We start from the raw sequence: 144,179 nt of genomic DNA on the forward strand, positions 1-144,179 counted from the left end.
TTCATCAGCGGAGAGAGGCACAGCAGCATGCAATGGTTTACCCCCTCTGCATCATATGTGTTGATGCCAGTCATTCTTAACTATTCTTCGCCATTCACATCCATGAATGAATGAATGAATGAAAACTTTACTTTGAACATTAAAATAAAAACAGGACAAAAACAATAACTCAACAACAAAATTATGTTACATAATATGTTTGAAAAGGGGTAGTAAGAAGCAGATGCTTATATTCCCTACCCCTTCATCTTCTGCTATTAAATAGACCAATGATAATAACAACAATAGTAATAATATTAATAATAACAGTTATGATATAACAAAGTGAACCATAGTTCTAGGCGCACTATTCCCAATCTCTCGTATCACTCATACCCCATTTTCTTCATCTCTGTATTCCGCCAGTCATGTTTTTTTGTATTTCAATTTGAACACGTGAATAGTTGGACATTGTTTGATCTCGTCTTGTCAATTGTTCCAAAGTTTGACTCCGCACACAGACACACACATACTTTTCCTGGTGGTTCTCACCTTTGGGATTTTGAATTCACTACAGCCCCTTAAATGATAATTTCCCTCTTTCCGAATGAATCATTTTTGGGTGTTTTCTGGCACTATGTTTTTGTTGACCTTAAATAGCAGTTGTGCAGTGAAAATTTTTAATAATTTGGACTACAGGAATAAAATATGAGTATGATCTCGATATCCTACCCTGTGTATGGTTCTAATTGCACGTTTTTGGTGGATAAAAAGGGGCTGTAGTCAACTTTTGCAATTATTCCCCCAGACTTCTGCACAATATAATAAGTATGGCAGAACTAGAGAACAATATAATAAAAACAATGCATTATAGTTTAAAATGAATTTGGCTTTATTATTTATTGAAATGCTTTAAGATACCTTAGTTTGTATGTGTCTGATGTGTGTTTTCCATCTTAATTTCTTGTCTATTATGACCCCTAAAAACTTCATTTCTGATACAGTGTCTATTGCAGCACCATCCATTTTTCCTTTTTTTTTCCTTCCTTCCTTAGCTCACACTCTTGCATCCGTGAAATCAAACGACCTCACGTCCAGAGCACATTTCACTACAACCATATTTGGGCTCTCCTCTCATTTTATTTCCCACCACTTCTGCACTACCTACTTTTTTAGTCCAACAACCCTTATGCATTCTTTCCATACGTCCAAACCATCGCACATTTTCATCAACCCTCTCACATACCGTAGTTTCCGCACTATAAGGCGCACCTAAAAGCCTTAATTTTTTTCAAAAGCTGACCGTGCGCCTTATAAATGGATCAATATTAAGTCGCAAAGTCTTCCAACTAATGCAGCAGCCGCGGACTAGATTTTCCCCCGAAGGCAAAGTAGTCCGCGGTGTATACTGGGATTTATTTACCGACGTTTCATTGGCTAACCAATTTGTCAATCATCAGTTGAATCGATCACTATTGGCTAAAGTTATTCGGAGGTCAAGGGGGCGGATCCTTTTTATCATTTACAGGCTGGCATTGGCTTAAACGGCAAAACAAAGCCTGCAATTGGCCGAAAAAGACCTGTCAATCATCAGTTGAATCGATCACTATTGGCTAAAGTTTTTCGGAGGTCAAGGGGCGGATCCTTTTTATCATTTACAGGCTGGCATTGGCTTAAACGGCAAAACAAAGCCTGCAATTGGCCGAAAAAGATGAATGCGTATAGCACGTGGCTGACGGCATACAGAAAGCATTTTTTTACTATTTTGTATTTGTAAATATTTTATTCTCCTGGATTTACTACCCTCACGGATATAAGAGGACCACGGCTGCACATTATTATGAACACAACGACTTCGGTGAGCTACTCTGGCTATATATATTATCCCTGTATCTTGTTTCAGACTGACCTCGATGTTTCTGTGATAAGCGGTGCAGATAATGGATGGAATGGAGTGTCTATTTTTAAATTCAACTCAATTCCAAGTGTTTATTGTCATATGCACAGTAAAGTTGCGAGCGAAAAAGAAAATAGAAACTAAGGAATGGTTGGCATTTCTTGAATCCCAAGACTTTAACCTTCCGAATGATATTTTGAGTGACATCGTACGGACACCGCATCCGCACGTGTCTACGACACCTATTTGCTTCTTTGCAAGCTTTGGGAATGTTAAGGGGGTAATCAGTTGGACTGAACTATCTGACTGTTTTGTCCACGTTCCCATTGTAGCGCCTTATAATCCGGTGCGTCTTATCTATGTCAAAAATTGGACCAAAAACTATTTTTTCGGGGTGCGCCCTATAACCCGGTGCGCTATAGATATGCAGATTTACATTACATTACATTTACGCCGTTGTTTCTGTATGTTACCGCTCGAGACAGAGACGCTTTGGGAGATCTTCATTGACTTGAAAAGCGCTATATAAAATGCAGCCCATAGACCATTCCTTAGACCTCCCCCTCACCTCACTTCCCTGCCCCAGCATGTGAAGGTGCTCCAAACAGTGCTTGGTGATGTTCCTCAGCGTTCCTTCGGCCAGGAGAAGGTTCTCGTGTGGCTCGCACAGCATCACGAAGGACAAACCATTGACGGCCAACCAAAGCGCGCTGACCTCCTGCCAGTAGGGGTCCCCGCAGCGCAGCCTCACCACGCCGCTGTCGGCTTCCTGAAGGGCGAGGGCTTCCTCTCCGGGTAGGGTTTCTACAGGGGGGCGTCCCGAAGCCTCCCGTCGCAGAGATACGGCGCTAAGTACCTGCCTGGTTAGAAATGGACAAAACGACAAGATTATGTGAGATCATGATTGTGTTGGGAATTAAATATCAAAATGTACCGTTCATCAATTTGTTCATATTAGTTATCTGACTCCATTAACCAAACACAACCTACATTCACCCAGCATTGCGCGCTCGTTTCTTGATGGAAAAGATGAACAAGAGAGACGACATTTACACATGGGGGCAGATTTAATTTCATTAGCAATTTAACGAAGTGTACTCCATCGAAAATGGCCGAATTCGTGTCGTTGGAGTCTCTGGGAAGCCTTCTCTCTCCAGTCCTCTAGCTTCTCCTCTCGGCCCACGTCTTTTCGCAAGATGGTGTGCCGGCTCCTCCCATGGGCGTGCCAATGAAGCCCAACGTGAGCTCCACCATCTCGCCGAGATGTCTGGAAAACTCAAAACAGCACAGAGCGTTTCTCTAAACAATGCCTGCTGTCCTCCGTCATCAGGGCCTTTCTGCGTCTGGATGTGCCGATTATCTTACCAGCCCTACGCCCCGTTCCCGCCATTCCTGTAAACAATATTTCCTACCAGGGTGCCCTGAACTTTCTCTGCTCATTGAATAAAGGCACAGTCCGTAAATACCTACAGCATTAAACTCAATAAATGTAACTTGTATTCAATCGTATAAAATCCTTTATAGTCAAATGTATAAAATCCTTCAATAGTAGGACACGAACAACCTCATATTCAGTCCTACTTTACTTTAACAGACTGTGTACAAACCATTACTATCTGTTCGATATGGGGCAGCAAACCCCTACCCAAAATAACAGCCTGGAGAGGGATGGGCACCACCAGGCTATACTTATCCAAGACACACCACAGGAAGAGGTGCCCTAATGATCCAAGCATTAAAGTTGATCCATGAATGGATCAACTTTAAATTTAACTTGTTGGAAAAAAATTCAGCGCAAAATAGTTATCCTTCAGTGATTTAGGATCTAGTATTGCCACACATTGCTACCCGACAATGCCAAGGTCCGGGTCATCTCCTAACAGCAGGATGACACTTTACTCAGACAACAACGGCGACCAGATGATGAAGGTGCTGCATCTGAGTCAGATCAAGAAGCTTCTTATGCTTTTGGTAATGAAGTTATATAATATTTTATACGCTGTTTTATTCCACTTATACTCAAAAATACTTATCCTTTGTGTCACCTCAGCCTTGAGTGAAACTTTAAACGCCTGTGCTTTGGAATGTTTTGTTTGTTTTCAATCTGTGCAGATAACAATGATTTAATCACCTCGCCTGGGGGCAAGGAAGATGACCTATCACCTTCTCCCAATGCTTCGAAGGACCATTGGGATAATTGCATCCACACGGCGCGGACCAATCAGCCAGAGGCTTGATCATGGGGTGTGGACAGTCCATCCTGTGTGGCATAAAAGGGGCATCCCGGACAAGCTCCCCTGGTCTCCTGCACACGATTTGAAATTGGCACAGACAGAGACCCGATTTCTTTAACTATGTAATTCGGCTAAATAAATTGATATGTGGACTACACTCGTCGGTACGGCTAATTCAACTTCTCCGACTTCTGAACATGCTCCAACTGTAAGGAATTAGGAGTCAGATTTCAGTTTAATAAATGTTAAAACCTAACAGTAACTATGAAAACCAGTGCTACCTGTTTGATGTTGGGAAGCTAACCCTTGCCCCTCTAGAAAAAGGCCTGGAGAGGGATGGGAAGCACCAGGAGGGAATTGCCCAAGACGCACCACAGGAAGCAGTGCACCTACGACCCTGGCGGTTAAGTGTTCCGTGAACTCAACTATACTGATTATCAATAGTGCTATTACTTGTCTAATATAGTACTCATTTGAATATATTACAGTCACATTTTTTTTCTGGTTTACAGTGTAGCGCCAACTACTGGAGAGGAGGACCTAATGTATGGTTTTTCGGGGGTATCTATGATTGATTACACATTAAAATAATACCTGTTTATATCTACATCTTGATTTGAATCATGTTTACAACAAAAACGTGCAAATAAAAAAATAATATAAGCAATTGCGTATATTTATTTTCATGTTCAAACAAAAAATAAAAACAGGTTTAAAATAGTACGAACACTGAGCATAATGACGTCACCTAAAAATTGCTGTTGGACTTGGAGTATTTAAAAATAACTAATAAACAATTTCGTTAAGGGTATTTTTTTAACAATGAAAGTCATAGTAGAAATTATGGTAATAATGATAAACAAACAAAAAACGGAATACTTAAATTATAGGGGAAAGGGAGAACCGACGTACCGGGCCACCATGGACAGTTTTTCAGCCGACAACAGTCGCCTCTCCTCGGCGTTGAGCTGCCGCTGTTGGTCGCCGTGAAAGAGCGCCTCGTCCGCTCCGAAGAGGCTGGAGTAAAGCACCCTGCTCTCCCCGGGAGAGAGAACCCCGATCGGGCACACGGTGTGGATGAAGAAGGCGACCACCATGTCGTTTATTTCGTCTCAAACAGAAACAAAGAGAAAACGAACGGTTTTTGTTTACATCGCTGGAGTACTTCCGGGTTTGATCACGTGAACAGATGCCGCCTTCTGTTTCGTTTAACAATTTCCGGGTTTAATCACGTGAACAAATAGTCGCTTCCTACCGCTTTATGGAGTTGTAGCCACAAGAAGGCGCTCTCACATCAATACAGTGGGACCTCGGTTATCGCGGTTAATGGGGACCAATACCACCCGCGAAAAGTGAAAACCCGCGAAGTAGCGACACCCCTTCCTCCAAAAATGCTAAAAAAAACTTTGCAGTACAATTATTATTATTATTATCGGAAACACATCCTCAACATAGCATCAAACAAAGATTTAGCCTTACTTCGGATTAAGTTCGCATCCAGGCTGATTTTCTTCGCCCGACAATCGTGGATCCAAATAACCAGTGCATTTTCCTTTCGCACCATGGTCTTATTCTGGGTGTTTACAACCCTATTGGCATCTTTCGTGAAAGATATTGCAGTAGTTTTGCGGATGTTCTTCTCTTACTCCTTTATGTACCGTACGGTGGATTCATTCAGGCCATATTGTCGGGCTACGCTCGCGTAGCTATTTCCTGCTTTCAACTTGTCCAATAAACTCACTTTTTCGTTCATCGTCAACATCTCTCGCTTTTTCTTCGGTTCACTAGATGCACTAAGGGATACAGAGCGTTTGGGAGGCATCACGAAGGGCTTCAAAAAACTTTTAGACTTAAAAAATCTGTAGTGAATGGGCCAATGGGGAGTCGAGTATTCGGCGAGTGCTGGCCAATGAGCTTGCGTTTATGGCCAGGGCGCTTAGCGTATACGTGCATTTCTTTGTTTTAAAATTTTGTAAATTAATGTAATTTCTAATTTCAATGTAATATTTTTCATTATCATTAATTTTTTTTATTGATATTGGTTTTTTTTTGTTAACTATTATTATTTTTTAGGCCTGCGAAGCTCTGAACCCGCGAACGTCGAACCGCGAAGTTGCGAGGTCCCACTGTACTTGCTCTTTTTTTTATTATTATTTTATCATCCAAGAGCAAAGCGATGGTGGTGAGAATTTTTTCTTTTGGATCTTCGGATTTAAATCTGTCCGTCTTTGTGTTTATCCACCTAAGTGGGAAGGAGTTTAGATATGATAATGACCACCATATTTCACAGACAGTCAGGTAGGTTACCCTGGATGTGAAAAAGCCCCAAAAGGCTAACTCAGCACTTGGTTTTGTTGACTCCTGCTTCTCCCTTTTGTGCCACTCGCTTTCCGTGGCTGGTCATGCAGGTGAACGTCATTGAGCTCTATGATTCAGGCATCTTCCACTTTTTTCACACTGTTTCCTTCTCTAGCCACTCAAGTAAACCACCCGACTGCAGCCGATTGCTTGCCACTAGCTACTTTTCTTATTGCTATCTCTTCCTGGTTTGTCTGTCAGCCTCACTCACTTTCCATAGCTGAACATTGCTAAGTTCCGTGTGATTCAGGTATCTTTCACTTATGTTTCGATTCCCGGCTCCTCCGTGTTATATATTGAAGTGTCCTTGGGCAAGACACTGAATCCCTAATGCCCCCGATAGCTGCTATGGGTTAGTTAGTGTGTAAAAGGGAAAAGTGTGAAGCATTTTCCCCAGAAAGACATATTCTAACCGCCCATAACGTCAATGTATATCAACGCAATATTTAGGTAGGTTACACCAGATGTGAAAACAAAGCTGACTCGGCATATTTGGTTTTGCTGACTCAGTCAGTACCTTTCCCAGAAATACCAGAACAAGTTTGTCCAGATCACAATATTTCACAAACAATCAGGTAGGTCACTCTGGAGGTGAAAACGTCCCCCCCAAAAACTGCCTCAGCACTTTTAGTTTTGTTGACTCAGCAGTTTTTCTAGAAAGATGTTTGCCTCTTCCACGCCACGACAACATGCAAAAGAAAAACGAAAAAAAGAGGAATGGGAAAACCAAAGAAGAAAGAATACAATAAAAGGGAAAAAATGAGAAAAAAAGAAGAAAACAGAAACCGTTTTGACTTTTAGTGGATATATATGTTTAAAGGCAACTTCAAACTGACAATGTTATTGTGAAACTCCATTATAATTACCTCATGTTTTAAATGTAACAACCAGAAAGCCGACATTTTCACACGGGGGCAGATTTAATTTCATTAATAGTTTAACTAAGCGTACTCCATCGAAAACGGCCGAATTAGTGTCGTTGGCGTCTGTGGGAAGCCTTTTTCTCAAGTCCTTTAGCTCTCTCCTATTGGCCATCTTCTCCTCGCATAATGGCGTGCCGCCTCCTCCCATGGGCGTGCCAAGGAAGCCCCCCTGGGCTTCACCATCTCGTCGAAGAGCGTCGCGATGTCTGGAATACTCCGAGCATTTCTACGTCATCAGGGCCTTTCTGCGTCCGGATGTGCTGATTATCTTATCAGCCTTACGTCCCGTTCCCTCCGTTCCTGTAAACAACATTTTCCACCAGGGTGCCCTGACATCGCACCACAGCCCAGCCAGTGAATATCTTTTGCAATTAATTGTAATTTGTATTCGATCGTATAAAATCCTTTCTAGTCAAATGTATAAAATCCTTCACAACTCAGGGTAAACTCTACTGAAAATGCCAACGCTAGCTTAGGAAGCTAACACAATTTCGCTGCAGTTATTAATCATCTGTAAGAGACTATTATTTTATTGATTACTTATTACTATAATGGGGCAGCACGGCGGCACAGTTCTAAGGTCTCGGGAACCTCCTGTGTGGGTTCAAAAAATCCAGCTACCGGACTTCCTGTGCGGAGTTTGTATGTTCTCCCCGAGCTTGCGTGGGTTTCCTCCAACGTTCCAAAGACATGCATTTCAGGTGGATTGGCCGGTCCAAATTGTCCCTAGGTGTGAATGAGCGAGCGAGTTGTCTGTCCCTGTGTGCCCTGCGATTGGCTGGCAACCAGTTCAGGGTGTCCCCTGCCCACTGCCCGATGATTGCTGGGATGGGCTCCAGCACCCCCGCGACCCTACTGAGGATAAGCGGTGCAGCTAATGAGATGAGATGAGACTTATTACTATAATTCCAAACCAAGCGTTTCAGTGATGACACAGACGATTAAATAAAGCTATTTCAAATTTTTACAGCGGGTTTTAATTGTGATTATTTGACCGACCAATAGAGGGAGCCAACAATTTGCTTCATTAGCAAGATTTCCCTTTTTGTGAAGATTCTGATTCCGAAAGCGGAATGCGGGCCTCAAAATAAGAACCCGACCTTCTTTTCTTCTTCCAGGTCGTATTTTGGTGCTCGGTCGGTTGCTTGGGGGCCACAAAAGCTGTTGAAGGCTGCACAAAAGCCGGGCCTCTTCACGAGGGGCCACCTTGAAACTGAAGGAGGGTATTGTGGGCTGGCTCTTTTCCCCACTGCATGACAATTCTACGCATATGAGAATATGCTTTTCAGTCATTTTAAAGAGGCAGGGTTTCATTTTTCGCTGTAGTGTGTCGTGCAACCGAGTCCTAAAAACATACCTGTCAACCTGTACGTTTTTGCCGTACAAAGTACTTTTATTATGCATTTTAAGACACGGACGATGTACAAAAAAATCTGTACGGAAAAACGCAAATTTGTCAACGATATACTCTGAGTATCACGAAACGGCAAATCAATCAAGTCAAAGGAGTTCGCCGCGGTAGCCTCTATCTCGGTATCGATTTTTTTTGTTGCAGATTAGATAGATAGTCAGATGGATGGATAGATACTTATTTATCCCGTAGAGCTGGGGTGTCAAACTCATTTGAACTCAGGGGCCACACGATAGAACAAACATTCTCTCGGGGGCCGGACTAGTAGATTAGAGAGAAAGAGAAAGAGAGATAAAGAAATAAGAGGAAGTGGGAGGGAAAATGAGAGAGGGCGGGACAAAGAAAGAGAGTGAGAGAGCTTGAGAAACAAAAGAGATAAAAAGAGAAGTCATGAGCGAGGGGGAAAGAAAGGGAGAGGAAGAAAGAAATGCAAAGAGAAATAGAAAGACAGAAGGAGAGAAAAGAGAAAAGAAAGCGCAAAGGGTAGGAAGAGAGAAAGACAAAAGAGAGAAAAGGAAAAAAGGAGGTTAGAGCAAATAAAGTTAAAAAGACAGAGAGAGAAAGAGACAAAGAGCAACAAAGGAAGAGAAAAATAGAGACACAGAGAGTGAAAGAGACATAGACAAAGAGTGGGAGAAAAGGGGTAGAAGCTAGAAAGAGAGAGAGAGAGAGAAAGAGAGACAGAAATAAATACAAGTACAGTGTCTTTGTTCGAGGCACCTGGCTTAGACAACATCAAGTTGACATATTTCAACCTGCAGCTTGTTTTTCTCTTGAGCTTCTCTGAGTGTTGTCTCGCGGGCCGGATTCAATCCCTTAGCTGGCCTGATCTGGCCCGCGGGCCGCCTGTTTGACACCTGTGCCGTAGAGGAATTCACACCTCCAGCAGTATCCTTGTGTTGAAAAATAAAACAATAAAATAAAGATATAGAATACAAGAATACCCAATATAACGTGAATTGTTAAACTCAGATTTGGGTGGATTGAAGTATGATTTGATTACCTGTCAAGCTCCATGCCCTTACAAAATGTTGTATTTTCCCTTACAAAATACAAAATTATCTTACACCATATTTTTTTACAAACGTGTTTATTTATGTGGTTTAACATGTATTGTTGTACATGTGTTTCGTTATATCATATTGTTAATTAATATTTTGTTGCGAGATACTGAGTTGCTCGACATGAATGAGGTTTATTATAAAAAAAGTTCAAAAATGAAGTCGCTTGGACGTTCACTGTAGAAGGAAAAAATACATGCAAATAGAATGAAGTAGAATTTTCTTATTCAAATTATGAATTTATTTTCTGCATTAAATTATTGTTGGTAATATACTGATTAAAGGGATAACAACAAACCTGTCTTTTTTTCATTTGCTCCTTTTATACTATAATTTGCTTTAGTGAAAAACATCTTCATATTCTTCTTGAACTCCTTAACTTTCTGTATCTTTTCTCTGGATTCAAGGTTTTTCAGCTTACTATACTGAAGTTTTGTCCTGGTGGCTGTTTTACATGAAATTCCTTCATGACGGCCACAAAAGCTCCACAAATAAGACACACGGGTTTACCGGCAATGTCAGTTAACATCATTTTCTCGGCCATTGTGGTTTTTAGTATCCGAGTATAATTTGAACGTTATCAAGACCCGGGCCATTATAGTAGATGTATATAAAAGGATTTCGCGGGCCGGATACAATTGTACGCCGGGCCGGATGTGGCCCGCGGGCCGTGAGTTTGACACCTATGAACTAACCCTAGCCCCAATCCTATTTTGAAACCATAAGTTTAAAACCCTCATTGGAAGCTCTTCACCCTAGCCTGACACCGACCTCAAGGGTTAAGAGTAAGGGTATAAACCTAATTTAGGGTTCTGAATAGGGTTAGGGTTACAGCTAGAGTAAGGGGTAGGGTTAGGAACTAGGGTGTGAGCTCCATATAAGGCTTCTAAACTGAATGTAGGGTTCCAAAGTAGGTTTGAAGCAAGGTTTACGGTTTGAAAGGGCTAGGGTTATAGCCTATTGTGGGCACAATTGACAGAAGGTTAGGGCTGGGTTATTCAGAAACCTAATAAGACTAAAACTTAACCCTAGTCCTATTTTGGAACCCCTATTTTAAGCCCAAAACCTAGCTTCTAACCTTAGCCAGTGTTCATTTTACCTCTGAAAAGTGATGGGTCCCGGGGACTCGCATGCTCAAAAATCTATGGGTCCCAACAGAGATCTATGGCTCCCCAAAATTTAGTCTTATCGAGATTGAAATTGTAAATCGGTGACAAATATATAATAGAAATCGCAAATGTCGATATACTCATTCAGTTTTTATCATCAAATTATGAATTCATTTTCTGCATCAAATTATTGTTGGTAATATACTGATGAAAGGGATAACCACAAACCTGTCTTATTTTCATTTTCTCCTTTTATACTTCCTTTTTTTCTTAACTTCTTTATACAACATCATCATTCGTAATATAATGCATCAAAGCAAGTGAGCCATTGGAGAGCCGTCTCTCTTGAATGAGTTGAGCCGAAAAAGCCGGTTCTCTAAAAATAGACGGACTTCCTTTCACTACACAACTACCACATGAAATCCGAGGTGGCAGATTCATGCGCACAGTAGCATCAAACCGCTCGCTTTATTTGCAACAACAACAAAAAAAAAAACGATACAGAGATAGAGGCTACCGCGGCAAACTCCTTTGACTTGATTGATTTGCCTTTTGGTGATAGTCGGTGTATACCGGATGGTACCCATCATTGACAAATTTGCGTTTTTCCGTACAGATTTTCTCGAACGTCGTACACGTCTTAAAATGCATAAGAAACGTACTTTGTACGGCAAAAACGTACAGGTTGACAGGTATGGTGTCATCAAATGTATTATGAATTTATTTTTTTGTTTTTTTTCCAGGAAATGTCAATCGTTTTAAGCATTGTCGTTTGAGATTTTTATCACATTTACTGTCCAGAATTGAGATAAGAAGTTTATTTTTTGGATATTTCAAAATTCAACTGTTATAGATATGAATTGAATTCCCATTTAAATTTGAGTTATTTACCGTAATTACTAGTGCCGCCTGAGAAGTTTTGCTCCGTTACCGTGGAGTCTTCGCACATGCGCACTCACATTTTCTAGCCGAAAATGGGCGTCGAGAGTCGCAACGCCTCGAAAACATTCCCACGTGATAATGGCGCCGGTTCCCTCCCTCTTTTTGTTCTTCCTCCTCCTACTCCTCGCTTTAGTCAGTGTGCTCGCTACACAATACTCACTCTTCTTTTCGACTGGAGAGAACAGAACTTTTGGGAACTTTCTTCACGCGGCGCCTTGTTTTGAGTTTCCCAGGGAAATGAACTGCGCAGGCGCAAATGTTGCGTTCTTAACGCTGTGATTGCCATCCGGGGTATTTTATATCTTTATCTATATTTGCGGGAGACAAAATGCCGGAAAGAATCAGTATTTCGGACTTTGTGGTTTTAACTAACGAGGATTTAGCGTCGCCGGCCACGTCCACTTTCCAGGCCAAAATGAGCGATTGTAGGAGCACCGTGTCGGTTGTGGAGGAGGTAAGTTTACCTGCCACACTCACCTTTACACCGGCCTTCGTGTTTGTTGTCTTTCTATCTGCCCTCGCCGCCATGTTGTTTCTTTTACATTCTGTAAATTATGGCAAAGAGGCGGCCCGGGGGCCGAAACAGGCCTGCCGAGGGTTTGAATCCGGCCCGCGAGATAACATTGAGAGAAGAGCAAGAGAAAAATGAGCTGCAGTTTTGATTGTGTCCACTGGATGTCACCCAATCCAGGCACCATTTGCAGAGCAACTGTAGTAGTATTCCTTTCTGTCTGTCTCTTATCTTTTTCTCTATTTTTGTCAATCGCTCTCTTTCTATTCTACCTAGGTCTCTCCCTCTCTCTTTATCCCTCCTTTTCTCTCTTTTCACCTCTTTCTCGCCCTTTTTCCTATTTCTCTCTCTTGTGCTCGTTCCTTCTTTTTTCTCATTTTGTCTCTTATGCCCATTCGTTTTATCTCTCTTTGTCTTTTTTCTTCTCATTCTTTTGATCTTTCTCGCTCTCTTTCTCACTTTGGTTCTCTCTTCATTTATTTATTTTCTCTTTCAGTCTTCCTGTCTTTTTGCCCTCTTTTTTGTAATTTCTTTACTGTGCTCTTTCTATTTCTCTCACTATTTCTCCCCTTTTCTCTCTCTCACTCTCTCTTTCTCTCTCTTTCCTTCTCGCTTTTTATCTCTCTCTTTATCTTTATCTTGCTCTCTTTCCTTCTCTCTCTATCTCACTTTCTTTCCTTCTCTCCCTTTTTCTCCCTCTCTCTCTGTCTTTTTTATATTGCTCGCTTTCCTTCTCTTTTTATTTTTCTCTCTCTCTCTCTCTCTCTCTCTCTCTCTCTTTTTCTTATCTCTGATCTTCTAATCTGAGTTTGTTTTGGTAGCATCTGGCCCCCAGGGAAAAAGAGTTTTACACCCTTCCTGTAAAGGAATCAAATTATTACTTTCAATGTGCGGTTTGTGTGGTAATTCAAGTGACCATCAATAGATTGGTGTTTTAGGCGTCCTTCACTTTTTTCTACTATTTCCCTCTCTAGCCACTCATTTAGGCACTTGCCTGTAGGCTATGGCTCGCCGCTAGCTGCTATTTTTGTTAGCTGCTCTGTGAAATAAACCTTGCTTCTTCCTTCCACAGTTGGTTATGCAGATGGATGTCTGTGTGTCTTGTGATTCAGACATTTTTTTAATCACGGTTTCCTTATCTAGCCACTCATGTCAGCCACTTGGCTGCAGGTGATAACTCCCCGGCAGCTGCGATTCTGAGCTGCTCGTACTTTGTCGTTCAGTATCACTTGCCTTCCACAGCTGGTCATGCAGGCAAACGTCACAAAGTCGCGTCATTTAGGCATCTTTCACTTTTTTCTACTGTTTCCTTCTCGAGCCACTTGGCTGCAGGCCATGGCTCGTTTCTTGCCACTATTTTTGTTTTTCTATGCTCTGTGTTAATAGTTTACTTCTGTGTCACTCTCCTTACACTGCTGGTAATTCAAGTGACCATCAACAGGTCGTTGTTTTAGGCATCCTTCACTTTTTTTCTACTATTTTCTTCTCTAGCCACTTGCCTGCAGGCCATGGCTCGTTACTAGCCACTATTGTTGTATTTCTATCCTCCGTGTTAATAGTTTACTTCTGTGTCACTCTCCTTACACTGCTGATAATTCAAGTGACCATCAATCGGTCGGTGTTTTAGGCATCCTTCTCTTTTATTTCTACTATTTTCTTCTCTAGCCACTTGGCTGCAGGCCATGGCCCGTTGTTAGCCACTATTGTGGTTTTGCTATGCTGTTTTAATAGCTTGCTTTCGTGTCACTCTCCTTCCACTGCTGGTAATTTAAGTGACCATCAATAGGTCGGTGTTTCAGGCATCCTTCACTTTTTTCTACTATTTTCTTTTCTAGCCACTTGGCTGGAGGCCACGGCTCGTTACTAGCCACGATTGTTGTTTTGCTATGCTCCGTGTTAATAGCTTGCTTCCGTGTCACTCTCCTTCCACTGCTGGTAATTTAAGTGACCATCAATAGGTCGGTGTTTTAGGCATCCTTCACTTTTTTTCTTCTATTTCCCTCTCTAGCCACTCATGTAGGCACTTGCCTGTAGGCTATGGCTCGCAACTTGCTGCTATTTTGTTAGCTGCTCTGTGAAATGAAAACCTCGCTTCTTCCCTCCACAGTTGGTTATGCAGGTGAATGTTTTAGGCGTCCTTCCCTTTTTTTCTCCTATTTCCTTCTCTAGCCACCCATGTAGGAACTTGCCTGTAGGCTATGTTTCGCTATTGTTGTTGTTGGCTGCTCTGTACATTTAAAGCTTGCTACGTCCTTCAGTGTCACTCGTCTTCCACTTTTGTTCATGCAAGCCAACGTCTTCGGGTACATTGGTGCAAAAGGAAGGATAAAAAATTAAAATATATTTGTTTCCACACATGAGCAAGATCTTTTTCAGACTATTGTGCACCTAAGCTTTAAATTTCTCAAATAATAATTCAACATTGGATCATGAAGGCTTGTTTATTTTCTCCTCCTTTTGTGTATTAGTCTTAAGTGTTGTTCTCCCAAAGATTGTCTATTGAAGGAAGAGATGCGGGGAGTCTTCTGTGAACTTTGCCATCGAGTAAATAATCCGCAGCAGTTTGTCCTTCCTGTCTTATCTCGCGCAAAACAAAAAATCAGGTTTGAAGGGATCTGCGACGTCCTCGCGCTGTTGATGAGTCAGCAAACAACTTGTTTTATTTTTGCAAAGCGTAGCAGTGCGGAAAACTTTTTATGGTCATCAAAATAGCAGCTTAAAGTACATGCTGTATGTTTGGTGGGGGTATAGGGTATAGTGAGGGTCCATTTATACCAGGCGATTTTGGTTAACGGCGAAGGGGGTTAGCATGTGGATGTGATTGCGGTTTGCAGTGTTTGGCAATTCCTTCCTCCCTCCTCCTTGCTTCCCTCCCTCCTCCATGGACACTCTGTAACCCGTTTACTCACGCCAATAAAACTTCCAGAAGATGTCACTTTCACTTTCAAGAGACATTTTTTTGCAGTTTGGACCGGGTTATATGGCACAGTGGACCCCGGATATGACATTTAATGAAAAGAAGACAGTTATTATGCCATGTAGAATAGACTCCTGCATTATGACATGAATCTGTTCTGATGTGGAGATTGCAAAGGGAAATGGCGATATAGTAGGGGATAGAATCCTGTGCTAACTAGCTAAGGAGTTATGAAGATAAAAAAGCAAGCAACAAAATAATATATCGCAAGTACTACATATGTGTAATATACCTATATATGATTAAATAACTACACATGTTAAGGAAAATGGGTGTGACATGACTTTTGCTGGTATGGAGGTGTAGCAGGTGGATGCCAAAGGGAAGGAGATGGTGACAACAGATTAAAAATGACACTGATTTTAACCCCTCCACTTGCGAGGGTTGTCCTGCCCTAAGATTTTCTCACTTTAAATAATAATCCATATTGTCTCCGGTTATGACCATGTAACTTAGTGAGTGTAGTGTGTTATACTTTCATGTTATTGGCATAAAGTTTGTCAAAAATTAAAGTTGACTCCAGGATATTACATGCCCTTAGGAGACTTTGTTGCTACTTATTTTTCCTTAGCAAGGGTTACGATACTTGGGCCTTTTTTGTATTTGATTATCACAACCTTTCTTTCCATGGCTGTCATGTTTTTGATTCTCCCTTTAGCATCACTCTAAGCCTTGAAACTCAGAGTGAATAAATAGTCAGATACAGTACAAAATTACAGTATTGTATCACTGACTCGCAAAGTCTTTACAAATCACACACATTTCTGAACAGAATGAAGGGAAAGCCATTGTGGGAGCTAATTCAGCATGTAGTATATCAAGTTCTTCATGATGCAGACTAATTGAAGACCAGCATTTTATCTCACATCAACCAATAGCAGACAGGCATCTTAGATACATAGCTTGTCATACGCATACGTTTTTTGGCCTCTCAAAATGATATGTTTTTAATGTTGTATAATGGAGGAAATGTAATAACGGACTTAAGACCCCTGGGGGTCTACTGTACTAGGGGTATCATTAGAAACCTGTGTTAAAAATCTCCAATCTGAACTATTACAAAGTTAAACCAAACAAGTGTTGAAAAGTTCTGGCACATGCCAACGTGCCCAAGTCTGGGCGTCCCCCAAGGCGCCGTACTCCGCCCACGTGGATTTCGAGCAAACTGTAAACACTGCACACTCTGTTGCCACTCTGTTCCTTCTCCGCCGCCAATGGTCCTGAGTCACATTTTGCATCATCCCCCCACCCTGATCATTAGCGACGCAATGCTTGAGTGTTAGCGGGGGAGACGAGAGTGAACCCGGGCCAAGAAAACTAGCGGGGGGTGCTAAACCGGCACCGCCCGCCGACGTAAACGCTGAAGTATTGCCTCATCAGAGCAGTTTGCGGGTGATTTGTCTGCGTAAAAGCGAGTCTGTGTGAGGTCGGGGAAACAAGGAGGCCGTTGCGTGTTAAAAACATAATAATAATAATAACCCAATTAGATTAGGTGTGTTTAGGTTGTGCAAAAGTAGAATGCTACTGACTCCCGTGTGGAGTGTTTTTGAGACTTTTCAAAGGATTTCGCAAAATTGTAACATATGTATGTCGTCATGAATTCTTGATAATCAGCAAAGAAAAAAAAGAAAAAAACGGTGATAAGAATTCCCCAGAATATCATAAAAACAGTTCTGCTTTCATAAGTTGTTTCAAAAAATAACTTTGTATAAAGTACATATGTCTAAAATCGATGAGCAGTCTTAATCGGATAATTGCACAAAAGTACATCGGTAATGACTAATCCGAAATTCACCGTAAAAACTTGTTAATCCTTCTGTTAGGTAATTTTTGAGATGCTTTTAATAAATAAATACGCAAAATTATAACGTACGTGTGTCAAAATTTTCTATGAGTCATTTTCGGTTGAATAAAAGAAACTAATGGAAACTCCCAAAAATATCGTTAAAAACATTTTACGCTCTCATCAAGTGTTTTGTGAAACGTGTCAAAATTAGCTTTTCAAAATTAAAATTCGTAAGTAGAATTTGTTGGTAAGTTGCTTCAGTGCTATATTTTGTATGTCTATGGTTTATATAAGAATGTTTAAGGCATGTCTAAATAACCTGTATTGTTTGGTACTACAAAATAAACATTTCATAAAATAATATGCTCTATAAAGTTAAGTTTAACTTACTTTTGGAAGATGGGCTTCAAGAGATCGGCTACTTCCTCCTCCGTGGTAGAAAGTGGCCGAAAAAAGCGTTCCCACCATTTTCTCAACCGCATCAAGCTTTCTTATTCCACTTTAATTTCAAAAGAAACTGCTCAGCACCCCAAAGAAATGTTCGTATCTACCGTATTTCATAAGTCGAATGGTCGTTAGTAGGGGAGCGTCTCTATTTCCAAATTCCCACCGAGCAGTCTAGATGGGATAACACCTACATTTGAACAGTAAAACTGTAAGTACAATTCTGAAAATCTTCGTAAATAACTTTTAATGTGGTGTTTTTTGAGATCTGTCAAAAATAACTTTGTAATTGTTTATTGTACGTATGTCAGAATTCCCAATGAGCACTTATATTTTAACTTAGAGGTAGAATAAAAGAAAAACTGTCAAAACAATTCCGAAATATCCTAAACGTTTTACGCTCTCAAAAGGTTTTTATTCGTCAAAAATAACAAAAGTGTCGGAATTCTTGACGAGCACTCTTATTTTGACTTGATAGGATAATAACAACTAAAATTGCCCGAATGGAAAACGGAAGTGAAAAATCTGAGAAATGTCGTAAAACTTTTTATACCCTCGTGAGTTTTTAAAAAAGAAAAACACGAATTATTTAGAAGTGTCAAAAAATAACTACGCAAAAGTGTACGTATGTCGGAATTCTTGATGAGCAGTCATGTTTTGATGTGTTAAAATAAAAAAACAATATCAAAAATGTCATAAAAACGCTCTACGCTTTTATCAGGTGTTTTTTGAGACTTGTCAGAAAATAATTTTGTGAGACTGTAACGAACTCCTAAAATTGTGCCAAAATAAAGTGGTAAAGAGAATTAAAAAATATATATATTGTTAAAACTTGTTATGCTCTAATAAGCTGTCTTTTGAGACTTGCCGAGAAATCAATTTGCAAAATTGTAACATACGTATGTCGGAATTCTGGACGAGCGTTTATATTTTAACTCGAAATAATAATATCTAAATCTATTCTAAAGTAAAACGATAATGACAATTTCTAAAACTGTTTTTTCAGACCTGTAAAAAATATTCACTTTTACGTACACATGTCGGAATTCTTCAAGCACGAGTGACATCATTATGCAAAATAGACGGCATTTTTGCGTTTATGTTCAAAAAATAAAGGATGATTTTATTCAAGTCACTCATTAAAATCAATTACTGTGCTTGTTTTCTCCAAAAGTGAGCTCCTTTGCTGCGTGAGTTACATGGTGTGCTTGTACGTGGCACAGACTTACACTATATATGGATGGATGCAACTGTGGCATTTGTGCCCCCAAAAATGGAAAAGTCCTGGAGAAGTCAACAGATGAGGGTTTTTTTTAACAAGGAAGCTTTTTCATGTAGTGCAGTGGTTAGCACATTCGCCTAGCACGCAAAAGGTCCCCTGTTCGAGACCGGGTGGACACATTTGTTGGCCTGGAGAGGGATGGACGCCACCAGGCTTTACTTGCCCAAGACACACCCCTAAAACCCTAGTCGGTAAGAAATAAAGTCACCCCCCCCCAAACTAGTTATTCACAGTCATATGTCCTTGTACTACAAGTTCCACAGTGCTTTGCGGCATCAAAATATCACAAATAAGGGAAACAGTGCGTGCTGGTCGCTATGTAATGGATTAACTTAGAAAATCGAGGAAAAACTGAATCTATTGTTCATATTTTGGTGCAAAATGTGAATGCAGTCGAATATAAAAACACACACGGACTTCCAATTTATCGGTCCTATTTTCCTTTCCCCGACAGTCCCTGGAAACGGACCACACGACTCTGCAGAAAATGAAGAAGATGATCAAAGCCATCCACAACTCGGGAATCAGTGAGTGTCCAGCCTGACTTTTGCCGACCTCTTCTCAGGAAACGAAACGGTTGACGTCATTTGGTGAAAAGCGGGCACGTGGCCAACGTAAACACGGCATTTCAAACTGTTCATTGTTGTCAGTCTAAACCCTGTCATAGGTGCGGTCTTTAAGCCTCTTCTCAAAACGGATAAAACGCTTCCTTTTATGGTTTAAGACAGATAATACTCATCTCATCAGCCGTACCGCTTATCCTCATTAGGGTCGCGGGGGTGCTGGAGCCCATCCCAGCCAACATCGGGCAGTGGGCAGGGGACACCCTGAACTGGTTGCCAGCCAATTGCAGGGCACTCAGGGACGGACAACTCATTCGCTCATTTACACCTAGGGACAATTTGGACCGGCCAATTCACCTGAATTGCATGTTTTCGGAATGTGGGAGGAAACCGGAGTGCCCGGAGGAAACCCACGCAAGCACGGGGAGAACATACAAACTCCGCACAGGAAGTCTGGAGCTGGATTTGAACCCACGACAGGTTCCCATGACATGATCTGTGCCGCACAAGCGCTAACCACTGCGCCGCCGTGCTGCCCCACAGATAATACTTTTAATGAAAATATAATTGTTTTACTATATTTAAATGTTTTATTGTTATAATAGTGTGTGTTTATTTTAGTAAAATTAAAAAAGAAGAGAAAGCAAGTCCCAATTTTACAAAGATTGCCAATCATTTTGCCCGTCTTAAATGGTTAGTTTATTTGAAAACCTATAAACCAGGGAAAACAAATCTCAAGTCATGTTTATTTGTATAGCCCTTTATCACAAAAAGTCTCAAAGGGCTGCACAGACCACCATAACAGCAGTCCCTGATCTGAAGCGTACAACGGGGCAAGGAAAAACTCAAAAACCTCAGCTTGAGGAAATTGAAGAAGACTCGAGAAGGGGCTGGAAAAATTTCTCATTGCTTCAAACCTACCCCTCAGATAGGATACATTGTGCAAGATATACAGTAATATGACCTCTGAGTTTTTTAGTGTTACCCTTGGCGCTCCACAGGGCTTAGTACTTGGTCCCCTCCTTTTCAGTATCTATGCCAAAGGGCCCTAGGTTAGAGAGAAAAGGACTGCCGCTTTCCACATATATAAGCAGCTCTTTGAGGAAATTGGCAGAGGCGTTACGTATCGATCCCAGGTAAATAGTATCGATTTGATCCGAGTACTTGCTCAGTATCAATAATATCGATATTTGGATCCATCCACCCACCCCTAATTCAGATATCCTAGGTCAGGAATGACACTTAAAACCCCATGTTGGTGAAAAGCTAGAAGGGTGCTAGCACTTAAAGATCTCATGTAATACTCCATCCATCCCTTATCTGCACCGCATATCCTCAGTAGGGTCGCTGAGGTGCTGAAGCCCTTCCCAGCTATCTTCAGGCAGTGGGCAGGGGACACCCTGAACTGGTTGCCAGCCTGTCGCAGGGCACAGAGAGACAGACAATTCACTCGCTCATTCACACCTAGGGACAATTTGGTGAGTCCAATTAACCTGACATGCATGTTTTTGGAATGTGGGAAGAAACCGGAGTGACCGGAGGAAACCCACGCAAGCACGGGGAGAACATGCAAACTCCACACCGGAGGTTCGATCTCATGACTCAGAACTGTGCCGCACACGCGCTAACCACTACGCCGCCGTGCTGCCCCAGTATTTCATATATATATAATATATATATTTAAATTTTATTTATTATTGTAATTTTTTTTCTAAAAAAAAAAAAGTATAATCCAAGATTCACTCTGCCCCTTTAATAACCCATCGATGACCCTGTGTGGCTAAATGGACTTGAACATTCTCAGATGAGAATATTAAACTTACAAAATAGTATATAGTAAGTACTACTTGTGTGTAATATATGTGTTAATGATTACATACTATTATAGATAAATATACATGGGAAAAAAAGAAATCGTATTCACCTTTGGTGTTACTTGACTTGAGCTGGTACAGAGGAGTAGTGGGTGGATTAAGAGAAGGGACTTGAATATGGCCTTGAATTTATGATGAGTTCGTGGGTAGGAATGCTTACGTTGCAATGCATCGGAGCATATTTCAAGTGTGCATCTGCAAGACTTTGAAAAAAAAAAACGGATCCTTCTCCGAGGAAGTGAACATTATTGACGTCCTTCCCGATCCAGAACCGAATGAGTCAGGCTGCCCAGAATTTTAGCAAACTTGCGGTATAAATTGTAGGGGAAGGCGAGGGTTTTCGGTAAGAGCCCGCCTTCTACCCATTATATTGTTTGCCTCTTTAATCACTCTTGTTGGAAGTCGTACATCAACGCTATGAGTCACTTAGCCCCCCTTGAGACCCCCTCTGCATATTGAATGACCCAAAAACTGTCCCTGGCTCACACGTGCAAGTGTCAACAGATGTGTTGTAAAAACATGGTTTTAAGCCCACAATGTGTGAAAGTTTCACGCAATGAGAAACTAGTCATTTCCCTGCAGAATGAAGCAATTTGCAGGAGTACAGACATAGAAACGTGCAAATAAATCTGTCACCAGTTGAAAGAGCACTTTTAATGAAAAGAAGGCATTGTTTAGGGGAGTTTTTTTGCTGTATAAAGTACAGTGGAACCTGGGTTTTCGAACGCCTCTCAGTTCGAACAAATCGGAGTCCGACCAAAAATTTCAAGTAATTCTGGCTTCGCTGTTCGGTCAAAAAATCGGAGTTCGAATGCCGGTAATGCATGATTGCGTACGCTAGGGTGCCATGCTGAGCGGCGTACGGGTGTTTTAGCCCCTTATTATGCCTCCGAAGAAAGTCAGTGCAAGCAGCAAAGTTGCTACAGGTGAAAAAAGAAAAGTAGTGCGTACAACTATTGCATTTAAGAAAGAAATAATAGCAAAATATGAAGGAGGTGTGCGAGTGTCTGATCTTGCCTGCGCCTTCTGCTGACCACCACAAAGGTAAGAAATCCTATGCATAATTATTTTCTTTATCCTTTTTTTATTTTTACACGTTCATGTCCTACGGAAGATTACGCTAATGCGAACGTGCGATTAGCCTGGGTTAGCTTCATGTTTACGTTAAACATTCAAGGTAAACATTCAGGGTGTTGGAACGGAGTCCAACATTCAGGGTGTTGGAACGCGGCCCCCTTTCCAATGAACCGCTCACCACTTGTTGTGGAGACCCGGGTGCGAAATGACTTGTAAACGACCGGATTTTTTATTTTTACACGTTCATGTTAGCGTAATCTTTCGTACGGAAGATTACGATAACGCGGACGTACGATTAGCCTAGGTTAGCTTTATGTTTACGTTAAACATTCAAGGTAAACATTCAGGGTGTTGGAACGGATTAAAAGGATTTACATTGTTTTTAATGGGAAAAATGATTTCGGCGATCGAACAAATCGGTTTTCGAACGGGGTTCTGGACCGGATTATGGTCAAGAACCGAGGTTCCACTGTCGTCTTCTTGGATACCACAATAATCAGTTCTGGGGTGGGGGGCAGAAAGTGAAAATGTTGCATGGTCGGATATAGAAAGGTATGATAATAAGCTAATGTAACTGCGGTGTGCCCCCTAGACCAGGGGTGTCAAACTCATTTTACCTCGGGGGCCACACGATAGAACAAACATTCTCTCGGGGGCCGGACTAGTATATTAGAGAGAAACAAAAAGAGAGAAAGAAATAAGACAAAGCGAAGGAGAGAAAAAGAGAGAGGGTGGGACAATGAAAGAAAGAAAGAAAGAAAGGGAGAAAGAGAGAGAGAAGAGAGAGGGAGAGAGAATGTGAAATACAAAAAAAGATATAAAGACAAATAGTGAGAGAGGGGGAAAGAAAGAGAGAGAAAGAATGATATCCAAAGAGAAATAGAAAGTGAGAAAGAGGGAAGGAGAGAAAAGAGAAGGAGATAAAGAGAGAATGGGAGAAGGAGAGAAGGGGGAAGCAGGAGAGAGCGAAAGAGAGAAAAGGAAAAATGGAAGAGAGAGCAAAAGAAGGTAAAAAGACAGAGATAGAAAGATACAAAGGGAAACTAAGAAAGAGAAAGAGACAAAGAAAGTGAAAGAGAGAGAGACACAGAGAGTGAGAGAAAAAGGGAGGAAAAGAGAGAGAGAATGTGAGAAACAAAAAAGATATCAAGACAAATTGTGAGAGAGGGGGGAAGAAAGAGAGAGAAAGAATGATATCCAAAGAGAAATAGAAAGAGAGAAAGAGGAAAGGAGAGAAAAGAGAAGGAGAGAAAGAGAGAATGGGAGAATACCAGATACCGGGCAGAGTCAATACACAAGTCTTGTGGGTGCAGAGGTTTGTTGACGGACTGACAAAGGGTGAGTGAGAGCACTGATCTTAAATAGGAGGGAAGCCAATCAAGCAATGAGCTGCAGCTGGCGCCAAATCAAACAGAGAGAGACACAGAGAGTGAGAGAAAAAGAGAGAGAGAGAGTGTGAGAGAGAGAAAAAGGGAGGAAAAGAGAGAGAGAGAGAGAGAAAAAAAAAGAAATACAAGTACAGTGTCTTTGTTCGAGGCACCTGGCTTTGGCAACATCAAGTTGACATATTTCAACCTGCAGCTTGTTTTTCTCTTGCACTTCTCTGAGCGTTGTCTCGCGGGCCGGATTCAATCCCTTAGCGGGCCTGATCTGGCCCCCGGGCCGCACGTTTGACACCCCTGCCCTAGACTATGCATGCTGTAACCAAAAGCTGAGAACACATCATAATTTACATTGTTACGTGAAAACATCGTAAGTAGGGACAGCGTGACCTCGAGAACAAGTTGTACTCCACATCGTAACCTAAAAATATTGTGAATTATGCATGCTGTAACCAAAAACTGAGAACACATCATATTTTACATTGTTACGTGAAAACATCGTAAGTAGGGACGGCGTGACCTCGAGAACAAGTTGTACTCCACATCGTAACCAAAAAATATCGGAAACTATGCATGCTGTAACCAAAAACTAAGAACACATCATATTTTACATTGTTACGTGAAAATATCGTAAGTAGGGAAAGCGTAACCTCGAGAACAAGTTGTACTCCACATCGTAACCAAAAAATATCGGAAACTATGCATGCTGTAACCAAAAACTAAGAACACATCATATTTTACATTGTTACGTGAAAATATCGTAAGTAGGGAAAGCGTAACCTCGAGAACAAGTTGTACTCCACATCGTAACCAAAAAATATCGGAAACTATGCATGCTGTAACCAAAAACTAAGAACACATCATATTTTACATTGTTACGTGAAAATATCGTAAGTAGGGACAGCGTGACCTCGAGAACAAGTTGTACTCCACATCGTAACCAAAAAATATCGGAAACTATGCATGCTGTAACCAAAAACTAAGAACACATCATATTTTACATTGTTACGTGAATATATCGTAAGTAGGGAAAGCGTAACCTCGAGAACAAGTTGTACTCCACATCGTAACCTAAAAATATCGGAAACTATGCATGCTGTAACCAAAAACTGAGAACACATCATATTTTACATTGTTACGTGAAAACATCGTAAGTAGGGACGGCGTGACCTCGAGAACAAGTTGTACTCCACATCGTAACCTAAAAATATCGGAAACTATGCATGCTGTAACCAAAAACTGAGAACACATCATATTTTACATTGTTACGTGAAAACATCGTAAGTAGGGACGGCGTGACCTCGAGAACAAGTTGTACTCCACATCGTAACCTAAAAATATCGGAAACTATGCATGCTGTAACCAAAAACTGAGAACACATCATATTTTACATTGTTACGTGAAAACATCGTAAGTAGGGACAGCGTGACCTCGAGAACAAGTTGTACTCCACATCGTAACCAAAAATTATCGGAAACTATGCATGCTGTAACCAAAAACTAAGAACACATCATATTTTACATTGTTACGTGAAAATATCGTAAGTAGGGAAAGCGTAACCTCGAGAACAAGTTGTACTCCACATCGTAACCAAAAAATATCGGAAACTATGCATGCTGTAACCAAAAACTAAGAACACATCATATTTTACATTGTTACGTGAAAATATCGTAAGTAGGGAAAGCGTAACCTCGAGAACAAGTTGTACTCCACATCGTAACCAAAAAATATCGGAAACTATGCATGCTGTAACCAAAAACTAAGAACACATCATATTTTACATTGTTACGTGAAAATATCGTAAGTAGGGACAGCGTGACCTCGAGAACAAGTTGTACTCCACATCGTAACCAAAAAATATCGGAAACTATGCATGCTGTAACCAAAAACTAAGAACACATCATATTTTACATTGTTACGTGAATATATCGTAAGTAGGGAAAGCGTAACCTCGAGAACAAGTTGTACTCCACATCGTAACCTAAAAATATCGGAAACTATGCATGCTGTAACCAAAAACTGAGAACACATCATATTTTACATTGTTACGTGAAAACATCGTAAGTAGGGACGGCGTGACCTCGAGAACAAGTTGTACTCCACATCGTAACCTAAAAATATCGGAAACTATGCATGCTGTAACCAAAAACTGAGAACACATCATATTTTACATTGTTACGTGAAAACATCGTAAGTAGGGACGGCGTGACCTCGAGAACAAGTTGTACTCCACATCGTAACCTAAAAATATCGGAAACTATGCATGCTGTAACCAAAAACTGAGAACACATCATATTTTACATTGTTACGTGAAAACATCGTAAGTAGGGACAGCGTGACCTCGAGAACAAGTTGTACTCCACATCGTAACCAAAAATTATCGGAAACTATGCATGCTGTAACCAAAAACTAAGAACACATCATATTTTACATTGTTACGTGAATATATCGTAAGTAGGGAAAGCGTAACCTCGAGAACAAGTTGTACTCCACATCGTAACCTAAAAATATCGTAGATTATGCATGCTGTAACCAAAAGCTGAGAACACATCATAATTTACATTGTTACGTGAAAACATCGTAAGTAGGGACGGCGTGACCTCGAAAACAAGTTGTACTCCACATCGTAAGCAAAAAATATCGTAGACTATGCATGCTGTGACCAAAAGCTGAGAACACATCCTATTTTACATTGTTACGTGAAAACATCGTAAGTAGGGACAGCGTGACCTCGAGAACAAGTTGTACTCCACATCGTAACCAAAAAATATCGTAGACTATGCATGCTGTAACCAAAAGCTGAGAACACATCATAATTTACATTGTTACGTGAAAACATCGTAAGTAGGGACGGCGTGACCTCGAAAACAAGTTGTACTCCACATCGTAACCTAGAAATATCGTAGACTATGCATGCTGTAACCAAAAGCTGAGAACACATCATATTTTACATTGTTACATGAAAACATCGTAAGTAGGGACAGCGTGACCTCGAGAACAAGTTGTACTCCACATCGTAACCAAAAAATATCGGAAACTATGCATGCTGTAACCAAAAACTAAGAACACATCATATTTTACATTGTTACGTGAAAATATCGTAAGTAGGGAAAGCGTAACCTCGAGAACAAGTTGTACTCCACATCGTAACCTAAAAATATCGTAGCCTATGCATGCTGTAACCAAAAACTAAGAACACATCATATTTTACATTGTTACATGAAAACATCGTAAGTAGGGACAGCGTGACCTCGAGAACAAGTTGTACTCCACATCGTAACCAAAAAATATCGGAAACTATGCATGCTGTAACCAAAAACTAAGAACACATCATATTTTACATTGTTACGTGAAAATATCGTAAGTAGGGAAAGCGTAACCTCGAGAACAAGTTGTACTCCACATCGTAACCTAAAAATATCGTAGCCTATGCATGCTGTAACCAAAAACTAAGAACACATCATATTTTACATTGTTACATGAAAACATCGTAAGTAGGGACAGCGTGACCTCGAGAACAAGTTGTACTCCACATCGTAACCAAAAAATATCGGAAACTATGCATGCTGTAACCAAAAACTAAGAACACATCATATTTTACATTGTTACGTGAAAATATCGTAAGTAGGGAAAGCGTAACCTCGAGAACAAGTTGTACTCCACATCGTAACCTAAAAATATCGTAGCCTATGCATGCTGTAACCAAAAACTAAGAACACATCATATTTTACATTGTTACATGAAAACATCGTAAGTAGGGACAGCGTGACCTCGAGAACAAGTTGTACTCCACATCGTAACCAAAAAATATCGGAAACTATGCATGCTGTAACCAAAAACTAAGAACACATCATATTTTACATTGTTACGTGAAAATATCGTAAGTAGGGAAAGCGTAACCTCGAGAACAAGTTGTACTCCACATCGTAACCTAAAAATATCGTAGCCTATGCATGCTGTAACCAAAAACTAAGAACACATCATATTTTACATTGTTACATGAAAACATCGTAAGTAGGGACAGCGTGACCTCGAGAACAAGTTGTACTCCACATCGTAACCAAAAAATATCGGAAACTATGCATGCTGTAACCAAAAACTAAGAACACATCATATTTTACATTGTTACGTGAAAATATCGTAAGTAGGGAAAGCGTAACCTCGAGAACAAGTTGTACTCCACATCGTAACCTAAAAATATCGTAGCCTATGCATGCTGTAACCAAAAACTAAGAACACATCATATTTTACATTGTTACGTGAAAACATCGTAAGTAGGGACAGCGTGACCTCGAGAACAAGTTGTACTCCACATCGTAACCAAAAAATATCGGAAACTATGCATGCTGTAACCAAAAACTAAGAACACATCATACTTTACATTGTTACGTGAAAACATCGTAAGTAGGGACGGCGTGACCTCGAAAACAAGTTGTACTCCACATCGTAACCTAGAAATATCGTAGACTATGCATGCTGTGACCAAAAGCTGAGAACACATCCTATTTTACATTGTTACGTGAAAACATCGTAAGTAGGGACAGCGTGACCTCGAGAACAAGTTGTACTCCACGTCGTAACCAAAAAATATCGTAAACTATGCATGCTGTAACCAAAAACTAAGAACACATCATATTTTACATTGTTACGTGAAAACATCGTAAGTAGGGACAGCGTGACCTCGAGAACAAGTTGTACTCCACATCGTAACCAAAAAATATCGTAGACTATGCATGCTGTGACCAAAAGCTGAGAACACATCATATTTTACATTGTTACGTGAAAATATCGTAAGTAGGGAAAGCGTAACCTCGAAAACAAGTTGTACTCCACATCGTAACCTAAAAATATCGTAGACTATGCATGCTGTAACCAAAAGCTGAGAACACATCATATTTTACATTGTTACGTGAAAATATCGTAAGTAGGGACAGCGTGACCTCGAGAACAAGTTGTACTCCACGTCGTAACCAAAAACTATCGTAGACTATGCATGCTGTAACCAAAAGCTGAGAACACAAATTTTACATCGTTACGTGAAAATATCGTAAGCCAGGGATGCCGTAACCTGTGGTCGGGAACACATCGTATTTCCCATCGCAATGTGAAAATGTCGAAAGCTAAATGTGACGTATCCCAGGGAGAAAAACACATAGTATTCAACATCGTAACGTGAAAATATCGCAATATAGGAATGTTGTAACCGTAAATTTTAAACTCAAATAGCATCACTTATGTTGTCGTATTTTTTTTTTTAATGAATCAAAGGAATTTCAAGGGCAGGACGGCGGCGCAGTGGTTAGCGCGTGTGCGCCACAGTTCTGAGGTCATGAGATCGAACCTCCTGTGTGGAGTTTGCATGTTCTCCCCGTGCTTGCACTCCAGTTTCCTCCCACATTCCAAAAACATGCATGTTAAGTTAGTGGCTGGTCCAAATTGTCCCTGGGTGTGAATGAGCGAGCGAGTTGTCTGTCTCGGTGTCCCCTGGCAACCGGTTCGGGGTGTCCCCTGCCGAGACGGGCTCCAGCACCCCCGCGACCCTACTGAGGACAATCGGTGCAGATAATGGATGGATGGATTTAGGAATTTCAAGAAAACAAAAGCACCAAATATTTCTCTGAATATTTCCCATTCTCAAGTTCTCTACTTAATCGATTCCAAACTGCTCTTTCAGTGCAATTATTGTCCCCCGTGTGACGCTAGTATTGTTTTTCGCAGCCCACATGGAAGCCAAGGAGCAATATACGGAAGTCCTGGAGAAGTTAGGCAACAGCCACCTCAGCCAGGACAACAACGAGGTCTCCACCGGTTTCCTCAACCTTGCCGTCTTCACCCGGGAGGTCACGGCCCTGCTCAAAAATCTGGTGAGGACCCGATGTGAGCTGAAACGGTCCGGTTAGCTTAACGCAGGGGTCGTTAAAGTTTTTCCTATGAGGGCCCTGCTAGGAATTACCGTAAATTCCGGACTATACGCCGCTACTTTTTTCCCCAAACGTTCAACCCTGCGGCTTATTCAGTGATGCGGCCGATTTATGTCATTTTTCTAACGGACGCCAGCGGCGCTCGAGTACAAAAGGTAAGATTTAGACCGGTAAAATATATGTGCCGAGGAAGACTGCAACTTCTTGGCTTGTGCATAAATTAAATGAGCGTAAACATACCCTCATCATGCAAAATGCAAAAAGAAAGGCACATGATGCAGCTTTCAAGCTAAAAGCAATCAACAGTTCGATAAAGAAGGAGCGAGCGTGTTGCTAGCGTGTTTTGGAATAAGGGAGCGTTGGACGACGTCTATACGACAAATTTTCTTTTGGACAGTGAGGAAGACAACTTTGATGGCTTCAGTTCTAAGGAGGAAGATGAGGACGGTTTACCATGATTTTTACAAGTACGGTATGTTTTTTTAACAGACCCGCTTATTGTGTTGCAAGCGTGTTGCTACCATTAACTGCCCTTTCACAGGCACTAATTAGGATGAAAGTTATATTATTATTATTATTATTATTAAAGTTTTGAAAACTCTCTCAGTGTACCGTCTTTCTTTGTAAATATGTGTAACCATGTATAATATGTATTTGCAGCGTATATTTTTGTAAGGTATTTATTTCAGACACTTATTCTGATATGTTTTGCACGGGCGGATAAAAAAGAACGGGCGAAACAAACGCGGGGTGACGGGAGGTGGGGACCGGTAAAGGTGAGTGTTTGTGGACACGGCGAAAAATAGTGGATATATATTTTTCCCACCCTTACCTTTGGAAATATAAACTTTTTTCCTTGGATTACTTTTAACGGGACCCGGACTCTGCAGGTCTGCATCCAACCTTAAGTAACGGTATCATTTTCCGTTCATTTTGCCGGCTGTGATTTCTTGATGGAAAAGATGAACAAGAAAGCCGACATTTTCACACAGGGGCAGATTTGATTTCATTAGCAATTTAACTAAGTGTACTCCATCGCAAATGGCCATTTTAATGACGCTGGAGTCTCTGTGAAGCCTTTTTCTGAAGTCCTTTAGCTCTCTCCTTATTGGCCCACGTCTCCCCGCAAGATGGTGTGCCGGCTCCTCCCATGTGCCAAGGAAGCCCAACTTGGGCTCCACCATCTCGAAACAAAACCGTGCGTTTCTACGTCATCAGGGCCTTGTTCTCAAAACATCGCCTGCCGTCCTCCGTCAGAGTCCTATTATCAAAGTTCCCTAGTCAAAATATTCTGCATTGAACTACAGCCCAGTCAGTGAATATCTTGCATTAAACTCAATAAATGTAACTTGTATTCAATCATATAAAATCCTTTTATAGTCAAATGTATAAAAACCTTCAGCCCCATACCTTTTCCCTTCTCTGATGAGAGGCCAGGGTCAGTTTGTAACAGAAAAAAATGTGACGATTGCAGGAGTGTCCTAATGTAAAAATGTATTGTTCTCCAGAAAGCCACAATTAAATAAGCCTACTGGATTCTTCACAGAACCAGAGTCAGTTGATAAATAATAAAACTATTAATGAAATAAATAATAACCAAATAAATGTCAGTGGAACATTAACTTTCTGTAGTGCCGTGGCATCCTAACAGGTCCCAAGTTTAGCTGGTTGCAGACCCATTTTGAGTGGGTGGTAGGCCTCTGCCTTGGCAAAATAATTCTTAGAAGAAGATAAAGAACAGAGGGTCTCTTACACTTCCTAACAGTAGATGGCCATAATGCCCAGCTCGATCTCTTCTTCCCGTTAAGTCAATCGCCACTGTCGCGACTGTGTTTGAGAGGGACCATATCTCATTTTGTTGTGATTATTTGGGTTTTATTTCCTTTTTCTGCTCATAAGAATGGGTTCCAAGATAGTTTGTTGTAAATGGAAGGAAAAATTGAAAACGGTAACGACAGAAAACGAGTCGAAGAAGGAAACAAATACAAAATATAAAAATAGCGTAAAAAATGTGATATTTTTGGCTTTTTACCAGTATATTTGTCATGATTACTCACTCACCTGTGGCCTCTTGTTTGGCGCCAGTTGCTGTTATCTACCTGATTGGTTGGGTGGGTCGGTGGATGGGTGGTATTGTTCTGAGGGCTGGACGAAATGTGGAGGCGGGCCGCGTACTGCCCGCAGGCTGAGTTTGGGGACCACTGGCTTAGTGAAAAGGAAAGAGCTGCAAGGTCACACCATATTACAACTCCCACTGATTGTTTCTATGGAGATTTTAATTAAGAACAGACCTCCGGGAGTGAGTCAACATGTGCACACACTCTTTTTCTTGAGTGTGTTGCAGAGTAATGAAGGGAAAGTTTGAAGCTGTTATTTTTTTATTTTTTGGGAAGGCTTTTTTGCATTCGTTTTCTTCTTCAGTCAACTCACTGGCTAGAGCAGGGGTGTCAAACTCATTATAACTCGGGGGCCACACGATACACACGACTGACTGACAATAGAACAAACATTCGATTGGGGGCCGGACTTAAAAAGAAAGAAAAAGAGGGTTAAAGAAATAAGCGAAAGAGGGAGGGAAAAGGAGAGAGGGCTGGACAAAGAAAGAAAAAGAGAGGGAGAGAGCGTGAAAAATAAAAGATAAAAAGTCGTGAGAGAAGGGGAAAAGAAAGGGAGAGGAACAAAGAAATCCAAAGAGAAATAGAAAGACAGAAGGAGAGAAAAGAGAAAAGAAAGCTGGGAAGGGCATGAAGAGAGAAAGAGAAAGGGGAAAAAGAAGTTAGAGCAAAAGAGGTCAAAAGACACAGAGAGAAGGAGACAAAGAGCAACAAAGGAAGAGAAAAAGAGAGACACAGAGGGAAAGAGACAGAGTGGGAGAAAAGGGGTGGAAGAGAGAGAGAGAGAGAGAGAGAGAGAGAAACAAAAGATAAAGTCGTGAGAGAGGGGGGAAAGAAAGGGAGAGGAAAAAATAAATCTAAAGAGAAATAGAAAGACAGAAGGAGAGAAAAGAGGAAAGGGGGTGGTAGAGAGAGAGAGAGAGTGGGAGAAAATGGGTGGTAGAGAGAGAGTGGGAGAAAAGGGGTGGTAGAGAGAGAGAGAGAGAGAAAAGGGGTGGTAGAGAGAGAGAGAGAGAGAAATAAATACAAGTACAGTGTCTTTGTTCAAGGCACCTGGCTTTGGCAACATTAAGCTGACATATTTCAACCTGCAGCTTGTTTCTCTCTTGCGCTTCTCTGAGTGTTGTCTCGCGGGCCTGATTCAATCCCTCAGCGGGCCTGATCCGGCCCGCGGGCCGCTTGTTCGACACCTGTGGGCTAGAGAATTTTCGGGCCAATACAGAACTGTTGCGAGGCATTATTATGACCTCAAATGAACCTGACACACACGTGCAACTTGATATATCGTTCTTTTCTTGCACTCTGACACGTTCCAGGTGCAGAATCTCAACAACATTATGGCGTTCCCCTTAGAAAATGTGCTGAAATCAGAGCTGCGCGACAGCAGATTGGTGAGTGAGACGAGTTCCCTGCAATGTCATTTGTTATATATATATTTTTTTTAATTGAAATCATGATTTTGAATTCAATTCACATTTCAATAGCGTAATATGATATATCATTTGTTTTTATCATTATTAGCAGTGTTTCAAGTCAAGTCACATTTATTTCTATAGCCCTTAATCACAAAAATGTCTCAAAGGACTGCACAGGTTTACAATGACACAATGACCTGATCTTAAACCAACATGCGGGCAAGGAACAACTCAAAACCCTCAGCGTGAGGAAAAAGAGAAACCTTGAGAAGGGGCCTTACAAGTTTGAAATAACTGCTGCCTGGACGCCCGGGGCGTGCATCTTTGCAACTTAAACGACATCTCTGCCCGGATGGCCGACAACTATTTCAAGAAAAAAAAAAGAAAAGGAAAAAAAAAAATATATATATATATATATATATATATATATATAAACCTCTTTTTTTTAAACAAATAAAACGTTTTATTCTGATTTCGAAGTTTTCGTTCGTTTTGGAAATTTCTGAATTTCGGTTCGTGCTTCCGGACTTTTCCGAGCGTTATAAGGTCGTGCCTTTGCTTATCATTTTCCAAAGTAGACGCACAGAGAACACAAGAAAAATGGAGAAGTGGTTAGGAATCAAGCCAAAACCTCAGTCCCAGAGGAAATATTCAAAAGAAGCAAACAAAATTTATCACGCAACAAAAGGTAAACGTACATTAAAAGCATCGTGGAAAGAGGAGTTCACGTGGCTTGTAGCATGAATGAAGATGAATAAATACAGGCATATCCTGATAGCAGATGGAAAACAGCGATGTCATATACATGCAATTAATGTAATAAGTAGATTTATTATAAACTTACGGTAGTTTTAAAGTGTTGCTCTATTATATATTCTGATTATCAATCCTTAATACTTTGCAACAGTGGGATTTTTCCAACATAAATGTATACAATTGATTTGTATTCGAATTAAACATGCGCAAAGAAATTTGTAAATTGTTTTTACGCATCATTTCGCACAAGTGTGCACAATCATTGATTTGATTCCTGGAAAGAATTCAAACGTTTACAACTCTTTCACAATGTTTAAAAAATGGCCGAAATAAAATACAAATTTGGAAAGGTTTTAGTGTTGTAAACTGGTCTATGAATGGCCACTTTTAGAAACGCCTTAACACCTACCCTTAGAAAAATGTGTCAAATACAATGTTTAGTTTTTCAAATTGTGATCAATTTTGACAAGATATCACAAAAAGCTTCAAGCTTTCGCCTCACCTGTTATACAGCTAAGATGCCAATGCTACACTTATCTGCAGGCATTTAATTGCAAAAAAACATTCAGGCGAAAATAAAAACCTATGTGTTATTAGTAGTACTTGCAGTGATTAGTTTGGGACGAAACTTCAGAGTCTTACCTTCCAAATTCTCCAAATGGCTCAAGAACAGCATTCAATTTACTTTGGGTACGTCTTGGATTAGGATTTTAGGCGAATTTTACAGGAACGTTAAAGGGTTAATTGATTTTCTTTTTCTTCTTCTTCCCTTTTTTTAATATTATATATATATTTTAAAATTGTATTTTGTCAAGAACAACCAGGTGGCACCCATTCCCTTCAAGGCCAAGATAAAGGATATAAGATATAGAATAAAAGGCAGTATTTTTGTTATTGTCACTTTTGAGTTTTTCCTTGCCCTCATGTTGGTTCCAGATCAGGGGATGGTGTAAAAATAGTCTGAAAAAATAGTCTGTGTAATAGATAGATAGATAGATAGATTGATAGATACTTTGTTCATCCCCGAAGGGAAATTCACATTTCCAGCAGCATCCCTGAGCTGAGAACAATCGAGAACAATCGAAAATAACACGGGAGCTGCTGGAGTGGCTGCCATTCGTGACGGCGCCGGAAGAAAAGATTCAATTTGAATCATGTACAAACAAACAAACAAACAAAATAGTAGATATCTGCGTATTCATTCAGTTTTGATCATCAAATTATTAATTTATTTTCTGCATTTGTTGATGGTAATTGCGAATAACAGGCTTGTCTTTTTCCATTTTTCTACTTACTGTACTTTTCTTTAACATCTTAGTACAACATAATTCGTGATATCAATCATCAAAACAAATGAGCCGTTTGAAAGCAAGCTCTCTTTGATAAATTGAACAAGGAAAAAAGCCGTTTGTCTAATAAAAAGACTGACCTTCGCTCAACAAGAATTACCAACAACAATGACGTAATCTCGAAGCGACGAGATCTCATTAGCGAAGATCGGCGTGCAGGAAAATAAAAACTCATACAAAATAACGATAAGGTTTGTAATGCGTTAAATCCTTGTCAAAGAGTAAACTAAATGATAATGACAATTTAAAGGAAAAAAAGTTGCGTCCCCAGCATAAATGATGCGTCTAGGACAGGTAAGTGGGAAAATGAAAACACTGAGTGTATAATACAAGATAATTATACAGAATAGTTTAAAAAGAAAGGATATTTGAGTAAACAACTAATCATTTTTCGTTGAAAATGCGAATAGCAAAGGGTAATAACTTTAAGACGTGTAGTTTTGCTCCTAATAAAGCAAGGACGATTAAAGCAATGAAGATGACTAAAAACGGTCCATAATTTTAGTGTCAAGCTTCTCGTTCGTAAATGGACAAATTCAAAAGAGGCGTAATACGTAAAAAGATTATTTCCTTAGTTGTTCTCGTATTCAATAATACATTACTCTCAATAAAATAATCAAACCTGTGAAGCCCTTTGAGACTCTTTGTGATTAAGGGCTGTACAAATAAAAATGACTTGACTTAACAAAAATAATATTATCATTTTATTATTAATGTTTTAATAAATTTCCATTTTGTTTTTGTCAATATCTGATATATTTTAAATCTTGTTCATAAAGTTACCCAAATACACCAAAAACACTAATGATTTTCTCCAAATACTTAAATTTTCATTTTTGTCTACTCATTTTAACGCTTTTATCGTTGTAATATACAGTAGATAGAAAAACACAATTATATAAGATAGATTGTCTCTTGAGAGGTAAAATGGTCACATTTTTTTCCTATACGGAAAAGAGATTAAAAATACTAACTCCATGAAGAAAGATTGACATTATACGTCTACAAATACTCTAAGTTTAACGTCTCAATGCAATCTGTGTTTTCCTTATCCTCACTGTAAAATGTGGACCTGGAGTGCCACGTCCAATTTCGTTGTCACAATATATCCCACGTTGTAACAATGACAATAAAGGTCTATTCTATTCTATTTCCTCTTTTTGACGCCCATGATTATTATCCGAGAACATTTCATAAGACAAACGGAAAAAAAATCAACTTCGCAAGAACGTCCAACCTGCACATTGTTTGACTTGATGTTGTCATGGCGATAGACGTCGGGCGGCATATTACTCACGCAACAGAAGCCGGTTTAACTTGATATCAGATGACCTGGGTGTTAGTTTAACCACCATGCCAGTTTTATATAGCAGTGCCTTCTTTTGTGTTTTCTTCAGGAGCTGAAGAAACAAATGGAGAAGAGCTGGAAGGAGTACGACATCAAAAAGTAGCTACCGTGCAGTAATATTCTTATAAAGTACAGTAGACCCCCCAGTATACAGCATGAATCCATTCTGCGGTAGAGATTGTAAAGTGAAATTGTCATGTGGCGGGTAATTAAAACCTTGTGGTAATTAGCTAATGCCCTAGCACCCCAAATAAAACCTTAAAATAATATATACATTTTAAGAAAATTGTATGCAGTGAGTACTACTTATTTGTAATATGGTAAATGGTATGCACATCTATAGCCCTTTTCAAGTCAATGAAGACCTCCCAAAGCGCTTTACAATGTGCTTCACACTTACCCATTCACACACACACACTCACACACTAATAGGGAGTCGGCCTCCAAACGTTTTGAGGATAATCAAGATGCTAAATGGTAAATGGTCATCATTTCTATAGCGCTTTTCAAGTCTATGAAGACCTCCCAAAGCCCTTTACAATGTGCTTCACACTTACCCATTCACACACACACTCACCCACCAATTGGGAGTCGGCCTCCGAACATTTTGAGGATAATCAAGATGCTAAATGGTAAATGGTCTGCATTTCTGTAGCGCTTTTCAAGTCAATGAAGACCTCCCAAAGCGCTTTACAATGTGCTTCACACTTACCCATTCACACACACACACACTCACACACTAATAGGGAGTCGGCCTCCAAACGTTTTGAGGATAATCAAGATGCTAAATGGTAAATGGTCTGCATATCTATAGCGTTTTTCAAGTCACTGAAGACCTCCCAAAGCGCTTTACAATGTGCTTCACACTTACCCATTCACACACACACTCACACACCAATAGGGAGTCGGCCTCCAAACGTTTTGAGGATAATCAAGATGCTAAATGGTAAATGGTCTGCATTTCTATAGCGCTTTTCAAGTCAATGAAGACCTCCCAAAGCGCTTTACAATGTGCTTCACACTTACCCATTCACACACACACTCGCACAGCAATCGGGAGTCGGCCTCCGAACGTTTTGAGGATAATCAAGATGCTAAATGGTAAATGGTCTACATTTCTATAGCGCTTTTCAAGTCAATGAAGACCTCCCAAAGCGCTTTACAAGGTGCTTCACACTTACCCATTCACACACACACTCACACACCAATAGCTGTCATGCAAGGCGCCTACCTGCTCATTGGGGGCACAAGACACTTTGACGTTCTTAGCTTCCCTTTAACAATGCTCCCTGGGCATTACCCACCAGGTGGTTTAGTAACAAATATTCTCTTTATTGTCATTCACATAAAATTCCAATGAAATATTCTTTGTTGAAGCGATTGTGGGAGAGAATGAACCAATTCTATTTTTTTATGTTGTGGAAATAGAGAGCGTAGAAGCACTGGTTGCAGTAAAGAGGAAGAATGAACAAGAGTGAAGCGCAGTACTAGTCTGTCTGCATATGTTTTTATTTTGGAAGTCGAACGCTACAATTTATGGTTAAGACCTGCTTCTATGTTACTGTTTTGAAGTTAATCAAATTAAAAGTATAAAAAAGGAAAAATATTTTTATCTGTGATAATTCAACAGGGCACTAAACCAAGGGCTGAATTAAATTAATGCAAGTGATCAAATATATGTGCATATGATTGATCAACGATGCATACTGTATGTGAAGGAAAAATAAAATATTATCAACCTTTGGTGGGACTTGAGCTGGTACAGTGGAGTTAGTGGGTGGATGCAGAGGTGGAAGAGAAAGTAGATTTAAATTAAATTTTAAAACCTCCACTTGAGAGGATTGTCATGTAAGACTGAGTTGCTTTAATCGCCTCTTTTTTGTACTATTTGTCCTCATCATTGATTGGCTACCACCATATTCCTTGGCGAAGGTCACAATGCTTCGTGTTTCTTGATAATCACATGCTGTGTTTCAATGGTTTATCATCGCTGCACGGGCGGCAGTAGCTCAGAAGGTAAAGCGCTCGTCTTGGGATAAAGAAGTCGCAAGTTCGATTCCCGGCTTCTCTGTGTTTTATGTCGAAGTGTCCTTGGGCAAGACACTGAATCCCTAATGCCCCTGATAAGCAGGTGTGTGAATGGTAAGTGTGAAGCACATTGTAAAGCGCTTTGGGAGGCCCTCAGTGACTTGAAAAGCGCTATATAAAGTTAGACCATTTACATTTGAGACTTATATCGAATCAAATTCAAGTTTTTTAAACGAAATTCCGAATTAAAATAAAAGACTGGAGGGGACAGATGATGGATGAAGCTCAGCCAATAAGTTTTTGGCATCTACATAACGCCATGACACAAACCAATAGCAGACCGGAATCTTATATGACCTCGACCAATAGCAGACAAGCATCTTGAAGACATCATTCTTCCAACGCATGAACGCTACAAAGATTAAATTTTTGGACACGCAAAGAAAAATGGTTGTTGGTGCCATATTGCGGGGAAATCCCTCAACGAGGGGCCGAAAAAACATAGGATTCCTCCTCTTTAAAATTAAACAAAACCAAAGTAATATTCTTTGGTAATCGCATGGCAAATTAAGATTTAGAAGTAAAAATGCATGGTGCTGCAATAGACGCTGTATCAGAAATGAAGTTTTTAGGGGTCATAATAGACAAGAAATTAAGCTGGAAAACACACATCAGACGCATACAAACTAAAGTATCTAAAAGCATTTCAATAATTAATAAAGCCAAATTCATTTTAAACTATAATGCATTGTATGTATGATATTGCTCTCTAGTTCTGCCATTCTTAACATATTGTGCAGAAGTCTGGGGCAATCATTACAAAAGTTGACTACAGCCCCTTTTTATCCTCCAAAAACGGTGCAATTAGAACCATACACAGGGTAGGATATCGAGATCATACTCATATTTTATTCCTGCAGGCCAAATGATTAAAATTGGATGATTTAATAAAATTTTTCACTGCACAACTGCTATTTAAGGTCAACAAAAACATGCCAGAAAACATCCATAAATGATTCATTCGAAAAGAGGGAAATTATAATTTAAGGGGCTGTAGTAAATTCATAATCCCAAAGGTGAGAACCACCAGGAAAAGTACGTGTGTGTCTGTGTGCGGAGTCAAACTTTGGAACAATTTACAAGACGAGATCAAACAACGTCCAATTATTCACGTGTTCAAATTTAAATACAAAAAACATTATTGGCGGAATACAGAGATGAAGAAAATGGGGTATGAGTGGTGTGGAATAGTCTAGTTAAGGAAAATAAGCTTCTCCTTCTGACTACCCCTTTTCGAACATATTATGTAACATTATTTTGGTGAGTTATTGTTTTTGTTCTGTTTTGATTTGAATGTTCGAAAAAAAAGTTTTCATTCATTATTGGGGCGGCAGTAGCTCAGGAGGTAGAGCGATCGTTTTAGGATCAAGGGATCCCAGTTCGAATCCCTGCTTGTCCGTGTTACATGTCGAAGTGTCCTTGGGTAAGACACTGAACCCCTAATACCCCCCAATAAACAGGTTAGCGCCTTACATGGCTGCAAGGCCGCTATTGGGAAATGTGAAGCACATTGTAAAGCGCTTTGGGAAGTCATTGACTTGAAAAGCGCCATAGAAATGCAGATCATTTCATGTCATTCATTCATTCACACTCATAGTAACAAAAGAACATTGTAAGCTAGGGATGCTGTAACCTGGGGGTCTCCTGTACAAAGATCAACTACATAGATTGTTACCGCTATCATAAAACTTTCTTTGAAACTGCTGCATCTATCTTATGAAAATTTGAAATGAAATTGACACTTGATCCATTCCATTCCTTACATCGCTGTTCCCCGTAATAGTGCAAAACTGGAGAAAGAGCGCAAGGAAAAAAGTAAGCCGGTCATCCGGACCGACGGATTGGACGCAGGGGAGGACATGGAGAGGGAAAGGCGGACTTTCCAGTTGCAGATGTGTGAGGTGAGTCGCCAGGAAGAAAGAAAAAAACGCCTGAAGAAGTCTTCGTTTACATCCTCGCGGAGGGTCTTCTTTTCCTTTCAGAAAAATGCCAAAAACCATACTTTTTTGTGGAAAAAAATAAATGCTGGAGAAAAAAGGGAAAATATAGGCTTTATAGGCTTTAATGCGGCGGGTCCGAAATGCCGTATTTTGAAGTCGAGTCGAAGTTTTTGTTTTGTTTTTGTTTTACTCAATAATTGAACTGAGTTTTTGATTTATTTGATATGGCGCCTAGAAAGGCAGTTTCTAAACCATGTTTTTGCGGTGCCGTGGACCATGGAGCAATGATCCAGTGCAGTCACTGCAAACACTATATCCACTATGAGTGCTCTGGACTGTCAGTTCAGGACCTAAGCCTCGCGATACAGGATAAGCAAGCTACTTACATCTGCAAGTCCTGCGTTCCCGGCTTATCCGCTGATGATAAGGATTCTTACGCCTCTCTGAGTAGCTCTGGAACGGTGTTCACCTACGTGGATAGCACTCCGGTGCCTCTATCTGGGTCGTCTGGGCCGTGCGGTGCCCTGAACTCTGCTGATTTGGTCTCCACTGTCCGTGAAACCGTGAAGGCCATGGTACCAACTTTGGTCCGAGAGATCATGACGCAGATGATGCCAGAAGTTGCCAGAATGTCGACTAGCCTAATGGAGGAAATGCTAGCAAAGGAGGCTAGGAAGCATAATCTCGTGGTGGTTGGAGCAAAGACACATCGAGAAAATGGGGAAGCTGTCCAGGATTCCCAGCTCTTTCAGGAAGTCGCCGAAGCAGTCCCGGGAGTAGAGAAACAGGACATTCTGGAAGTTTTTCGTGATGGAAGGCTGAGGAATGACGGTAAACCCAGGATTGTGAAGATCCGATTCCGGAATACAAGATCAAGGCTGGCGTTTCTCCGTGGATTCAATCGGGTGAAAAGTACCTTCCCGACGTTGTCTTCTGGATTTGTTCGTCCAGATATGACACCAAAAGAAAGGGAACGCGACAGGGAACTACAGGACGAACTTAAGCGCCGTCGGAACGAAGGTGAAGTAAACATTATTATACGGGACGGGAAAATTATTGTCAAGCCGGGAAATGCCTAAGGTCGCCTTCGCCTTTATTGAACAGCCCCTTGATTCATCTCATTAATGCCCAATGTTTGACTTCTAAGGCAGATGACTTGGTCTCGTACATCAATTTCTACACCCCTGATATTTTGGCAATTACAGAAACTTGGTACTCCGCTGGTGACACAGGGCCAACTATAGAGAAATATCAGTCCATTAGAACTGACCGAAAAAATGCCCAACATGGAGGAGTTTTGCTCATGGTTTCTCATGGTATAACTGTGTTTTCTGTCGCTAATTATCAATTCGATAGAATTGAGTTATTGAGATGTGATATTCTTATTTCTGGGGTGAAGCTGAGAATAGTGCTTGTATATCGCTCTGGTCTGAGCTCTTTTCAGGCCAACGTCGCTATGTTCGAACATCTGAATTCTATTTTTGATACTAATTTGCAAATTCTACTTATGGGTGATTTTAACTTTCCTGACCTTCACCACAGTTTTCTTCAAAATTCTGATACTAATCTAACTTCAATGTTCAAAAACTTGGTTTCAAATGCAGGTTTCTTTCAGCATGTCGATAAACCAACCAGGGGGTCCAATGTATTAGACCTTGTGTTTTCCACTGACAGATATCTGGTTAAAAACATTGACGTTGGGCCGAGTTTCTCTACCAGTGATCACGATTCTGTTACTTTCCAACTTAACCTGGCTCTTAAAAAAGATACCGCTGCTCAGAACTACATAAATTTTAAAGACTGTGATCTACATGGCATGAGATACTTTCTGTCTAGTGTCAACTGGTACCTCTTATTTGATAGTTGTGGGAATATTGAAGAAATGTGGGCAATATTTAAATCTGTTGTTTACACTTTGATATCTGTATACGTACCCTCAGTTGCTGTTACACCTCACGTCAACCGTGATATAGCTGAATTGCATAGGCGAAAGCAGTTTATTCACAAGCTTTATAAACGTGATCAGTTGGCATACTTGGAAAGTTATCAAGATGCTTCAAGGGAACTGCGGAGTGCCAGCAGGCGGGAAAGGGTGGCTGAGGAAAATAAAGTTTTAGAGGCTAATAATACTCGTAAATTCTTTTCATACATCAACCGTAAACTAATTTCTAGGGCATCTATTCCCAACCTGAAGGCATCTGACGGTACCGTTGCTACAGATAATGCTGACAATGTCCGTATATTAAATGATCAGTATGCCAGTGTTTTTGGTCGTGACAATGGGGTTTCACCCGACTTTCCCAGCAGAACCTCAGCTGTTCTAAATTCTGTGGAACTTTCAAAGGAGTTAATTCACAGATACTTGATAAAACTTCCCAGCAAATTTTCAGCCGGCCCTGACAAAATTCCAAATTTCTTGCTTAAAAAGCTAGCTGACTTTCTATGTGAACCATTATTTTACCTGTTCTCTAGATCTTTTGAGGATTCACAGCTGCCTGAGGACTGGCTTAGTGCTATTGTCATACCAATTTTTAAAGGGGGGAGCACAACAAGTGCAGCCAACTATAGACCAGTTAGCTTGACTAGCTGCGTCTGTAAAGTGTTTGAGAAAATTATCTCAGATGCCATATGGAAATTTATACAGGAGCACAATCTTTTTACGTTTAAACAACATGGGTTTAGGTCCGGACATTCTACCATGACTAACTTAATAGCTCATTTGAATAATATTACCAGTATGTTTTTTGTTCACAATATGGCTGGTCATGTTGTTTACTTAGACTTTTGCAAGGCTTTTGATAAAGTGTCTCATAACAAGCTTTTACAAAAACTGAAATGCTATGGTATTCGGGGAAAACTGCTTGAATGGATAACAGCATATTTGTCAAATCGTAAACAATGCGTAAAAATTGATGATGTTCTTTCAGCGTGGTCGGAAGTTTGTAGTGGGGTACCGCAGGGCTCAGTACTAGGACCATTATTATTTCTGTTTTTTGTGAACGACCTACCTGAGGCCATTCAAAGTAGTGACATCTCAATTTTTGCCGATGATGCTAAACTGTCGGCTTTCTTACCAAAAACCCAGGTGACAGGAACAATTGATTCTCTCCAAAATGACATTAAATCAGTTTTTCTTTGGTCCGAAAAGTGGCAACTGCAATTGTCATCTCATAAATGCTTAGCACAGTCGTTTTTACATGGTTCTGTTCCGCTGTATAACATTAATGATCATGATTTGCATGTTGTTACTGAACATAAGGATCTGGGTGTCACTCTTACTTCAAACTTAAAGTTTATCACGCATATCGCCAAAATTACCAACAAAGCCAATAACATAGCATCAAACATTTACAGAAACTTTTACAACAAGAACCCAGCATTCTTAGTTCGAATGTTTTGCGTTTATGTTAGACCCGGGTTAGAATATAACAGCGTTGTGTGGAACCCTTACTTACTCAAGGACATTAACCTACTGGAAGGAGTTCAACGACGGTATACGAAGCGGATACCTGGGATGCACAGCTTGTCATATCCGGAAAGACTACAAAGACTGAACTTGGACTTTTTGGAGCTCCGTAGAATTCGATTTGATTTAATTTTTGTGTTCAAAGTACTGCATGGAATGATCGATGTGCCTTTTGATCAATTTTTTGAGTTCTGTCGTGTTGATGGTTTACGTGGTCACAGATATAAGTTACGGGTGCCTAGACCTACCAGCAACTTGCACGGAAACTTTATTTCTTTCAGGATACCAAAAATTTGGAATTTTTTGCCTGACCGGGTTATTAGTGCAAATACGGTGCAAACCTTTAAGCAAAGGTTGGCAGAAACAGATCTGTCAAATTTCCTTAGGGAAGGGGGCGTAAGGTGACCATATTTGGCCATGCTCACTCTCAGTTTTTCTTTTTGTGTCATGTTTTGATAAATGTATCCAACAATACCTTCAATAAACAATTTAATTTAAGGGGAGAAATAGGACAAGAGATTGCCTGTTCCTGCAATACCATTTCAAAGTTAACCTCACAATACCAGTGTTCTGGTTTGCCCGCGTCCCTGCGTCCTAGACGCATCATTTTTGGTGGGGACGCATCGTCTCAAATCAACGTTTTTTTTTGACACAAAATTGTCACTATTACCCGATTACTTTTTTTTTTTAACAAAGATTTACCGCATTCCAAACTTTTCGTCAGGCAAATCCCCCATTGTTGTTTTGGTCTCGCGCTCGGCGGTTGTCGAGTGAAAGAGAAGTATGCCTCCGTAAAAACAGTTGGTATTAGGTGCAAATCAACAAAAAATTGGTCATTTCTTCAGTGTCGGTAATAAGTCGAAACATAATACAGAAAGTGGTAACAACGGCAATAATTCCGGCACGAAAAAACGGCAGAGAAATTCTTCAGAAGATCGCGAAGGCAAGGAAAACACGTGCGTCGAAGCGAACGATTCGACGAAAGAAAATAAAAGAATACTCCTAGCAAGAAAAGGACTTTTTTGCCAAAATGGACTCAATTATATTCCTGGTGACGCTATGAGGAGGATGATAACGGAGGTTACATGTTCTGTGATGCGTGCACCCAGCGTGACAAAAAAACTGGATTGCATACATCATTTCGCAATACAAACTTTCAGAAAAGCACATTGGATCGGCACAACGACAATGAAAACCACAAATTAGCAATGGAAATTCCGTTGCTGCAATTGGACCTTGAGAAGGCATTACAACTGTGGCAGGACAGCAAACCACCAAGAATATATGAACTGAAAAATCTGAAGTGATTAAAACTGCATGAATATATATACTAATATTTCAGCAATATTATATTGTATAATGTACAGTATTTTTGTGAACTGAAATCTGAAATAACTGCTTTGTATTACCAATTAAATGTGATGATTAAAACTGAATGAATATATAGATTTATATATTTGTCGCCGATGTACGATTTCAACCTCAATAACACTAAATTTTGGGGAGCCATAGATCTCTGTTGGGACCCATAGAATTTTGAGCATGCGAGTCCCCGGGACCCATCACTTTTCACCGCTAAAATGAACACTGCAATACCAATTATACACGTCCTTGCTATGCTCTTACTTTGAAGTGGTTGGTGAATCCTCTTGCATTAAACTTGTGTGCAGCTGGAAATTCTTCCAAAATAAGTTTGAAATAAATGAATGAGTAATATACTGTATTTTCCTGAGTATAAGGTGCACCTTAAACACCAAATTGGCTAAAAGTTGGAAAGGGCGCCTTATATACAGACAGCGCCCTACTTAGGAACAGGATGGACGATTGTTAGTAAGTTGAATTTGTTGGTAGGTTGCTTCAGCGCTATATTTTGAATGTTGAAGGTTTATATAAGTATGTTTAAGGCTTGTATACGTAACCTGGATTGTTTTGTACTAAAAAACAAACATTTCATTAAATAAAATGCTCTATAAAGATAAATAAAGTAAAGTTGAACTTACTTTTGGAAGATGAGTTTCAAGAGTCAGGCTACTTCCTCCTCCATGGTAGAAAGTGGCCGAAAAAAAAGCGATCCAACCATTTTCTCAACCACATCAAGCTTTCTTATTCCACTTTCATTTCAAAAGAAACGGCTCGCCTCTCCTTTACACTTTACACCAAACGTGTTGAACAATGTATGTACAGACGCTGCTCGACTTACGATCGTAAGTTGAATTTGTTTGTAAGTTGCTTCAGTGCCATGTTTTGTATGTTTATGGTTTATTTAAGTATGTTGAAGGCTTGTATACGTAACCTGTATTATTTTGTACAAAAAAAATAAACATTTCATAAAATAATATGCTCTATAAAGATAAATAAAATAAAGTTTAACTTACTTTTGGAAGATGAGTTTCAAGAGTTCGGCGACTACCTCCTCCGTGGTAAAAAGAGGCTAAAGAAAAAAGTATTCCGACAATTTTCTCAACCGCATCAAGCTTTCTTATTCCACTTTCATTTCAAAAGAAACAGCTTGCCTCTCATTTACACTTTACACCAAACGTATTGAATAATGTACGTACAGACGCTGCTCGACTTACGATAGTAAGTTGAAATTTGTTCCTAAGTTGCTTCAGTGCCATATTTTGTATGTTTATGGTTTATACAAGTATGTTTAAGGCGTGTTTAAGTAACCGTATTGTTTGGTCCTAAAAAATAAACATTTCATAAAATAATATGCTCTATAAAGAAAAATAAAGTTGAGTTTAACCTACTTTTGGAAGATGAGCTTCAAGAGTTAGGAGGCTTCCTCCTCCGTGGTAGAAAGTGGACGACAAAAAGCGTTCCGACTATTTTCTCAACCGCATCAAGCTTTCTTGTTCCACTTTCATTTCAAAAGAAACTGCTCGCCTCTTCTTCACACTTTACACCAACCGTATTGAATGGATGCACGATATATTAAACAATAAGATGTCAACGTTCTTAGCGCTGGAGATACAGTATAGTACGTTTACACACTAGGAAGAGGAAGCGGATTTCTTCTTCATGGTGGATGCTAGGCGAGCTCTCACAGCGCCACATGCCGGCAGTGGCTGAAAGAAGCACTACAGTGATATCCTGTACTCGGAAAAAGATGCACACGATACAAAATCTAACTTACAGCAATGTCCAGATATTTTTTGACATCCCGAAAAAAATGTTCCTATCTATTGTTTTTCGTAACTCGAATGTTCGTAAGTAGGGAAGCGTCTGTGTCACAATATTATTTGTCTGTCCCTGCACTTTTAAATTTCATTTATTAGTCAACTTGTTCAATAATATATGTATGTATTAATCATATAGATAGATATATAGATAGGTACATAGATATATAATATATAGATAGATACATATATAGATGATACATATATAGATAAATATATACATATTAATATATTATATTATAATATGTGTGTGTTTCCACTTTCAGTACCTATTGAAGATCCAGGAGCTGAAGGTCCGTCAAGGTCCGGATCTCCTCCAGAGCCTGATCAAGTTCTTTCAAGCCCAGCTCTGGTCAGCCATTTTTTTTTACTTGTTTTGTATACTTTTAGTGCCTTAACCTTGTTTGGACTGCCGTGACTCAGCCTTTTCTTCCTTTTTCTCTCCTTTTTTTTCCAGTTTCTTTCAGGACGGGCTGAAAGCTGCAGAGAATCTGGCTCCCTTTGTGGACAAATTGGCGTCCTCGGTTCACATGGTAATAAACGGCCGCTTTGTGCATGGCCTTTTTACTTATTTATTTCATCATGATCATTTAAAATGCATATTGAAAACTAAACTGAGGATTGTAATTGCACAATGTTTTTTGTTTCTTGCAAAAGGTTTGTCTATTAACATTTTTTTTCTAAGTTAATTTACTAAAATTGTGTTTCTCAAAGGGAGGGGCGTGGGGCTTAGCAGAGATGGAAGGCAGGAACATTTTTAAAGATTTATGGATCTATTTTGATGTCCTTTTTTAATTGATTTTATTTATTTATTTATTTTTGCATTTTTTTACCTCCTAACTTTTTAAAAGAGAAAATTGCGTCTGTGGGTATTAGCGGCTAGCGGCGTGACGCAAACGTTAGCATTAGACCAGTTTTTAATCAAAATTGCTCCTTTTTTGTAAACTTTTCTCAATGTTACTGCATCTATAAAGTTGATTAAATGATCCATTGGTGTTATACCAGGAATGTCAAACATGTAGCCCGCAAGCTAGATCCAGCCCATTGGATGATTTAGTCCGGCTCGCCAAAAATTTGCAGTACGTCAAAAAAAAAGAATCAAGTCTTTAGGTCGAGTCTATCAAAAGTTATGATAGATTTTAAATAAATGCAAACCAAATGCTCTTTCGGGCTGCTAAACAGCAGTGTTGAGTTTGTATAGCATGTTAAGTTGGTTCAGGTGTAAAGCAGCATTAACTCAACTGTAAGAATAAAGCCACTCACACGTTCATTGCAAATCCAAACATAAAAATAATTTTTACCAATTGTCTGTGAAGAGATGCATACACGCCAACCTTTTGACATTAAAAAGCGGCCGATTTTATCCCGCGCTCTTATTTTAACGCGCAAAACACAATCCGTCTCAAGAATATTAAACCAGAAGTGGCAATTTTTTACCAAAACTGAAATCAAATGCGATCTTAAAGCGGTTTATTCACGCTCCACTACTTGATTTAGATTCCAAATAAAGCAGCCATGGACTAAAATACGGGTGTCCGGTTAATATTTTTGTTGTTGTTTATTTTAAAAAGAAAACATTAGGTTTTTTGTTTTTTTTTGGGTAGGCATTTTAACGCATAAAGTGGTAGTTTTGGCTGATACATACACGTGTTTTGTTTAGAAGAGATATCTTGTCATCTGTGATTGAAATATGTAGGGTGGGTTACTAATGGTGGCTCAATGAAAAAGCATAACACTGAAAACCAAAGCTCACCTGAGAATAAAAAGTCTAGATCAGGGGTCGGCAACCTATAACTCGCGTGCCAGCAGTGGCACGCCAAGGGTTAACCAGTGACACGCGAGCACACGGCAAAATAATAATAATTTTTTCTTAAAAATGCGCATTTTTACCTTAAATTTAAACATTTTCAGTTGCGCACCGTGTTGTTTAGAGGCTTTACAGTAGCGCCCATCCTCTTCCGCTCCGTGTGCGAGTGTGTGTCTGCACAGCGACTCGCAGAAGAGGAGAAATCCGTGTTTTGACCCAGCCACAGAAACACCGGCGCGCGATAAATGAATAATGACAGCTCCTTTAGCGAAAAAATCTCGTTCTTTGACTGACAACTGGGGACTTGTACAAAAAATGACTCTGCTGTTTGTTTGTGCCATCTCCCTGGTCTTGGTGGTGTTCAGGTGCAGGTGGTTTGCGTCAAACTGGGTGTTTGTATATTGTATCCTTTTTGCTTTATTATTGTATTGTTCTCAGCTCAGGGATGCTGCTGGAAATGTGAATTTCCCTTCGGGGATGAATAAAGTATCTATCTATCTATCTATCTATCTATCTTATGCCTCGTGAGAGTTGTACCTCGCACATCAAGTGTTAAACGTCATGCCGAGACGAAACATGAATTCAAGGCGTAGACATTAAAACGCGCTGTGTCCAGGTACGGCCAAAAAACACAGACTTTAAAAACCTTTGTCACTGCTAAAAACACCACCAGGGAAGCAAGTTATCACATTGCTCACTGCATACATAGCAAAGCACGGAAAACCATTTATATCTGAGACCATATCAGCTTTTATTTCTGTTGCACTTATTTTCAAATATTCTTCTGCCTTGCCGCGGTTATTTCAAGTTTTGATATTTTCTGCAATAGGATTTCATTGATGAATGGTATGATAGCTGTCCATATCACTTGTTTTTGATGGTAGTTCATTGTTGATGAAAAATGGTTGATTCTGGTTGATACTTGTGGTAAAATGTTGAAGTCATGGATGTCAACAGGCCTTTCCACTTGTTTTTCACATTCATTTTTCAGTTGATTGATGAACAAGTATAGTGGAAGATAGATTGGTCAGTTATACAATTTCAATGTACCGTATTTTCCGCACTATAAGGCGTTATAGGGCGCACCCCGAAAAAATAGTTTTTGGTCCTATTTTTGACATACATAAGGCGCTACAATGGGAACGTCGACAAAACAGTCAGATAGTTCAGTCCAACTTATTACCCCCTTAACATTACGAAAGCTTGCAAAGAAGAAAATACGTGTCTACGACACGTGCAGATGCGGTGTCCCTACGATGTCACTCAAATGCATCGTTCCATCATTCGGAAGGTTAAAGTCTTGGGATTCAAGAAATGCCAACCATTCCTTAGTTTCTATTTTCTTTTTCGCTCGCAACTTTACTGTATATATATGACAATAAACACTTGGAATTTAGTTTAATTTAAAAATAGACACTCCATTCCATCCATTATCTGCACCGCTTATCACAGAAACATCGAGTTCAGTCTGAAACAAGATACAGGGACAATATAAAACCCGGAGTAGCTCACCGAAGTCGTTGTGTTCATAATAATGTCCAGCCATTGTCCTCTTATATCCGTGAGGGTAGTAAATCCAGGAGAATAAAATATTTTCAAATACAGAATAGAAAAAAATGCTTTCTCTATACCGTCAGCCACGTGCTATACACATTCATCTTTTTCGGCCAATTGCAGGCTTTGTTTCGCCGTTTAAGCCAATGCCAGCCTGTAAATGATAAAAAAGGATCCGCCCCTTGACCTCCGAATAACTTGAGCCAATAGTGATCGATTCAACTGATGATTGACACAATGGTTAGCCAATGAAACGCCGGTAAATAAATCCCAGCATACACCGCGGACTACTTGGCGTTCGGGGGAAAATCTAATCGGCGGCTGCAAGTTAGTTGTAAATCTTTGCAATTTTAAAATTGATCCATAAATAAGGCGCACTGTATTATAAGGCGCATGGTCAGCTTTTGAAAAAAATAAAGGCTTTTAGATGTGCCTTATAGTGTGGAAAATACGGTATATCCATGTTGTATATTGTATACTGTTTTACAAGGAAATTTTGAAAGTGGCACTCCACACCGCAAAGGTTGCTGACCTCTGGTCTAGATCCTGAGTTTGAGATCCCTGCGCTATACAGTATGATGGAAATTCATATTTATCAGTGCCATTGTTCAACTGGTTCGCCAACGACTCTTTGTTTTTCCAATCGGTAATAAATGAACGCTCGAGCATTCACGCAACCACCACGGGACACATTGACAGTTTCCGCGCTTCGTCTTGGAAATAAAAGAAAAACTCTTCGACTGCACGCACTGTTATTAAGAGGAAAAAAATCCTATGAAGCCGCCGTCACTCTTTCCTTCCAAACTCTGCCGACTTGTTCCGACGTGCGCTAATGCAACGGCGAAAACCGGATAAAAAAAACTCGACGTGTTTTTCCAGTCCGACGAATTTTCGCTCAGACTCATGCTTTCTGATGACTAAACTTTTGAATCCTTCGTTTACTCACAATGAGGCAACTTTTGCCCGGTGATATAATCACACTTGATCGTATTTTACAGTTGAATAATGAATTAATGAATGAATGAAAATTTGATTTCGGACATTAAAATAAAATTAGAACAAAAACAATAACTCAACAACAAAATAATGTTACATAATATGTTCGAAAAGGGGCAGTAAGAAGCAGATGCTTATTTTCCCTACCCCTTCATTTTCCCTATTAAATACACCAATGATAATAACAACAATTGTAATGATATTAATAATAATAGTTTTGATATAAGAATAGCAACAATAACACAAAGTTACCCATAGTTCTAGTCACACTATTCCCAATCTCTCGTATCAGAGCGTTACATCAAAGCGGCGCTGCCACGAGCGGCTGCCTTTTCCAGCAGCTGCCCTATTGTTTTATTGTCTGCTCCTATCTTCGGTGTTTTTTCTTCCCGTTTTGACAACTACACTATGGATTACTTCTATCCTATGGGACATGGGTTTTAGCGCACAAAAATGCGTGTATTCAAGGAATTTCAACTCCTTGCCCTGAAGAATTCTCGTGCCGGCGCGATGAAGGGGCCTATCGTGGAAGAAGAGCCGGAGCTAGCGAAGCGGCTAGCGGCGTTATAAGTCTTCGGTACCATCCGTAATCATGGTAAATGCGAACTCACGAATAAGATCATTGAGTGCTGGTGGAAAACATCGAAGCGCACAGGGAGCGCAGTTGCTGTGTTTTGCGGAAACGTGGCTCACGTTTAGCATTCCGGACGCTAACGTGTAGCCACCCGGAGCTATCCGGCTTCAACGCCGCTAAACAGAGACACGAAAGCCGGGGGGAATCGGAGAGGAGGCGGACTTGCTAACACGAGGTGGTGTATCCCTGGATTTTTAAAGAAAAGTTTTCCATCTGCCGCAGGGATGTCGAACTTTTGGACTGGCGTAACGTCATCCGCTACGCTACAAGCATTCCTAGGGCATCATGTTAATCTGTTAATAAACAACGGGGTAGACTGCTGGAAGTGTGAATTTCCCTACGGGGATGAATAAAGTATCTATCCATCTATCTATCTATCACTCATACCCCATTTTCTTCATCTCTGTATTCCGCCAGTCATGTTTTTTTGTATTTAAATTTGAACAAGTGAATGATTGGACATTGTAATCGTCTTGTAAATTGTTCCAAAGTTTGACTCCACACACAGACACACACATACTTTTCCTGGTGGTTCTCACCTTTGGGATGAAGAATTTACTACAGCCCCTTAAATTATAATTTCCCTCTTTCCGAATGAATCATTTTTGGATGTTTTCTGGCACTGTGTTTTTGTTGACCCTAAATCGCAGTTGTGCAGTGAAAAATTTGACTAAATCATCCAATTTTAATCATTTGGACTGCAGGAATAAAATATGAGTATGATCTCGATATCCTACCCTGTGTATGGTTCTAATTGCAATCATCCCTCATCCCATCTAATCATCCCTCAGTGTAATCAACGGTTGAAATCTTTTGGAGAATCTGGAAAAACTGCCCTCAGAAACCTGAATGATTGGGTTTTTTTCCTCCGTAACCGTTTCTTGTTTATGTTGATAACAACAAATAGAATCATCTTTATAATCATTGTTTACAAGGAGATTAGACATTCCAGCTTATGAAGTCACATTTATTTGTGACGCCGTCAATCTCAAAATGTCTCAAAGGGTGTTGATAGCCCTGGGAAGAAACGGTTTCTGAGCTTGTTATACTTGGTGTTAATGGACCTGTAACCTCTGCCAGAGAGCAGCAGGACACAAAGGTGGTGTAAGGGGTGAGAATAGTCCTTAATAATGCTAGCAATGTCCTCTAGACTGGGCAGAGAGTAGCCGATGATTTTCTGGGCTGTGTTGATGACTCTCAGTAAGGTTTTTGTTTCTCTGGCTGTGCTCCCAACCAATAAGATAAAAACTAATGTTAGGATAGTAGGCCTGATCTATATTGCATGTACACAAGAAAATAGTGTGATCACATGTGGAGCAACATTTTACAAAATATAAATTAATTTAAAAAAAAGATTAATGACAACTACTTTCATGTTTGAAGATTTTTTTAAGCGATAATCTTGTCTGAGAAACACTCTCCACCTAAAAATTGTCATGATTACTGATTTGACTCGGCTGCCGGGGGTTCTGTCAGTATTTGAACCCAGTTCTGTCTGTTCCCTGTGGTCAGTCCGTCTGCGAACCTCAGTGAACACTAAGCAAGCCTTTTTCGACCCTGACTCCCACCTGTCCCGTTTTTTGCTCCAGGCTGTCTCCGGCTTCAACCCATTCTGATCCTGATCACGTCTGCTCTCCCGGCTTACGAGCTCTTTCTGTCCCCGACTACGTCTACTCTCCCATTCTGGCTTACAACTCGCTTACGACCCCAACCACGTTTTTCGTTCTCATGTCCTGGCTACCGACCCGCTTTTTTCGTCCCTGACACCGCCATCGCTCGCTACGGAAGATCCACTTCCGCGTTCGGATCACAATCCGAGTACGAGAGCGACTAGCTTCCCACGTCCTGCGAACACCTGATCATGGGCGCAGCCCTTTCTCTTCCCTCCAATAAAGGAGATAATTTCTTCATGTCATGAGGCTCTTTAACTCCACCCGGGGAGTAGAAACCCACATTAAACCCCACCCCCACATTTGCATATTACCCTATTTTTATTACAGTGTGCATTTTCTGTAGCACTATTAAAATACTCTATGGCAAAACGTTATATTGGGTATTTTTGTATTCTATATCTTTATTTTATTTTATTTTTCAACACAAGGATACTGCTGGAAGTGTGAATTTCCCTACGGGGATGAATAAAGTATCTATCTATCTATCTCTATCTAAAACTTGTGAGAAACGTAACGCAAGTGGGTCCTGTTTCCGTTCTGGTCCTGACAAAAGTGACACTCACAATTCCTACTAGGAAAAACAAATGTTCCGAACCTGTAAGTTCTCAATCCATTTTGAGAATTGTTATTCATTCTGAAATCTAATTTTCAATATTCGGCAGCTCTGTTTTACTTTCAGCTAAGATCATTTAAACCTCCCGGTCACTGTCAACACGCATGATCAATTTCCAGTCTATTTTTTTCTGCAAAAAACTTTGATGTTTCAGCGGATTTTGATTTGATAAGGATTTCTTGTTTTAGGTACGTCTAGAACAAGATGAGGAAGTCAAACAGCTCACTCAGCTGAGGGATTCTCTTCGCTTGCTCCTGCAAGTCGACGGCAAGGAGGTACATTTTGAGTTTTACGAGCAAATGTTTTTTTTTTATCGGCACACTCTGTAATTTTGACCACATTTGCGAGATAATTGTTTCCCGAATTTTGAGCCCTACCTGACTAATTGGCTAAGAGGTATCCGTATCAAACTTCCGCCGGCCGCATTAGCATTTAACATTTGGTTTAAATATAAAGCCGACTTCAATACATTTCCAGTGCGTTTTTAAAGAAAGAGTACATTTCTTACTATTTTTTTAACTAATTGGTTAATAACCTTGCACTGTTCTGGAAAAGACAATAAATGTTAGGAACCATTCAACCTTAAAGTTACGCAAATTAATCATCTCATGAAAACAAGTGTACAGTAGTCCCCCAATTTTTGCGGTTAATTTCTTATGCTAAGAATATTTTGTAGTTTACTATGAGTTCATAGCTGACTACCGAATATGCATTTGTATGAAAACTATGAAAATTGAAAAAACCTTAATTTTTATTGAAAATGTTTTTGTTTTTCCAAATCTTTTGGTTGTGATGAATATTAATCAGTTGAATTCATACCAAATTTGTGCAATGAAGTTATTAAAGATCACTGCTTTTTTTGTTTTTAAGTTGATCATATTTTCCAAGAACCCCTTCCAACTTTAAAATGGATCTCTGAATGCTACTAGGAAAGAAATCCCAATCAGAAAATTCTCTTAATCCATTCCGAAATGTTAATTTCAAAATTCGGCTGCTGTTTTAAGTCGAGGGCCCCAAACTATCAACCGATTGTGCGAAGGCTGCAAGTTTGAGACGTCTGTTGTTGACTAACTGACAAAAAAAGGCCCTTTAACCAATTCTCCTGGGAAGATTTTGGCGTGGCCTAGCTCTGGAGCACAAAACTCCATTCTCTCACTCTTTTTGCACGATGAAAGAATTAAGATTTTGTTTCTTGTGCCAGGAATACTTGAACAGGAAGAACTCTGGCAACAACGGCTACAGCATCCACCAACCGCAGGGCAACAAGCAGTACGGGACCGAGAAGTCGGGCTTCCTGCTCAAAAAGAGCGACGGGTCAGTCCCAGAACAAAATAAGAAGGTCGTAATGGTGGGGGAAGGGAAGGAGAAGTTCCTTTTTGGACCCCCTCCCTTCTCCAGCTGGTTCCTATTATCCTGACATAAAGATTCAAACAGGGGCCCCTCCTGGAACTGGGCTAAGTGGTTTTGTTGAGTGAAACCAGCTTTTAAACAAATATACTGAGACATGCGCGATGTATGCTAGCGATTCATTCCCATGTGTGCTTTCCAGTGTTCAAAAACTCTGCTCACAAATGCTCTTTGTTGACATTTTTTTTCCCCCTCGCAACAGAATCCGAAAAGTGTGGCAGAAGAGGAAATGCGGAGTCAAATTTGGCTGTCTTACTATCTCCCACAGCACGGTACAAGACCGCCAATGAAATCCGATCCAAAACAGGAAGCCTTTCTTCTGGTTTTACAGCAATATTGCTAATTACGGTGGAAGAATTTCAAAAGTGCGCGTGTTTTTGTGGTCAGATCAACCGACCGCCGGCAAAGCTCAACCTCCTGACCTGCCAGGTGCGGCCCAACCCGGAGGACCGTAAAGCCTTTGACCTGGTCACCCGTGAGTTTTTCACTTTGGCCCTTAACCTTCTTAAAGATGGCTTCGATTTTTCATACAAGTGGGAATTCAATGGCATAATAAACATCATCATTTGGAATTTTTATCATTAAAAGCAAGGGATCCCCGATATCTGTTTATTTTACTACTATTAATGGGTAAAATCTTGCTTCTAAAGACCGTACCCGATAACTTTTTTAAAAAACACACAAAATATAATCATTTTTCTATGTGCTTTTATCCTGTTTTTGGCATTTTATAGTGACATTCAATGTTCCCTCTAATTTTTAATGTATCTGAGCAAACACACAAGCTCCCTGAGCAAACTGAGGACTACTGTGAGCAACATCAGAAATGCACGCTTTATTTTTAAATAAATAATTTGGTCCACTTAAAAAAAAAGACAAAAATCTGAAAAATTGGGATGTGTAGATGTTATACAGTATGTGAGAGTCCTGCTTTGGCCTGGCCTAGGGTCCTGTTCTGGAAGATATGAGACATATACACCTTTCAGACATAACATTTTGCTCACATTAAAACATTCACATTTTGCACAATGATTTGTGCAAGCGATACTACCAAAAATACTACAGAAAGACTACTATGGAACCATTACAAAAACACTACAGAAATATGACAGAAAAATTACTAAAGAAATACTGAAAAAAATACTACAGAAATACTACTACGGAAATACAACTACCGTATTTTCCGCACTATAAGGCGCACCGGGTTATAGGGGGCACCCCGAAAAAATAGTTTTTGGTCCTATTTTTGACATACATAAGACGCACCGGATTATAAGGCGCTACAATGGGAACGTGGACAAAACAGTCAGATAGTTCAGTCCAACTTATTACCCCCTTAACATTCCCAAAGCTTGCAAAGACGCAAATACGTGTCGAGAACACGTGCGGATGCGGTGTCCGTACGATGTCACTCAAATGCATCGTTCCATCATTCGGAAGGTTAAAGTCTTGGGATTCAAGAAATGCCAACCATTCCTTAGTATCTATTTTCTTTTTCGCTCGCAACTTTACTGTGCATATGACGATAATCACTTGGAATTGAGTTGAATTTAAAAATAGACACTCCATTCTATCCATCATCTGCACCGCTTATCACAGAAACATCGAGTTCAGTCTGAAACAAGATACAGGGACAATATAAAACCCGGAGTAGCTCACCGAAGTCGTTGTGTTCATAATAATGTGCAGCCAATGTCCTCTTATATCCGTGAGGGCAGTAAATCCAGGAGAATAAAATATTTTCAAATACAGAATAGAAAAAAATGCTTTCTCTATGCCGTGAGGCACGTGCTATACGCATTCATCTTTTTCGGCCAATTGCAGGCTTTGTGTTGCCGTTTAAGCCAATGCCAGCCTGTAAATGATAAAAAGGACCTTGACCTCCGAATAACTTTAGCCAATAGTGATCGATTCAAATGATGATTGACACATTGGTTAGCCAATGAAACGCCAGTAAATGAATCCCAGCATACACCGCGGACTACTTGGCATTCGGGGGGAAATCTAGTCGGCGGCTGCAAGTTAGTTGGAAATCTTTGCAATTTTAAAATTGATCCATAAATAAGGCGCACTGTATTATAATGCGCATGGTCAGCTTTTGAAAAAAATAAAGGCTTTTAGGTGCGCCCCAAGTGCGGAAAATACGGTACAATATTATGACCAAAATACAACTATAAAAATACCACATCAATTCCCCTACGAAAATACTACTACGGAAATACTGCTAAAATACTGCAGTAATAACGCTATGGAAATATGAAAACCGAAATACAATGTTTTGCAGAGTAGACCTTTCTCACTTGAAAATGAAAAAAATCTCGCCCAATTTCACCGCTTTTCCTTCCATTTGCACATACTCTGTCAACCATTCCATCTTAAAAGACCTGTATTTCTTTTTTACTGTGACTTGCTGAGTGGATGTGTCGCTACCTGTTCGTTTCGCCATAATGCGGGGTTTATAATAGCATTTATTAACACGCTAGCTAACCTGCACAGCGCATATAGGCGGGGCGCAGACGCAAGCACCGTCAATGTATCGTAAGTGAACTGTATCGAATCATTGGCTAGACACCTGTCACTCACTGAGTGAGAAACAAAAAAAAACAATATTGTTGGGCGAATTCATTAGATTAGATTAAGTCTAATATTAGATATTAATTAATACGTTATGTTGATGTTCATGCGCCAGATAGATTTTCTTGATTTTCTTCATAGGTGACATTATAAAGCATGTTTCCAGAGAGTAGTGTTGGACAAACTAAATATTGACTTTATCAATCAATTGATTGTTTGCCAGTTATAAATTATATATTAAATCAAATAAATATTTGACCACCCTGCTATTTTGCTATATCTCCCACTTAGAAATCATGGAGGGGTCTAAAATTTTCATCGTAGGTGAAAGGCATGTCCACTGTGAGAGAGATAAACTAAAAAGAAAAATCCCGAAATCGAGTTTTTCTGCACATGGGACAGGACGAGTGTACATGCGACCCCTTTGGTCCTTAGACGGCCGCTCTACGCTCTGAACATAGTTAAAATACTATTCATTTATTTATTTATTTGTTTTCTTTGTGTTTTATTTTTAGTTGTAAAACTGATCGGTAAATGCAAAGTCCTGTATTTTACACTAATCTAGTATCTAATTTTTTTAATATCTCACTTCAATTTCACTTTCACTTCAACAATATCAGTTTAACCGTCCAACCATCATCCTGTTAATCATCTGCAACGCTTTTCGCTCTCAACAGATAACCGGACGTACCATTTCCAAACGGAGGACGAGCAGGAATGTGTGATGTAAGTCTGACATTTTTATGGTTTTGTTCTTATCTCCTCCTCACTTCGCTGCAGGTAGCTGCACGTCGCGCTCTGTTCGGTTTTAAGGTGTGGGTAAAAGTCAGATATGGATAAAAAATTGGAAGTGAAATCAACAGTTACAGGCAGATTTTAAAGTATACTGTAAATGCATCCATTTTGTGTTGGGCTTCACTCTGAGAAATTTCCACATAGCGGGGGATAGAAAACCTATGGTAATGTGTGGCTAATGTGTTCCAAACCACCTGGTACCCAAGATAAAATAATGAAAAACAAAAATTGGGGGTGAAAAGTGTGTAAATGCTTGAAATTGTTGCAATCTTATCCAGCGGTCTGACACGTTAAATGGAAAACATAACCGGAACTCTGCTTGAAAATGACGCTGACCCGCCTGCTCTGGTGGCTTCCCTTTGCCATTGCATTTCTTCTTCTCTCGTGAATAAGGTGGCAGCTGGCATTAGTTTTTGTTTTGTAAGGCGTCATGGCCCACCCTACGCGTCGTGCCCAGAGACCAAGATGCCGGGTACTGGAGAAATTGGCAAATTGGCTTCCAAAGTGCTTTAATATGGCCAGGAAAAAGATATACGAACCCTGAATGTGTATGATTAAATAATAGAAGTAAACATACAAGGAAAATAAAATAATAAATTGTATTTACTTTTAGTGTGACGTAACTTTTTATGTAATTTTTTTGAACAAATAAACAGTTGATAAGCTCGACTAGAAATTAAATCTAAACGAAGGAGGAACGAATGAAGTGTATTTGGTCGCAACATGGCGGATGAGTGGTTAGCGTGTGCGGCACAGTTCTGAGGTCATTGGATCGAAAACCCCTGTGTGGAGTTTGCATGTTCTCCCTGTGCTTCTGTGGGTTTTCTCCGGGCACTCCGGTTTCCTCCCACATTCCAAAAACATGCATCTCAGGTTAATTGGCCGGTCCAAATTGTCCCTAGGTGTGAGTGAGCGATTGAGTTGATTAAAAGAAAATAATAAATTTAATTTACTTTTAGTGTGACACGACTTGAGCTGGTTGAGTGGAGTAGTGGGCGGATGCAGCCTGGAGGTAGACTGCGGATAAAACTTGGCAAGGGTAGCCTTTTTCATATATCATGAAAATCACAAGCTTCGTTCCCATGTATATCGTGTTTTTGCTTCTCCCTTTAGCATCACTGCAATACCGAATATATACAGTGCAAAAAAAAGTGTTGTATTGGGGACTCATAAAGTCTTTAGAAAGACATGAAATTTTGAACTGAATGAAAAGAGACGACGGAATAATGAGAGGTAGTTCAGCCAATAGTGCTGTATCCCAGGGATCAACTGTGCCTAATAAATCATCAAGTATAAACAACAATAACAGGAAAAGACAGAAAAGGAAAACGAAGTGTTTTTAATGAAAGTCTTTAGTCCAGATGGTCATGGGTGGGAATTACCTTAACGCTAACAATGCAGGAAAAAGGCTTCTGTGCGTTTAATATGTGGAAATGGATTACAGCTCATGACTGGTTTTTGGACAGATTTTATGTCTGTTAACCAAAATATGATGCCGTTCTCCACTTTAAGGCAACCTGTCTCCATTTTTATGGATTTTGTAAAATATTTAACCATGTATGTTGTTCAGATGGGTGTCAGTCCTTCAGAACAGCAAAGAAGAAGCCCTGAACACGGCGCTGGGCGGAGACCAGCTCCACCTCCAGGACAGCGGCCTGCAGGAGCTTTCCAGATCCGTCATCGGAGAACTTCGCCTCATGCCTGGAAATGAGGCCTGTGCAGACTGCGGGGCACCAGGTGAGAAGACACTTTCACGAACTGATTTTTATTCTGAAGATTTCCTGCAAAAATTATCAAAAAAATGAGTAATAAGTACTTTGAAGAGAAAAACGAAACAAAAAAAATATTTTAGAAAGACTGGCTAACAGTGCAAGTGCATTAGAAAATAGTGCACTGAAAATGGCGCTATCACATAAAATAGGAATCTGCAATGTCCTCCAGACTGAGCAGCAGATGATTTTTTGGGCTGTGTTGATGACTCATTTGCATTTTAGCTCAAAATAAACACTCTCATTGGGGCTGGACTAGTAAATGAATAGCATAAAAACTGTGGCTTAGTTGTAGGGCTTGGGATCCCTCAGACTCACGATTAAATGAGTAAATGATGATGTAATATTTGATTATGAAACAATATTGGTTTCTTTACCTACTCCTTCGGGCCCAGCTTACTCCCGTTGGGCACATCCATCCATTATCCTCAGTAGGGTCGCGGGGGTGCTGGAGCCAATCCCAGCTATCTTCGGGCAGTGGGCAGGGGACACCCTCAACTGGTTGCCAACACAGTTACTTTGGGGCGACAGTCCCTCAGGAGGTAAAGCGTGATTCTTGGGATCAAGAGGTCGCCGGTTCGAATACTGTGTTATATGTCGAAGTGTCCTTGGGCAAGACACTGAATCCCTAATGCCCCCCAACACTACTATCGGTTAGTGTGAAGCACATTGTAAAGCGTTTTGGGAGGTCTTCATTGACCTGAAAAACGCTATATAAATGCAAACCATTCACATTCATCCACGCACCACATCCGAGTGCAATCATATATATAATCCCTTCCGTGACTTCTGTTTAGGGAAAAATAACTTTTAGATGACTGTTGCCTGAAATGTTCTCTGGTTGATAAATGATAGTCAGAAACGGGGTTGGGTAGGGTTACTTTAACTTGATTACTTTCAATTACTTTTGGATTACTCCAATTCCAAATATGCGAATAAAAGACAAAAGAAACTAAATATGAATAACATTATGACTCACAACACGTGGTAAGCTTTCTCTCCTGGCTTTGATCTCCGGCAAAACTAACATAAAATGCTACAGAAACAAAATGAAAATAAATCATAAAAAACAGCTTGCGAACATCATTTTTGCTGTTCCATGTATTCCGTTACTCCCCAAGCCTGCACAAAATTTACTCATTTTATGAGCATATTTGGTATTGGAGTAATCCAAAAGTAATTGAAAGTAATCAAGTTAAAGTAACCCTACCCAACCCTGGTCAGAAAATACAGCTGAAGTTAGTGGTTTGCTTTGGGAGTTGCACCAGGCTTAGCAGCATCCAGTGGCCGTATTTAAAACTGCATGTCATTGTTTAACATGTTGCAGCTCATTTTTCTCCTGTGCTTCACTCTACATTGTTTCGTGGGTCGGATGTCTGACACCCCTGCTCTAAAAGTAGTCCTAATTACAGCGATAAAGCACTTTATTTACCCTCCATCCATGAAATCCTGTGTTCTCACCTTTATTCATGCAATCTGTGCGCTAATCCTTCGTTTTGTCACAGATCCAACATGGCTGTCAACCAATCTCGGCATCCTGACCTGCATCGAATGCTCGGGGATCCACCGGGAACTGGGAGTCCACTACTCCAGGATCCAATCTCTGACCTTGGACTTGCTCAGCACTTCAGAGTTACTGGTAAAAATCGGTTGCATGGAATAAGGAACCTAAAATGTCTTGACTGTGAAAATAAAAATCCCCAGACCGAAACAATAAGGTCACCTATATGAACCTACTGACAATGGAAATAAACAATGTGAGTGGAAATAAACCCCAGTCCAAATAATTTACCGCTCGCTTAACAGTAATTACGGTTTACCGATGCTCAGTGCGACGGAAAGAAACTTGGTTTTGTCAATTTGGAAAATAGGATCAACGGTTCCTCTTGCTGCAGTCAAAATAACCACAACAAATTATTTGAATAACTCACTGCTCAAGAAAAAGTCCCATGCTTAGTCACACACGGCCTGAGCTGTTCTTTCGGTGCTGTCATTTTTACCGGTAAAAACTAAATTTGTACACTGATATAGATGGATTTGTTATCATCATTATTATCATTTCTCTTCTTTCCTTAGAGAACATAAAAAAGGAATTAATTAAATTAATTATACATATTTATAAAAAATGTTTTAAAATGTATTATTCGAATTCTTTGCTTTTTAAATATTGTATTTATTTCGTATAAAATATTAAATACACATTTTCAGTTACAATTCATATTTTCTTTTGCTACGACTCGCATTTTTTTTTACTTTGTCATTTTTATAGATTTCATTAAATAATGTAACATTGTTTAAAATGTGATTACTAAAAATGTTTCATTATTTTCTACACAAATATTTAAAATCACTTTAATAAATACATTATACTGTGTATAGATAATAGATACAGTGGCTTGCGAAACATTTGGCCCCCTTGAACTTTGTGTCCTTTTGCCACATTTTAGACTTCAAAGATAAAGATATAAAACTGTAATTTCTTGTGAAAAATCCACAATAAGTAGCCCATCCCAGCCATATGGATGGATGTATATATATTTGTATAGAGAGAGAGAGATGTGAGAGAGTGAGAGAGAGAGAGATGAAACGTGTGAGAGAGAGAGATGAAACATGAGAGAGAGAGAGCGAGAGAGATGAAACGTGAGAGAGAGAGAGAGAGAGAGAGCGAGAGATGAAACGTAAGAGAGAGCGAGAGAGATGAAACGTGAGAGAGCGAGAGAGATGAAACGTGAGAGAGAGAGCGAGAGATGAAACGTAAGAGAGAGAGAGCGAGAGAGATGAAATGTGTGAGAGAGAGAAAGATGAAACGTGTGAGAGAGAGAGATGAAACGTGTGAGAGAGGAAACGTGAGAGAGAGCGAGAGATGAAACGTGAGAGAGCGAGAGATGAAACGTGAGAGAGAGAGAGATGAAACGTAAGAGAGAGAGAGAGAGAGATGTGAGAGAGAGAGTGAGAGATATGAGAGAGAGAGAGATGAAACGTGAGAGAGAGAGAGAGCGAGAGATGAAACGTAAGAGAGAGCGAGAGAGATGAAACGTGAGAGAGCGAGAGAGATGAAACGTGAGAGAGCGAGAGAGAGCGAGAGATGAAACGTAAGAGAGAGAGAGCAAGAGAGATGAAACGTGTGAGAGAGAGAGAAAGATGAAACGTGTGAGAGAGAGAGATGAAACGTTTGAGAGATGAAACGTGAGAGAGAGAAAGATATGAAACGTGAGAGAGAGCGAGAGATGAAACGTGAGAGAGAGAGAGATGAAACGTAAGAGAGAGAGAGAGAGCGAGAGAGATGAAACGTGTAAGAGAGAGAGATGAAACGTGTGAGAGAGAGAGAGAGAGATGAAACGTGTGAGAGAGAGAGAGAGAGATGAAACGAGTGAGAGAGAGAGAGAGCGAGAGAGATGAAAGTGTGAGAGAGAGCGAGAGAGATGAAACGAGAGAGAGAGAGAGAGAATTTTTTTTTCTCAGGAATTTTTATCCGATGTCAACCTTTAACTTAAATTAATTCAATTTTTCAGAAAAAGCTTCACCTGAAAAAAAAAATTTAAACAAAAAAATATACAGATTAAGGAGAATTTATATGATGTATTTTATACCTAAGAACATTTCATTCCAATTCATTTCAAAAATGCTTGGGTATGCGATGACATCATCTGTGAAAATATTTTTGGTAACCAATGCGATTGCTCGGATCCTACCTGCCAACATTATATATATATATATATATATATATATATATATATATACCACAGCCATATCCACCTAATGCAGGGGTGTCAAACTCATTTGAACTCGGGGGCCACACGATAGAACAAACATTCCGTCGGGGGCCGGACTAGTAGATTAGAGAGAAAGAAAAAGAGAGATAAAGAAATAAGAGAAAGAGGGAGGAAAAAGGAGAGAGGGCGGGACAAAGAAAGAAAAAGAGAGAGAAGGAGAGAGCGTGAGAAACAAAAGATAAAAAAGTCATGAGAGAGGGGGAAAAGAAAGGGAGACGAAGAAAGAAATCCAAAGAGAAATAGAAAGACAGAAGGAGAGAAAAGAGAAAAGAAAGCGCAAAGGGTATGAAGATAGAAAGAAAAAAGAGAGAAAAGGAAAAAAGGAAGTTAGAGCAAAAGAAGTTAAAAAGACACAGAGAGAGAAAGAGACAAAAAGCAACAAAAGAAGAGAAAAAAAGAGACACAGAGAGTGAAAGAGACAGAGACAGAGTGGGAGAAAAGGAGTGGAAAAGAAAGAGAGCAAGAGAGAGAGAAAGAGAAATAAATACAAGTACAGTGCCTTTGTCCGAGGCACCTGGCTTTGGCAACATCAAGTTGACATATTTCAACCTGCAGCTTGTTTTTCTCTTGCGCTTCTCTGAGTGTTGTCTCGCGGGCCAGGATTCAATCCCTTAGCGGGCCTGATCTGGTCCGCGGGCCGCCTGTTTGACACCTGTGACCTAATGGGAGGTGGCTAGAGTCATTTCTGACTCTTTTTGGGAGATTGATTCAGAGGAGGGGATTCCCAGCCCCCTCGCTCAACCCAACTGAGGTGTTGGGAGTCATTAGGTGACCAAACCCCCCAATTCCATCGCCTAATGCTGAACGCTTGAACCACAACCTCCCAGTCTCAGGGCGGGCGCCATACCCCCAAGGCCACCGAGCTGGTTACCTGCCAACATACTCAATGGAAAATGGAACTTTGACGTCTCCTGCTTGTGTTTTAACTGTGTTCCTTGCTGATTGACAGCTCGCCGTCAGCATCGGGAACACCAAATTCAATGACATCATGGAGGCGGGACTTCCGAACGATGCCGTCAAACCCTTGCCGCAGAGTGACATGTAAGTCCCCGAAAAGAAACCTACCGTTTTTTTTCCGCACCCTAAAATTCCAAATTGGCTAGAAAATCTGAAAGTGCGCCTTATAATCCAGTGCGCCTTATATGCAGACACGATTCGAAACGCGTTATCATATTTGTGCAATCATTGATTCAGTCGATAAATTTAAGCGCTCATCACAATTGTATGTTAAAGGTGGTAACTGGGAATGTACAAGATAGCTATAGTATGTGTCTATGAGGCTCTTTAACTCCACCCGGGGGAGTAAAATCCCACATTTAACCCCCAACACAAGGATACTGCTCGAAGTGTGAATTTGCCTATGGGCATGAATAAAGTATCTATCTATCTATCTCTCTCTCTCTCTCTCTCTCTCTCTCTCTCTCTCTCTCTCTCTCTCTATCTATCTCGACTAGATTTCGGTTAATCGTGCAGCCCTTGTTGTCGGGGCACCACTCGATGTGGTGTGTCTTGAGCAAGTACAGTACCGTGACTAAAAATAATGTAATGATAAAATATAACCTAATGCCTTTTCATGTGTCTTCTGTATCTCTAGTGGTCCCTTGGCTCACTGCCCACCGCGGTCCGGATTCGAATACCGTTGCATCCATGCTATCGAATTATAATCAGTGATCAATCAATGCACAAATTCCGTACTAGATATTTGGTACGATCCTAGCCCTTACTGTAGTTTTAATTCCATGTCCTTTATTGTTCGGTGCACCTTAAAAAGATCAGACTATTTTTTGGAAGCGCGTCTTATAATCGGGTGCGCCTTATAAAGCGGAAAAGACGGTCATAATCTCCAACCTGGAAGCTAATTTGAAGACCTCTGTCCAGGAACGCCCGCAAGGAGTACATCGTGGCTAAGTACGCCGAGCGGCGCTACGTGGCGCGGAGGGAAGCCCCCGATCCCGGACAGTTGCAGGATGCGGTCAAAAGCCGAGACCTGACGGCACTGCTGCAGCTCTTTGCCGAGGGGGCCGACCTCTCCAAGCCTCTCGGGAAGGTGAGGACCGCCACAAAGCCGATGCTGAAGCAAAACCGGATTGTTTCAATCTGTGGTTCCCTACCGGTTTTGGGGGTCTCAAAAATAGGTCAAATAACACTGAAGAACAATGCTGCTAATTATCTGTTGTAATCAGAGGTAAGTCCGGCCTGGGGGTACTGAAGCCCAAACCAGCCCCAGCCCTACCAATTAACTTGATTTGAGGGAACTCAAATTTTATTTGTGAGGACTTATTTTCATTTAATTTGTGAGGAGGAGGAAAGCTTCTGTCTCACTGCCTTTTTTACTTTTTAATTAGCATTTGTAATTTGTCGCCTGGATTATCCACAAAGAAAAATATTATGAACTCAATTGTACAATTTATTCTTCCAATAATATGACAAATTTAAAAACATTTGGACATTTTGAACAATTTGACAAATGTTCTATATGCACACACCACCTGAGACAAAGGATAAGTCAAGTCTCCAACAGATTACTATTCATATATATATTATATACCAGCTCAGCAGCCTAGATGGTAGTGTGCCCGCTTTGAGACTGGGAGGTCGCTGGTTCGCGCCTCGGCCGAGTCATACCTAATTGGTAAAATGGCGGCACCCTCTGTTGGCTGCGGCTGCATCGGCTCGCTACAACGGGTCAGGTGTATCGACATTTCGTTCTATGTACATTGTTACAAAGAATGACAATACAAAGGAAATTATTATTATTATTATTATATATAGAATAGAATATGCCTTTATTGTCATTGTTACAACATGGGATATGCTGTGACAACGAAATTGGACGACTCCAGTCCACATTTACAGTGAGGGATAAGGAAACAAAGACACAAAGGAACAAAGAACTAACTGACTGTGTTGTCCTCCGGGGGGGGGGGGGTGTGAGGGTCAAACAGAGTTGCCAGATACAACCGAATGTTTGATCTTACATTACACATAGTCCAGTGTTTTTCCGAATTGCTCAGTCCACAATTGAATGGATTTGGGAGTACAGTCCATAAACATGCCCGATTAAAGTCGCCGTCGACGATAAAGCTCCGTTGGGGTGTGCAAGCTGCTGTTTAATGATAGCAGCGGGCAGGAGATTTAGCGCTATGCTATTGTTAGCATCCGGTGAAACTGTTAGCGGTGGAAAGTATACAGCAAACACAAAGACCACAGTTAACTCTCCCGGTACATAGCTAGAAACTCCATATCGAGTGAGCAGTGTGTGTCAATGGTTCCGCTATTATTGTAGCGCGTAGTCTCCAACCCGTTTTTACCGGAGTCTTCGTCTCGTTCGAGCCGGTGATGTAATGCGGCGTCGGGAAAGCCAAGACTCCGTGATGGCCAAAAAAAAAGTCCTCCAATTCCGGACGTTGTTGGTGGCGATCCGCAGCTCACTTCACTCATTGTGGACGATGGATCTGGCGTTGGTTGAACATGCTTGGGAGCGTTGGTCTGTGTGGTCGCCTTCTCAGCTCAGCCTTTGCTCCGTCGTTGTCATTGTCGGCAGGCGGGCAAATCTTCCAGGGAGATCCGGTGGTCTCTGTATATCCCTCGGGATGTAGTGGATATTATTGTAAATGCAAAGGGAGTCGAAGGGAAAATAAGACGGATCAGGGGACACTGAAAAACAAAAGACGAACTGGAGCCCGAGCTGCAGCGTCTGCACAACGCGCCGCCATCTTGACTAACATAGACTATATATATATATATATATATATATATATATATATATATATATATATATATATAGTACTTGAATATCTTTGTTATGAAAGCTATCTTTGGCATTACAGTCTGTATGCACATTTACTGTACTCGGTATAGGCCTATACCATTTGGCATTATAAATGTAATCTTATTTTTGCATGCTTTTTTTTTATATTTACTGCCATTTGTAAAATTTGGATTCAATAAATTAATCGCGATTAATTTATTTCTAAACTAAGATTAATTAGTTAATTTATTTTAATCGATTCCCAGCCCTAATATATATATATTATCTTTTTTTTTCTTTCTTTCTTTTTTTCTTTCTATCTCTATCTATCTGATCATCAGTTATCACAAGGAAATTAATATATTTATTGTAATAATTATTCAAATTTTTCAAATGTTTTAAAAGACCCTGTATATTTGTAATTGTATTATAAACGTTTCATTTCAGTATTTTTTTTAATGTTAAAAAAAAAAACTCCCGGTAATTTACAAAGGGGCCAACAATTATTTAATACATTTTTTTAAAATTACAAAGCAATTATTTGTATTATATTAAAGAAAGACAAAAACCTACAAAAAAGCAAAATCAGGAGGTTAAGTTTAACAAAAAAGACAAGTTTTTTAGTGATGTATGGGGTTTTTATCGTCCCAAAAAAGTCTTTCTGGTCTCAAACCAAAGTAAAACGATTTTCATCCCCTTATTTTGTCAATCTTTTGGCATAAATAGCCAAGTAGATCTTGAGCAACATGTCCATTTCCCTCCAAGAACCTGAAAGAAACCGCTCTCCATCTGGCTGTGCGTCTCGAGGAACGAAGCTCTTTGGCCATCGTGGACTTCCTCTGCCAGAACAGGTCAGACATGACGCCAATATGCTGCCTTTGCTTTTTGACCATTGAGCAAAGCATTAAGATCATTTTTTTTTGCCCCTCTAGCAACTGCCTGGAGAAGAGGACCACGGAAGGCAACACGGCCCTTCACTACAGCGTCCTCCACCACAAGCCGGAATCTCTCAAGTTGCTGCTCAAAGCCAAGGCCACGCTTCACATAGGTGTCAGCTTTCTTCTTGACTCGTCTTCGTACCGGCTGGAGAATTCTGACCGCGTTGTTGTGTTTTTAGTGAACTCGTCCGGAGAAACGGCGCTGGACATCGCCAGAAGGCTGCAGCACACGCAATGTGTGGAGCTGGTGAGACTCGCTGCACCGCATTTGGAAATGGAAATCGAACCAGGATTTAAAAAGCGAATTCCTTAGCGCAGTCTTTAAGCCTTTCATAGCTTAATTAGGTTTAAATGAGAGGGATGGTGTCATAATAGACTGTAGTTTGCAATCATCGATGGTCTGTGCAGCCCTTTGAGACTCTTTGTGATTAAGGGCCAAACAAATAAACTTGACTTGAGGTTTTTGAGGTTTTTCTTGCCCTCATGCAGGTTTTAGATCAGGGGATGGTGTCATAACAGACTATAGTTTGCAATAATCTGTGGTCTGTGCAGCCCTTTTAAACTCCTTTTGATCAAAGGCGTCACAAACATGACTTGACTTGAGGTTTTTGAGTTTGTCCCTTGCCCTCATGTAGGTTTTAGATCAGGGGATGGTGTCATAATAGTTTGTAGTTTGCAATAATCTGTGGTCTGTGCAGCCCTTTGAGACTCTTTGTGATTAGGGGCCTAACAAATAAACATGACTTGACTCATCCTATGGTTTTTGAGTTTTCCCTTGCCCTCATGATGGTTTCAGATCAGGGGATGTTGTCATAATAGTCTGTGGATTGCAATAATCTGTGGTCTGTGCAGCCCTTTGAGACTCTTTGTGATTAAGGGCGTCACAAAGAAACATGACTCAACTCATTCTGGGGTTTTTTAGTTTTTCCTTGCTCTCATGGAGGTTTTGGATCAGGAGATGGTGTCATGATAGTCTGTGGTTTGCAGTAATCTGTGGTCTGTGCAGACCTTTGAGACTCTTTGTGATTAAGGGCGTCACAAATAAACATGACTTGACATGACTAGACATGTTTAAATCTGTTTTTAGAAGCTTATTTTGTAACCTTCTTTGATACTCAACTACAAAACTTTAAACCTCGTTTGGAACCCTAATATAAAAGCATAACCGAGGTTTGCGGTCTGCGTGTTTAGTTGGAGCTGGCACACAACGGCAAGTTCAACTCTCAGATTCACGTGGAGTTCACCTGGGACACCCAAGCTCAGGAGATCTACGACAGCGAGGACGACCTGGACGAGAGGGTAAACGCGCCGTAAAAGCCAGTTTTTTACGAGAAGGAATTTCTCACAGCGAAATCTCGGAACCCAGGTGAGCCCGATACCGAAGAACCGATCCCCGGTGTCAACAATCGGAGGCGCGGGAACACGCTGGAGCGGGAACCAGGCGAGTCGACCATGCCAGACCTACGAGAACCTGGAGTTCCTGTACAGGAACGCCGGGGGAGCCGTACCACCGCCGCTTCCTGCAAAATCCGTCCCCAAAGGTAAAAAAGCACCCATGTGGTTTTTTGTAGCTCTATTGTCCTCCTACCTTTATTAGTATTCCTTCCCCTTGGTTCCTTGCTAGTTCCTTGTCTGATTAGTTGAATACATTTGAACACATTTTTTTCAGGATAAAAAAATAATACAGAATAATGAGGTAAGGCATTTAAATACTATTTTTTATGTTCTGCTCTTTCTTCAGAAGGGCAAAATGGTCGCTCTCCATGTTCTTGTTAAACTGTTTTTTGCACATTCATCACACTTAATGGATCCCTTAACCGCCAGGCCTTTTTTCTTGGGTAGATGTTTGCTCCCCTACATGAAAAGGATAGTACCGGTTTCCATAGTTACCGGTACCAGGAGAACCCTCCTGATTTGACACGATAGAACAAACAGGGAGGGAGGGAAAACGGGAGAGGGCGGGACAAAGAAAGAAAAAGAGAGTGAGGCAGAGAGCGTGAGAAACAAAAGACATAAAAAGTCGTGAGAGAGGGAGAAAAGAAAGGGAGAAGAAGGAAATACAAAGAGAAATACAAAGACAGAAGGAGAGAAAAGAGAAAAGAAGAGAGAAGGGGAAAAGGAAAAAAGGAAGTTAGAGCAAAATAAGTTAAAAACACACACCGAGAGAGAAAGAGACAAAGAGCAACAAAGAAAGAGAAAAAGAGAGACACAGAGAGTAAAAGACAGGGACAGCGAGTGGGAGAAAATGGGTGGAAAAGAGAGAGAGAGAGAGGTAAGAAATACAAGTACAGCATTTGTGAGAGGCACCTGGCTTTGGCAAGATCAAGTGGATATATTTCAACCTGCAGCTCATTTTTCTCTTGCGCTTCTTTGAGTGTTGTCTCGCAGGCCGGATTCAATCCCTTAGCGGGCCTGATCCGGCCCGCGGGCCACCTGTTTGACACCTGTGCCCTAAAGTGAAAATGTCCTATGCTATATGGATTATCTAACAATATTTAAGCTTCGAAGCTAGTGTCACCTTTCGGCTTTTTTTCTTTCTGCGCAGGTCGCTCCGACCCTCAGTTGTCAACGACGATGCCGGAATCCACCGTGAATCCTCCGCGGCGCGCCTCCAACCCGATCGCGGGTGCCCCCGTTTCCCAGACTCCGACCCCACAGAGCCCCCCTTCGCCCGCCACGGAGAATCAAGGAAAGTCCACCAAGGGGAGCGTCCTCAGGCCTCAAAGGAACTCTGGAGAGGTCCAAGTGGGCGCCGCCGCCGCCTCTCAGAACCACATCGGGCCTGTTAGGTAAAACGGAAGGAAAACAGTTTGGGATTGAAACTATGGCTTAGTCCAGGGGTGTCCAACTCATTTGAACTCGGGGGCCACACGATAGAATCTGTCGGGGGCCGGATTAGTAGATTAAAGAGAAAGAAAAAGAGAGTTAAAGAAATAAGAGAAAGAGGGAGGGAAAAGGAGAGAAGGTGGGAGAAAGAAAGAAAAAAAAAGGGAGAGAGCGTGAGAAACAAAAGATAAAAAGTCGCGAGAGAGGGGGAAAAGAAAGGGTGAGGAAGAAAGAAATCCAAAGAGAAATAGAAAGAAAAAAGGAGAGAAAAGAGAAAAGAAAAGAAAGCGCAAGGGTAGGAAGAGAGAAAGAAAAAAGAGAAAAGGAAAAAGGGAAGTTAGAGCAAATGAAGTTAAAAAGACACAGAGAGAGAAGGAGACAAAGAGCAACAAATGAAGAGAAAAATACACAGAGAGTGGGAGAAGAGGGGTGAGAGAGAGAGTACAATGTCTTTGTGAGAGGAACCTGGCTTTGGCAACATTAAGTTGACATATTTCAACCTGCAGCTTGTTTTTCTCTTGCGCTTCTCTGAGTGTCGTCTCGCGGGCCGGATTCAATCCCTTAGCGGGCCTTATCTGGCCCGCGGGCCGCCTGTTTGACACCTGTGGTGTAGAGCCACTGCACCTCTGCATTGAGAGGAGCCAGTTGAGGTGGCTCGGGCATCTGATAAAGATGCCTCCTGGACTCCTCCCTCAGGAGATGTTCCGGGCATGTCCCACCGGCAGGAGGCCCCAGGGTTGACCCAGGACAAGCTGGAGAGACTATGGCCTGGGAACGCCTCGGGATTCCACCGGATGAGCTGGATGAAGTGGCTAGGCAGACCCCGGATAAGCGGAAGATAATGGATGGATGGATATTACTGTCATTTCTAACCAAAACTAGATGAGGAGAGATTTGTCTCAAATACTCTGTACTAATTTGATTTTTTCCCCCCCCAGTTCTGACAAGACCACATCCTATCGGCGGACCAGCAGCGGAAGCGGCAACCAGGGCAAGTGTGCTGCATTGTCACCCACCGGCCAGCAGGAGGAGCCATATTGCACTCTGGGGGGGAATTGCACCGGGCTCGGACCTTCGCCCGGCGCCGTCAGCCCGTCCACTTCACCGGGCGTCACCCCGTCAATCAGGACGCGTAGGAATGCCATGGTACAGAAAGGTTTTTATTTTACAGTGACCAAAAAAAAAGAACTTTTTGATATATTGCTATATTTCAGGCTTCAAACTTAAATCTATAAAACTAAATATTTTTTTAAGACTCATCAACATGTGGGATACAACCAAATTATTTTAACATTTTATATTACCGTAAATTCTGGACTATAGAGCGCACCTGATTATAAGCCGCACCCACCATATTTTAAGGGGGTAACCGCTTTTGTACTTACACAAGGCGCACCTGTATATAAGCCGCATGCGCCCACATTAAAACATGTAACAAAATCAAAAAAGTAACCCAAACCCGACTTTAAGTCCCGCGATTGTAACTGAATATAAAGTACACAGTCCAAAAACCACAGCCGTGAACGGAAAATGATACCGGTACTTAAGGTTTGATGCAGACCTGCAGAGTCCGGGTCCCGTTGAAAGTAATCCAAGGAAAAAAAGTCTATATTTTCAAAGGTAAGGGTGGGAAGAATATATATACACTATTGTCCGCTGCGTCCAAAAACACGTCTCACCTTTACTCCACTTCCCGTCAGCCCCCGTTGTTTTCGCCCCTTCTTTTTGATTCGCCCGTGCAAAACATATCAGAATAAGTCTCTAAAAAAAAATACATTACAAAAATATACAGTTGCAAATACATATTATACATGGTTACACATATTTACAAAGAAAGACGGTACACCGGGAGAGTTTTCAAAGCTTTGATAATAATAATATAACTTTCATCCCAAACCGTGACTGTGACAGGTAGGAACACGCTACTAGCAACACGCTCGCAAAACAAGAAACGGGTCTGTTAAAAAAAATATACCGTACTTTTAAAAATCACGGTAAACCGTCCTCATCTTCCTCCTTATAACTGACGCCATCAAAGTCATCTTCCTCAGTATCGGAAAGAAACACGCTAGCAACACGCTCGCAAAGTAAAGTTTACGTGCAATAGCTCTGTTTCCTTCTTTATCGGACTGCTCCATTGCTTTTAGCGTGAAAGCCGCGTCATGTGCCTTTCTTTTTGCAATTTGCATGATGAGGGTAAATTTACGCTAATTTGTGCACAAGCTAAGAAGTTGCAGTCTTCCTCGGCGCATATATTCCAGCGGTCTAAATCTTACCTTTTGTACTCTAGCGCCCCTGGCGGCCGTTAGAAAAATGACATAAATTGGCCACATCACCGAATAAGCCGCAGGGTTGAACGTTCAGGAAAAAAGTAGCGGCTTATAGTCCGGAATTTACGGTACATGTTTAGAAAATAACCCCCTGTTCGCTGCACCAACTGACTCCAGAAGTTCCCTTATGACTTCTGAATGATCCAATGTAGAGCTATATGACTAACATTGACAGAGTGCTCCTGTGTGCCACTAAGTCTGAGTTTGAATGCTCCGGGGACACTGGAGAACAGAGAGCAGGCTGGTCCGGGATAAAGTTGTGGAACAGTTCAAAAGAGAAATGGCATACAAGAACTTTTTGCAACATTTATACATCTCCCTGAGAACAATATAAAAATGGAGAGTGCATGAAAGAGTTGCAAACCTAATATAACCTGGCCTCCCCTCTAAACTTTCGGCCCAAACAAGGAGAAAACTAATCAGAGAAGCAACCAAAGGGGCCCATGATCACGTTGGATGACCAGCAGGCATACACAGCTGAGGTGTCCATAACACAACAAGTAGCGAGCGGCAGCCTTTCCAGCAGCTCCGTGTTATTTCGCTCTTTTTGTGATTTATTGTTTTATTTGTCTGCTATCTTCGGTGTTCTTCGTCCCGTTTGACAACTACACTTTGGATTACTTTCCATCTTATCGTTATGGGTTTTAACGCACAAAAATGCGTTTATTTGAGGAATCAACTCCTTGCCCTGAAGAATTTTCGTGCCAGCGTGATGAGGGGGCCCTATCGTGGATGGAGAGCCGGAGCTAGCTAAGCGGCTAGCTGCGTTATAAGTCTTCGGACGAACTGGCTGTGCTGGTGAAAAACATCGAAGTGTACAGGGAGTGCAGTTAGCTCTGTTTTACGGAAACGTGGCTCACGTCTAGCATCCCGGACGCTAACGTGGAGCTACCCGGCTTCAGCGCTGTTAGGGCAGACAGAGACACAAAAGCCTGCGGGAACCGTAAAGGAGGTGGACTCGCTATCTACGTGAACACGAGGTGGTGTAACCCTGGGCCCAAAGAATTCCATCTGCTGCAGGGACGTCGAACTGTTGGCCTAGCGTGTGACGTCATCCACTCCGCTGTTGCTAAACTACAACACAGCACCCCGAGGCCATCCTGTTAATCTGTTAATAAACAACAAAAGGATACTGCTGGAAGTGTGAATTTTCCTACGGGAATGGATAAAGTATCTATCTATCTATCCTGCATATATCTGGCCTCTACAGAAGAGTGATGATAAGAAAGCCCTTTCTAAACAAATACCATAAACAGGCCCATTTAGCGTTTGCAAAAAGCCTCATGGGAGACACAAATAACGTGGAACAAGGTCCTCTAAATAAGACCAAGATTGAACGTTTTGGGCTAAATACACACCGTTATGTTTGCACATCACCCTAAAATACCATCCCCACTGTCAAACATGGTGGTGGTAGCATCTTACTCTTGGGTTTCTTTTCTTGAGCAGTGAAAAATCTGACCTGAAGACTTTCCAACAGGACAACAATCATAAATGTAAAGCAAAATCTACAATGTAGTGGTTTAAAACTACAAGTATAAAGGTGTTGGAATGTCCAGATCTTAATCCTTTAGTATTTGCGGAAAGATCTAAAGCGGTGGGGTCAAACTCATTTCAATTCGGAGGGCCACACGATAGAACAAACATTCTGTCAGGGGCTGAACTAGTAGATTAAAGAGAAAGAAAAATAGAGAGATAAAGTAATAAGAGAAAGAGGGAGGGAAAAGGAGAGATGGCGGGACAAAGAAAGAGAGGGAGAGAGCGTGAGAAACAAAAGATAAAAAGTCGTGAGAGAGGTAGAAAAGAAGGGGAGAGGAAGAAAGAAATCCAAAGAGAAATACAAAGACAGACAGAGAGAAAAGAGAAAAGAAGGCGCCAAGGGTAGGAAGAGAGAAATAGAAAAGAGAGAGAAGGAAAAAAGGAAGTTAGAGCAAAAGAGGTTAAAAGACACAGAGAGAGAAAGAAACAAAGAGCAACAAAGGAAGAGAAACAGAGACAGAGAGTGAAAGAGACAGAGTGGGAGAAAAGGGGTGGGAGAGAGAGAGAGAGAGAGACAGAGAGAGACAGAAAAGGAGAAGGAGCGATAGAGAGAGAGAGAGAGAGAAAAGGAGAAGGAGCGATAGAGAGAGAGAGAGAAAAGCAGAAGGAGCGATAGAGAGAAAGAGAGAAAAGGAGAAGGACCGATAGAGAGAGAGAGAGAAAAGGAGAAGGAGCGATAGAGAGAAAGAGAGAAAAGGAGAAGGAGCGATAGAGAGAGAGAGAGAAAAGGAGAAGGAGCGATAGAGAGAAAGAGAGAAAAGGAGAAGGAGCGATAGAGAGAGAGAGAGAAAAGGAGAAGGAGAGAAAGAGAGAGAAGGAGAAGGAGAGAGTGAAAAGGAGAAGGAGAGCGAGAGGGAGAGAGAAGGAGAGAGAGATAGGGAGAGAGAAAAAGAAAAGGAGAGATAGAAAGAGAGAGTGAGAGAGAGAGAGAGAGAGAGAATAAATACAAGGCACCTGGTTTTGGCAACATCAAGTTGACCTATTTCAACCTGCAGCTTGTTTTTCTCTTTTGCTTCTCTGAGTGTTGTCTCGCGGGCCGGATTCAATCCCCTAGCGGGCCTGATCTGGCCCGCGGGCTGCCAGTCTGACACCTGCGATCCAAACAATGCTCTGCACAAATGAGTACCATCAATTCTTAATGAACCTGAGTTGTTTTCTAAGGAAGAATGGGCAAATATTTTCTGTTTCAAAATGTGTAAGAAATAGTCGAAAAGAGCTTTTACAAAATATTAACTCAAAGGGGGGGGGCAATAGTTTTGCAACACCTACTTTTAAGTATTTCATCTGTAATCTAAAATGTCGGATACATTTGCTTTCTTTTCACAACTGTGTCTCACATGTTTACTTTTCCAAGGCACTGTATTCCGTCTTGTCCTTGTTTTTTCTCCAAATATTCCTGATCCCGTTTGGTTAGGTTTCAGGCAACCGGCACCAGAAGCGGGTCAAGGCCTTAGTGGACTGCAGAGCCTCCTCTTCAGAGCAACTTACCTTCTTTAAAGACGAGACCATCGTGGTCACAGCCTCCGCTGACCCCCACTGGTGGGTGAGTGTAACTACACGCGCTTCCCCTCAATTCAATTACTGTAGGTACATGGTTTTATATATATATATTTAATTGTTATATTATTTGTAAAGCGATTTTCCTTTTTTAGTTTTTTTTTTTCTATGTTGATATACATGACTTAACCAAACCCACAATTTTTTAATTAATTATATACTTTTATTTTATCCAAAACAAAAATATTTATAAAAACACATTTTCTATCATTATTTTTGAATATTTAATAATTGCATGAATGATAAACAATTTAACAGGGATTTTTTAATATCAATATATTTGTTTTATTTGCAAATATATATATAAATATATATATATATATATATATATATATATATATATATATATATATATATATATGTAACTGTGGTGTACTTGTAAAGATCCACATTCACGCTGGACTGGATGATCAGTTTCTGCAGATGAAATGAGTCACAACATTAGCTTCTCTGCTGGCTTTGATCTCGTTGGCTGCTCTCTCTGTAGACTGCCCAAAGCATATCAAAGAGCTTTCTTTTCAAGTTACATAAAATACATTTTAGAATATCACAATACATTTTTACATTCATTTTAACAAGAGATCATATAGTGTTTTTTTTAACGTTTACTATGAATTCAACATATTTTTCTTTAGTCTGAATTTTAACCAACATCATCCTTTATTTTTATATATATATATATATATATATATATATATATATATATATATATGAGAAAATTGAAATAATAACAATAATGACTATAAAAACAGATACAATTTACTTGCAGATGAAATGAGTCACACCATTAGCTTCTCTGCTGGCTTTGATCTCGTTGGCAGCTCTCTCTGTAGAATGCCCAAAGCATATCAAAGAGCTTTCTTTTCAATTTACATAAAATACATTTTAGAATATCACAATACATTTTTACATCCATTTTAACAAGATGCTTTTTAACAAGAGATCATATAGTGTTTTTAGTCTGAATTTTAACCAACATCATCCTTTCTATATATATATATATATATATATATATATATATATGAGAAAATAGAAATAATAACAATAATGAGTATAAAAACGGATACAATTTACCTGCAGATGCAATGTGTCACAACATTAGCTTCTCTGCTGGCTTTGATCTCTATAAGGTGAATTAACATTTTAGCACAACAGAAACAAAACGAAAATAAATCCAGACAGCTTAACAACATCAATCACATTACTGTGCATGTTGAGAGATTTGTCAGCTGTGGTTATAATGTTTAAAATTATATTTTGGGGAGCACCAAAAGATGTGTCTTACCGTTGGCAGCTGGCTCTGTAGACTGCCAACAAAGCCCCGCCTTCCGGTCACATGTCAAAAGCCAAAACAAACCCTACCCCGTAACAGCAGGTGGCACTGTTGGACTCATCATTGCAGGACACTTACCAAAAACTATACACATATTTCAGCAGGAATTTCAATAAAACAAAAGTTGTTATTACACCCGTTACATATATATATATATAACACTTAAAACCTGATCAAAATTTAATGTGTTTTTCTGAGTTTTAACATTATTTCTTTTCTCTTCTTCAATGAATATTTCTTAATATAAATATTTTTTATAAAGATGCATACAAATTTAAATTGTATATAAATAATCCTTTTTTTAACCCCTTCATGCACTGGACTTATACGTGTTTCAAAATATACTTATCACGGAAAAATCACTATCAGTCTCAAACAAGATACCCTATCTATCTATCTATTTATCTATCTATCTATTTATCTATCGATCTATCTCTATCTATCTCTGTCCATCTCTCTCTCTCTCTCTCTCGCTCTCTCTATATCTATTTTTCCCTCTCTCTCTAGCTCTATCTCCATCCTCTATATCTCTATCGATTTTTCTCTCTCTCTCTATCCATCTCTCTCTTTCTATCTCTATCTGTCTATCTTAATCTATCCATCTATTTTTCTCTATCTATTTTTCTCTATCTATCTCTATCTATAGCTATCTATCTATCTCTATCTCTCTCTGTCCAACTCTCTCTATCTCTCTCTCTCTATGTATATATATATATTTTTTTCTCTCTCTATCTCTATCTCTATCTCCATCTCTCTATATCTATATCTCTATCCCCCACTCTCTATCTCTATCTATTTTTCTCTATCTCTCTCTATCTATCTCTATCTATTTCTATCTTTATCTATCTATCTATTTTTCTCTCTCTATCTCTATCTATAGCTATATATCTATCTATCTATCTATCTCTATCTGTCCATCTCTCTCTCTATCTCTATCTCTCTCTCTCTATATATATATATTTTTTTTTTTCTCTCTCTCTATCTCTATCTCCATCTCTCTATATCTATATCTCTATCCCCCACTCTCTATCTCTATCTATTTTTCTCTTCCTCTCTCTATTTCTATCTTTATCTATTTATCTATTTTTCTCTATCTATTTCTCTCTCTCTCTCGCTATTTCTATCCATCTCTCTCTTTCTATCTCTATCTATCTATTTCTATCTTTATCTATCCATCTATTTTTCTCTATCTCTATCTATAGCTATATATCTATCTTTATCTATCTATCTAATCAATAATCTTTCCCTTGTTTCTTCATTTTTTTCCAGGTCGGCTACATAGACGGGGACTCGTCAAGGAGCGGCAGTTTCCCTGTCAATTACGTCCACAAGGTGGCAGACTAAACACGATAAACCGAACCCCTGGTGGACGTTTGTGGTATTTTCCCAAAACTGGATTGGAATTAACCAACGATCTAATACTAAGGAAGAAAATGGAGGTTCATAACCTAATCCCCTTTCTAAATTCCTAACCAGTTACCGTGGTTACCGTGACGATTTGCACTTTAAACGATGAATGATATACGAGTTTGTACTCGTATACTTTTCGGTAATCGCAATCAGAATTTACTCGCTAAAGTGAGGAAATATTCGGGTTACTGGAAGCGTGCGCATGTGTCGGACACACAATTGCACTTGTTGTACATATTGTAGCTAGCATTTACTTTTTTTTTCTTTTCTTTTTTTACTGACGTGTAACTAAAAAATGTGTAACTCGTGTCGTGGGGATTACTGTACATGCTAATTGATGTTTATAATTGGTTAAAATACCCACTAAAGAATGTCTTTGTGCCTGTTTTTTATTCTATCCTTATTCCCTCGCTATTCCGTGATTCGACTCTCGCTGATTTTTGTCTTATCCTATTCTCGTTCATAGGTGTCAAACTCATTTAAACTCGTGGGCCACTCGATAGAACTAGTAGATCCGTGGGGAAAGAAAAAGAGAGAGAAAGAGAAGGAGAGAAAAAGAGAGGGTGGGACAAAGAAAGAGAAGAAAGGGAGGAAGAGGGTGAGAGAAAAAAAGAGGGAGAGAACGAGAGAAACCAAAAGGATAGAAAGAAATAGTGAGAGTGGGGGAAGAAAGAGAAAGAAGGAAAACCAAAGTGAAAAAGAAAGAGGAGAGAAAAGAAGAGGGAAGAGAGAGAAGGAGTGGAAAGAGAGAGAAAAGGAAAAAAGAAAGAGAGTGCAAAATTAGGTAAATGAGACAAAGAAGAACAAAGAGAAAGAGACATAGTGAGTGAGAGAAAAAGGGAGGAAGACAGAGAGAGAGAGAACGTGAGAAACAAAAAGGATAGAAAGAAATAGAGAGAGTGGGGGAAAGAAAGAGAGAAAGAAGGAAAACCATACTGAAAAAGAAAGAGAAGGGAAGAGAGAGAGAGAAAGAGTGGAAAGAGAGGGAAAAGGAAAAAAGAAAGAGCACAAAATTGGGTAAATGAGACAAAGAAGAACAAAGAGAAAGAGACATAGTGAGTGAGAGAAAAAGGGAGGAAGACAGAGAGAGAGAGAGAGAGAGAGAGAGAGAACGTGAGAAACAAAAGGGATAGAAAGAGACATAGTGAGAGAAGGGGAAAGAAAGAGAAAAAGAAGGAAATCCAAAGAGTAATTGAAAAAGAAAAAAGAGAGGAGAAAGACAGAGAGGATGAAAAGAGAAAGAAAAGAAATAGAGCTCAAAATGAGGCAAAAGACAAAGAAAGAGACAAAGAAGAACAAAGAGAAAGGGACGCATAGAGAGTGGTGAGTGAGAGAAAACGGGAGGAAGAGAGAGAGAGAAAAGAGAGAGAGAACATGAAAAACAAAAAGGATAGAAAAAGACTTTTTTTTTCCAGAATGAAAGAAACATAATATATGAGGTCCCTGTTTTGAAGCACTATATTTTATATTTAGCTTTGGAGTTATTGTGTAGTATTTTTATTGTATTTCTGTAGAAGTATTTTAAGCGGACTCTTGGGGGCCCCCTAGTGGTTGCAGGGATTTGGCAGTTTTCTAAAAATTTGTTTCTATTATCACTCATTGGGTCCAAAAGGATCCCGACCCCTAATCTACTCCCTGTACACTTTATTCGCAAACTGTCATGGCGTGATGTATTTCTCTTTCCCTTTAGTTTTGCTACAACAGCATTTTCGAGCTTAGACCTACCTATTAATGCGTCTAGCCGTCGTCACGTAGCCCCTCAAAGGGAGCAGAAACGGGAAAGGAACAAAGCGGCTAAGTGCTTTCCTTTTGGCTCCGTATTGAGTGCAAATGGATTGAATTATTCAGCGTGGACGGGCATCTAAAAGCATCAAGCAATTCCATCCATCCATTATCCGCACTGCTTATCCTCAGTAGGGTCACGGGGGTGTTGGAGCCCATCCCAGCTATCTTCGGGCAGTGGGCAGGGGACACCCTGAACTGGTGCCAACACAGAGACAGACAACTCACTCGCTCATTCACACCCAGGGACAATTTGGACCGACCAATTAACCTGACATGCGTGTTTTTGGAATGTGGGAGGAAACCGTAGTGCCCAGAGGAAACTCACACAAGCACTGGGAGATCATGCAAACTCCGCAAGGTGAGGCTGCAGTAGCTGGACTTGGACCCTGAACTTCTGCACCGCGGGGCTGCGCGCTAACTACTAACCACTCATCCGCCGTGCCACCACCTTGGAAGATCCATCCATCCATTATCTGCATCGCTTATCCTCAGTAGGGTCACGGGGGTGCTGGAGCCCATCCTAGCTATCTTCAGGCAGTGAGCAGGGGACACCCTCAACTGGTTGCCAGCCAGTCAGGACACACAGAGACAGACAAGTCAATCGCTCATTCCCACCTAGGGACAATTTGGACCGGCCAATTAACCTGACATGCGTGTTTTTGGAATGTGGGAGGAAACCGTAGTGCCCAGAGGAAACTCACACAAGCACTGGGAGATCATGCAAACTCCGCAAGGTGAGGCTGCAGTAGCTGGACTTGGACCCTGAACTTCTGCACCGCGGGGCTGCGCGCTAACTACTAACCACTCATCCGCCGTGCCACCACCTTGGAAGATCCATCCATCCATTATCTGCATCGCTTATCCTCAGTAGGGTCACGGGGGTGCTGGAGCCCATCCTAGCTATCTTCAGGCAGTGAGCAGGGGACACCCTCAACTGGTTGCCAGCCAGTCAGGACACACAGAGACAGACAAGTCAATCGCTCATTCCCACCTAGGGACAATTTGGACCGGCCAATTAACCTGACATGCATGTTTTTGGAACGTGGGAGGAAACCGCAGTGCCCGGAGGAAACCCACACAAGCACGGGGAGAACATGCAAACTCCACACAGAAAGCTTCGAACTTATGACCTCAGAACTGTGCCACTCACGCGCTAACCACTGCGCTGTGCCGCTGCCCCACATACCATATTGTTACTATGTTATTACCAGGTTCATTATTGCAAGTAGAAAAAAAAGAAAGAGAGAGAAAGGGACAGTGAGAGAGAAAGGGAGAAAGGAAAAGAAAAAGATAAATACAGTAAAACAAAGTGAGAGAGAAAAAAGAGAGAAAAGAAAGAGAAAAAGAAAGAAAGAGAAACCTGAGTGCCCGGAAGAAACCAGAGGCATGGGGAGAGCATGCAAACTCCACACAGGATGATTTGATCCCTACTGCCGCTCCACACCACCACACTGTCCCTTTAAGCATTGGTTTATCTACACACATTCTGGCCATTTCTGTTTTACTCCTGGAGTCTTTCGGGCATCGCTCACCTGTTTTCCACTCTTTCCATCTCTAGCCACGTGGCTGCAGGCTATGTCCTGCCACTACCTCCTGAGCTACTGCTGCCTCATACCACTAGAGGCAGTAAATATTACACACTGTCCCTTTCAGCATTGGTGTATCTACGTACATTCTGACCATTTCTGTTTTACTCTTGGAGTCTTTCGGGCATCGCTCACCTGTTTTCCACTCTTTCCTTCTCTAGCCACGTGGCTGCAGGCGATGTCCTGCCACTACCTCCTGAGCTACTGTCACTCCATACCACCACACTTTCCCTTTAAGCATTGGAGTATGTACACACATTCTGACCATTTCTGTTTTACTCTTGGAGTCTTTCAGACTTCTCACCCATTTCCATTGTTTCCTTCTCTAGCCACTTGGCTGCAGGCCATGCCCTGCCACTACCTCCTGAGCTACTGCCGCAACCATACCACTAGAGACAGTAAATAATAGACACTGTCCCTTTGAGCATTGGTCTTTCGACGCACATTCTGAGCATTTCTGGCATCGCTCACCCGTTTTCCACTATTTCCTTCTCTAGCCACTCGGCTGTAGGCTATTGCTTGCCACTACTGCCACCCCATACCACTACACTTCCTTTAAGCATTGGTGTATCTACACACATTCTGACCATTTCTGTTTTACTCTTGAAGTCTTTTGGGAATCGCTACCCTCTTTTTTCCACTGTTTCCTTCTCTAACCACTTGGTTGCAGGCTGTATCCTGCCAATACCTCCCGAGCTACTGCCGACCTATAACACTACACTGTGCATTTCATCATTGGTTTATCTACACACATTCTGATCATTTCCGTTTTACTCTTTCAGACATCTCACCCATTTTTCACTGTTTCCTTCTCTAGCTCCAGCTCTGAGCAACCTCAGCTAATGGCTCTTTTCAGTCGCTCAGGGTGTATCCAAGTTTTTTGTTTTTGCTAGCGGAGATGATCTCCATTATCTTTTACGTCCTGGATAAGATGGAAATATGATCGTACGCTACTGAATTGGTATCCTTCGGGCTTCTTCACGCTCAAATCCAAGCTTCTACGACTTTTAGTGTTGAATGTTGAAGGATTTTATATATTTTTGACTATAAAGGATTTTTTACGATCAAATACAAATTACATTTAAATGCAAAAGATATTCACTGGCTCAGCTGTGGGGCGGGGTCAATGTAACCTAGTGGAATGATGTTTACAGAAAACAGCAGGAACTGGGACAAGGGCTGATGCAGGAGGAGCCTCTGTGACGCAGGAAAGCAGACATTGTTTGGAGAAGCTGTTATGAGTTTTTTAGACATGGCGACGCCCTTCGGCGAGGAGGTGGTGAAGCTGCCATCTGGCCTGCCCATGGGAGGAGTCGGCACGCCCAGGGGAGGAGTCAGCACGCCTATGGGAGGAACCGGCACGCCAGCTGGTGAAAAAAACATGGGCAGGAGAACTTCAGATGATCGATCGCGAGGGACAATCGAGAGAGAAGCTCGACGGAGAGCGACTAATTCGGCTAATTCGATGGAATTCACTTACTGTAAATCCCGGACTATAGAGCGCACCTGATTATAAGCCGCACCCACCACATTTTAAGAGGAAAACCGATTTTGTACATACACAAGCCGCACCTGTATACAAGCCGCATGTGCCCACATTTAAACATGTAACACAAACACAAAATTAACCCAAACCCGACTTCAAGTCCCGCGATTGAAACTACATGTCCTTCATTAAGGTCCACAGTCCAAAAATCACAGCCAGCAAAATGAACGGAAAATGATACCGGTACTTAAGGTTAGATGCAGACCTGCAGTGTCCGGGTCCCGTTGAAAGGAATCCAAGGGAAAAAAGTGTATATTTCCAAAGGTAAGCGTGGGAAAAATATATCAGATGAACACACTTACTCACGCAACTCCTTTTTCTTGAACCAACTTTTTACCCCCTCTTCTTTCCTTGTCCGTCCCTCACCTTTAGTGGTGCCTACTAAACCAGTCACCCCGCGTTTGTTCCGCCCCTCCTTTTTCATTCACCGGTGCAAAACATATCAGAATAAGTGTCTAAAATAAATACATTACAAAAATATACAGTTGCATATACATATTATACACGGGTTACACATATTTACAAAGAAAGACGATACACCGAGAGAGTTTTCAAAGCTTTAATAATAATAATAATAATATAGCTTCGACAGGGCAGTTAATGGTAACAACACTCGAGCGCCGCTGGTGGGTGTTAGAAAAATGACATAAAATGGCCGCATCACTGAATAAGCCGCAAGGTTGAAAGTTAGGGAAAAAAGTAGCGGCTTATAGTCCGGAATTTACAGTAGTTTATAATTTAAGAATTCAAATAGATAGATACTTTATTCATCCCCGTAGGGAAATTCACACTTCCAGCAGTCTACCCCGTTGTTTATCAACAGATGAACATGATGCCCTAGGGGTGCTTGTAGCGGAGTGGATGACGTCACGCTAGTCCAAAAGTTCGACATCCCTGCGGAAGATGGAAATCTTTGTGAAAATCCAGGGATACACCACCTCGTGTTAGCAAGTCCGCCTCCTCTCCGATTCCCCCCGGCTTTCGTGTCTCTGTTTAGCGGCGTTGAAGCCGGGTAGCTCCGGGTGGCTACACGTTAGCGTCCGGAATGCTAAACGTGAGCCACGTTTCCGCAAAACACAGCAACTGCGCTCCCTGTGCGCTTCGATGTTTTCCACCAGCACTCGATGATCTTATTTGGTCGTGAGTTTGCATTTACCATGATTACGGATGGTACCGAAGACTTATAACGCCGCTAGCTGCTTCGCTAGCTCCGGCTCTTCTTCCACGATAGGCCCCTTCATCGCGCCGGCACGAGAATTCTTCAGGGCAAGGAGTTGATTCCTTGAATAGACGCATTTTTGTGCGCTAAAACCCATGTCCATAGGATAGAAGTAATCTATAGTGTAGTTGTCAAAACAAGAAGAAAAAACAGTGAAGATAAGAGCAGACAATAAAACAATAGGGCAGCTGCTGGAAAAGGCAGCCGCTCGTGGCAGCGCCGCTTTGGGATCTGCCCCTGTGTGGAAATGCCGGTCTCTTGCTCATATTTTCCCGAAAAGAAATGAGCACGCATTGTTGGGTGAACGCAGGTTATGTTCGGTTAATGGAGTCAGATAACTCATTTTTATTAATTTAATTCCTAACAATGTTTACACACTGTCACTTTAAAACCATCCGCACGGTGAATACTGCAGCGAAACCATTCCTTTTAATGTACCGTGCATAAAATCGCCTTTCCGTTCCTTTACTGTTAATCTGCAGTGATTAAAATAAAACTGGAAAAAAAAATCTAGTATCAAAAAGCTAAATCCAAACCATTAAGAATTCACAGAAACACAGCTTGCGATCTTACGTAAGGTTTTTAATCATTAATCCACTTTAATCCTAACGACGCATCCTTTTAGTCTCGTACATCGCCGCGCTAAGCTAGCTCGCCCGGTCGAGAGAGTCGCCCGAAAGAAAAACAGCGTTCGGTGGAAAGCGGTAAAATGCGTCTTGCGGAAAAGCGGTCCGGGTTTGATTCCGGGAGGACAAAGAGACGATCGGGCTTTCGGGCAGTTTTGGAAAAGAACGCTAATTTAGTGAGCAAGACATTTCATTATGTACAGGAAGAAAGAGAGAAAGAACAGAGAGAGTGAGAAGGAGCGACAGAACAAGAGATAAAGAGAGGAAAAAGAAAGAAAAGAAAACAGAGGGAGAGAGGGATATAGAGAGAACGAGAACAAAAGCCAGACAGTAATTAGAGAAAGAAAGAGAAAAGAGAGTGACAAAGAGAATGAGAAAAAAGAGAAGAGAGCCAGAAAGAGAGGGATAGAAAAAGAGAGTGAAAGAGAAAGCAGAAAAGAAAGAAATAGTTATTGTGACTATCCAGAAATAAATAGCATAAAGAGAGCAAGCAAAGAAATTATAAACAGCTTTTATTGTCCAAAAAACAGAATAGCAAACAAATTAAACCGTAAAGAGCAAGAAAAGGGAGAGAGAGGGAGTGAGAGGAAGAAAGAGAGAAAAAACTGAGGGAGTGAGAAGGAGCGACAGAACAAGAGAGGAAAAAGAAAGAAAAGAAAACAGAGGGAGAGAGGGATATAGAGAGAACGAGAACAAAAGCCAGACAGTAATTAGAGAAAGAAAGAGAAAAGAGAGTGACAAAGAGAATGAGAAAAAAAGAAGAGAGCGAGAAAGAGAGGGATAGAAAAAGAGAGTGAAAGAGAAAGCAGAAAAGAAAGAAATAGTTATTGTGACTATCCAGAAATAAATAGCATAGAGAGAGCGAGCAAAGAAATTATAAGTAGCTTTTGTTGTCCAAAAAACAGAATAGCAAACAGATTAAACCGTAAAGAGCAAGAAAAGGGAGAGAGAGGGAGTGAGAGGAATAGAGAGAAAGACAGAGGAGGAAGAAAGAGAGAGAAAAGGAGAGGGAGAAAGAGAAAAAAAGAGTGTCAAAAAGAAAGAAAAAGAGAAAGTAAAATATTATAGCTCAAGTTGCTATGTTAGTAGCACCTAGCTTTTTTCATACTACAGCTCATTTTTCTCTTGTGCTTTTCTCTGTGTTGACTCGCGGGCCGGATTAAAACCCTTGGTGGGCCTGATCTGGCCCACGGGCCGCATGTTTGACGCATGTGGTCTAAAGGGACAGTGTGTAATATTTAGTGCCTCTTAGTGGTACCATAAACTTTCATTCAGTAAAAATGAAAAAAAAACTTTGATTTTAATCAGTTTATGTAATTTTGCCTATCACACCAATGCTATTTTTTATAAGAAACCAACATAATGCTGGGCATTCTACTTGGACGAGGTTGACGGGTTTGTGGTTTGTTGAAAAAGCGGGTCAGATAGAGGAGCAAAAACATGATCGGGATCGGAAACAAGTCGAAAGCCGGGAGAGGAGAGTAGACGTGGTCGAGATCAAAAAAAACGATCGTTATTCGGGGCTGGAGAACAGACGTGGTCGAGATCAAAACAGATCGTAGCGGGAGACAAACAGGAGCAAAAGGGACAGGCGAAAAAGGGCTTGCCATAAAAAAAAAAACAAGATTCGCAGACGGACCGACAAAAGGGGACTGACAGGACAGAGTTTAAATACTGACAGGGAGCCAATCTGTCAACAAGCTGCAGCTGGGGCCACACGGGCGGGGCCAATTGGGCGCCATGGCAATTGTGACAGTAAATACTACATACCGTCCCTTTAAGCTTGCCTGGATGCTAAAGGAAGAAGTAAAAAGCGATAACCAGGGAAACACATCATGATGCCTCATTTTATGTGTATGTATATATAAATATAATAAAATTACATATATAATCATGTATACCGGAAGAGAACCTTGAGAAAAATGATATTGCTTTTAGATTATTTCTCAAATGTTCTCAGCTGTATTTAAATTAATATTTGATTTTTTTTTTTAATAAATATATTTCATTGTAATTCTCTTCCATTTTTATATTTTTTATTAGCATTCGAAAAAAAAAACATGAAACAGCTGATGTAAAATGACTAAAGTCAACACTTGTGTATTTATTATTGAAATAACAGAACAAATCCTTGTTGACATGGGAAAAAAAACAACAATATTCCTTCCCCAAAAATATAATTTTTACATAAAAGCAACTGTAAATAATCTTGCCAAACCAAAAAAAAAAAAATACAACATTGGACCAATGTTCCCTCTAAGCTAATCAGGGCTCGAAATTGCTAATTAAGAAGCGATTTAAGTCAAAGTTACAGTGCATGAAGGTCAAAATACACGGGTTCCCCTGACACTGTGTTCTAAATGCGGTGTTTTGAAGTCAAAGTCGAAGTAGAACAAAGTTGAGCAAAGTCAGTAGAGTTTTTCGAGAACCGGCTTTTTCGGCTCGGCTCACTAAAAGGATCCGGCTCTTTCGGGTCCCAAACGGCTCTTCGGGTTGTTTTTGCTTCTTTAATCCCTACGCGACCAAATATTCTGTAAAATGATGCACAAAATGACTTAAAGGAAGGGGGGGAAATAGAACAAAAAAGAAAAAAATTCAGAAAAAGCCAGAAAAAAGAAAAGAAAGAAACAAAGGAAAAAAAGTAAATAGAGAACAAAAAGAAAAAAGAAACAGCTAGGAAAATTAAACACAATGAGATTTTTTTAAAGGAATTAAAAAAAATAGAAAAAAAAAACGGTATTTTGAAGTCGAGTCGAAGTAGAACGAAGTTGAGTGAAGTTAGTAGAGAACCGGCTTCTTCGGCTCGGCTCACTAAAAAGAACCGGTCCTTTCGGGTCCTAAACGGCTCCTAAACGGCTCTTCAGGTTGTTTTTGCTTCTTTAATCCCAACATGGCCAAATATGATGTAAAATTGTGCACAACATGACTTAAAGGAAGGGGGAAATAGAACAAAAAAGAAAAAAATACCAAAATGAAAAAGTAGTGAAAAGTTGAGAAAAAAAGCAAAAAAAGGAAGAGAAAAAAAGAAGGAAAAATTCAGAAAAAGCCAGAAAAAAAGAAAAGAAAGAAAAATGAAAAAAAGTAAATAGAGAACAAAAAGAAAAAAGTAACAGCTTGGAAAAAATAAACATAATGAGATTTTTTTAAAGGAATTAAAAAAAAAAGAAAAAAAAAACGGTATTTTGAAGTAGAACGAAGTTGAGTGAAGTTAGTAGAGAACCGGCTTCTTCGGCTCGGCTCACTAAAAGGAACCGGTTCTTTCGGGTCCCAAACGGCTCTTCGGGTTGTTTTTGCTTCTTTCATCCCAACATGACCAAATATGATGTAAAATGATGCACCAAATGACTTAAAGGAAGGGGGGAATAGAACAAAAAAGAAAAAAATACCAAAATGAAAAAGTAGTGAAAAGCTGAGAAAAAAGAAACAAAAGGAAGAGAAAAAGAAGGAAAGATTTAGAAAAAAAGCCAGGAAAAAAAGAAAAGAACGAAACAAAAGAAAACAAGTAAATAGAGAACAAAAAGAAAAAAGTAACAGGTGGGAAAAAATATATATTTTTAAAGAAATAAAAAAAAAATAGAAAAAAACAGGGAAAAAGAGAGGGGAAGAAAAAAATACCAAAATGAAAAATTAGTGAAAAGCTGACGAAAAAAGAAAAAAAAGGAAGAGAAAAAAGAAAGAATTTTTTTTGAAAAAAGCCAGAAAAAAAAGAAAAAGAAATGTAGGAAAAAAGTAAATAGAGAACAAAAAGAAAAAAAGGAACAGCTCGGAAAAAAAAACACAATGAGATTTTTTTTAAAGGAATTAAAAAAAAAGTAGAAAAAAAACACGGAAAAAAAGAAGAAAAAGTTTGAGTTGCATTCAAATAATTACATTGCCGGAAACTCAGCAAAATATAACTTGATGTCAAGTTTTGAACACGTTTGATATTGACTTAGTTGCCACACTTGGGATTGCCGTTGCTCATTGTTGTTTCAAGCGTTGCTCACCGACTTGTGGAAAATGACAGGGAACATTGCATAGGACCAAATCAAATTTCAAAATAAAATTAAAAAGAATACAATACATACATTCTTAGCTCTTTAGAAAACAATATCTTACAACTAGAGGGCGCTAACAGTTTTTGCGTGATGCTAGCAGCAACATTATATAAGGCCAAGAAGAAGAAGAAGAAGCGAATTCGGTTAGTCTTAAAGCATTGTACATTTTATATACTTTCAAAAGTCTTCGTTAGCGTTAGCTTGTTGCTAATAGCGACAACAGCTTTTAGCTAGCACAGAGATGCTAACCAGGCTGAGTGGAATGCTAATCGATTTGTAGTCAATCGTTGGGTCGTTATGGCTGTCAATCGAGTATAAAATGATAAGTTTGTCACCGCCCTGCTGGACTGTTTCTGTCATTGCGCCCCTTGTAGCCCTTTGACGTGGAAAAAAACATATTTTGGAACCAGGGGTGTCAAACTCATTTTAACTCGGGGGGCCACACCATAGAACAAACGTACTGTCGGGGGGCCGGACTAGTAGATTCAAGAGAGAAAGAAATTAGAGAAAGAGGGAGGGAAAAGAAGAGAGAAGGCGGGACAAAGAAAGAGAGGGAGAGAGCGTGAGAAACAAAAGAGATAAAAAGTTGTGAGAGAGGGGAAAAAGAAAGGGAGAGGAAGAAAGAAATCCAAAGAGAAATAGAAAGATAGAAGGAGAGAAAAGAGAAAAGAAAGCGCGAAGGGTAGGAAGAGAGAAAGAGAAAAGAAAAAAAATTAAGTTAGAGCAAAAGAAGTTAAAAAGACACAAAGAGGTGAAAGAGACAAAGACAGAGTGGTAGAAAAGGGGTGGAAAAGAGAGAGAGAGAGCATGAGAAACAAAAGTTAAAAAGTCGTGAGAGAGGGGAAAAAGAAAGAGAGAGGAAGAAAGAAATCCAAAGAGAAATAGAAATACAGAAGGAGAGAAAAGAGAAAAGAAAGCGCGAAGGGTAGGAAGAGAGAAAGAGAAAAGGAAAAAAGGAAGTTAGAGCAAAAGAAGTTAAAAAGACACAGAGAGAGAAAGAAACAAAGAGCAACAAAGGAAGAGAAAAAGAGAAACATAGATAGTGAAAGAGAAAGAGACAGAGTAGGGGGAAAGGGGTGGAAGAGAGAGAGAGAGAGAGAGAGAGAGAGAGAGAGAGAGAGAGAGAGAGAGAGAGAGAGAGAGAAATAAATACAAGTACAGTGCCTTTGTTCGAGGCACCTGGCTTTGGCAACACCAAGTTGACATATTTCAACCTGCAGCTTGTTTTTCTCCTGCGCTTCTCTGAGTGTTGTCTCGCGGGCCGGATTCAAACCCTTAGCGGGCCTGATCTGGCCCGCGGGCCGCCTCTTTGACACCTGTGGTCTAAACAGAGTACTTTGGGTTTGGAAACATGAACAACAATCACTTCCATTCAATTAGAAATAGTTTAACTTCTTTTGGATTGCCCATGAAAGAGAAACCAGTTCCCTTTCCAATGTAGTTCACGTGTTAAATTGGATTTGAAGTGGTCTGAATCAGTTTGGACCATTTACATTTGTCTAAAAATTAAAACTCCAATGAAGGTGTGATAAAGTAGAATATAATTAAGACCAGATCAGGTCACTTACAAGTGGTTTGACTCCTTTTGGTGTGTCCATGGAAGAGAAAACCAGTTCTCTTTCAATTGCGGTTCATGTTTAAAGTTGTAAAGTGGTCTAAATCAGTTTGGACCGTTTCCATTGGTGTGAAACCAGTTCAATTCACTTAAAACTCGTTTAATTCCTTTTGGGTTCTCCATGAGGAGAAACCAGTTCTCTTTCGATCTTGGATCACGTGTGAAGTTGAATTTGAAGTGGTCTAAATCAGTTGGGACCGTTTCCATTGGTGTAAGACCAGTTTGGTTCACTTACAAGTGGTTTGACTCCTTTTGGACTGTGCATCAAAGAGAAACCAGTTCTCCTTCAATGAATTTCACATCCAAAGTTGAAAAGTTGTCTAAATCCGTTTGGACCGTTTACATTGGTGTGAAACCAGTTCAATTCACTAAAAACTCGTTTAATTCCTTTTGGGTTCTCCATGAGGAGAAACCAGTTCTTTTTCAATCTTGGATCACGTGTGAAGTTGAATTTGAAGTGGTCTAAATCAGTTTGGACCGTTTACATTGTTGTAAAACCAGTTTGGTTCACTTAAAAGTGGTTTCATTCCTTTTGGATTCTCCATGAGGAGAAACCAGTTCTTTTTCGATCTTGGATCACATGTTAAATTGAATTTAAAGTGGTCTGACTCCGTTTGGACTGTTTACATTGGTGTCAGACCAGTTTGGTTCACTTACAAGTGGTCTGACTCCTTTTGGACTGTGCATCAAAGAGAAACCAGTTCTCTTTCAATGAAGTTCACGTCCTGTGTTGGAAAATTGTCTAAATCGGTTTGGAGCGTTTACATTGGTGTAAAACCAGTTTGGTTCACTTAAAAGTGGTTTCATTCCTTTCGGATTCTCCATGAGGAGAAACCAGTTCTTTTTCGATCTTGGATCACATGTTAAATTGAATTTAAAGTGGTCTGACTCCTTTTGGACTGTGCATCAAAGAGAAACCAGTTCTCTTTCAACGAAGTTCACGTCTTATGTTGGACAATTGTCTGAATCCGTTTGGACCGTTTCCATTGGTGTAAGACCAGTTTGGTTCACCTACAAGTGGTTTGACTCCTTTTGGACTGTGCATCAAAGAGAAACCAGTTCTCCTTCAATGAATTTCACATCCAAAGTTGAAAAGTTGTCTAAATCCGTTTGTACCGTTTACATTGGTGTAAAACCAGTTTGGTTCACTTAAAAGTGGTTTCATTCCTTTCGGATTCTCCATGAGGAGAAACCAGTTCTTTTTCGATCTTGGATCACATGTTAAATTGAATTTAAAGTGGTCTGACTCCTTTTGGACTGTGCATCAAAGAGAAACCAGTTCTCTTTCAATGAAGTTCACGTCCTATGTTGGAAAATTGTCTAAATCCGTTTGGACTGTTTACATTGGTGTAAAACCAGTTTAGTTCACTTACAAGTGGTTTGACTCTTTCTGGACTGTGCATCAAAGAGAAACCAGTTCTCTTTCAATTGCAGTTCATGTCTAAAGTTGTAAAGTGGTCTAAATTAGTTTGGACCGTTTCCATTGATTTAAGACCAGTTTGGTTCAATTACAAGTGGTTTGACTTCTTTTGGACTGTGCATCAAAGAGAAACCAGTTCTCTTTCAATGAAGTTCACGTCCTATGTTGGAAAATTGTCTAAATCCGTTTGGAGCGTTTACATTGGTGTAAAACCAGTTTGGTTCACTTAAAACTGGTTTCATTCCTTTCGGATTCACCATGAGGAGAAACCAGTTCTCTTTCTATCTTGGATCACATGTTAAGTTGAATTTAAAGTGGTCTGAATCATTTTGGACCATGTAAATTGTTATAAAACCAGTTAAGTTCACTTAAAAATGGCTTGACTCTTCAGACTGTCCATACAAGAGAAACCAGTTCTCTTTAAGATCCAGAAACCCTAGACAAGACCTTCACAATGTGGAACAATCGAAACTGAGAACATCCTACATTGGAATCCAAACCAGTTCGCTTTCAGGTACAACTCTTTTTCTGGTAGACACAGTCTACTTTTTGTTCTTATTCTGCACAAAATGAACTGCACTGAGGAGTTGATGCAAAAAGATTGTGACACATGCTTTTCGCTTCAATCCAGTTTCAGTGTTCGCATTCAGACGAGCTAAATCTCGTTATCATGTCCGGTTTCCCGCACTCGCTAGCTTCCAAACCAGTTCGCTTTCAGGTACAACTCGGTTTCTGGTAGACACAGTCTACTTTTTGTTCTTATTCTGCACAAAATGAACTGCACTGAGGAGTTGATGCAAAAAGATTGTGACACATGCTTTTCGTTTCAATCCGGTTTCAGTTTTCACATTCAGACGAGCTAAATCTCGTTATCATGTCCGGTTTCCCGCACTCGCTAGCTTCCAAACCAGTTCGCTTTCAGGTACAACTCGGTTTGTGGTAGACACAGTCTACTTTTTGTTCTTATTCCGCACAAAATGAACTGCACTGAGAAGTTGATGCAAAAAGATTGTGACACATGCTTTTCGCTTCAATCCGGTTTCAGTTTTCACATTCAGACGAGCTAAATCTCGTTATCAGGTCCAGTTCTCCACACTCGCTAGCTTCCAAACCAGTTCGCTTTCAGTTACAACTCGGTTTCTGGTAGACACAGTCTACTTTTTGTTCTTATTCTGCACAAAATGAACTGCACTGAGAGGTTGATGCAGAAAGATTGTGACGCATGGTTTTCGCTTCAATCCGGTTTCAGTTTTCAAATTCAGACGAGCTAAATCTCGTTATCACGTCCGGTTTCCCGCACTCGCTAGCTTCCAAACCAGTTCGCTTTCAGGTACAACTCTTTTTCTGGTAGACACAGTCTACTTTTTGTTCTTATTCCGCACAAAATGAACTGCACTGAGGAGTTGATGCAAAAAGATTGTGACACATGCTTTTCGCTTCAATCCAGTTTCAGTGTTCGCATTCAGACGAGCTAAATCTTGTTATCATGTCCGGTTTCCCGCACTCGCTAGCTTCCAAACCAGTTCGCTTTCAGGTACAAAAAGATTGTGACACATGGTTTTCGTTACAATCCGGTTTTAGTTTTCGCATTCATATATATACCACAGCCATATCCCCCTAGTGGGAGGTGGCTAGAGTCATTTCTGACTCTTTTTGGGAGATTGATTTAGAGGAGGGGATTCCCAGCCCCCTAAATCTCGTTATCATGTCCGGTTTCCCGCACATGCTAGCTCGCACCCGATCCTCCTGAAAGCTGAGCCTGAGAGCAGACTCAGCTTTGACCTTCCGATGCCAAAAATAGATGTCCCTAGCGTAGCATTCTTGCTAGCTGTGCACCAGCGCTAGCCACAGCATTAGCGACTCCTGCTATCCTCAATGTAGCGTCTTTGTTGTAGCTAATATTTCGTCCTCCAAGGGTCCCGAGTCAAAAATCATAAATAATCAACCACAATTGTCTGTCCGTCGGGATACATTCCGTGTTGCCGCGTAGCGACGAGGGAAGAAGAAACCAGGGTTGCCGCGGAGACGGGATGCAACAGACGGAGACGCGTCTCCATCCCAAATTTGGAATCACAGAGACAACAAGGCACTTCTTTTATCCCTGCGTCGTGAGTTCCAGGTTTCTTTCTTGATATGAAGTGGGAAGGGTGTCCCAAAACAGGCAGCAAAGGATAGGGGTAGGGGAAGGGGGTGTTCTAGGTTAGCATTTTGCAAGTAAATACTAGCTAAAAGGCTATGTTTTTGTTTCCTAATTTTTGTTTTTTTTATAAGAGTTTTTAGGATTCTTTGTGAGTTAGATATACATGTATTTTGCAATGGAGTTTTCTTAAAACCCCAGTGTGTAATATTTGTCCACTGTATTGTCTAATGCGGACGAAAAACAGTGGCTAACAGCAAGATGCCAGACAAACATGGCAGGGGTTCTATTAGGTAGAAGAATTCAAAATTCATCAATTATTTCGTATTAAATTAACAATGATAGTTCAAGTATTTCTCCCTAGTTTTCAAAGTAGTAATATTACACACTGTCCCTTTAAGAATGAATAGTTTTTGCTGTACGAAGCTTGGCCCGTTTCCTGGTCGGTGCTAATTGTGGTTTAGCTAATTGTTTCGATAGCAAAAATACTTACATATTTTTAGTTGTATCTATGTTTTAATTAGTATTATGAGTAATGTAGTTTTTTAAGCCAAAGTATGTGGATTTGGCGTGTTTTTATGTATTTTTCTTGACATAGATTGTAGTTTTTAAACGCACTGTATTTTATGCGCAAACTACAATCTGTGCTTGTTTAAAACCCAAAATTTTACCAAAACAGAAATTATGATGGGATGGTTGGAGCAGTTTATACACGCACAAAAACTTCAAAATAAAGGAGAAAATACTCTGTATTTCTGAGTAATACTAGGAATAATATAATAGTCTATAGTCAAGGCTTTTTGTCGCTGTTTAAATGTTCTGGATGGAATATTTGAAACCTTGTTACTCTCTGCTGCCACCTCTTGGCTTAAAGTCATGATCGCTCATTTATGATGCGTGGGCAAGTCCGTACATTTCTTAGACTAGTTCAGATGAACTCTTCTTTTTTTTCATCTTTCAGTAGTTTGGGTTTGCATTTACGCTTTCATTGATGCAGGCCTTTTCTTACTTTCACCATTTTCATGCTGCACTGAACAAAACAAAACCCTTGGGGTCGGGCATGACTCTCCAGCACTTCCCCCACTCGCCATTCCTCCCACCTAATGTGTTCCGCCCTGAACAGCTTTGCTAAAAGATGAAAGCAGATATGCGTAGTGGAAAATGAAACACAAGGACTTTTTGAACTCAGTTTCATTTTTCTGTGGCTTGGGTTGGCATTTACGCTCTAGTTGATGCAGGGCTTTTCTTACTTTCACCATTTTCATGCTGCACTAAACAAAACAAAACCCTTGGGGTCGGGCATGACTCTCCAGCACTTCCCCCACTCGCCATTCTTCCCACCTAATGTGTTCCGCCCTGAACAGCTTTGCTAAAAGATGAAAGCAGATATGCGTCGTGGAAAATGAAACATTGGTAACACATAATTGAGAAAAAATAACTTTTTAAGGAAAAGTGGTAGATTTTTTTTCGAAACAAGTCGTTTAAGGGGAGAGAAGCGCTAGTTTTAACACGTAAAGCGGTAGTTTTTGTGAATTTCCGATTGTTTCCCCCACTCGCCATTCCTCCCACCTAATGTGTTCCGCCCTGAACAGCTTTGCTAAAAGATGAACGCAGATATGCGTCGTGGAAAAAGAAACATTTGTAACACGTTATAGAGAAAAAAATTACTTTTTAAGGAAAAGTGGTAGATTTTTTTTTGAAAAAAGTCGTTCAAGGGGAGAGAAGCGCTAGTTTTAACGCGTAAAGCGGTAGTTTTTGTGAATTTCCGATTGTTTGTGAGTCATCCATGCAGCACCAGCATTGGGAAAAAAATAAGCAGCAACGTTTCCATGACAACAAAGAAGAGCATCACTACATGGATTGCCTCCTTTTGCCGCAGGCACTCCAGAATCCTCCCGAGGACCAGCCTCAGGATGCTAAAGATAGGTGAGATACCCCCTACTTGAGCTTCACGGGCCAAGGCAGGCACGTCCGGAGCCCCAGCATGGAAGAAAAAACAATCGTAGGTCGATGCTTCTTGAACCGAAGTCCCTTCTTCAGTCGTTGCCCTCCCTCCGCCGCGTAGATCTCAGTCTCCTGAGCCGAGGCCGAAATCCTACCCAGTCGCTCGCCGTGCAGGACCACCTCCTGCTCGGAGCGCACGAACACTTCACGGAGCTCCTCCAAGCGGCGCTCCATCTCTCGCACCACCCGCTGGCGCTCCTCCACCTCCAAGAGGCGCCGGCGAGCCGCCTGGAACTCCATACTGGAGCTGGGCGTCACCAGCTTGGAAGACGGGGCCGTCGCCGAAGCGGAGCCGGGTTCCGAGGCGGCGAGCGCGGCGTCCGTCAGTCGGCGGAAGTCACCCATGGAGATGGAGCGGCGGGTGGATGGGGAGGCCAGGGCCAGGAGGGCGGACGCCGAGGACGGAAGAGGGGGACAGGGGGAAGGAGGCGAGTAGGAGGTGTCCTCGGTGAGGTCTTCATCCTGGGTGGGTGTCTGGCGTCTTTTCATGGTTTTTAGCTCCGATGGCGACGCGTCCTCGGTTCCGTTTGTCAGTGATGAAAAGATGGGAGACGCCAGCATCCGAAAGAGGGTGGGACTACCGAAGCCTGCCAGCCAATTGGCTGGAGACCTAGCTCCCCTCTTCTTGCCCATGATTGGCTGACTCGACCTGCCTGTCTTTTTACCAGCCGATCTGTGAAATAAAGTAGATAAAATAAAGATAATTATTGTCAATTATGGGAATATGGCTAGAATACAAAGTATTATATATTACGATGTCAATAAATAAATCATTGGAATAATTAAAAAAATGACAGCCCATAACAAAAGCAGCAGTAAAAAAATTGTCTACTTCCGGGTTTATTTAAACAAATGCAACTGATAATCTTCTATGACACTCAATTTGGCGCCTTTTGTGTATTATGCTGTATTTATTTCGATTTCACAGTAATTTTAAGAGCATATGTACATTGTTTGGCTAACATTGCATCGAAATTACTTAAAAAAAAAACTATAAAATTCAATTGGCTGGCGCTCTCGCTGGAGGCTCCCTGCTCCTGATTGGCTGGCTCGGTCCGCCTCTTTTCTCACCAGGCAGTTTTTTTCCTCCTGTTTGGATAAATAAAATAAATAAAATATATATTAAAGTTTATTTAAATGATTCGACAGGATATTGTTGAGTGTTTTGACATCAAAATGTTAAAAATGATAATAATGATAATAATAATAATAATAATGGCATTTTCACACAGAAGCCAATGACGTATTTCCGGGACAAGATTTTTTGGGAGAAAATGACAAATACTTTATGTTAAAGTAAATGGTTTGGATTTTTATAGCGCTTTTCAAGCTTTTATACAATTTAATATTGAAAAATACAACTCACTATGTCAAAAAATATCTTATTGCCAATGATTACGCTGTCCCTTAAGTTTTCGTCTCACTTTTAACTTTATTTATGATGTATTTTTGGAAACTATAAAAATAATAATAAAATATAAAGGTAATTGTACGTATGAAAAAAGACTATACTTTTTTTTGGTTTGAACAATTTTATTGACACTATTAACAGCAAATAAACAATTTTGATGTTTGAACAATTTTCTCGACAATCTTAACAGCAATTGAGCATATTCACAATTTCGTTTTTCACAATTTTGTTATATCTGACAATATGACGTTTTAACATTTTTTCCCGACATTTTTAACAGCAATTAAACACACAATTTCATGATATCATATCCCAACAATATAAGTTTTTATCGACACTTTTAAGAGCAATTAAACCCATTCATAACTTCACCACAAGCATTTTATTTTGATTTTTTTTCCGATGTTTTTGGTTTGAACAATTTTATTGACACTATTAACAGCAAATAAACAATGTGAGGTTTGAACAATTTTTCTCGACAATTTTAGCAGCAATTAAGCATATTCACGATTTCGTAATATCTGACAATATGACATTTTAACAATTTTTTCAACATTTTTAACAGCAATTAATGGTTTGAACCAATTTATTCACACTAATAACAGAAAACAATCTTGACAATCTCAACAGCAATCAAGCACATTCACAATATTATATTTCAATATGATTTTTTTTTTTTTTTTGGTTGTCTGTTCACGGAGAGCGTTTTATTTTGAAAAAATACGCAGGATACTATCTAGTTTTAACATAAAGATTCCGGATATGACGTCAGTTTCGATGTTTCAAAAATTTACAGTATACACAAAGCTTATGTGTCAAAGAAGACCCCAGGTGATGTCATGTTTCGTCTTCGGGACATCCCGACCTTTCTAAAATGACTATAAAAGGTAAATTAATAGGTTGTCTTTTTCAAAAACCATGTTGTCAACCGTAGGCTTGCGTAACGACTGTCATTTCGTTGTAAACACCTCTTTTACGATGGACTCCAGCCCTGTTGGTTAGTACTTGTCAATACAAGATGGAGGAATTGCTAACGGGGCAGATGCTATCATTTATCAATGTGATATTTTTAAAAATCTGATTCTTGTTTTGTTTTTAGCTCCGAGGCAGTTATGGAGTTGTCGTTTGAGAACCGTTCGGAAGTGGTGGCCCGAGAACGCAGCGGACACACGGCGGTGGTGGAGGGCGACCTGCTGTATGTCTGGGGGGGCTACATGGTAAACCAATTGAATTCAAATTGTCTTTATTGTTTTTTATATCAACGCTGTGAAAACATGCAACGAGATTAGACGTGGCACTCTAGGGTTAACATTGACAAAGATGTTAAAGAGAAAAAAAAAAGAAAAATGGGCCCAAAAAGGATTGTTGTTTTTACCTTTATCAATATTACTACAAAAGATGTTAGTAACACTATTTCTACTAATTCAAAGAATAATTAAAATAAAAACAATGGTAGAATTAAATGCAAAAATATATAGAGACTGAAATTGATCATAAATGCATTACCGTAAATTCCGGACTATAAGCCGCTACTTTTTTCCCAAACTTTCAACCCTGCGGCTTATTCAGTGATGCGGCCAATTAATGTCATTTTTCTAACATCCGCCAGCAGAGCTCGAGTTCAAGGCACATGACGCAGCTTACAAGCTAAACGCAATCGAGCAGTCCGATAAAGAAGGAAACGGAGCTACTGCGCGCTAACTTTACCTTGCGAGCGTGTTGCTAGCGCCTTTATGAATAAGGGAGCGTGGGACGTCGTCTATATGATAAAGTCTCTTGCCCATACTGGTGAAGACGACTTTGATGACGTCGGTTATAAGGAGGAAGATGACAACGGTTTACCGTGGTTTCTGCAAGTATGGTGTGTTTTTTTCACAGCTGCGAGCGTGTTGCTAGTAGCGTTTTGCTACCCTTCACAGGCACGGTTTGGGATGAAAGTTATAATATTATTATTAAAGCTTTGAAAACTCTCGGTGTACCGTCTTTCTTTGTAAATATGTGTAACCAAGTATAATATGTATTTGCAACTGTATATTTTTGTAATGTATTTATTTGTATTTGTTTTGGACACTTATTCTGATAAGTCTTGCACTGACCAATTAAAAAGAAGGGGCGTAACAGACACGGGGGATGACGGGAAGTGGGGACCGGTAAAGGTGAGTGTTTGTGGACACGGCAGACAATAGTGGATATATATTTTTCCCACTCTTACCTTTGGAAATACACACTTTTTTCCCTTGGATTACTTTTAACGGGACCCGGACTCTGCAGGTCTGCAACCAATGTTAACTACCGGTATCATTTTCCGTTAGATTGCCGGTTGTGGTTTTTGAACTGCGTACTTTGTGTTCAGTTAAAATCGCGGGACTCAAAGTAGGGTTTGGGTTGATTTTGTGATTATGTTACATGTTTTAATGTGGGCGCATGCGGCTTATATGCAGATGCGGCTTGTTTAAGTACAAAAGCGGCTATCCTCTTAAAATGTGGTGGGTGCGGCTTATAATCAGGTGCGCTCTATAGTCTGGAATTTATGGTAATTTGTTACATTTAGAACAATGACAGCAATAACAACCAGCTTCGGGTTTACTCCAGGCTTGGCCCCTCAAATCAAGATGATCAATCTAGCTTGGGCTGATTTGGGCTTTTATACCGGCAGGTCGGGTCAGGCTGGAAAAATTGATGGCCCGATCTTACCTGTAGCCCTGGGGAAGAAGCTGTCTCTAAACCTGCTTGTCCTTGTTTTGAAGGACCTGTAGCGCCAACCAGAGGGCAGGGTTGGGTAGGGTTACTTTAACTTGATTACTTTCAATTACTTTTGGATTACTCCAATACCAAATATGCTAATAAAAGACAAAAGAAACTAAATATGAATAAAATGACTCCATTTTGTGCAGGCTTGGGGAGTAACGGAAAACATGGAAGGGCAAAAATGATGTTGGCAAGCTGTTTGGATTGATTTTCATTTTGTTAGTTTTGCCGCAGATCAAAGAGATCAAAGCCAGGAGAGAAAGCTTACCACGTGTTGTGAGTCATCATTTGATTCATATTTAGGTTCTTTTGTCTTTTACTAGCATATTTGGTATTAGAGTAATCCAAAAGTAATTGGAAGTAATCCAGTTAAAGTAACCTTACCCAACCCTGCCAGAGGGTATAAATAGAATAGAATAGAATATACCTTTATTGTCATTGTTACAAATGGGCTAACATATTGTGACAACGAAATTGGGCATGGCACTCCAGTTTTACACATTCAAGTGAGGTATGAGCAAGAAGATAAAGGAACAGAGAAGATAATGTTATAAGACAAGGGGGATAAGGCTATAGTTATAATTGACATGATATTTACACAAGAAATGTCGGCATGTGGGATGTTACATACAGGGTTGTCGTGATAACGTCGTTTTCGTAACGGTTGTGCAATATTGCATTTGGTGCAAAGTCATCATAGTGCAAAAATAGTCAGCATGAAACAGGAAATGGTCAGACATTGTGCAATTTGAGCATTAAACGTAGAGGTGGTGGCTGGGTTGGGAAGAGTCCTTCATAATGTTGATGGCTCTACTGCGGGTATCGCAGGCTGGAAATGTCCATTGTTTTCCACCTGGTGGGTTTATACCCAAAAGTTGGTAGCAAGCCCGTTTTAGCCTTGGGAATATTTCATATTTAAAGATCCATTGACAACATTTTGAAAAGTGTGTTTGCATATTTGATATTTTGTCTATAAAAAATGGTTCTACATAAAATGAGATTTATTGCTTTTTCATCTTCTTTTGTACGAAAAGTGCAAATGTAATATGAAGATCTGAAACCTACATAAAAACTTGAAAACCTCAGCATGAATAAATTAAAAACATTTCTAAATTAAAACAGATTTAAGGTCGTCTGCAAGGGAGGTAAAATCAAAATCGTTTTTGTCCAAATGGGGTTTCCGTAGCGTCGCTACCTGAATAGTTTTCATTCTTACACGAAAATGTTAAGTCATTTTGGACAAAATCAACAACAAAAATATGTCTGAAGCCTTCCTTATCACAGACTTTTTTAAAAATCAAATCAAAATCAAGATTCATAGAATCAGTTTGCTTTTAGGTAAAGAAAACGCACAATACTGAGTAGTATCTGCTACTCGAGCAATTTTTTTTTGGTGTACAACACAGGTGTCAAACAGGCGGCCCGCGGGCCAGATCAGGCCCGCTAAGGGATTGAATCTGGCCCGCGAGACAACACTCAGAGAAGCGCAAGAGAAAAACAAGCTGCAGGTTGAAATATGTAAACTTGATGTTGCCAAAGAAAGGTGCCTCGTACAAAGAGACTGTATTTATTTCTCTCTGTCTGTCTCTCTCTCTCTCTCTCTCTCTCTCTTCCACCCCTTTTCTCCCGCTCTCTGTCTCTGTCTCTTTCACTCTGTGTGTCTCTTTTCCCATTCCTTTGTTGCTCTTTGTCTCTTTCTCTCTCTGTGTTTTTTTAACTTATTTTGCTCTAACTGCCTTTTTTCCTTTTCTCTCTGTTCTCTTTCTCTCTTCCTACCCTTTAAGCTTTCCTTTCTCTTTTCTCTCCTTCTGTCTTTCCATTTCTCTTTGGATTTCTTTCTTCCTCTCCCTTTCTTTTTCCCTCCTCTCACAACTTTTTATCCCTTTTGTTTCTCACGCTCTCTCCCTCTCTCTCCCTCTCTCTATTTGTCCTGCCCTCTGTCCTTTTCCTTCCCTCTTTCTCTTATATCTTTATCTCTCTTTTTCTTTCTCTTTAATCTTGTAGTCCGGCCCGCGACAGAATGTTTGTTCTATCGTGTGGCCCCCGAGTTCAAATGAGTTTGACACCCCTGGTGTACAATATTAGGCATCAGGCAACTTGTTTTGTTCTTTATTTTCTGAATCGTCATACATGCTTATTCTTAAGGAGTCTAACTCTGAATACTCTTTGACCAATCACGGTTTCCACAATGTAACGTCATCAATGGGCGCCAATTAAAATATGCTTTTTTTGTTTTTTTCTAACCCCATTTATGTTTGCATTAGTTTTGATGAAAATGTATGAACAGAAACATGTACTTTTCTTAAAGGATCACTTAAATAAAAAATCCTTATGAATACTGAGAGTAATCCGTATCCGTAAAACATACTCACATTCAATGTTCCCTGTAATTTTTCTTACGGGTCTGAGCATTCACACAAAGTCGTTGAGCAACGCTTGAAACAACAGTGAGCAACAGCAATCCCAAGTGTGGCTAGATAATTAATGATCAAACATGTCCAAAACTTGACATCAAGTTACATTTTGCTGAGTTTTCGGCAATGCAAAATTATTTTTCTCTTTTGAATGAATTGACTCATTTTTCCGTGTTTTTTTCTACTTTTTTGTGACTTTTTTCTTTTTGTTCTCTATTGACTTTTTTCCTACATTTCTTCCTTTTCTTTTTTTCTGGCTTTCTTTCTAAATTTCTCCTTCTTTTTTTCTCTTCCTTTTGTTTCTTTTTTTCCCTCAGCTTTTCACTACTTTTTCATTTTGGTATTTTTTTTCTTTTTTGTTCTATTCCCCCCTTCCTTTAAGTCATGTTGTGCATCATTTTACATCATATTTGGTCATGTTGGGATGAAAGAAGCAAAAACAACCTGAAGAGCCGTTTAGGACCCGAAAGAGCCGGTTCCTTTTAGTGAGCTGAGCCGTAGAAGCCGGTTCTCTACTAACTTTTCTGAACTTCGTTCTACTTCGACTCGACTTCAAAATACCGCATTTAGGACACAACGTCAGGGGAACCCATGTATTTTTACCTTCATGCACTGTAACTTTGACTTAAGTCGCTTCTTAATTAGTAATTTTGAGCCCTCATTTTGTGCACTGGCTAGATTTTCTTGTGCGCTGAGAATGTGTGAGTAGTGCACAATTGTGCACGAGTGCAGCTTAGAGCGAACATTGCTCACATTACATGGTTTTGTTCACTTTCTATACTGTTTTCCACAGTCTGTTGGGGATGATGAAGTTTTCCTACCAAGTAGTGAGATTTGGGTATATGACCTGATAAAAGGCGTATGGTAAGAGTATTTTATTTATATGCAGCAGCATATTGATATCAAACAACACATTTGCTTCCAAAATATATTCTCTTTTCGAAGGCAGGTGTTCCACATGATGGGAGAAGTCCCGCCACCAATGTCTGGCACCTGCAGCTGCTCCTTAAATGGCCATATGTACATCTTTGGAGGTTGCTACGACCTCGGTCAGACCAATCAGGTGGGACTTGTACCGTAAATTCCGGACTATAAGCCGCTTCTTTTTTCCCAAACGCGCAACCCTGGGGCTTATGCAGTGATGCGGCCAATTTATGTCATTTTCCTAAAAGCCGCCAGCGGCGTTCCAGTACGAAAGGTAAGATTTAGATGAATGAGAGAACTGAATGAGTAGAAAGGCGTTGTGGGAAGTAATTCAACCAATAGTGTCACAGAATTTTCTCGTTGCCGTGACTCAGAGAAATGGCAGACTACAATTTTTAATAATATCGAGCCAATAGCGGACAGGTATTGACAGACATAGCTTGTCATATGCACGAATACTGCCAAATCTTTTGGCATAATAAGGTATAATATGGGCAGCACGGCGGCGCAGTGGTTCGCGCGTGTGCGGCACAGTTCTAGGGGCTTGGGAACCTACAGTGTGGGTTCAAATCCAGCTACCGGACTTCCTGTGCGGAGTTTGTATGTTCTCCCCGTGCTTGCGTGGGTTTCTTCCGGGGACTCCGGTTTCCTTCCACATTCCAAAGACATGCATTTCAGGTGGATTGGCCGGTCCAAATTGTCCCTAGGTGTGAATGAGCGAGCGAGTTGTCTGTCCCTGTGTGCCCTGCCCACTGCCCGATGATTGCTGGGATGGGCTCCAGCACCCCCGCGACCCTACTGAGGATAAGCGGTGCAGCTAATGAGATGAGGTATAATATGGAAAATGCCATTAAGAGGTGTCAAAATATCTTATCCCACACCGTAAATTGAAAGCGACGTAAAGCGGGCTTGCCGTATCCCGTGGTCTACTGCACAACATATCAATTTAAAAAAGGCTTGACTTCCCCATAAAATGAGCCATAAACTTATGCAAATCCCCAACAGATTTATCAGGTGAAGCTGACAGGCAGCCGTTACGTGTGGACCAAGGTCAGGCAATATGTCGGATCTGCACCCTCGCCTCGAGACAAACTGTCTTGCTGGGTATTCAAAGGAAGGTAAGCTAATTTAAGACGGACAACTTCTTTTAATCCCTGCATCAAAATTGCATTGTCAGTGAAAAAACAACTTCATTTACTTTAGGATAATCTACTTTGGAGGATACGGTCACAAACCAATCAGAGAGTTCGACAGTAGAAACAGGAACTTCATTGTGGATGATGTATCAGAGGTGGGTTGACATTAACGTCATCTGATTCTTTTTACCGGATAATAGTGATGGGAATTATCGACTCCTTCACTAAGAAGATCCGGCTCTTTCTGATCCCAAGTTTTTTTTTTCTCTGTTATTTAAGTTTAATTGATATATCACCAGTGTTCCCTCTAAGCTGCGCGCGTGCGCAATTGCGCACTGCTCGCACATTCTTAGCACACAAGAAAATCGAGCCAGCGCACAAAAATGAGGGCTCAAAATTGCTAATTAAGAAGCAACTCAACTCAAGTCAAAGTCACAGTGCGTGAAGGTAAAAATACAAGGGTTCCCCTGACGTTGTGTCCTAAATGCGGTATTTTGAAGTCGAGTCGAAGTTGAGTGAAGTTAGTAGAGAACCGGCTTCTTCGGCTCGGCTCACTAAAAGGAACAGGTTCTTTCGGGTCCTAAACGGCTCTTCAGGTTGTTTTTGCTTCTTTATTCCCAACATGACCAAATATGATGTAAAATTATGCACAAAATGACTTAAAGGAAGGGGGGGAAATAGAACAAAAAAAAAAATTAAAAAAATGAAAAAGTAGTGAAAAGCTGAGAAAAAAAGAAAAAAAGGAAGAGAAAAAGAAGGAAAGATTTAGAAAAAAAGCCAGAAAAAAGAAAAGAAAGAAATGTAGGAAAAAAGTAAATAGAGAAAAAAAAGCAAAAAGTAACAAAAAAGTTGAAAAAAACAGGGAAAAAAAGAAGAAAAAGTTTGTGTTGCATTCAAATAATTTCCAATGATATCAAGTGAATCTTGTTGCCAACATTGTACTTCCACTAAAAAATGTGATTAAGTACAGTTCTGTATCTTACGACCGACTCAATAAGCCCCCAAAAATGTTAATATTATGCCACAAAATATATCAGGAAATAAAAAGAAATGGATATCTTGTGAAAGGAATCGTAAGAACAAACGAGGTTTGTAGGCCGTACAAGCTTTGCAATAGTACATGAGTCAATTCATTCAAAAGAGAAAAATAATGTTGCTTTGCCGGAAACTCACCAAAATGTAACTTGATGTCAAGTTTTGGACATGTTTGATAATGGATTAGTTGCCACACTTAGGATAGCTGTTGCTCACTGTTGTTTCAAGCATTGCTCACCGACTTTGTGTGAACGCTCCGACCCGTGGAAAATTACAGGGAACATTGTATATCACCAATTATTATTTAACATTTTGCACCAAATTACTTAATCATTTATTTTAAAAGTCTTTTATACCACTACGTTATGATTATAGGAATAAAGCTTTTCACTTGACAGTAAACATTTAGTAAACTGAAAGAGTTATAACTTGTGATTTATTGCTGCTAAATGTTATTGCACCAGTTTTCATTGCACTATTATTACAAAGTATTATTTTTCATTGCATTATTATTGCAACTTTGGCCAGTCTCTAAGCCACATGTGTCAAACAGGCGGCCCGCGGGCCAGATCAGGCCCACCAATGGTTTAAATCCGTCCCGCAAGACAACAGTGAGAGAAGCACAAGAGGAAAATGAGCTGTAGTTTTAAATATTTCCACCGGATGTCACCAAAGCTAGTTAACACTTGCAAGACAATTGTGGTCGTATTTCTCCATTTCTCTCTGACTCACTTCTTTTTTATTTATTTCCTCCTTTTTTTCCCCTCTCCTGTTCACTCTTTCTTTCTCTCTCTTTTTTTCTTTTCTTTATTTCTCTCTCACTCTCTAACTCTTTCTTTTTCTGTCTTGCTCTCTTTCTATTTTCTCTCTCTAATTCACACTTTTAATCTCTTTCTGTTTTTCTCTTTCTCACCCTCTTTCTTTCCCTTTTTCAACCTCTCTCTCTGTCTCTATCTCTCACCTCACTTTGCCTCTATTTCTCCTGCTGACTCTTTCTCTTTCTGTCGTTCTACTTCTCTTATTTTTATCTTTCTCTTTTTTCATTTTCTTTTTCTCTATGTATTCATTTCCCCCTTTTTCTCCATACATTTCTCTATTCTGCTCTCTCTCTTTCTCTCACTGTTACTCTGTCTCCCTTGTTCTCCCTATCTGTTTATCGCTCTCTTTCCCTCCCTCTCTCTTTCTCTTAAACTTACTAGTCCGGCCCCCGTGAGATTTTTTATAGCATTCTATTTATCCCTACATTCTTTCCTAGTTTTTCTCTTTAAAGCACGTGATAAAGGTGCTTACATTGGAGTGCCATGTCTAGTCTCGTTGCATACAATCTTTCACTACATTGATATCAATGACAATAAATACAATTTATTTTAACAACTTCAAACATTTAACTTTTTATAACTAAGCGGATTTAAAGTCAAGCAACAAGGCATCCCTGAAAAACTCGACACAACAAATATTTACATTTGAGTGCAACAAGAAATAAACTATTAAATACATGTTATGTAAAAAAATCTAACCTTAAATCACACGGTGTTTAAACTTTAGAGTACACTCAAAATAAGGAGAGAAGACATCAATATATTATGAACTTTCAAGGAGGACAGGGAGAGAAGTCTTCAGAGAAGAAATTTCAACCTATTCTAAGGCCCTTCCCTGAGCCCTTTATTATTATTAAATCTTCAAGGCTACAAAAAGGATAATAGCCCAAATGGGTTTGGAAATAAAACAACAGAAACATGATTGGCCAATAGTGACAATGATATAAAAAGTGCATAATAAACCAAACAACAAACCATAGTACGTTATAAGTCAAAACAAAGAACAGTAAGCAAAATCAAGTCAAGTCATGTTTATTTGTTTGGCCCTTAATCACAAAGAGTCTCAAAGGGCTACACAGACCACATATTATTGCAAACCACAGACTATTATCACACCATCCCCTGATCTAAAACCCACATGGGGGCAAGGGAAAACTCAAAAACCTCACGTCAAGTCAAATCATGTTTATCTGTATAGCCCTTAGTCCCAAGTCGTCTCAAAGGGCTGCACAGACCACAGATTATTGCAGACCACAGACTATGATGACACCATCCCCTGATCTAAAACCATTACTTTCTACAGGGTTCGAATGGCCGCTTGGAATCTTTGGAAATACTTTAATTTTAATGTCGTGCTTTCAAGATTTAAAAAGTGTTTGAATTTTGGGTGAATTGCTTGTAAATGCTTGAAATTGTTGCAATGTTTCTCGGCAATCTGACTCAAAACACCATGCATTGAATGAAGAAAAATAAAATGTGTGTGTTTGAAAATTAAAATAAAAAAAAACAAGGGTTTATTCGAGTACGTCTAAGAAATCAACATACTTGCGCAGGCATCATGAATGATCTTAGGGAGGCCGCAATGATAACACAAGCCAGACGATGGCGGCAGAGAGTCACAGAGTTCCAAACTCCATACAGCTCCTTTACATTTTAGAAGAAATGCCTTTTCTTGTCCTGCACCCACCTTAAATACAACGTTAGTGTTGGTGGGATAAATAATAATCATAATAGCGATATTGTATCCTTAATTATTATTATAACAATATAATAATGTGCTATTTAAACGGTAGTGGAGCAATTGGAAAATTGGCTTGGAAGGTCCTTAAAAAAGCTTGAATTTGGCCATGAAAACAATGTTTTTACTTTTTTTTTTTTTAAATTGGTGCACTCCCATTAACAGAACAACTGTGCAGTAATAAAAGACAAAATAACACAGCCCTGGCATCCTTAGCCGTCTCTTTTGCAAGTGTCAGATTCAATATCACAGTACAGGAACAAATATATGACCAGGGTTGGGTAGGGTTACTTTAACTGGATTACTTTCAATGACTTTTGGATTACTCCAATACCAATTATGCTAATAAAAGACAAAAGAAAGTAAATATGAATGAAATGATGACTCACAACACGTGGTAAGCTTTCTCTCCTGGCTTTGATCTCTTGGATCTCCGGCAAAACGAACATCAAATGCGACAGAAACAAAATGAAAATAAATCCAAACAGCTTGCCAACATCATTTTTGCCGTTCCACGTGTTCCGTTACTCCCCGAGCCTGCACAAAATGGAGTCATTTTATTCATATTTAGTTTCTTTTGTCTTTTATTATGTCCTAATGTTTACTATTCTGTGTACAGTAATGCTAATTGTAATTCACCCTGGTCAATCCTGGAAGGGGGATTACCACATGTGAGGTCCTTTCTCAAGGTTTCTCTTTTTTTCCTCATACTGAGGTTTTTGAGTTGTTCCTTGCCCGCATGCTGGTTTAAGATCAGGTCATTGTGCAATTTTGTAATTGTAATCCTGTGCAGTCCTTCGAGACATTTTTGTGATTAAGGGCTATATAAATAAATGTGACTTGACTTGACTATTAGCATATTTGGTATCGGAGTCATCCAAAAGTCATCGAAAGTAATCAAGTTAAAGTAACCCTACCCAACCCTGAATATGACACAACTAATCCGTAACATACAATAAATGATTTACCTAACAAAACACAGGAAATGTAGATGAAAATGTTTACCTACAAAAATACACTATAAATCGCAAAACAATGAAAACATTTTTTATACACTGTACTCAGCTTTAAAGTGAAAGAGCATCACCGATTCCCTGAAAAAAAGCCTATTGACCAATCTACAGTGTTCATTTTACCTGTAAAAAGTGATGGGTCCCGGGGACTGGCATGCTCAAAAATCTATGGGTCCCAACAGAGATCCATGGGTGCCCAAAATTTAGTGCTATTGAGGTTGAAATTGTAAATCGGCGACAAATATATAATATAAATCTATATATTCATTCAGTTTTAATCATCAAATTATGAATTCCTTTTTTTGCATCAAATTGCTTTGAGACTGGGAGGTCGCTGGTTCGCGCCTCGGCCGAGTCATACCTAATTGGTATAATGGCGGCGCCCTCTGTTGGCTGCGGCTGCATTGGCTCGCTACAACGGGTCAGGTGTATCGACATTTCGTTCTGTGTACATTGTTACAAAGAATGACAATACAAAGGAAATTATTATTATTATTATTTTTATTAAATTATTGTCGGTAATATACCGATTAAAGGGATAAACACAAACTTTTTTTCTTTTTTCCCCTTTTATACTTCCTTTTTTTCTTAACTTCTTTATACAACATAATTCGGAATATCAATCATCAAAGCAAGTGAGCTGTTCGAGAGTCGGCTCTTTTTAATGAGTTGAGCCAAAAAAGCCGGTTCGCTAAAAAAAGACGGACTCCCTTTCACTACACAACGAGATCTCGTTGGCCGAGATCGGCGTGCAGACGAAAACTCGAACCGCGAGACCAAAACAACAATGGCGGATCTGCCTGACGAAAAGTAAAAAAAAGTAATCGGGTAATAATGACAATTTTGTGGCAAAAAGGTTGCGTCCCGGGGACGCACGTTGATTTGAGACGATGTGTCCCCAGCAAAAATGACGCGTCTGGGATGCAGGGACGCGGGCAAGCCAGAACACTGAATCTAGTGAGCCTTTAAAAGAAAAAAAGCGTTTCGAAAACAGAAGGCTCCTGATTGGTGGTTAGTCGGCTCCCGTCGTCCATTTCGAAGAGCCAGCTCGAGAACCGTTATGTTTGCGAACGACACATTCCCCATCTATATTTCTTTGATTTCTCGTCAGCATTTACTGATTATGATTAGAGAACACTTGTCTTATGTCCTCTTGCAGAACATAATGTGGGGCTGGAACAACGAGCTTCACATATTTGACCCCAAGCAGTCCAGTTGGAGTCAACCTCAATCACACGGCCGCACTCCGGCCCCCCGAGCCGCCCAAGCCAGCGCCCTGCTCGCAAATCGGGGCTACATTTGTGGCGGGAGAGTGAAGGTAAGTTATTGTTCACCTTGCAGATCAAACTTGGGGAAAAAAAAATCTTACATTGTGTTCCTGAATGCAGGAAACCAGAAAGAACGATATCCACTGTTTGGACCTAGAATCGTGGACGTGGTCAGAAATGTGAGTGACAAATTTGTAATACTTCAGATAATTGCTTTAATGGCGGCGCTTTATATGATTGCATCCAGAGTTCCTGTCAACGAGCCTCCTATGGGAAGATCCTGGCATTCGCTCACAGCCGTGTCTGATAGTGCTTTGTTTCTTTTTGGTGGCCTCAGTGTGGACTGCAAACCCATGAGTAAGTACTTACCTCGGGATGATGTTCTCAGTGACTGAGAGTATACAACTGTAACAATGAACACAGAATTGCAGTTGAATGAATTGTCTTTATGGTATGTGAATTTCCCTACAGGGATGTATAAAGTATGTATCTCTCTATCTAGCTATCTGTCTCTATCTTTATCTATCTCTCTATTTCTCTATCTCTCTATCTATCTTTATCTTTTTCTCTATCTCTATATCTATCCCTCTCTATCTATCTATCTATCTATCTATCTATCTATCTCTCTATCTCTATCTATCTATCTCTATCTTTCTCTGTCTCTATATATCTATCCATATCTATCTATATCTATCTATCTATCTCTATATCTCTATATCTTTATATCTCTATCCATCTCTATCTTTATCTATCTCTATTTCTATCTGTTTCTCTCTCTATATATATCTCTATCTATTTCTCTCTATCTCTCTATCTTTATCTTTCTCTATCTCTCTCTCTTTATCTATATCTATCTCTCTCTCTTTATCTATATCTATCTCTCTATCCCTCTATCTATCTCTATCCATCTATCTTTATCTTTTTCTATCTCTCTCTCTATCTCTATCTCTATCCCTCTATCTCTCTAACTCTATCTATATATCTCTATCCATCTCTATCCATATCTTTATCTCTATCTATCTATCTCTCTATCTATCTCTATCCATATCTTTATCTATATCTATCTATCTATCTATCTATCTATTTATCTATCTATCTATCTATCTATCTATCTATCTATCTATCTATCTATCTATCTATCTATCTATCTATCTATCTATCTATCTATCTATCTATCTATCTATCTATCTATCTATCTATCTATCTATCTATCTATCTATCTATCTATCTATCTATCTATCTATCTATCTATCTATCTATCTATCTATCTATCTATCTATCTATCATACAAAAGTACAACAAAATTAGAGGGCTTCTCCTTTCGGTGACGGAAAGTGATTTAGAAAGCGGCTGGCTCGCGATGGTTATACATTTGTCCTAAATGTAGCGGTTTCTTGCGAGTTGTAGCTCAGGGTCATCTGTTTCATGGGTAATGGTACTGGCGTTGGTGAGATACAGGCTCAGTAAGAGTGGTTTAAGAGTTGTAAGCCTAGCTGTAGCACTAGGACGGACATGAAGCCTTCTCTCTTAGCGCCCTTAGTCGCTTCCCGAACCTGATAATAATCCACGGAGCACCCGCTGGTGATCACTGTTTCTATGCGTTCTTTTGAACTACCGATTTAATTGCTGAATTTGTTTTTAACGTAAGAGCCGCTCAACGCTATCTGGCGTAATGCTTCGCAGTTATTTTGGTAACCACTTGTGCGCCCACTCCGCTGTTTGACTGACAGCATAGACTAGCCTATCACAATCGTGCACAAAGACAGTCACGTCCACCCAACACACAAAGCCCTCCCTGACCTGCCCCTTTAAAATGATTTGCCGTGTGCGGCCTATCAGAACACGATGCACAAAAGGTTGATATCAATGAAAATAAAGACTGTTCCATTCAATTCAAAATCCACAAAACCTCGAACCAGCGATAACCAAGCGCAAAGTAGTGAGAGCTCTCTGTATTTTTTAAATCTAAGGTCATGCATTATTGGGATTGATACATTTTTACTAAATAAATCACATTTTCTCGGCATCTTGCACGATTGTGTGTTTCTTAATTGTTTGCATCGCTGTATTACCAGGTGATGGCTGGATCTTTGATGTGGAGAAAAAGACGTGGAAAGAAGTGGAGCATCCTTTTAAAAACAAGCCAAGGTAGCAGATCTGAAATACCCAGACTCACTTGAAACATCAATAAAGGAACGCTGTGTCATATTTGACCACTAGATGTCACTACATTGTGCCATACTACAGAAAACTAGTGCAAAAAGAGCACAAGAAACACAAACTACAGAAACTCAGTGTGAGCAAAATGCACAATTCTTCTTCTCATTTTTTGCCAATTTTTGTTAGGTTTTTAGTCCCCATAGCAGCAAGATGGCAGGAAATTATGTCCGCTCATATTATGTAAAATATAAGCAAATTTCTCAACCGACAAGTTTATATTTACAAATACATTATATGAAGGTTGATGTATTTTTGCTTATTTATCAAATCAATATTGTTTTTATTTAATAATTCACGTAATTTACCAGTAGGAGGTGCTAAATAATGCACACTGTCCCTTTAAAGCCCTAGTGCTTTTATACTGCGACCACTAGTGGCGTAAGAATACATCATTCATTTAAAAACTAGATTAGAATGATAAGCAGAAGACTTTTTAAGTTAAGAAGTATTTTTTCCACGCATTCCTTCTCTAGCCACTCATATTAGCCATTCAGATGCAAGCTATGGCTCGTCGCTAGCTGCTATTTTATTAATATCGGCTCTGTGTAAATAAGGCTAACCTTTTCCTTCCACGGCTTTTCATCAAAGCGAAACTTGCCAAGTTCCGTAATCTTATGTCATTGTAAACAATGTTCACCATGTTGTTATCAATGACAAGAGGATTTTTTTAAAAAAGGAAAAATATTCAGGGTACCGACACTTGATAAATCCTACCTTTTACTTAACCACTTACTGCTACTCTGACCAACTCCAGCTATTGGCTCTTTCCAGCCACTCCAGGTGTATCCAGCTCGCTCAGAATTTTGTTGTTTCTTCAGATTTCCGTAGTGTGTCTTCTTTGTAGTCACTCGCTCCAGCGCCATTCTAATCTAGAATATTCTCTTGTGTATTTTTTTTTTTTTGCACACTGTCACTTTAAGGAAAATGTTGAATCTGCATGTGTCTTCCGTATTTGAAGGTTATGGCACACGGCTTGTCCGGGCAAAGACTCCGATGTGGTCGTGTTTGGAGGTAGCTGTGATTACATCCTTCTTGTTGACACTGTGAGTAGTGACAATAAATACAATCTACATACCGTATTTTCACGACTATAAGGCGCACCGGGTTATAGGGCGCACCCCCCAAAAATAGTTTTTGGTCCTATATTTTCCATACATAAGGCGCACCGGATTATAAGGCGCTACAATAAGAATGTCGAAAAAACAGTCTGATAGTTCAGTCAAACTAATTACCCCCTTAACATTCCGAAAGCTTGCAAAGAAGCAAATACGTGTCTCAGACATGTACGGAAACGGTGTCTATACGATGTCACCAATCACTCAAATGCATCGTTCCAAATATCATTCGGAAGGTTAAAGTCTTGGGATTCAAGAAATGCCAAGCATTTCTTAGCTTCCATTTTATTTTTTGCTGGCAACTGTGTGGACAGCAAAGTAAGAATTTTATCGTGCAGGGAAACGGGGTTCTTTACTGTGCATATGACAATAAACACTTGGAATTGAATTGAGTTTAAAAATAGACTCATCACAGAAACATCAAGATCGTTCTAAAACAAGATACCGGGAAAATATAAAGCTGCATAGCTCACCTAAGTTCTCTTGCAGCCATCACGTTCAATAATGATATGCAACCATGGTCTTCTTACAACTGTGAGTGTAGTAAATCCAGGAGAGTAAAATATTTACAAATACAGACTAGTAAAAAATGTTTTCTCTATGCCATTGTGCAACCTGACGTGTGATTCACATTCATCTTTTTCGGCCAATTGCAGGCTTTGTTTTGCCCCGCTTTAGCCTATGCGAGCCTGTAAATGATGAAAAGGATCAGCCTCCTTTACCCCCGAATAACTTTAGCCAATAGTGACTGATTCAAATGATGATTGACACATTGATTAGGAAATGAAACGCTAGTGTATATATATCCCAACATACTACTTTGCCTTCGGGGGAAAATCTAGTCGGCGGCTGCTTGCCTTAGTTGCAAGACTTTGCGACTTAATATTGATCCATATATAAGGCGCACTGTATTATAAGGCGCATGGTCAGCTTTTGAAAAAAATAAAGACTTTTAGGTGCACCTTATAGTCGTGAAAATACGGTACTTGTTTTTTTTTGTAATATAAGACAATTTATTTTTCTCATCTCGATATGATTTAAAGACTTTGAGAATTTGTTCAGTTCGAGCGAGTATGGTGCAATCAATTTATGTAGTTATTATGTTATTAGCAGGTTAATTATTGGAAGTTGGGTTGAATGGACTCGGTCAACTACAAATAACAAATTTGCTAGAAACTGGTGAGCTATTTTCAGGTACGCACGCCTTCATGGGGCACCTCATTTGAGACCCCTGCTCTAAAAAAATACTCACTCAAGAAAACTCAATAGGTTACTATTACAAAATTGAGCAATGTGATTGATTCCATATGATCTTTAAAATCGAATTGACTTTCTGATTTCAAACCAGTTCAATCCTGCTACTAACTGAAATCATATTACTGTGATTTAAAAAAGAAATATTAAGGACACTTGCTTTCCGGCAGGGTCAATGCAATGACGCACTTGTCTTCCAGATGGCGCCATACCCACTCTACAGGTAAACTCTGGTTCACATATTTCTTTGACATGTGAGCGCCTTGATTTATGAACTAGTGTTTCTCAACCACTGTTCTGTGAAATATTGTCTAAATTTCCGGCAAAAATTGTTCAAAGATACGAAAAAATAATAATAACATTTGATAAATTAGCTTAACCCTTCCATCCATCCATTATCTACACCGCTTATCCTCAGTAGGGTCACGGGGGTGCTGGAGCCCATCCCAGCTATCTTCGGGCAGTGGGCAGGGGACACCCTCAAGTGGTTGCAGGGCACACAGGGACAGACAATTCGTTCGCTCATTCACACCTAGGGACAATTTGGACCGGCCAATTAACCTAATATGCCTGTTTTTAGAAGGTGGGAGGAAACCGGAGTGCCCGGAGGAAACCCACGCAAGCACGGGGAGAACATACAAACTCCACACAGGAAGGTTCGATCTCATGACCACAGTTCTAGGTTCCTTTTACTTAAAATTTTTGGACGGATGGAAAAATAGTACCCAAAACAACTTATTGTTCAATAAAATAAAACACTAAAAAAATCAAAAGTGTATGTCTCATACGAATATACGTATCCTATACACCTGCAAGTATGTAAAATACTCTTCTTTTTTTCTATCACCTTATCAAATCTCTTGATAAAACATATCGATGATTCAGTTCTTTTAATAACCAATTTTAATCAAGTTTATCGATTGGTTGTTGCAGCCCCATAAACCCCTGAGTTGAGATTAATTTGAACAAAAGCTGGCATTTTAATGAACAATCGACATATATAAGATAAAATACCCTTCTTTTTTTTCTATCACCCTATCAAATCACTTGATAAAACATATCGATGATCCAGTTCTTTTAATAACCAATTGGAATCAAGTTTATCGATTGGTTGTTGCAGCCCTGTTAAAATTAATTTGAACAAAAGCTGGCATTTTAATGAACAATCGACATATATAAAATAAAATATTCTTCTTTTTTTCTATCACCTTATCAAATCACTTGATAAAACATATTGATGATCCAGTTCTTTTAATAACCAATTGGAATCAAGTTTATCGATTGGTTGTTGCAGCCCCAGAGTTAAAATTAATTTGAACAACATAAAAGACAACATCGAACATAAAAAAATAATAAAATTATACTCTTACTTGGTTGGGTTGAAACGTAGAAGGGTTTAAAAAGGAGGAGAAAAATAATTGATTGACATTAATTGTAGTAGTATGTTTTTCTACTACAGTAATCCCTTGGTTATCGCAGTTAATAGGGACCAAGACCACCCGTGAAAACTGAAAATCGGCGAAGTAGCGGCGCCCCTTCAAAAATGCTTAAAAAAACCTATACAGGTATACAGTATACCCCCCCGCCATTAAAACGAAGTGATCGCTGGCATGATGGCAAGGAGTTATTGGGTGACTCATCCAGAACTCTTCACACTGGAACTGAATGTACCAAAACATGACCCACAAGTGTAGCCATGTCTTACATCATCAATTTACACAGATTAGGACTGCGGCGAAACCACTACGAACCATTCTGTATGATTGTATTAACCGCTCTCAACCACATGCGGCCATCGCAGCTTATTTCGCTTGTTAACACTACCGGTTACATATTGAAAATAAAAACAGTGAAAATGTGATATTTGATGAGTGTTTGTGAAGCGTTTTGGGAAACAACAGTTAAAAAAATGGTCTGTGTTCATTTTAATGAAAGTGAAAGAGCTACCTTCTGACAATAACAACATACTTTAGCTAGCGGCATCGAACGGCTTTTACAACAAATACACGAAACCGCACACAATTAGCCGTGTTTAGGTAGTACAAACAACCGCTCGCTTTTGGTATAATGAAGTCAAACTGCGTGACAGAAAAGAATATACTTACGTCGCGTGGCCGAGTTCCTCCATGATAAACAGCGCCACATAAGAAGGGGGTGAGGTGGGAGGAGTTGAAGGAGGGGGGTGGTGAGCAAAGCGGTAACTCACCATGACTAAGCAAGCTCGCGCTTGCTCAAGTCAATAAATGCTTTTATTGAGAAGGTAAGGTATATTTTTTAGACCCGCGAAGCTCTGAACCCGCAAAAGTGGAACTGCGAACTAGCGAGGTTCCACTGTGTATATATATATATATATATATATATATATATATATATATATTATCATTATCATTTTAACCCTTTTTGTTCAGCGGGCTGGATTAAAAAGTCTTACATGCGGCCATAGTTTGTCCTCCCCTGTCCTATAGGTAGTATACCTCGAAATGTATTCCGTGAAAAAGTGTGCATTGGATCAAAAAGGTTGAGAAACACTTGCCGTGCACGGAAAGGAAAATTGACACTTTTAACGGCCCGTACAGAATTTGCAAAGACTTCATCGCAAAGAAGGCCAGCGAAAACATCGTTCTCGAAGAGCAACTCTCGTTACTTCCTTCCGATCTGTGCGCAGCCGTGAAGAGGAGAATGTGTTTCTACAGGCCGACAAGAAAAACACAAAAGTGATCTTGAATGCAAACAAAAGTTGTATTCATATTTGCATTGTTGCCATTTTGTACAGAAATACAGTGCTGTTTTATTTTTGAACACTGAACCTTTCATGTGAGTTTTCTTCAGTACATTTAAAGTGGCGGCGTGTAATAATTCACCACTTGAGGTCGTTGTAGCTGGGAACGGAGAGGAAATGTGCGCACTGGAAGAAGACCAAGACCCAAGAATACCACTACCAAAATTCAGAGTCTACTTTCCTTATTTTTTGCATGATCAAGAATGCATTTTAAAGTACAGGACATAATAATAATAATAATAATAATAATTTCCTTGTATTGTCATTCTGTGTAACAATGTACACAGAACGAAATGTCGATTGCACCTGACCCGTTGTAGCGAGCCGATGCAGCCGCAGCCAACAGAGGGCGCCGCCGACCACTTTTTAAGTCTTAGGAATGACTCGGCCGGGGCGCGAACCACCGACCTCCCAGTCTCAAAGCGGGCGCCTTACCATCTAGGCTACTGAGCTGGGGAGGTCGGTGGTTCGCGCCCCGGCCGAGTCATTCCTAAGACTTAAAAAGTGGTCGGCGGGAATCTGTTGTCACCGGCGAAAATTCACAGCAGCTTTCATCAGTAGCCTAGATGGTAAGGCGCCCGCTTTGAGACTGGGAGGTCGGTGGTTCGCGCCCCGGCCGAGTCATTCCTAAGACTTAAAAAGTGGTCGGCGGCGCCCTCTGTTGGCTGCGGCTGCATCGGCTCGCTACAACGGGTCAGGTGCAATCGACATTTCGTTATGTGTACATTGTTACACAGAATGACAATACAAGGAAATTATTATTATTATTATTATTGCCGAGCAAGCTGGATACACCTGGAGCAGCTGTAAAGAGCCAATAGTTTGAGATGGTCATATCCAGGGTTGGGTAGGGTTACTTTAACTTGCTTACTATCAATGACTTTTGGATGACTCCAATAGCAAATATGCTAATAAAAGACAAAAGAAACTAAATATGAATAAAATGACTCCATTTTGTGCAGGCTTGGGGAGTAACGGAATACATGGAACGGCAAAAATGATGTTGGCAAGCTGTTTGGATTGATTTTCGATTTGTTTCTGCGGCATTTAATGTTCCTTTTTTCCGGAGATCAAAGAGATCAAAGCCAGGAGAGAGAGCTTACCACGTGTTGTGAGTCATCATTTTATTCCTATTTAGTTTCTTTTGTCTTTTATGAGCATATTTGGTATTGGAGGTATCCAAAAGTCATTGAAAGTAATCAAGTAAAAGTAACCTTACCCAACCCTGGTCATATCTGACCAGAGAAAGAAGCTCCTAGAAAGGTCAGTAAAAGATTCCAAGAGCAAACCAGAATATGTCAAAGCACTTAACGCTAACAATAGCGGCTAACGGCATGCCATAGCCTGTAGCTAAAGATGAGTGGCTCGAGAAGGAAACAGTGGAAAAATATCAAAAACGGTTGCGACCATCTCATTCAGGATTTAGCTGTGGAAGCTAAGTGGCAGGCAATGTAGTGAAATTTGGGGGGTTAATCAATTATTTTAACAAATAATCGATTGACCAATTAAGATAAAGAGCCAAGTTTATTCTTTCAAACATGTCTTGCCTTTTTGATGCACCACATTCGTTTTTGGATTAATATATGAGGAAAACGGATGAAAACACGCAACTTAAAGTGAATTATTTTTTAAGTTTTTCATCGTTCAAGACGCACACACTCGGATTTATGAAGTTTTCCTTTACTAATCATCTACAGAAGGAGCTTGAATAAAACACAAAGCAACAAGAATAAGATAGAAGTTGATGTCTTAGCTCACACCATTTAAATAGAAAAAGAACAGCTTAAGTAATCATTGATAGAATTCCCCTTTAAAGTCACACCAATCAAAACCGAGCACCATCAGATGGAGTTTAGTCTTAATTCGATGAAAGTGACGGCCCAGTCTTCATGTTCTTGGCAGGAGAGCCATGAGGAACCCTGAAGGCTGGAGACTCGGTCGTGAAGAGGATCACAGAATGCAGTGTGTGAAATCCGTTGTCGGCGGCTGGTAGCTTCTCAGAGGTCGCTGGCTTGGTCCCACCAGTTTGGCCCCTGGCTCGATCAGGCTTGGGCGCTAGGACTGGGTCAGAACCTTTTTGGTTGCATGCGTGTCAGGATTTAATCCTGTGCTGCTTGTTTGGCTGTACCTTGCTGGGAATTACATATGTTGTTATTGTCAGAAGGGATTTGAACCCACGCAGGAGGTTCCCACCACCTCAGAACTGTGCCGCACATGCGCTAACCACTGCGCCGCCGTGCTGCCCAGATTTGATTTCATTAACAATTTATTTAAGTGCACTCCACCGAATTAGTGATCTTAGATTCTCTGGGAAGCCTTTTTCTCAAGTCCTTAGCTTTCTCCTATTGGCCATCTTCTCCCAACATAATGGGGTGGCGACTCCTCCCATGGGCGTGCCAAGGAAGCCCCCCCCCCCTGGGCATCGCGATGTCTGGAATACTCAAAACAACACCAAGCGTTTCTACGCCGCCAAGGCCTTTCTGCGTCTGGGTGTGCTGATTATCTTATCAGCCTTACGTCCCGTTCCCGCCGTTCCTGTAAACAACATTTTCCACCAGGGTGCCCTGAAATTGAACTACACCCCAGTCAGTGAATATCTTTTGCAATAAATGTAATTTGTAGTCATTTATATAAAATCCTTCAACCTCTTGCCTCTTGGTTGGCTCAAAAAGAACTATTTTTGCCTCTTGTAAGGCAGGCCTCTTGTCCCCTCGCTGGCTTCTTTCAAACTGAATTGCAGTTTCTCAGGCGTTGGCTCACGGCTCCGGGTCTGGCCGGACCCCTGAAGGGGAGTTGTTACGGCGACCTTTGAAGCGCACATGCGAGATCCCACATTCACTCAGTATCTACCAGATAATTAAATGGTAAATGGTTTGCATTTCTATAGCGCTTTTCAAGTCAATGAAGACTTCCCAAAGTGCTTTAAAATGTGCTTCACATTTACCCATTCACACACACTCACACACCAATAGGGAGTCAGCCATGCAAGGCGCTTACCTGCTTATTGGGGGCATTAGGGATTCAGTGTCTTGCCCAAGGACACTTCGACATATAACACGGAGGAGCTGGGAATTGAACCTGCGACCAATGTAATTAAGTTAAAACACAGTATTATGTTTCCATAGGGTAGTGGTTAGCACATTCGTCCAACATATGAAAGGTCCCTGGTTCCAGACCTTTTGGAAACATGTTGGTTTAGAGAGAGATGTGCGCCACCAGGCTTTACTTGCCCAAAACACACTATAGGAAATGTGCCCCCTAACGACCTGTGTGCTTAAGGGTTCCAAGCAACCATTCAATTACATGTTTTGACATTGTTTAATTGTTTTTTGAGATTGCAACAGGTACATTTGTATAAGTTCTTCTCGTGTGGAATCAGCTGAAGTCCTCATCATGGCATTCTATTTGGAGGATGGAGAGACAAAGAGAGGGAGAGGAAGGTAGAGGCGAAAGGAGAGGTAGCTCTTGTCTGCCTGAAAGAATTTGTGAACTTTTTTATCATCGGGGTTGGGTAGGGTTACTTTAACTTGATTACTTTCAATGACTTTTGGATGACTCCAATACCAAATATGCTAATAAAAGACAAAATAAACTAAATATGAATCAAATGATGACTCACAACACGTGGTAAGCTTTCTCTCCTGGCTTTGATCTCTGGCAAAACTAACAAAATGCGACAGAAACAAAATGAAAATCAATCCAAACAGCTTGCCAACATCATTTTTGCCGTTCCATGTATTCCGTTACTCCCCAAGCCAGCACAAAATTGAGTCATTTCATTCCTATTTAGTTTCTTTTGTCTTTTATTAACATATTTGGTATTGGAGTAATCCAAAAGTAATTGAAAGTAATCCAGTTAAAGTAACCCTACCCAACCCTGTTCATCATAAACATTCCTTTCATGCAAAAAAACGACCAAAAATTGATAGCGATTTTAGAATACCAGCGACGTTTTGCAGAAAATAACGTACATTTTGTACCGTATTTTTAACATTTTAACTAAAGTTTTGCGATTGTGGTCAGATACTTATGGGACTGATAATCATTGCATGAATACGATAATATACTACTGTAAAACCTCATGTATGATGCACACCCAAGCATTGAATTATTTTTCAGGAGAAAATATGCATAGGATACACGATCATAATGGTAGGATTTTTATGGAGAAAGACACAAAGAGGCAAGAGTGGCACCAAATCGATATTCTTATTAGTAAGCTTCTTTTTCTTAATATTTACTGTTATATCAATACCATTTGAACAATTCTATTTATGTTGTGGAGGCCCACAAGGGGGCATTGGAGATCAGAGAAGGCAACATTTTATTTATTGTCACGAAACGGGCCGGAGAGCAGGGAGTCGGAACTCATTTGCGTAGACGATCTGTCACTTTAATTGAGAAAGTAAAGTTGTCCAACACACGAACGGACCAAAAACAAAACAAAGCAGGTTCAAAGGCAGGCAAAATTACAATCCAGGCATTACTCCGATCAAACAGGCATGAACAGGTTTTCAACAAGGTTAAGCAATGACCTGGCAAAGGGCAGTTCCAAAAGGCGCGCTTAAGTACTCCAAAAGCAATCAGTCCAATGCGTCTCAGCCGGTGTCAAGGGGCGGGGCCAGCTGGGCGCCATGACAACCGTGCAGGACATGACATTTATGAGTTAAAACCTTTTTCATTTTATATCTTATTAATATTTTCATTTAGCAGGCCTGGATCAAACGCCTGGTGGGCGATATGTTGCCAACCCCTGATCTAAAAGCACCACCGGGGAAGCTACCTTAGCAAAAATGGCCATTCGGGCTTCCGAAGTTGTAAAATGGCTGCCAATTTTTGTGTAAAATATAATTATAAGTTTCTCAACTTAGAAAACTCCAAAAACATGTTTAGGAAATAGTAAATTTGTTTTAGCTCATTATTTCAATCATTTGTGTTAAGTGAATCAAGTATTTTACACCAGTAGGGGTCGCTATATAATGCGCTGGGGTTTTAAGAAAAGTGTATATTTGAACAATGAAATTAGATTGTCCTGTCTATTAGCTTTTTTGGGATTGTTCTACATAAAAATACATACATATATATATATATATATTTAAATCTGGTGGAAATTCACCAGTCGTCAATAGAGGGTTGTTTTATTTCATTTTTACCTTGAACCATTATATACCATATTTTCCAAACTATAAGGCGCACCTGATTATAAGGTGCATCCTTAAAAATAGTGTGTTCATGATTTGTTCATATACTGTATAAGATGCACTGGTCTATACGGTTTATTACATTAAACTACTAGGGTTATATTAACACTGTGAAAATATTAATATTAAGATAAGAAATCAGTAATCCTTAAAATGACCTGCAAATTGGAGAATACTTGCAAAAATAAATATATTTTTTTTTGCATACTATTTAGAAATCAAGATTTTAGTTTCGCGATAATCTAGGAAGCACCGATTTCTGAACAATTCTAGTTTTTTGGTGCACTTTAAAATCCAGACTTTCTCAACACTAGGTGGCAGCAGAGCCTCAGTATTCAAAGCTTGAACAGAGAAGCAATCATGAACATTTTTGAAGGAGGCACACATTTTTTCCTTAAAAGTGCTGCTTCAGCTGTGGTCAGGAAGGAAACTTTAAATAAACATGCAGGGAACAGCACACTCCTTACTTTAAGATGGAAAAAAATCATCTCACTGCAGCCCAAATATAAAACTTAGGTTTTGTAGCAGCACATGGAACAGATAAAATGCCTCCATTGCTAGAAAAATTCGATAAATATATCTGTTGGATTATCAACAGAACCGTTTCGCATTAGCAATTCAGATTCCAAATTCATGCAAGTAGAAATACACAAGATGTACTAGAAATGATGTAAAGCTAAGGTCAACTAAATTCCTTCTCTATGGTGTCCATCAGTTCTTCTTCGGAACCGTCGTACAGAATGACAGGAGTGCTGAGAGAAGGCGTGCGGTTGTCCAGATTGCTGCTGTTGATTGAAGAAAAGGTAATTAGAAGTTGTATTTTAATGTCTTGGGGAAAAGAATGGTATGGGTTTATTACCGTGAATTCCGGACTAGAGCGCACCTGATTATAAGCCGCACCCATCACATTTTAAGAGGAAAACCGATTTTGTACATACATAAGCCGCACCTGTATATAAGCCGCATGCGCCCAAATTTAAACATGTAACACAAAATTAACCCAAACCCGACTTCAAGTCCCACGATTGAAACTAAATGTGGGGGGGTTTTGGGGTTTTTAAGGGTTATTGATCTATCTTCGTTATTCATTATCCATTATCCGTTATCGGTCAGTTCATAATACGCTACAAAGCCTAGGAGCCGGGACACTTACTCTCAGCCAAAAGGCCAAGCTAAGGTCCTAGCCCTAAAGCCTTGCTGCAATCATTGCGAATGCACCGTTCCCGGAGGTACTGCTATACCGGGCCGATGCGTGGAGTGGACAAAGCAAGCTCATATTCCATCTCGATTGAAACTAAATGTCCTTCATTAATGTCCACAGTCCATAAACCACAGCCGGCAAAATGAACAGAAAATGATACCGGTACTTAAGGTTTGATGCAGACCTGCAGAGTCCGGGTCCCGTTGAGAGTAATCCAAGGAAAAAAGCGTATATTTCCAAAGGTAAGGGTGGGAAAAATATATCAGATGAACACATTTACTCACGCAACTCCTTTTTCTTTAACCAATTTCCCCCCCCTCTTCTTTCCTTGTCTGTCCCTCACCTTTAGCGGTCCCCGCTTAAACTCGGCACCCCGCGTTTGTTCCGCCCCTCATTTTTCGTTCACCCGTGCAAAACATATCAGAATGAGTCTCTAAAATAAATACAAATACATTACAAAAAAATACAGTTGCAAATACATATTATACACGGGTTACACATATTTACAAAGAAAGACGGTACTCCGAGATAGTTTTCAAAGCTTTAATAATAATAATATAGCTTTGACAAGGCAGTTAATGGTAGCAACACTCGAGCGCCGCTGGCGGCCGTTAGAAAAATGACATAAATTGGCCGCATCACTGAATAAGCCGCAGGGTTGAAAGTTAGGGAAAAAAGTAGCGGCTTATAGTCCGAAATTTACGGTAATTTGGTTTTTCCCGCCTTTAATTTGAACTACTGTACTACTTTGTTTCCTGCGTCATAGAACGACAGTAGCCTAAATGGATCAAATCAATTCTAGCAACCTCCATACTAGTTTTGTGAGTTACCGGTACATTTGAGGTTTGGTTTAGCTGTTTAATGACCAATAAATAACACATTTTTTGGTAAAAGTACAGTTTCATTCTCTTCTCAAGGTATCCCCATTTTCCTCATGCCGGTTTTAGATCAGGGGACGGTGTCATAATAGTCTGTAGTCAGGGTTGGGTAGGGTTACTTTAACTTGATTACTTTCAATGACTTTTGGATTACTTCAATTCCAAATATGCTAATAAAAGACAAAATAAACTAAATATGAATACAATGATGACTCACAACACGTGGTAAGCTTTCTCTCCTGGCTTTGATCTCTTTGATCTCCGGCAAAACGAACATAAAATGCGACAAAATGAAAATAAATCCAAACAGCTTGCCATCATCATTTTTGCCGTGCCATGTATTCCGTTACGCCCCAAGCCTGCACAAAATTGAGTCATTTTATTCATATTTAGTTTATTTTGTCTTTTATTAGCATATTTGGTATTGGAGTCATCCAAAAGCAATTGGAAGTAATCAAGTTAAAGTAACTCTACCCAACCCTGTCTGTAGTCTGTAAAAGGAGAGTGGAGTTGAGTGGAGAGGTGTTGTAAAAGGATTGTGGGATGTTCGGACGCGTTCTATGATACGGCAGGGGTAAACCAGCGAAAGCTGTCGGGCCCTGCTGTCGAACAGAAGAGTGTGTTGTGTCACCCTGACCCGAGTGACACGGCTGCTTTCTTGTGTCCTGTTTCATCTGAAAGGACGAAAGCATGGCCGACTTGCGTGCCGAGGTGCCTAACTTGTTTGGGTGTTTGGGCATTTGGGTTGGCTATGGTCCCCAAAAAATTTCGTGGGTGTTTTTTCCTACTTTTCCCCTTTTTCTATTTTCTCTGTTTTTGTATGTTTTTGTCTTGCTGCTGGTCACCCCTCTCGAGGGATATGAGGGTAGATAGATAGATATATAAATAGATAGATAGATAGACTATCTACCTGTCTGTCAGACTGATAGACTGACAGACAATCAGTCCTATCAGTCCTATCAGTCCTATCAGTCCTATCAGACCTATCAGACCTATCAGACCTATCAGACCTATCAGACCTATCAGACCTATCAGACCTATCAGACCTATCAGACCTATCAGACCTATCAGACCTATCAGACCTATCAGACCTATCAGACCTATCAGACCTATCAGACCTATCAGACCTATCAGACCTATCAGACCTATCAGTCCTATCAGTCCTATCAGTCCTATCAGTCCTATCAGTCCTATCAGTCCTATCAGTCCTATCAGTCCTATCAGACCTATCAGACCTATCAGACCTATCAGACCTATCAGACCTATCAGACCTATCAGACCTATCAGACCTATCAGACCTATCAGTCCTGACAGTCTGATAGTCTGTGCAGCCCTTTGAGACTCCTTGGGATTAAGAGTGTCACAATGTCAGGTTGAAAACTATGTTGTGTTCTTGTTTTGAAATGAAATACCTCCCCAGACTGAAGTGTGCGCCTCTTTTTTTATACGGTCTCGTAGATTCTGATTGGAGGACATGATAAAGTTAAAACTTATATAAACTCTATGTTGGCAGAATTACTCAAATAAAAACAAGCATTAAGGTAAATACATTTAATAGCACTGTCCGGTGGCCCATCGGGGCCACCACCTAGGGCGAGTCCCCCGGCAGCTGCCCGCCCCCGTGTGTCTAGTTAACTTCTTTCACACAGGAAACAGAAAAATACACCGGAAATGCGACTTCAAAATAAAAGAGTACAAGACTGATAAACGTACAAAAGATGCAATTAGACTGATTATTGAAACGTTACTTCATGTGTGTGTGAAAGATTGTTTTTATATTTAGGAATATAAAAACAAGTTATATTCACACAGCGAATTCTCAGAAATGTTACAACCAAAACGATCAACCTATCAGACACAATAAGGTTTCTGATTGGTTCAGAGAGGAAACGTGGTGTTGGTCGCTAAATAGCGTGCGGGTATAATTAATGAGCCATAGAAAATTGGAATTTGGGAGTCAAGCTAACGTACCCATTGGCCTTCAAGTTGTAGATTTTGATAACAGGAGTCTTAACAGTAAGTGTCTAAATTGTAGCTTTATGACTCGGGAACCTTATTGTCCTGACCTTGAAGGTGCTTGCTCCTGAGAACAACTTGAAAACTTAACTGGTTTTGAGTACAATACAGAAATATATAAACGTATAAAGATATATGAACATCTCATCTCATCTCATTAGCTTGCACCGCTTATCCTCAGTAGGGTCGCGGGGGTGCTGGAGCCCATCCCAGCAATCATCGGGCAGTGGGCAGGGGACACCCTGAACTGGTTGCCAGCCAATCATATATGAACATATGAAGTCTATATTGGGTTTAAAATATAGAATATAGTATAAAAGGCCCACTTAGACCATAAATTTCCTTACACACAAATAAACATGACTTGACTTAATACTATTAAAAAAATAAAAGTTTGAGCATGATATGCCTGTGATGTTGTGACAAATGACTGACACTTATTCGATCAGGCAAAAGGTAATAGCACAGAAGACATTTTCTAAAAAACTAAATAAATCATTTCTAGGAATACTGTATATCATGACAGTTTTTTTTATATAAAAGATGATCTGCAATTAATTTCCAAATTTAAGAAATTCAGTACTGTAATGACAAGTCCTATTTATTTGTACAGCCCTTCATCACAAGGACAGACTATTAGGGCACCCGGACGCAATAACAATCCACGCAGCACACGCTAGTGATCAGCATTTCTTTGCATTCTTCTAAATTTCCTTACAATCCAATTTAATTGACGAATTTCTTTTCAATGTAACGAGCTGCTACAAGCTATCTGGCGCTATGCTGTAGTTTGTTTTGATTCCGAGATGCTGGCTGGGCATGCCCTGAAATAATGTTTGTATTTCTTTAGTTATATGATTATGTCTGTCATGGTTGCCATGGCGCCCAATTGGCTGCACCCGTGTGTGTCACGGTTGCCATGGTGGCCAATTGGCCCCGCCCATGTGCGTCACGGTTGCCATGGTGCCCAATTGGCTGCTCGTTGAGCGGTTTGATTTCTGTCTATATAAAGCTCAGCGCTCTCTTGCTTCCGTTGTCAGCCCGTCAAACGAACTTCTGCCCCACAAGACGTGGGTTCTGACTTGGTCCCCTCTTGCTGATGGTGTTTCAAGTCTGGTATTGTTCCCGTTTATTTTTGTCCTGTTTAATTTCGGGTTCCAGTTTTGTTTGTCTGTTTTTGTCCTGTTTGTTAGTTTCTCCAGTTTTCGTTCATGTCTAGTTTCTCCCGTTTATTTTTGTTACCCTGATTCTTTATCGATCTCGTCAGTCTCTGGCTTCCCGCCTTTCCACACCAGACTGGCTGCCTAACGTGCATAACTCCCCATTTCCCGTAAAATAAAGGCTTGTGTGAGAACGTCACGCGATTGGGTCCTGATCCGGTTCTGGTTCTTGACAATATCGTACGTTTTTTTTTAATAAAAAATGACCTGCTATTGTTTTCCCAATTTAAGAAGTTGAGTATGACGATTCCTTATTATGATTCCCTCATTGCATACAATTAAAACCATAACGATTAAAAATATAACCAAGCATCATTTTTAAAGTGTTTATATATCACATACTGTATGAACAATAGCAAAAAAATCATTTAAAATATTTTATGTTTAAAAAAAAGAAATTAAAAGCACAATATATGAGTATTGGACTTACATTTGTCTTTGGGGTAAAGGAGGATCGTCTTCTATCGGTGGTCTTCTTTTCAAGAAGGCCTGAGGAGAACACTAAACACAAAACACAATCAAAGCCTGAAAGTGAGTTTATTGCCATAATGTCTGGACTATAAGACGCACCTTAATATAAGCCGCAACCATTAGATTTTTAAACTATATCTTTTTTTACATACACAACCCGCATTTAACTACAAGCCACATTTTTCATAATGCATTTTATTAATAGAATAGAATAGAATATGCCTTTATTGTCATTGTTACAACATGGGATATATTGTAACAACGAAATTGGACGACTCCAGTTCCACATTTTACAGTGAGGATAATGCATTTCAGGTGAATTGGCCGGTCCAAATTGTCCATAGGTGTGAATGAGCGAATGAGTTGTCTGTCCCTGTGTGCCCTGCAATTGGCTGGCAACCAGTTCAGGGTGTCCCCTGCCCACTGCCCGGAGGTGGCTGGGATGGGCTCCAGTCCCCCCGCGACCCTAATGAGGATAAGCGGTACGGCTAATGAGATGAGATGAGATAATGAAACAAAGAGATAAAGGAACATGTTTTAACTGTCTTTGTTGTAAATAGGCTCTGCTTCCTCCCGAGGGGGGGGGTGACGAGGGGGGGTGAGGGACAAACAGAAATGGTGGATCCTACTGGATGTTTGATCTTAATGTATAAACGCTTAATAAATAATTAGTAAATAAAGGTTTGTACTCTGCGGTTTTTGGAATGCACCCCATCCCCCAACGATTACTACCGAAGGATTTTATACATTTGACTATAAAGGATTTCATACGATTGACTCATAATGCAATGAAGAATTTCACTGACTGGGCCGTAGCTCAATGTCAGGGCAGGCTGTTTGCAAAGCATAATATTTTGTCTAGTTCTGTTGATAACAGGACGCGTGAGTGTGCTGACACAGAATGTTCCAGACATCGGGGCGCTGTGTTGTGAGAACGTTGGGCGCAGAGCGACAGCTTGACCCGCCCATGGGAGGAGCCGGCACACCATTATGCAGGGATAAGATGGCCAATGACAAAAAGTCAAGTCAAGTCATTTTTATTTGTATAAGCTAAAGGACTTCAGAAAAAGGCTTCGGCCGTCTTATATGGAGTACACTTAGTTAAATTGTTAGGGAAAATAAATCCGCCCCTTTGTGAAAATGTCTGCTTTCCTGTATAACTAATCCGAACAATTTGGTAAATGCTAAATTTATAATCAGGGTTGGGTAGGGTTACTTTAACTGGATTACTTTCAATGACTTTTGGATGACTCCAATACCAAATACGCTAATAAAAGACAAAAGAAACTAAATATGAATAAAATGACTCCATTTTGTGCAGACTTGGGGAGTAACGGAATCCATGGAACGGCAAAAACGATGTTGGCAAGCTGTTTGGATTTATTTTCATTTTGTTTCTGTCGCATTTGATGTTAGTTTTGCCGGAGATCAAAGCCAGGAGAGAAAGCTTACCATGTGTTGTGAGTCATCATTTTATTCATATTTAGTTTCTTTTGTCTTTTATTAGCATATTTGGTATTGGAGTAATCCAAAAGTAATTGAAAGTAATCCAGTTAAAGTAACCCTACCCAACCCTGATAGCTATATATTACTAAACTGTTTTTTAATAACAAAAATGCAAATAAAATCCATGACTTATTACGCCCTGTGTCATTTCTTGCCTGTGATTGGTCCATTGCCACACGTGGATGCCTGTGAGATACCATTGCAGGAAGTTGCTGCCACCTTTTGGGTGTTTTGAAGAACTACATGATCCAATTCGGTTTAATGGTCGCGGAGTTATGGTCATTTCAGGGTTGGGTAGGGTTACTTTAACTGGATTACTTTCAATTACTTTTGGATTACTCCAATACAAGTCAAAAGAAAGTACATATGAATAAAATTACAACATTTTGTGCAGGCTCGGGGAGTAACGGAATACATGGAACGGCAAAAATGATGTTGGCAAGCTGTTTGGATTGATTTTCATTTTGTTTCTGTGGGATTTTATGTGAGTTTTGCCGGAGATCAAAGCCAGGAGAGAAAGCTTACCACGTGTTGTGAGTCATCAATTTATTCATATTTAGTTTATTTTGTCTTTTATTAGCATATTTGGTGTTGGAGCAGTTAACGTACTCCTACCCCTAACACCCTGAACCTTGTTGTTATGGCTCTTTTGACATTTTCGGTTGCAGACCCCGCTAATGGAAACCCAATTTATAAGCAGGCTTACATGAGGAGGAGGCGCAAAATCTTGCCGAGTGTCTCCCCGGGATCCGCGTGGCCCCTGGCCCCCCAAAGAGGAGGAGGAAGAGGACGAGACCCCCGCCTGCTGCTCATCTTCCTCCCCGCCGCTCAAGTGACACAATCCGTAAGTCCTCGACTTCTTGCACGCCGCCCGCTTCTCCTCCGAGCACCGCCGAACCTCCGCGTCCTCGTCCCCGGAGACCTCCGAGTCCTGGCCGCCGCTGCTGTGGCAGTCTACGCGGAGGCGGCGGCCGTGGACCCGCAAGGCGTCGAATAAATCCCGTTCTTGCGTGGCGAGTCCCGCAGGTGCCACTTTGGTCCCGCGGCTCGGTCCGCTTCCCATCCCCCGGTTGACAAAGCCTCCACGCGGGGAGGCGTGCACGCGTGGTTCGGCGTGCAGTGGAAGAGTTCTTAGTTTTGAGATTTTTGGGTGTCACTTGTTGTTCCGACCCAAACGGGGGCTCCTCCGGCGTTACGTAACGGCAACTTGTACACTCCGCCTTCTCATAAAAAGGACAACCTTGGGCCAAAGTTTTTTTTTTTTTTTTGCACTTTCTGTTCTGACTAGTAACATAAAAACTTTTTTTCCCCTTTTTTTTTTTTTGCGGTTTTACTTTTTTTTTTTGAGGCCGGGGCTAGGCAAACTACGGCCCACGGGCCAGATGCAGCCCGTCAGACTAGGTTCGCGCCTCGGCCGAGTCATACCTAATTGGTATAATGGCGGCGCCCTCTGTTGGCTGCGGCTGCATCGGCTCGCTACAACGGGTCAGGTGTATCGACATTTCGTTCTGTGTACATTGTTACAAAGAATGACAATACAAAGGAAATTATTATTATTATTATTATTTCATCTGGCCCACAAAACAAAAATCTCATCTCATCTCATTAGCTGCACCGCTTATCCTCAGTAGGGTCGCGGGGGTGCTGGAGCCCATCCCAGCTATCTTCAGACAGTGGGCAGGGGACACCCTGAACTGGTTGCCAGCCAATCGCAGGGCACTCAGGGACAGACAACTCGCTCGCTCATTCACACCTAGGGACAATTTGGACCGGCCAATTCACCTGAAATGCATGTTTTTGGAATGTGGGAGAAAACCGGAGTGCCCGGAGGAAACCCACACAAGCACGGGGAGAACATACAAACTCCGCACAGGAAGTCTGGAGCTGGATTTGAACCCACGCAGGAGGTTAACAAGACATGAACTGTGCCGCATCCATTTGTTTACATCCATTTTAACAAGATAGAATAGAATAGAAGAATAGAATCTACCTTTATTGTCATTGTTACAAAATGGGTTAACATATTGTGACAACGAAATTGGGCATGACACTCCAGTTTCACACATTCACAGTGAGGTAAAAAGCCCAAGAAGATAAAGGAACAGAGAAGATAAGGTTGTAAAACAAGAAGGATAAGGTTATAGTTATAATTTACACAAAATGTACCCAAGAAATGTCAGCATATAGGATGTTACATACAGTTCGATACTTTTAACAAGAGATCGTATAGTGTTTTTTTAACGTTTACAATAAATTCAACATATTTTACTTTAGTCTGAATTTTAACCAACATCATCCTTTTTATATATATGAGAAAATAGAAATAAGAACAATAATGAGTATAAAAACAGGTACAATTTACCTGCAAATGAATGAGTCACAACACAACACGTGGTAAGCTTCTCTGCTGGCTTTGATGTCTATAAGGGGAATTAGCATTTTAGCACAACATGCAACGTCTGGTAAAACTAACATAAAAGGCGACAGAAACAAAACAAAAATAAATCCTGTGCATGTTGAGAGATTTGTCAGCTGTGGTTTTAATGTTTAAAATGAACTTTTTGCGGAGCACCAAAAGATCGTGTCTTACCGTTGGCAGCTCGTTGTAGACTGCCAAAAACCCCACCTTCAAAAGCCAAACCGAACCCTACCCCATACCAGCAGGTGGCACTGTTGGACTCATCATTGCAGGACATTTACACGGAAACTATACAACATATTTCAGCAGGAATTTCAGTAAAACAAAAGTTATTATTACACCCGTTACACATGTGTGGGAAATTTTCTTGCGTCACATTCCTTTCATGTTTTTTTCCGTTAGAACTGGTCGGTGTCTGAACATTGTCTTCTTTCAAAGCTTGTTCAGTTAGAACCAGTTGGAATTCGAACAGATTATTCGTCATTTTACTTTCATGTTCAGTTTATTGAGATCGAGTTAGCGTTTCTGTCCATGTGTGGGAAATTTTCTTGCGTCAAGTTCCTTTCATGTTTTTTTCCCGTTACGGCTGGTCGGTGTTGGAACATGGTCAGCTTTCAAAGCTTGTTCAGTTAGAACCAGTTGGTATTCCAACAGATCTTTCGTCATCTTACTTTCATGTTCAGTTTATTGAGTCGAGTTAGCTTTTCTGTCCATGTGTGGGAAATTTTCTTGCGTCACGTTCCTTTCATGTTTTTTTCTGTTAGAGCTAGTCGGTGTTGGAACATGATGTCGGCTTTCAAAGCTTGTTCAGTTAGAACCAGTTGGTATTCGAACAGATCATTCGTCATCTTACTTTCATGTTCAGTTTATTATCGAGTTAGCGTTTCTGTCCATGTGTGGGAAATTTTCTTGCGTCACATTCCTTTCATGTTTTTTTCCGTTACGGCTGGTCGGTGTTGGAACATGGTCGGCTTTCAAAGCTTGTTCAGTTAGAACCAGTTGGTATTCCAACAGATCTTTCGTCATCTTACTTTCATGTTCAGTTTATTGAGATCGAGTTAGCGTTTCTGTCCATGTGTGGGAAATTTTCTTGCGTCAAGTTCCTTTCATGTTTTTTTCCGTTACGGCTGGTCGGTGTTGGAACATGGTCGGCTTTCAAAGCTTGTTCAGTTAGAACCAGTTGGTATTCCGACAGATCTTTCGTCATCTTACTTTCATGTTCAGTTTATTGAGTCGAGTTAGCTTTTCTGTCCATGTGTGGGAAATTTTCTTGCGTCACGTTCCTTTCATGTTTTTTTCTGTTAGAGCTAGTCGGTGTTGGAACATGATGTCGGCTTTCAAAGCTTGTTCAGTTAGAACCAGTTGGTATTCGAACAGATCATTCGTCATCTTACTTTCATGTTCAGTTTATTATCGAGTTAGCGTTTCTGTCCATGTGTGGGAAATTTTCTTGCGTCACATTCCTTTCATGTTTTTTTCCGTTACGGCTGGTCGGTGTTGGAACATGGTCGGCTTTCAAAGCTTGTTCAGTTAGAACCAGTTGGTATTCCAACAGATCTTTCGTCATCTTACTTTCATGTTCAGTTTATTGAGTCGAGTTAACTTTTCTGTCCATGTGTGGGAAATTTTCTTGCGTCACGTTCCTTTCATGTTTTTTTCTGTTAGAGCTAGTCGGTGTTGGAACATGATGTCGGCTTTCAAAGCTTGTTCAGTTAGAACCAGTTGGTATTCGAACAGATCATTCGTCATCTTACTTTCATGTTCAGTTTATTATCGAGTTAGCGTTTCTGTCCATGTGTGGGAAATTTTCTTGCGTCACATTCCTTTCATGTTTTTTTCCGTTACGGCTGGTCGGTGTTGGAACATGGTCGGCTTTTAAAGCTTGTTCAGTTAGAACCAGTTGGTATTCCAACAGATCTTTCGTCATCTTACTTTCATGTTCAGTTTATTGAGATCGAGTTAGCGTTTCTGTCCATGTGTGGGAAATTTTCTTGCGTCAAGTTCCTTTCATGTTTTTTTCCGTTACGGCTGGTCGGTGTTGGAACATGGTCAGCTTTCAAAGCTTGTTCAGTTAGAACCAGTTGGTATTCCGACAGATCTTTCGTCATCTTACTTTCATGTTCAGTTTATTGAGTCGAGTTAGCTTTTCTGTCCATGTGTGGGAAATTTTCTTGCGTCACGTTCCTTTCATGTTTTTTTCTGTTAGAGCTAGTCGGTGTTGGAACATGGTCGGCTTTCAAAGCTTGTTCAGTTAGAACCAGTTGGTATTCCAACAGATCTTTCGTCATCTTACTTTCATGTTCAGTTTATTGAGATCGAGTTGGCGTTTCTGTCCATGTGTGGGAAATTTCCTTGCGTCACGTTCCTTTCATGTTTTTTTCCGTTAGAGCTGGTCGGTGTTGGAACATGATGTCGGCTTTCAAAGCTTGTTCAGTTAGAACCAGTTGGTATTCCGACAGATCTTTCGTCATCTTACTTTCATGTTCAGTTTATTGAGATCGAGTTAGCGTTTCTGTCAATGTGTAGGAAATCTTTCTTGCGTCACCTTCCTTTCATGTTTTTTTCCTTTACGGCTAGTCGGTGTTGGAACATGATGTCGGCTTTCAAAGCTTGTTCAGTTAGAACCAGTTGGTATTCCGACAGATCTTTCGTCATCTTACTTTCATGTTCAGTTTATTGAGTCGAGTTAGCGTTTCTGTCCATGTGTAGGAAATCTTTCTTGCGTCACCTTCCTTTCATGTTTTTTTCTGGACGGCTCCACTAATAAGACTTTAGTGAGGTCTTCCGTAAACTTCTTCATTCTGTTTTTTTAAGAGAAAGAAGCAACATTCCTCAGTGACAGTACATTATTCTTGAGGCTTTTTGGCGGGGTTGTGAGAAAGTTCAGCCCTCTTGCACATAAAAAAATACAGCAAAGCCAATATCTGGTCCGCAAGGGTTTTCCCCAACAATTCCTTTCATGTTTTGTTCTGTTAAGGTGTTCCGTCGTATCCTGCCTTGTCCTCCTTTTATGATTTTGTTTAGTGACTGCTAGTCTCGTCGGAATGGCGCTCGCTATTGTTCAGTCCACGTGTGGGAATGTTTTGCATGTCACCTTTCTTGTTTTGTTCTGCAGAAGCTGTTGGTTGTTGAAACATGATATTGTTTGTTTGTCCGCGATGGAGTATTTTCCCTGTGTCCTCCTAGATTTTTGATTTGTACGGTTAGGAATAGGTGGTATTCCAATATCCCAGTTTGGCTACCTTTCATGTATTGTTCCGTTAGTTTGTGTTCCTACCTACTCCTATGGTCTCTCTTACGTTTAGCTTGGTGAGTTTAATATTCCAAATTGTTCCGGTTGTCCTTCTTTGATGTTTTTGTTTTGTTACAGCAATTCTGGTTATTGTTAGGTCTATGTTTGGTAATGTTTTGTGTCTTACTTTCATGTTTATTTTCTGTCAGAGCTGCTTGGTGTTGAAACATAATGCCATTGGTGTCCCTGCGCATGACTAGATTCCCAGCGTGCACTTTTTCAGCATTTTGTTTAGTTCGAACCAGTTGGCTTTTACAAAATAAGCTGTTTGGTGTCATTTTATGTTTTGTTCAGTTAGTTTGTGTTCCTACATACCCAATATTTTCTCACTTTCACATTTTGTTTAGTTATCTTAATGTTCCAACTTGTCTGGCGTTGTCTTCCTTCTACGTTTGGTTCAGTTAGTTAGTGTTGCAATATATCCCGCCTTGTGTTCTTTCATGTTTTTTTCCTCGTAGAGCTTGTTCTTGTGCCTCCATTATATTTAATGGTCTCGTCACCATGGTCAATGTGTGGGAATGGTTCTCGTGTCTTCTTACTTTCATGTTTAGTTCAGTTAGGTCTAGTTGGTAATCCAACATTTCTTGCTTAGTCTTCTTTTCAGGTTTGGTTCAGAGGTTTGTCTTTCTACATATCCTTTTGTCTTTCTTTCCTGTCTTGTTCTGTTAGAGCTTGTTAGTGTCTGAACATTATATAGTTTTTCTATCCACGCATTCGGGTTCCCTGCGTCCTCAGTCTTTAGTGTTTTGTTTGGTTAGGACTTGTTGGTATTCCAACATATCCTGTGCCTTTCATGTTTTGTTCTTTTAAGTCTAGTTAGCGTTTCAACATTATGTAGAACAGATGTGTAGCTAAGCCTGTGTTATACTACTGTAGTTTTGATTGCTTTGAATTTTGAAGATCCTAGTAAACTTTGTTGTTTCTGTTTCTATGCTACTGGTTGGTTGGTTCCCATAACCACTAGGGTGGTAGGGACACCATTTCCTGTGGTGTGTCTTGGGCAAGTACAGCCTGGCGGCACCCATCCCTCTCCCGGCCGACAAAAGTTTCCACCCGGTCTCGAACTGGAGACCTTTCTCGTGTTTTTCATTCTCACACGGTCTTTTTCGTCCCTATCTTTTCTCTTTCTCGCTCATTTCTTTCTTTCTACTTCTTTCTGTATTTGCTTCTATCCTTTATCTTTTTTTTAATCCTCACTGTTAAATGTGAAACTGGAGTGCCATGTCCAATTTCGTTTTCACAATATGTTCAACCCATTTTGTAACAATGATAATAAAGGTATATTCTATTCTATTCTATTGTCTTTCTTTCTTTTTCTCTTTCTTTTCTCTTTCACTTTGTTTTACTGTCTTTCTCTTTTTCTCTTCCTTTTCTTTTTCTTTCTCACTGTCCTTTCTTTCTCGTTTTTGTACTGGCGATAATTAACCTGGTAATAACATAGTAACAATATGGTATGTAGGGCAGCATGGCAGTGCAGTGGTTAGCGCGTGTGCGGCACTGTTTTGAGGTCATAAGATTGAAGCTTCCTGTGTGGAGTTTGCATGTTCTCCCCATGCTTGCGTGGGTTTCCTCCGGGCACTCTGGTTTCCTCCCACATTCAAAAACATGCATATCAGGTTAATTGGCCGGTCCAAATTGTCCCTAGGTGGGAATGAGCGAGTGAGTTGCCGGGATGGCTCTAGCACTCCCGCGAGCCTACTGAGGATACGCGGTGCAGTTAATGGATGGAGGGATGGTATGTAGTACAAGATAAGTTGTTATTGTGGAAATTTATATCAAACTAGGTGCTCTATGCGCTAATAAGTAGCAAAAAGTAGCTTGATGACACTCTGAAGTTTTGTCACAACTGAAAAATTAGATGGATAGATAGATAGATAGATAGATAGATAGATAGAAAGATACTTTATTCATCCCCGCATACATTTCCAGCAGCATCCCTTCGCTGAGAACAATACAATAATAAAGCAAAAAGAATACGATATACAAATACCCAATGTGACATGCTAATACCCACTGTAGCGAGTTATATAGAGTATCTAGATCAGGGGTGTCAAACTCATTTTAACTCGGGGGCCACACGATAGAACAAACATTCTGTCGGGGGCCGGACTAGTAGATTAAAGAGAAAGAAAAAGAGATAAAAAAATAAGAGAAAGAGGGAGGGAAAAGGAGAGGGCGGGACAAAGAAAGAAAAAGTCATTAGAGAGGGGGAAAGAGAGGTAGAGGAAGAAAGAAATCCAAAGAGAAATAGAAAGACAGAAGGAGAGAAAAGAGAAAAGAAAGCGCAAAGGGTATGAAGAGAGAAAGAGAAAAGAAAGAAAAGGAAAAAAGGATGTTAGCGCAAAAGAGGTTAAAAGACACAGAGAGAGAAAGAGACAAAGAGCAACAAAGGAAGAGAAAAAGAGAGACATAGAGAGTGAAAGAGACAGAGACAGAGTGGGAGAAAAGGGGTGGAAAGAGAGAGAGAGAGAGAGAGAGAGAGAGAGAGAGAGAGAGAGAGAGAGAGAGAGAGAGAGAGAGAGAGAGAGAGAGAGAGAGAGAGAGAGAGAGAGAGAGAGAGAAGAGAGAGAGAGAGAGAGAGAGAGAGAGAGAGAGAGAGAGAGAGAGAGAGAGAGAGAGAGAGAGAGGAGAGAGAGAGAGAGAGAGAGAGAGAGAGAGAGAGAGAGAGAGAGAGAGAGAGAGAGAGAGAGAGAGAGAGAGAGAGAGAGAGAGAGAGAGAGAGAAAAAAAATACAAGTACAGTGTCTTTGTGAGAGGGACCTGGGCTTTGGCAACAGCAAGTTGACATATTTCAACCTGCAGCTTTTTTTCCTCTTGCGCTTCTCTGAGTGTTGTCTCGCGGGCCGGATTCAATCCCTTAGCGGGCCCGATTTGGCCCGCGGGCCGCCTGTTTGACACCTGTGATCTAGATAGTGCTACACAGAATACACATTGCAATAAAATTCGGTAATATGCAATGTAGGGGGTGTGGTTTAATGTGGGCCTTTACTCCCCCGGGCGGAGTTAAAGAGCCTCATGGCATGAGGAAGAAAAGATCTCTTCAGTTTGTCCGTGGTACAAGACTGTGACAGCAGTCTGTCGCTGAAGCTGCTGGATATAATACTGGAAGTATTGCAAAAAACTGAAAATCTTAATGCACTTCTTTTCATTCTACTACTGTTAGGATGCACTATTCTTTTTCATTGCTTTATTATTACAACTTAGGCCAGTTCTGCAATTTCTTGCCAAGCTCCACGTTGTAACTATTACTGAAACAAATTCCTTTTTGTGTCCATTATTGGGAAAAAGCAGACGGGGACGCCTTCCAGGAAAGGAATTCTGGCCCGTAATGTCACTCCAAAGGGGGAAGGTCTTGCATGTTTGTCTGCGTTTTGAGGAAGCACCATTTTCAGGCCTCCATTTTGAACGCATCTGTGCAACTATTTCTTACTTGTCTCCTCCTCAGACTACTTATGCAACATTTCTCTTTCTTTAAAGTAGTGCAGAGTATCCTTCTAGCTTGTTTTTTTTTCACCCACGTGTTTTCTCGATGAGGAGCACATCTGGACGAAGGGGGCAAGGCCTCTGCAACAAGGCGAGCACGCTGCATAACTGCGGCTTCCCAGTATTTTCCTTTTTTAATTGTACTTCCTTCCTCCGGACAAGTTAGTACATTTACAAGAACTTCATGTCCCACTGATACATTTCTATGAGAGGTTTTTCTTAGGTATTCAATGGAAACGCTTGTTGTCATAATGCACTGCTTCTCAATTATTTTCGCCCCCACCCGCATAACCTCCTGCCGCCCCAAGAAGAAGAAATCCTCTCATGCCCCTTGAGTTCGTTCTTTTATTTTTAAGTGATCACATAATGGGCAGCACGGTGGAGCAGTGGTAAGCGCGTGTGCGGCACACTTCTGAGGTCATGAGATCATACCTCCAGTGTGGAGTTTGCATGTTCTCCCCGTGCATGCGTTGGGTTTCCTCCCACATTCCAAAAACATGCATTTTAGGTTAATTGGCCGGTCCAAATTGTCACTAGGTGGGAATGAGCGAGTGAGTTGTCTGTCCATGTGTGCCCTGCGACTGTCTGGCAACTAGTTCAGGATGTCCCCTGCCCACTGCCAGAAGATGGGCTCCAGCACCCCCGCGACCCTACTGATGATAAGCAGTGCAGATAATGAATGGATGGATGGATGGATGATCACATAATATTGGTGGGTAAAAAACAATGATTCTTCAATATTGGCGATAACTTCCATTCCAAATCTGTGCCTGATTAGGTTATGTCTCCAAGTGACCGCTTATTTAATTTGGTTTCATGCTGTTTGCTGCCAAGATTTTTAACAGCATGCACGCTAGTCTTTGCTCGTCTCTCTCCAAGGTTGCAGTGAAATGCTACGGCAGGAGACTTTTGTTTGGCTCTTTACCCCTGTCTCTCTTCACCTGTCCCTGCATCTGTGTTCAATATTTTTTCATGGGGCCACTTGAGGGCCTGCTACAATTATGTCTACACTTCATACTCGAAGCTAATACTCAATGCACTGTGTGGAGGCTAATGTCTCCACGTGACCGCTTATTTCATTTGGTTTCATGCTGTCTGCTGCCAACGTTTTTATCATAGCATGCATGCCAGTCTTTGCTTGTCTTCTCCCAGGTTGCAGTGAAATGCTACGGCAGGAGAATTTTGTTTGTTTCTTTCTTCTCTCTTCACTTGTCCCTGCATCTGTGTTTAATATTCTTTTTCTAGGGGCCTGCTACGATTCATACCTACACTTCATACTCGAAGCTTATACTTAATGCACTGTGTGGAGGCTAAATGTATACAAATATTCAACCATCGAGAACGCTACTGCCCTCTAATGTAGTGGAGGTGCAATTGCACTTTATTCTGGGAAAGTTTAAAAATAAAATAAAAGGTTTGACGAGTCAAACTTGCCCGTGCCCCACAATTTAAGAAGCACTATCATAATAAAATGTAATATTTGAAGGCCAAAGATAAATCCGTTGGGAGAGTGTTAAATAGCAGTGGTGTTTATACAACACCAGCCGTCCACGTTCTGCCCTTGAGTCCTTTTGTAAACATTTCGGATAAAGACTAACACGTGGCGAGTGAAATTAGGTTAAAAGCTTCAAGAATCTGCCGGAGTTTTCTTTAAAATTCATCCTAACGTCTATTATAGAAAAGAGGAAGTGGGATCTTCTTACAAGGTGACGTGATTCATCTTAATTGTTATCGTATCTTTGTTTACTTCCGTGAGCGGGGCGCATGCGTAGTGTAGAATCACGATTTGCGTCACACATCCCAATTTTTCCAGTACGTTTTATAATAATATTTCTAAATTTATTTCATCCTATTTGGGTTTAAAATAATTTAAATAATAATAATACTGAATTAAAATCTCACCGAATTTATCACGTTTTATGGTATTAGACCGCAAGGTGGCGGTGTCGCTGAGGACAAGCAATTGTTATCTTTGAACTA

General features: G+C 40.3%; 5 protein-coding genes and 1 long non-coding RNA gene across 8 annotated transcripts in view; 2 read left to right on the plus strand and 4 right to left on the minus strand.

Moving 5' to 3' along the window:
* The window catches only part of ap5s1 (adaptor related protein complex 5 subunit sigma 1), a 6,076-nt gene extending 793 nt beyond the window's left edge, over positions 1–5,283 (minus strand). Inside the window, exons 1-2 of the mRNA XM_088354333.1 lie at positions 5,023–5,283; positions 2,445–2,736 (exon numbers count right to left, since the gene is read on the minus strand). Of these exons, the coding sequence (XP_088210459.1) occupies positions 2,445–2,736; positions 5,023–5,207 (477 nt within the window). The 5' untranslated portion in view covers positions 5,208–5,283. The remainder of the gene's footprint in view (positions 1–2,444; positions 2,737–5,022) is intronic.
* Positions 5,284–11,993: 6,710 nt separating this feature from the next.
* On the plus strand, positions 11,994–81,052 carry asap3 (ArfGAP with SH3 domain, ankyrin repeat and PH domain 3). 2 transcript variants are annotated; one of them, XM_088353976.1, is made up of 26 exons: positions 11,994–12,368; positions 19,369–19,441; positions 29,529–29,674; positions 33,162–33,236; positions 36,763–36,812; positions 40,585–40,702; positions 47,653–47,738; positions 47,844–47,919; positions 54,852–54,938; positions 55,865–55,977; positions 56,273–56,342; positions 56,458–56,545; positions 59,322–59,370; positions 61,010–61,176; positions 62,714–62,847; positions 65,931–66,022; positions 66,860–67,028; positions 69,498–69,583; positions 69,665–69,780; positions 69,850–69,917; positions 70,862–70,969; positions 71,037–71,211; positions 72,216–72,459; positions 73,435–73,642; positions 77,780–77,904; positions 80,525–81,052. In XM_088353976.1, exons 1-26 carry the CDS (start codon positions 12,243–12,245, stop codon positions 80,535–80,537), a joined length of 2,862 nt encoding a protein of 953 aa, XP_088210102.1. In that variant the 5' UTR covers positions 11,994–12,242; the 3' UTR covers positions 80,538–81,052. The 2 variants fall into 2 exon arrangements, with proteins under 2 accessions (XP_088210102.1, XP_088210101.1); XM_088353975.1 differs by having other exon boundaries at positions 11,995–12,368; positions 77,780–77,908.
* An 8,445-nt stretch (positions 81,053–89,497) lies between these two features.
* LOC148352200 (uncharacterized) overlaps positions 89,498–144,179 on the minus strand; it is a 100,980-nt gene continuing 46,298 nt past the window's right edge. The window contains exon 2 of the long non-coding RNA XR_015852936.1: positions 89,498–91,894. This is a non-coding gene — a long non-coding RNA (uncharacterized LOC148352200). The remainder of the gene's footprint in view (positions 91,895–144,179) is intronic.
* On the minus strand, positions 96,724–99,151 carry trnp1 (TMF1 regulated nuclear protein 1). The gene has a single exon (XM_088355010.1). It carries the CDS (start codon positions 99,127–99,129, stop codon positions 98,575–98,577), a length of 555 nt encoding a protein of 184 aa, XP_088211136.1. The 5' UTR covers positions 99,130–99,151; the 3' UTR covers positions 96,724–98,574.
* On the plus strand, positions 100,808–120,540 carry LOC148352202 (kelch domain-containing protein 1). 2 transcript variants are annotated; one of them, XM_088354907.1, is made up of 13 exons: positions 100,808–100,938; positions 101,151–101,268; positions 106,007–106,077; positions 106,159–106,276; positions 107,143–107,255; positions 107,341–107,428; positions 113,037–113,195; positions 113,266–113,324; positions 113,393–113,502; positions 115,221–115,293; positions 116,324–116,408; positions 117,905–117,957; positions 120,311–120,540. In XM_088354907.1, the coding sequence occupies exons 2-13, from the start codon at positions 101,164–101,166 to the stop codon at positions 120,450–120,452; spliced, it is 1,176 nt and encodes a 391-aa protein (XP_088211033.1). In that variant the 5' UTR covers positions 100,808–100,938; positions 101,151–101,163; the 3' UTR covers positions 120,453–120,540. The 2 variants fall into 2 exon arrangements, with proteins under 2 accessions (XP_088211033.1, XP_088211034.1); XM_088354908.1 differs by lacking the exon at positions 100,808–100,938 and adding an exon at positions 100,950–101,048.
* LOC148352203 (uncharacterized) lies at positions 124,704–134,221 on the minus strand. Its single transcript, XM_088355061.1, has 3 exons — positions 133,713–134,221; positions 131,460–131,530; positions 124,704–126,499 (listed from the first exon to the last, which is right to left on the minus strand). Exons 1-3 carry the CDS (start codon positions 134,067–134,069, stop codon positions 126,397–126,399), a joined length of 531 nt encoding a protein of 176 aa, XP_088211187.1. The 5' UTR covers positions 134,070–134,221; the 3' UTR covers positions 124,704–126,396.

The sequence above is a fragment of the Urocampus carinirostris genome, chromosome 15 (assembly GCF_059441175.1).
Source record: "Urocampus carinirostris isolate Australia breed hairy pipefish chromosome 15, RoL_Ucar_1.0, whole genome shotgun sequence".
Classification (NCBI taxonomy): Eukaryota; Metazoa; Chordata; class Actinopteri; order Syngnathiformes; family Syngnathidae; genus Urocampus; species Urocampus carinirostris.

Bases quoted from the DNA above. Each gene is read 5' to 3' on its own strand.
- asap3 (XM_088353975.1), top strand. From the start codon at position 12,243: ATGCCGGAAAGAATCAGTATTTCGGACTTTGTGGTTTTAACTAACGAG. The intron at 61,177-62,713 runs GTGAGAAGACAC...GTTTTGTCACAG, and splicing joins TGCAGACTGCGGGGCACCAG to ATCCAACATGGCTGTCAACC. The intron at 67,029-69,497 runs GTGAGGACCGCC...TTTCCCTCCAAG, and splicing joins TCTCCAAGCCTCTCGGGAAG to AACCTGAAAGAAACCGCTCT.
- trnp1 (XM_088355010.1), bottom strand. From the start codon at position 99,129: ATGAAAAGACGCCAGACACCCACCCAGGATGAAGACCTCACCGAGGAC.
- LOC148352202 (XM_088354907.1), top strand. From the start codon at position 101,164: ATGGAGTTGTCGTTTGAGAACCGTTCGGAAGTGGTGGCCCGAGAACGC. The intron at 113,503-115,220 runs GTAAGTACTTAC...CTGTATTACCAG, and splicing joins TGTGGACTGCAAACCCATGA to GTGATGGCTGGATCTTTGAT. The intron at 116,409-117,904 runs GTGAGTAGTGAC...GCTTTCCGGCAG, and splicing joins ACATCCTTCTTGTTGACACT to GGTCAATGCAATGACGCACT.
- LOC148352203 (XM_088355061.1), bottom strand. From the start codon at position 134,069: ATGGGAAGCGGACCGAGCCGCGGGACCAAAGTGGCACCTGCGGGACTC. The intron at 131,531-133,712 runs GTAAGCCTGCTT...TTTTGTGTTTAG, and splicing joins ATTTTGCGCCTCCTCCTCAT to TGTTCTCCTCAGGCCTTCTT. The intron at 126,500-131,459 runs GTAAGTCCAATA...TTCAATCAACAG, and splicing joins CCTTTACCCCAAAGACAAAT to CAGCAATCTGGACAACCGCA.